This window comes from Equus przewalskii, chromosome X (assembly GCF_037783145.1).
Source record: "Equus przewalskii isolate Varuska chromosome X, EquPr2, whole genome shotgun sequence".
NCBI lineage: Eukaryota > Metazoa > Chordata > Mammalia > Perissodactyla > Equidae > Equus > Equus przewalskii.
In genome coordinates, this window is record NC_091863.1 from 58,880,986 (window position 1) to 59,025,164 (window position 144,179).

A 144,179-nucleotide genomic window follows, 5' to 3' on the forward strand; every position below is an offset into this window, starting at 1 on the left:
AAGTTCACCATCTTATATGGCTGTTGTTCATGGCACCTCACAACAATTACAATAGTAACATCAAAGATCACTGATCACAAAGCACCATAACAAATATAATCATAATGAAAAAGTTTGAAATAGTGCGAGAATTACCAAAATGTCACAGAGAGACATAAACTGAGCAAATGCTGTTGGAATAATGGCACCAATAGACTTGCTCAATGCAGAGTTGCCACAAACCTTCATTTTGTAAAAACCACCATATCTGCAAAGTGCAATAAAGTGAAGTTCAATAACACTAGGTATGCTTATAGCTGTTTTATATTCCCAGTCTGATTGATTATTCCAACATCTCTGCCACATTTAAGTCTGGTTCTGATCCCTGCTCTGTCTCTTCAAACTGTGATATTTTTGTCTTTTATCATGTCTTTTAATTTTTGGTTGATAGCCAGACATAATGTGCCAGGTAAAAGAAACTGAGGTAAATAGGCCTTTAGTGTGAGGTTTTATGTTTATCTGGCCAGGGGTTAGGCTGTGTTTACTTTAGTTGTTTACTAACTGTAGACGTCAGAGACTAAAATTTCTTCTGGTGCTCTTTTTTTTGTCTCCTTTCTTGTCTTTGGGTTTCCCTAGAGACTTCTTAAATAAGATCTAAAACATGCAGTTCTTTCAGTTGTATTCCTCTGCTATTAGACAGAAACCTTATTGATGTAATGGTAAGGTGTGAGGAGAAGGGAATCAATCTACAATCAGTGAGCTTCTGACCCTGGCCTGTGACCTTCACAAGTGCTTCTCGGTTTTTACCCCTTTGAGTGAGACAGGAAGGCTAGGAGGGACTGGAGTTGGGTATATCCCTTCCCCCAGGCCACTGAAAATTCCATGAATAGCAGCGAAGCATTGTCTGATATAGTGCCAGAAAGTGAGAGGATGGAGTAAAAAAGACTGGGCAGGGTTATGCTCTGTTGTACACAGGGTCACTAGCAGTTGGAATCAACTCGATGGCACTAATAACAGGTCACTTAGGCTCTGGTAAAACGGCAGTCAGTTAGGCTATGGTAGTATAGTTTCCTTTGAGGGCAGGACTTATTAAGAAGAGGAGAATGTTCTGGACATATTTCAAAATGGCTATTTTCCCCCTCCCTCTGTTGGAAACATGAGGTGACTTCTCGGATCCTCACTATCAGAACATGGTAGGGTTCCAGGAGATAAAACTCATGAAAATGTGGGGGCTCCCCTAAAACTGGTCCCCCTGGAGTTTTAACTCACAAGGTTATCCACACTGAGCCTCCAGCAATTAGCCAATTATAGTTTGTTTTCCTACCCCAGTGCTAATTCCAGTGGTAGTCTCTGCTCTGGAATTCTGCTGTGGTAAGTTGTGACTCTCTGTATTTGCCTGTGTGTCTCTCCAGTTTTGGGGGCAGCAGTTTTCTCTTTGACCTCAATCCTCTGGTGCATCTAAGAAGAGTTTCAACTTGATTTTTAGTTTTTTCCTTTTTTCTTGTTATGAGGACAGGAGTGATGACTTTCAAGCTTCTTACATGCCAGAACAGACACCAGAAGTCTCACATTACCTCATCATACAGGATGTATTTCCAGTTCCAGCCACTTTCATCTCTAAGCTCTTTAGCTTGCTCTTGGAATCCCTAGTCCTAGGCAACCCTCAAGCCTATCCTGCTTAGTTTCAAACCCCCTTCACTCCATGCTTCACCTAGTTTCAGATCAAAACTGCCCAGTCTCAGCATCAACATCAACCTATTAGTGGAAGATACAATTAAAACTTTTGTTTGTGTTGCTCCATTACTAGTTTTGGTTCAGGTCCAAATAATTAGCCACATCTTTGTACTAGTTCCAAGACGTTGTTTATGCACATTTTTGTATTCCCTATAGAGTTTGGCACATAGTAGGTATGACACAAATGGGGGATTTCTTTTAAAGGATTTTTTCTAATGACTAGGGCAAATTCTATAATGTGTATGATCAATTCCATGTGTTTGGAGAAAGCCTTATGTTTGGGGATGATCAAGAAAGTCTTCATGATGGAGGCTGAAATTGAATCTTGCCCTGAAGAATGAATAGGATTTATATTGACTGAGAGGAGACTGAAATGGCATTTCAAATTTTGGGCACAGCATGAGCAAAAGTGCAGAGACAGGATAAGAAAAAACATCTGCTTCTGTGGGACACATTCTGTCTGCTGTTAAGAAGAACATTATGGGGACAGCTCGGGTGACTTGAGAGCTTTGAAAACATGAACATACTCCAGAGTTGATTAATTGTGGTTACATGGAGGAAGTACACCCAGTTTGGAAGATACCGACTGAGTCAATAACAAGCAATGACCAAAGTCTTATCACAAAAGATTTAAAATATTTCTTATGATATTGAGAAGGTCTTGAGTTTTTGTGGGCCCGGGTAGAGATGTATATGTGAGAGAATTTGCTAACTGAAGTTCAGAGAGATAAAGCAACTTCCTCAGTATCACCCAGTAAAGTGTGGAGCCAGGATTCAAACCAGGTCTGTCTAACTTAAAAAAGATCATGTTACTTAAATAACATTGTGCTTTGTCTAAATAAGAGAAGTCCAAATATGCAGTGGGCTGCCTTGTAAGGGAGTGACTACATTGAACTCCAAGTGTGAAGCCAGAGGCTGGATTACTATTAGGAAAGGATTTCATAGAGGTAATTCAAACATGAGGGTTAAGGAATGAGGTGTACCTATTGCTTATCTATTAAAGATCCCTTCCAACTTGGAGAATCTCTGATCCAATCTAAATGTTAAATGTTTTAAGGGAACTTTTTACTGTTATACTTTCAGAGTAGATGCACAGACACACACACACACAAACAGACACACATATATACACTAATTAAACAATAAAAAACTTTTTCTTCCCAGCAAAATTCCCCAAGTATCCTTCCTTGGTACTTATATTTCAGCTTCCCAATGTTCTCAATCACTATCACCTAAGGTTTTCTACCTGGCAAATGTTACTTCTCAGAAGGCTTCTTTTACTCTAAAATAAATTATTGGGCCCTCTACTCGGGAATGTAGATCCTATAGAGTCCTCCAGACAAAACTCAGGTTGTCATAGTTACTGCAAGGTAAAATGGCTGTGTGGTGAGTACACTGGGAGTGCACACAATAGCTCATCGTGATAGGCTGAGCCTATCACTGCAGTAATTTAGAAACATAGAAGAAAACTGGTCTCCATTGCTTGAAATCAAATCAAAGATATCAAGGGTGTCACTGCACAAATTTTGGAACTGTTAAAATCTTATAATTTGTTGCCTTAACACTATTGGTGTGATCCATTAAGCACTGTCAAGAAAAATGAATATTTACAGTGCATGGTAAACATTGTACTCTGGTAATTAAAGCACCTGTAGAAAGTACCTTTGGTGATAGAGCCTCTGATTTCCTCTCTGAGTCCTCATCCTGGCTGTTGGACAGAGTGCCATTTCATAGCTATAATGATCAAACAAATTTAAATAAAATAGATCTTTTGCTTTATACAGAGAGGAAGATAGCTTGAATCAGGCCTGAATAGCTGTCAAGAAAAACATCTTGGTTCATCTCTGTTCCCTCCCACCATCTGGGTTTAGGATCAATAACCTGGAACTGGGATGGCTGTCAGGAGCAAGTCTTTAGTTCAGACAGCAAGATGAGAATTTGGAATGTTATTTTTTTAATGACAATAGAATTTAGTTTGCTTAGCATAACCTAATTGCATTATCCTATTCAGATCTTCTCTATAATTTCCCTTTGTTTTTACTTCTTTTGCTTTTGATTGAGTTGTAGAAAGCTTTCCCCCTTTCCCCCATTCTTTCTCTCTCTTCCTCCAACTAAAATTATGAGAATAACCTACTGTTCAGGTCAGTCAAATAAACTTCCTTCTGGAATTGAGTATGAGAGATGGGAAACACCTCTCCCCTACTGGAACATAAATTGATTCAGAAAAGTCTGACCACATTAGTTGAGGGTCCCCAACTAATAATTGGCTTTAAAATAATAATAATTTCTTAAAAACAGCAAACTAGGCCTGTGCAATGAATGCTCACTTCCATTCCATTTCTACCAACCCCATCCTCTAGCAAGGAAACAAAGGATATAAACACAATCTTCATATCTAAAGATTTGAAAAAATATCTGGGGTCAGAAATCACCATTTGGTCATAAATTAAAGGCAAGCTGGAGTTACAAGTTGCAGTCCTGTGGTGAAAGCCTCTGAACTAGGGCAAAACAAAAGCAGTTGTCCACAACCAACAGTCTTTTTCCAGAACTGAACCCGACTGAAAATCTTCCAAAACAGATTTTGAGCCGATTTCTTTGAGGAGTCAGTCTTCCAAAGATTTCCCAAAGGGCTATTACTAAATCTAAGACAGTGAATTCAGTTCTCTCTCTGTCGGGCTGCAATTCCTCTACTGGATATCATCTTGATATTAGAAGAGAAATGAACTTGACTCTTACAGCTTGTTCTTTGAATCTTAATGGTTCTGAGTTTATGCAGCATGAAATCCTACCTGGAAAGGCTGTCAAAACCAAAAAGAATAAGGTCACAGCTTTGGGAATCTGATATGGGGTCTTATCCAATGTGTGACTGAATTTTTCCAACTACTATGCCCATTGTGTTAGGAAGATAAGAATGAAGTATTTTTATCTATGATTTCATACACTTAACTTTACCACGGGATAAAAGGTTTGCTGAGATGAGAAGGAGGCAGGAGCAGACCTAAGCCTTGAACTGCCACTATGGGGCTCATTGTCAATGGAAATGCTAGACATTAAACAACAATAACAACAACACACATTTCTACTGAGCTCTTACTATGTATCTTCACTGTTTTAGTGGAAACAGAAAAACAAAAGTCACATGTCCTCAAGAAGCTCTTACAATCCAATAGGGTAGACTCTCCCCAGACCCTCCAGTTTGTGCTTCCCTATCACTGTGTTCATAGGACAATTAAAACTCTTATTGTCATCTATTTTACCCATATGTTTATAACAAATGTCTCCCCAGTTGGGCTGTCAGGTCTCTGAGGGCAGTTCTTTTTACTTATATGTCCATTACACCCAGCAAAGATAGTGGATAGCCACTGAAAAATGTTTAAATGAATCAAGAAATTAACAAATGAAAGAATGGTATGGACTACACAAAACAAAATCAGGAATTGGTCAAGGTTGAAAGCTTCTAATCTCATCTTTCTTCAATATACTTTCTACACTTCTATCAGAGTGAACTTTCCCACAAATTTTGTCAGATCACTGCCCTAGTTGAATGAGTCTGCACTGCCTTCGAGATAAAACCTGAACTACATCAGCATAGTACAGAAGGCCATCCATAATGTGCTCTCTGCCTGCCTCATCTCTCACCATAGCATGGGTCATACTATTGTAACCATGACCGACTCTCCAACTAGACTATAAGTTTCTTGGGGGGAAGAATCTTATCTAACTTATCTATATGGTATCAGTGCCTAAAGCAACATGTCTTACTACCTACTAAACATTTACTGTGTACCAGATCCCCCCAGTGGTACTGGAATGCTACCACATACTCATTTATCCTCATATTCTCTTTCAATTAACTGTGCCTTATAGCCCTTATAAAATTTGTCAAACAATAAGTCCACATGCCATTTATGAATCAGTAAACTCAGCTTTTAGTCCTGGCTGTTCTACTATTTAGCTGAATTTAGCTGTTTCCTTACTCATAAAAGAAAAATAATGTCACCTGTACTTTTTATCTTCTATGATATTCTAAGCTGTCACATTTTCTGGAATGTGGTAGAGTATAAATAAATATCCACATACACAAGTATTGTAAAAAGCAAATAGTGTAATTATATAAATGTAAAATGGTAGAGTTAAAGATAATTTATATAGATTATATATAAATCTGAAGCCAGATTGTCTGGATTCAAATGTGAATCAAGGGTTCTCTTTTTATCACTTTCTTCATCTGTAAAGTGGAGATAATAATTGTACCTACCTCTTAGAGTTGTGTTAAAGATTAAATGAGTAAATTCACGTAAAATGCTTAGAACATTACCTAGTATGTAGTAGATACTCAAGAAGTGTCAGTCATTTTTCTTCCAGTTATCTGTGACTTCATTGTGGCAGTGACTGTCGAATTATCCATCCAGTGAAAAAAATCAGCTGTACACCTCTGATGGCTGCCCAAATCTTAAGAGCCAAACCCCTGCATGCTCAGAGACAGACCTAAATTCTACCTCCAAATTCTAGCCAAAATGTAATATATATGGCCAACTCTTGAGAACTTTCCAAATACTTAAGGTATGCCATCTGGTGCTCAAGATTGAGTACATTTTCATTTATTTGGAAACTTTGTGAGTTTGCCCCAGTAACTAGGGATAGTTCCAAGTATACATATTTCCAGTGTAAGAGCCAACTCCCCTCAAGTAGGTGTGATATGAGGGGTTCCCCAAAATTTGTTTTCCAATAAATCCCTACTAAACTTCTCTGTCCCACTGCCCCCCTGCCTGATAAGAAAGCCAATTGTCAGAGCCCCTTTGAGTCAGCAAGAGCTCCAGAAAATGAAAGGGTGAGGGGAGCTTTTTATGTTTACCCCCTCTCAGAGTTGCAAATAGGGTAACTGAGCTCCCTTGAGCCAGTTCAGCTAGGATTATATATTAGGACAGTTTCCAAATCCTCTTCAAAGGATATCATAGAGAATTTGATTTGGAAAAGAAGTCGAGAAGGGGGGGTATGTACAAAAATAGTAAATGTATTTGATTTTAGATATTTGAATTTGCAGTGTAGGTGGAACCAGTAGTCCTTATTGATCCAAACGCCACAGACCCCCAGGGATGGAAGATTTTTACTATTTCTCAAAACAAAAGAGAATTTGGAAAAGTCGATTTGAATGGAGGGTAGGACGTAGCGGTAATTTTGAAAGGATGAAAGAGATTTGAGTCCTGTTTAAAATTATGGAAGAATGGACCTAGATGGGGCAAGGAAAAGAATTCATCAAGTGGCTTCCTCTAGAAAAACTGATCCAAAGATGAGATACAAAGATAAGAAGTCACTACTTGGCTGAACTCTGATTGCTTCATCCCTATCCCAGACACACTTTTGCCGGTAGATAGGGTAGTATTGTTTTGGTTTCCAGGAGTCTGTTAAAGTTGAATTTATGATGCTTTGCAATGAATTCTAAGTATATTTTTAGTATGTATGTTTTTCTCTACCCTCCTTCAGTTTCTCTACCCTCTTTCAGTTCCCTACCCTCCGTATGTCTGATGTTACTTTTGAAATGACTGGTTGCTTCTGCAGATCACACACAATTCCCAATAACTAATTTTAACTTTTCATCTGGTTCCAAGAATAAGCCAGTGCCCAGCAGAGCTGATGTTGCTTTTGGAAAACTGCACTCTCCCAAAAGAGAAGTGCAGCACGAGCCTCCAATTCATCAGACCAATGGGCCTCTCTGGGTACAGTTAATAGGCCTAGATAGGAGACATGTGGTGTCTACAAGCCCAAAACTTCTCAATTAGACTCTCAATTCAGAGTTATTCCTTTTGAACTCTTACACTCCAAAGAGACAAAAATGTCCATTTCTGTAACTCTTTTCCAACTTTGCTTAGGGTCAACATGGTGCTATCAAATCAATCATTTTGACTTAACAGATTAGTTAGTTGTCTCTAGCAAGGAAAGAGTTGCTTCAGTCCTACAGCCAAGTCCATTTTTCAAGTCAATCTAAAAAAAATTAAGTCACTTTGGTCAAGGAAACATTTTGCCAGTCAATTCAATCAAGCGATTACTTCAGTCAAATAATTTAGTCTAACAGGTCAATTCTGTCTCACAACTCATTAATTCAGTATAACCATTTATTGGTCCTGTCAATCAATTCATTCAGCCTATCAAACAACCATATTTAACAGATTCTATTCACTCCATCGGATGAGTTGACAAGAATAGACAAAAATGCTTTAGGGGTATGGGGAGAAAGGGGACACAAAGTTCCTAAAAGATGTGGGAATCATTCCTGCTCTCTTCCCTGGTGTTGAATGCACCTAGCCAAAGCAAACTCATAGAAACCCTGAACTAAGGAATAATGTGTGGGAAAATAAAATTTCAAATAATAATTTATTGTTAACATGATATATTCAAGACAGACTATAGGAACAATTTTAGATGTATCATTCACATCTTAAAACGGTGGTTCAGAGTTTTCAGTTCTACTGTGAGAAAGATTTTTATTAATTTTATCCTTAATAGACCATTCCATAAACGACTATCGGTAGCATAAAAACACATTTAGTAAGAAAATTACCACACATGGGTAGTGAACCAAAATTTACACAAGCTTAGGTCTGCTCACTGGTAGCTTATATTCTAAAGCGGAGTCAAATGCAGATTTATAAGAAATATATACAACCAGATCAAAACATTAAACCCAAGATATGAACAAACATTAAGATGTATGCATTCAGGTCAAAGACAAATATACTCTAGGAGTAAAGACAGGATCAATAGGAAAGTTTTTCTGTTCAAATAGTGTGGTATCAAGAGAGGCTTCACCTCTCCTCTCACTAATTCCAGAAGACCTCATAAAGTTGGAAACCCCTCTTGATTTAATCAGGTCCTCTTACACACTAACTTCCCCTTCATCCTACCATGTATATACCACATGTCCATGTGGTACAGACCCTGGAACATTACTAAATTCCCTAGAATATATCTTTTTGCTTCTTCTAGCCCCACTCCTACCCCAGTGTATTATGATTTCCAGTGAAGATTTAAATTATAAGATTTCACACTGAAAACCTTCATTTCAGGGCACACGCTCACCAAAAATATGTCCTTTAGTAGCTGCAAGGAAATATCTGTATTTCTAAAGTGTTCCTTTCAACACTTAAAATAGAAAAATGACATATTCTTCAAAAGGACACAGGAATTAGGAATATGGAGTCTTCATTGCACAATCATCTTTTCTTTTCCTATTCTAAACCAAAATAATAGAAGAAAAAGGAAAAACATAGTAGTTCAACACGTATTAAGCTCCTGCTTTGCCAGACTCTAAGCTTTTTGAGAGCAAGAACTACATATTTTCATTTTAAAGTCCCCACCAGAATGTTTGGACACAACATACATTTAACGTATATTTGATGACTAAATGAATTAATGAAAGGCACTTTGTAGCCAGCAAATATGACTAAGACATGGCTCATTCTTTCAAAGAACTCATAATATAATAAGAAGAAACAGTTGTAGATGGTTTACTAAAATACCAAATAAGCATTATAATGGAAGCAAAGAATAAGGACTATGGGAGTAGAAGGAGAGCGGTTAATTTTGACCAGGAGCATCTGGGAAAGCCCCCTGAAAGAGGCAGCACTTCAGCTGAGTACCAGTTCAGACTTTTAGGCAGCCGTTTTGACACCAGGAACTTTTTGACCTGGCTACTTTAACCCAGCCATTTTGATGTGGCCTAAAACAACAAACCATTATACTTCCAGCTGTTTTATAAATTACCAAGTAATATGTAAAACAGATGACCTTACTCTATTCTTGACACTCACCTAATGCCAGCCTCTACCCCTGGGAAGGCTGAGGTTCAAGAATGGAGTGAGATTTTTGTGCACTTATGTTTTTCAGGTACCAAGAATAGTGTGTTGACCACCCTTGGTCATTTAATAAAAGGCCAACAATTATACTCAGTAGCTACTGTTCCACTCTCCAAGAATTTACTTGTATCTTAATAGACGCTTCAAATATCCTCATTTTTCCCTAACAGTCAAAGATGTTGAGGAGAGAAGGTATTTGAGCCACATTACGATCTCTTATTCTTAGATCCAGTCTATACAGGAAAGCTTCAGTTGAATTTCTAACAGTAATCTCAGGCATCTCAGTAATATACATATATTTAAAACCATACTGTTCCTTTAAATGAGGGTTTTAAAAAACATGACTGATATCTCCTTAGAAGCTAACCTGGCTGGTTCTAACAGATACAGATTTTTTAATTCTTTTTTCTGAATATAAAGGTAATACATTCGTCAAATTTTTTAAAATAAAGAATCAGTAAAGGAGAAAGTGAAAGACCTTGCTAACTAGGATTGGAGTTAGGTAGAGATGTGTGTTCTACACATCAACTTATAAGTTTAAAACAATAATAACCATTCTTAATTGGAACAGTTTCATCAAAATGACCAGGTCAAAATGTCCTGCTTTAGATTTTTGACAGTAGGAGATGGTGGTTGATTTGTAAAAGATGGGAGACCAGAATAAAAGAGACTGATTAGTTAGTGATAACTAAGAACATTACCAGAGTAAGGAAAACTATGTCATCAAATGAGACTCTACTAATGCCAATAGCTTACAGAGAGATACATAGTGACTTTATAAAATGGAGAAGTGGGGACATTTCAATACCCCATGAAAGTGAAAGAGAACTTAAATGAAGGCAGGATGAAATTAAATGACATAAAAATAGATAAGAAAGTTCTTATTTGTAAGTATGTCTTTATATTTCTGTAAACCTTACTATACATTATGTACTATAGCATATCTAAGAAAAAATGGAGATTAACATGTATGATTTTATTTTACCCAAAGAATAATATGCTAAATGATCTCTATACCCAATCATTCGGAACTAAAGCATGTCTAGCTAGTGGGTCTACATGGTGAATATAAAAGATCCCACCAATACCCTGCTGCCCAATATCTAAATACCAGGAAAAACTAACCAGGGGGCAAGCTTATAAATCTGAATCTATGTAGCAGTGCTTCTTAACTTTCGGAGGATTCCAGATCCTCAGAGAATCTGATCAAAGCTAAGGACCCCAGAAAAATGTACATATACAAGATACATATGAATGTTTTTGCATACAATTTCTGAGTGTTCATAGACTTGAGGTTAAAGTCTTCTGTCTTGGTTTCTTTTCACCTTGAGCATGGTGCTTCCTTTCCTGGCTAAAGATGTAACATTCTTACCTGGATGCTAGTGGTGGGAGCTGATAATAAGGCCATTCTCCTTGCTTTCTCTGTGCTTCAGGTACTATGCTGATGAAATGTGAATAGTGACAGAGCTCAACTTTATTTAGTGTCCTGGGGAAACTGGCATGTTGCCACAATTGGTAACCCTGTCTTGGAGGCTAATGTGCCAGATCATGTATAACAGTAACATAGTAAAAATAACAGAACAGGAACTCCCCAAACCTTTTTTTACCCAGCACATTGACAGGCGTGCAAAACCCAAATGTTGGTATAATTTTTTTTGCCTTCCTTCTACATTAATTTTTCTTCCTGATTTCAATTAGCCAAACTTGAATGGAGACATTACAGACAGTTCAACCCCACCTCAGAGCTGTGCAGACAGCTCTTGCTGCCAAGCTGTCTATCACCAAGACAACTAGGCCAATGTGCTTTGCTCTGGGTAAATACCTCATCAGGGCCAGTTGCAGAGAAGCCTCTTTGCAATGACCTTCCATCAGACTAAATTCCTTACTCTTAGCAATCCAAAATATTTTTAAAGTACATGTGGTATAAATAATCATTAATATTTTAAAATAATTCTTTATGCCGATTAACAGGAGGCTTATTTCAAGAGAGAGTCTCATATGAAGGCAGGTTGATTTGAGGGGTCTAGAAAAACTCTTTCCTCCCCAGTAAGTCTGAAGTTTGCCTAGTTATGAGTCATTATTATTTTTTTCCTTTGCATTAATTATAACTTTCTTCCAACACCTTCTTGTCAGCCACAAATTAGCCCCGAAGTGATCATCAGTAATATAGCAATCTTCTCTCTCCAGCATCTTGTCTTTAAAATATTTTGGGTAAGAAGAAATGATAAAAGGTGAGGTGGTTGGTATTCTTACCCCAAGTGAAAAATGGAGATGGGTTAACTTTTTGGATCCAGTGGCATTCAACAAAGTGATATTTTTGATGAGTTTGGTACATGTAAATGAGTCAAAAACAGAAAATTTCTACCTCCAACAGATTGAAAGAAAGTCTTAATAAATCTCAGCAAAAATAATAATAATAACAATAATTCTGAGTTCTTGGTCCTTAGGGACCTAGGAGAGGTGCCAAATCATTGTAGTACTCCTCCCATCCAGGCTCCATTACCACGGATCCACCCTCAGGAGCTTTCTGAGCAGCCCCTCACAGTTTTATTGTTTGTTGGTCTCCTTGGCTGCAGGTGTCTGCTAATCAAAGGCTTAAGAAGGTGTGGGGTTTAGAAGTCGGCAGCCCTGACTGGAAGGAAAACTTTCCATTCAGCCTTGGGCAACAATACTGGAGCTTTTTTTGAATGTTGTAATCAACTCTGTGCCAAGTGGGGCCCAATCTCCCCCTTCACAGCCCCAGGAATCCAAAGAAAGAAGTGTTTTCAATTCTCTCCAGAACGTCTGATCTCCCACACTGCAGACCAAATAAAAACAGTCTGGGCCAATTGTGTCTCCTCCTACCCCCATCTACTGTGGAATCCGCCTGGGAGAAACTCAGGAAAGTTGGCCTCAGGCCAGCACTGGCCTTCTGTAGAGACAAAAGTTCCCTCACCTTCCCTCCATGGACTGTCCTGGATACCAAAGGGAGAGCCCCCACCTCAGATATCCCACGGAGAGGGGTGGCTGTGGGGGTCAGGGCAGGACCTACAATGATGTCACTGGGATATCAAGACCTAAAAGTTTCTAACACCTGAGTTGGTATTTTCTGGGCATTTACCATTTTGTTAGTTATATTTTCTCTTATTAACTAGACTGGGAGGAAAAGTAGAAAGAGTTGCTTGGGAGTTTAAATGGCTAGAGATTGAATCTCAGCACCAATGCTTACTAATTATAACATTAGACAACTTATTTTACAGACCAAGGCTCTCAATCTCAGTTCTCCCAGTGACTAGCTCTGCGACCTTGGCCAAATCCTTACCCCAACCTTGGTCTTCCATCATAAAAATGAGAAGGTTGCACTAGAAGATCTATAAGGGCCTCTTTAAGTCTAGTCGTTTAAGTCACTTCTAGGATCTTGAATTTGGAAAACACTCAAGTGAGATTAGACACTTGGAAGTTATTGTCGACCCCACCCCAACCTCCACCAACTTCAACAGGCTTTGGACATAGCTCCCCAAGTCATTTTTCTTGGAGGGTCTTCTAAGCCTAGAAATGAGAAGGAGGAACAGGCAATGCAAAGCTAGGTCCGCAACAAAAGTTCAGGTGACCATGCTGAAAGCAAGAGCGGCTCGAAACCGCAGGTTTCCAGACCAGAAATACTAGTTTATGAACTGATAATAAGGTAATAGCAACTTTTCCCTAAGAATGTAACCAAGCAAAGCTCCTCAGGTGGCTGAGGGGTACCCTGGAGAATATGGCTTAAAACCACCATTGTCAAGGCTCAGGCTGGGGCTACAGCTAATGCATCCTGAGCATGTTAAGGGAAGAGCAAGTGGTCTAGCAGAGGGGAATCAGGGAACATGAAGGAGGCTGGGAAATTTCTTGAGGACAGAACTATAGAAGGAAATACCTCTCAGAACCCAACAGAAGAACACAAGGAAAGAAAGTCCTTTCGTGCTGCAGGGGTTATCAACTATATGCCAGAGGAGACGATGCCAAAGGCCTGGATAAACCACAGACAAATATTGGAATGAGGACTCTTGGAAACTAAAACTCCTTTCAGGATCTAAACGAACAAAAGGTTAAAAGGCTAATCATGAAATTTCAGATACTGTCATAGTTTGTTAGGGAAAACAGTTAGGAGAATAGAATGGGATAGTGATGTTGTAAAGAATCCCATAGAACTCTTTTTTTTTCTTAAACTAGAATGGTCACCACTGAAAGCTGTTTGGGGTAGGAATATGAGGGAGAATAGAGTGGAATTCTAAGCAATATGATGCTTACAGTAGAAATACAGGCTATTTTCATACTCAAAATATTTTAGTCTGAACTTATTAAAATAAATCTAAAATAAAACTAAATTTAAAAAGAACAAGGCTAAACTCAATCTTATGTTTTTGTGTTCATGACACTAAATAAACAGATTCTAGTGAATTCTCCCTTTTTAACTAGTTGGTTGGTATTGTATAGATGCAGCCAGCATCTAATATGCTTTCAATTGTGTCCTCAGCCCTCAACACCCTGGGGGTCTGAAATCTCAGCCAACTTTGCAATTTAATCCAAAACGCAAAGCAGTTCAGATTCCAAGTAACCTGTTACCCTCTGCTAGCAAAACATCACTCGTGGTTTGAAAAATACCACTTTTAATAACCCTTTTTCAGTTTCCTGGCAGGTCCCCAGCTTCACTTCAAAGTTGATTTTCCCCAGTGAGAGTACATCTGGAAGAATCCAGAAGTGCACTGTGCCACACTCCTACTACCCCAAGCTGTGAAGGCCCAGGTTTAGGGCAATGAAGAGGCTAGGGTGGGAAGGGAGGCAGGGGGAGGGGCAGGCTGCGGATCACAGAGAAGTGGCCTCAGCTCAGGCCTTCCTAGGGACAAAACAATGCATCACCCTCAACAGTGAACAACTGGAGAAACTGAATCCAATTTGAATTTTGGATTATATCATTTTGACTTATTTTTAAGTAAATTTGATAAAAAAGAAACCACTCTAATTTGTGCTGCCTTTTGAGTGGCACATTTTTTTTCAGTGATCCACTCTTTAGATGTCACATAAACAGTTGCCAAGAAAATAATCTATGAAGAGAGGCACTGGAGGCAGGAGTGGAGGCAAGGAAACAGAACTTCATCTTTGGAGACCTAGGTCTCTGAAGACACATGCAGACTAAACCCTACTTAAACTCCAAGACAGTAGCCTCGAAGTCCTGAATTTACTCTTGCATTTCTTGCCCAGGACTAGTGAAGTTGGGGTTGCCAATAAAATGACCACTTTGCTCAAAAGTTGTATTTAAAATCCAAGTCTTCTTAAAACAGCAGAGTAGGATTTTGGCCAGAAAGCGCTTTCTAGTACAAACACTAGTGTACTTTTACAAGGCAGGTAAAGCCCAAAATTGTGTTGCTAATTAATTTTATATTTCCTCCAGCTACCTAGAACCAACAGCAGCCCAACATTCCCCAATTGGGAATTTGCCAAGAATTCAGATAATGCCATTTATGGACCATGCCAACAGCTGAGGTCATGCTTTCTGTCTAAAGGGAAAAAAAGAAAGAAAAAATAAATAGGGAAGGATTCAAGGAAAGCACATATTAGGGGATAGGGGCATAAGGGAGAGGAAAGAGACAAGAGGTAAAAATCTTTATATAGCAACCAACCCCAAACAGACACACATACCAGTTGAGAGGCTGGAGGCTTTGAGTTTCTATTATTTTTGGGTAAAAGTGAAACAAAACAGGAGAACACAGTGGTTGTAGGCAATGCTACAGAAGCAACAACTTGATCTCAAAGAAATAACCTTCCCCACACACGTACAAAAAAAGTAAAGAACGTGAAAAGGGAAAGGCCTGATGTTTTGTATCATGGCGGGTGCACATGTTCCCTGTTATGTGTATGCCAGGAATGTGAATGGCTTGCTACTCGATTTTGGGTTCTGGAATTATGTCTCTTTTTTTTTTTTAACACAAACTCAGATTCCAAGGACTAGAAAGAACCTCTGTAAGTTACAGTATCCTGAACATTAGAACTAGAAAGGACCTTGAATGTCACCTAATCCCTTTGTCCCCATTCTAGGGATAAGGAAAATGGAGAAGTAATTTGGCCAAATATCACACAGTAAATTAGTGGCAGAGTCAAGAGTAGAACCTAGATCTAGTGGGGTAGTTCCTAAATATCAGTTCATAATGAACATTTCACTGGTCCAAGGGAAAAATGAGAACAAGAAGAATTATGTTGTGTTTTATAAAGTTAAAAATTTTTAACTTTTTAATTTTAAGATTATGTACTTTCTACTTTTTTGATGCTAAAATATCCCTTCTTTTATGAAATCATGATAATCACAGAGAATAGTTGTTCTTTTATAATGCCCTTAATTATAAAAATAACAAATTGGCAGCCCTATGTGAAGCCTGAACATTTTTTGGAAAATATTTGGTGTGTGAAAACTGTAAGTCTCTGACTACTAGTACAGTCTAATTCCCTGGTATCAGGCAGGCTATCACCACTCAATTCAAGGTCTCTTCTGACCCTAAGAGGTTTTATACCCACTGAATACGCAACTGAAGCATCACGTAGTGAACAAAGTGTCAGAAAGAGACTGGTTTGGCTGGGATGTGGAATGGAAAACAAACTAGAAAAGGAAAGAAGCATATGGCAGAACATGGAAAAACAAAGTGGTTTGTGTTCAATGCCTCATCCTGTTTTTTGTTATTATACCTTCAAGTTACCATAATACCTTGATTTAATAGGCAATAGCTCTTCTACTATATATTACATTTTTAACTTGCGGCTTAATTAAAATTTCCATCATGAGGAAAAAAGGCATAGACACTAAATTTCTGTGAAGTAGGCACTTTGTATAGAAGAAGCTAAGGGAAGTTAAGTGACTTGCCCGAGACAAGTTAGTTCATATGGAATTGAGCCAGGAATAAATTCTAGAATTTCATTCTGGATCTCATAATCCTTCCTTGAGTCCACATTTCTATCCTGCATGCATGCTAACTCAGTTTCTGGGTATGCCCCATGAGCTGGCCAATGACACTGTGGTCTGCACCATCTGTCTCCAAAGTGCCCAGCATCACCACTCTAGGTGCCAGGCCCAAGAAGCACTAAGCTCCAGGACCCAGAAGGATTACAAGGTTACCGGGAATATAAAGGCCTCTGGCTCCTGGCTACTCACTGATATGATTTGTGGGGCATAGGCGTCTCAATAGTCCTATCACTGCAGCCACTTGCTGCTACAGATTCTAGCCAGACAAAGTGAACCAGTGAGAAGTGAACCAGTGCATCAAAATGTACACCCAAGCATCATCATCATCATCATTGTTATCAAATTTTCAGTGATCCTCATTGAGATGAATTGACTTATGGATTATCTAGGTTAAATGTTTCATTCTAGCCCTTACCTTCCACCACTCAATCAAGACCAAATCTGATAATCCAAACAAATTTTAACATCAGCCTAAGCCAAATAGAATTTTAAAGGTAGAGCAAGTAATACTAACCAAAAATATCACATAATATACTCCAAAGCCAAACCCAAATGTCTTTGAGATTCTTGCTATTTGGAACTGTCACTGTTTTGGATTGCTGCTATTTGGGATTCTGGCTATTCGGAACAATCCCATCACTATACCCCTTTACGTGAGCAGGAGTCACATGTTTTTTAAAGCAGATGGCAAAGACTGCCTTCTAGCTCCTGGTTATATTGGTAGTTAGTAAGTTCCAGGGTCTTAGGAACTACATACTAGTCATTTAGCTGTGGCCCAGCCAGAAACTACCTTCATTCATAATAAATAACCTTTGAAAAAGAAACCGGTATCTCTATCTGGAGAGGCACACCCCAATACAGATCTCGGGCTTGGCCTATCAATAAATATTTATCTCTTAGACCCTAGTAAAATAAAACAGGGCTCAGGGGCTTTGAGTAAAACAGTCAGCTTCCCAGACTCACATGGGAAAAAAGTTAAAGGGTGGTAATGAGCCATTTAAATGCCTGTCTGCCTATGTTACAATAACATGCCCTTTTCATTCCTTTTAACAGCTCCCAAAGGGTACTGCGGACAGCCCCAGTTAGTGGATACTTCTCCCACTCCACAGAAAGCAAATCACTTCTTCTCTTTCACCAAACTTTTTTTTAAATAGTTATTGGGGTTTTCGCTTTCCTTTAAGTTTTTTCTTTTTGTTTTGTTTTTCTTTCCTTTATGCTTTTTGTCTTTGGGGACTTTTTCTTTTTATCCTTTATAGTGTTTGGGTTTTTTCCTCTTTGTTGTTTTTGTTGCTGCTGCTTCTGCTGCTGTTGTTTCCTTTCCTTTCCTTCTTTTTCCTATTGTTTTTCCTTTATTGTTGTGCTTTGGGGTAATCTCCTTTTCTGTTTGGAGGGATTTGTTTTACTTTGTTGTGTTTTTGAATTTTTGGGTTTTTTAAAGTTTTTCGTTTTTGCTTTGTTGTTTTGTTTTATGGAGTTTTTCTGTGTTTGGTTTATTTGCTTCTTTTTTGTTTGGGTTTTTTACCTAGGTTTTCTCTTTTTTTCTTCTTTTTATTTTTTATTTGCTTGGGTTTTTTTTCTTTTTTGTATTTCTTTCCATGCTTTTTATTCTGTCTTTGGCTTTTGGGTCTTATTATGACGTTTTGGATTTTGGGGGGGTTGGATTTTTTAGAATTTAGGGTTTGTCTTTTTCTTTTAAAGTTTTCCCCTTTTCTATATTGTTTCTTTAATTTCTTTAAAAAAAATTTTTTATCTCCTCTTTCTTATTGAAGTGCATTATTTTTCACTTTTTTCCTTGCCTTCTCTTGACTTTTTTAGTAATATTTTTACTTTGGAATCATTTTAGATTTACAGAAAACCTGCAAAGATAGAACAAAGTGTTCCCATATACCCAACATCCAGTGTTTCCTATACTAACATCTTACATTAGTATAGTACATTTGTTACAATTAATAAACCAATTTTAATATGTTATTATTAACTAAAGTCCATACTTTACTCAGATTCCCTAGTCTTTACCTAAAGTCCTTTTTCTTCTCCAGTATCTCATTCAGGATACCGTATTACAGTTAGTTGTCATGTCTCCTCAAGTTCCTCTTGGCTCTGACAGTTTTTCAGACTATCCTTGTTTTTGATGATCTTGATGGTTTTGAGGTACTGGTCAGGTATCTCATAGAATGCTCCTCAATTGAGATTTTTCTGATGGTTTTCTCACCACTAGACTGGGGTAAGGTGTTTTAGAAAGAAAGACCACAGAGGTGAAGTGCTCTTCTCATTACATCAAAAAGGTGTGCATACTATCAACATGACATCACTACCGATGTTAACCTTGATCATCTGGTCAAGGTGTGTTTGCCAAGTTTCTCCACTATAAAGTTACTTTTCTCCCCTTTCCATACTGTACTTTTTGGAATCAAGTCAGTAAGCTCAGTCTACACTTTGAAGGGGAGAGTTTAAGCTCCGCCTGCTGGGGAGGGGCAGGTATCCAAATAAATGATTTGGGATCCAGCATCACATTCTTTATTTTGGTGCTCCAATTATTCCACCTTTGGCCATTGGAAGTTCTTTCAGGTTTGCTCCTGTGTTCCTTTGACATTTCCCCTTCTTTTTATTTTTTCATTTAACTTTTTAAAGTTATTTCCTCCTCTTTTTTCTTTTACATTTGCTTCAGTTTCCTTTTTCACATCTATTTTCTTTCTACTACTATTTTCCCCTCCTGTTTTCTCTCCTCCATTAGCTTTTTTTTTTCCTAAAGATTGGCACCTGAGCTAAGAACTGTTGCCAATCTTCTTTTTTTTCTGCTTTTCTCCCCAAATCCCCCCAGTTCATAGTTGTATATTTTAGTTGTGAGTCCTTCTAGTTGTGGCAAGTGGGACGCAGCCTCAGCATGGCCTGACAAGCAGTGCCATGTCCGCGCCCAGGATCTGAACCAGCGAAACCCTGGGCTGCTGAGGCAGAGCAAGCGAACTTAACCACATGGCCACGGGACTGGCCCCTCCATTAGCTTTTAATATTTTCTCCTTTCCTCCTTTTTTCTGTTTTCCTTTCCACTTATGTTTTTAAAATAATTTCCTCCTTTTCCAATAATCTTTTTTTTTCTGCTTTTTTCTCCCCAAATCCCCCCAGCACATAGTTGTATATATATATTTTTTAGTTGTGAGTCCTTCTAGTTGTGGCATGTGGGATGCTGCCTCAACATGGCCTGACGAGCGGCGCCATGTCCGTGCCCAGGATCCAAACTGGCGAAACCCTGGGCCACTGAAGAAGAGCGCGTGAACTTAACCGCTCGGCCACAGGGCCGACCCCACCAACATTCTTTTCATTTTTTTTACATAACATTTTCTTTATTAAAATTTTTAAATACATTCTATATAATAACAAGTTCATTGTAACTAGTAAAACAATATAAAGTTGCAAAAAGAAAAATATACCCTCATTCCCACCCTCTCAGCCTCACTCTCAATATCTGTGGTCATCTACCGGATTTCATAGCACCCTTGTAAATCTCTGTGTTCCTTCACAAGAATGACCAGAGGACCCTATGTAGTAACTCTTGAGGGTCTGCTAGCTTCCTTGACAACTCAATTTCTCCAAAAGTCATAGTCATTAAACTGAAGATTGGCTGGAACGCCAAAGCAGTAATCAGACATCTAATGCCTTTCTTACATAGAAACATTCACATTAAAATCACATTGGCTGGCTATGACTAGAGAAGTATTCTACAAAGTCCTTCTCTAGGACCTTCTAGTTCCTAGCATCAAGACAGTGTGTATGTATGTATGCATGCAATCCCAAGCTCTCTGCTTCCAAACTCAGGGAGCTATTGGGAACCCGGAGTAAGAAGTGAGCGGGAGCCTAGGGAAATTGAGGGGAAAGGTCTTGTCAGAAATGAGATATTCATGTAGATAGAAGGCTCCAGGAAGACACCAGAAGCTTCACAACTTGGGACCAAAAACAGGGGTGGCCTATTTGAAGGCCCCATTCTGTCTTCACTCTCTCATCTTAACTATTTCCTCTCCATCCAGGTATGTTTTCTGGGAAGTTGACATTCCAAGTCTAATTCCATGTGCAGCCAGGCCAAGTGAACCAAAGTCTTGTAGATCAGCAAGTGACCTTATAGATCTTCTAATTCACCTTTTAACTTAACTATAACAAGCAGTTCCCTCAGACTAACAATTAGAAGTGAGGGTGAGGGTTTAGACTGGGAATAGAGAAAGGATCTAGGTAGTATACAAGGGTTAAACCAGGAAAAGATTTTCATTTTTAGGGGGGTTGATATACGACCTTGAAGGGAAGAGACGAGATGGCACTGAGAAAGATGAAGGGGCACAGGCAAAACTAGGCCAGTGTGTGGGGCAAGAGTGTGTTGTTGTCTATTATTAAAAAAGAATTTGTAATGAATTCCAAGGGCACAGAAAACTCTTTTGAATGACCAAACATCTACATGATGGTTTTCTTCGGTTGAAATAGAATGTTTCTGTTAAAGCAGACACCTAGCAGACCTCAGACTTTGGAGATTGTTAAATCTCCCATTTAATTAAAAGTATAGGTAGGAATGGTGGCAAAGGTCTAAATTTTTCTCTTGGAATATAAAGTATAGAATGTATACTTTAGAGGTTTGTTATGAACTTCTTTGGAATGTTATAGGATACAATAAGCCCTCTTAGGGGGAAAGAAAAGGCAAAAATTGAAGCAGTAAGCTCTTCTGTTAAAGTTTCTTTCCCCTACCCTAAGTCTTCTCATCTGTAAAGGAGTGTTAGAATGTTATTTAGGGGAAAATGGAAAGACGGGGAAATGGAATTTTTAGAAGAGTTTTTGGAAACTTATTCTCCTTTGCTATCTGTGTGGGGTTTTGTTTTTGTTTTTAGTTTTGAAAGGGTAATCCACGCATATGGTAAACATGCACACAGTAATGCATGCACATAGTTAAACTTGCTAGAGGAAAACATTGTTAAAAGTTCCTGTGTTACCTTCCAGAGATAATTTATATATTTACAAGTATATATATGCATATCATTCTAGTTTTGGATGTTCTAAAAACCTCTGTGAAGGTTTCTGTCTGTCAGGTTTGCCTCAGAGCAACACCTGATTCCTATGGCATGATCTAAACCATGTGGTCAAAACCCTCTCCAAAGATTCAGCTAGGCAACAGTCTCTACCTTAACGTATATACCCAGGACAGAAGCTACTACAGCAGGGGTAGAATGGGGATAAATCCTGGGAAAACAATGTATAGCTCTCTTAGGAAAGTAAGGATACTAGTACCTACCTCACAGGGATGTTGTAAGTCTTGAAAAAAATAATACGCATAAAGTGCTTAAAACAGTGCCTGGCATAGAGTAAATGCTATATGTGTTAGCTGCTATTATCATCATTTTAATCGTTGTTGTTTGCAGTTGCTACTGGAAGAGGACAGCTTGGGGCTTCTTGAAGCTATTTCTTATTTTCTCCAGGTTTTCCTCACAAGTACCTCCAAAGTTGGGAGCCTCTATCTGTTACTACTCTTCCTCTGGGATACCTCCCTCACCAGGATCTAAACACTGGAGCAAATTGGTAACCAAAATTGTACCTCAAAAGCTCTTCTGGACACAAGGAAAACTTAGCCTCACTGCCTGACAGTCCTCTCACAGCATCAATGAGATAAGCTGATTCATATGTTATTACTCACTACTGTTCTTGTAAAGACCGTGGAAATGCATGTCCAAACCAGCAGCTCACCACACGTTCTGGGGAATTACTCAGCCGAGAACATGTTGTTTCCATCTCTTTTGTGTGATTCAGTTTCTCCTCATCCCTACATCTCTCACTGCTTCTGAGAAATTGCATATTACTGGCTAGCCACAGACACTGCACTGCCTTACCCTGCTGACTAGGCCTTTAGGAAACTAGTGCTACCAAGACAGGCTAGACTCTACAGTCACAGGTCAAACATCATCTGCAGCCTGAGTCTGCCATCTCATTCCCTTAGAAGCCCTTCAAGGAGAGGAAGCCAAGCTCAGAGATACCCAGCACATCTTTCACCCACTTCTTTGCCTGAAAGGGTAGGTGATGCCAACTGAAACACTAGCTTTTTCCTACCAATGAGTCTCATCACTAGCATCTGCCTACTTTCTAGCTTCTCCCAAACAAAAATTGAATGTTTGGCTCCTAATGCAAGTCTTTGTACCATCGTGGAGGAACTTTAACATCCATAAATATAAAACATACAGCACCACTTTCTTGGCTCAACTCCAGTGACCTTTCCCTGTGCTTCAGTTGTCCACATCCATGGCCACATCCAGGGTCATTTCATCACTCATAACTGCTCCACCTTTAAGATATTAAATTCATATATCCCACTCTCTGGTTACTTTTTTCCCCATTAAAAGCTTTTACTTCCTCATTCCTACTACTCCTATACTTTGGTCTCCTGTTTTCTCCCAATTTATCAGTCCCCTCCAGCCTAACTTTATTCCCTGATAGGCCTTGGCCCTACAATCCACTATCTTTCTCATACTCTTAACTTACCACATTTTGACCTGCTACCACCTGAAAATTCATGGTCTCCTGTTTCAGGAAAGTTCTCAGTGCCACATAAGAATTTTTCCAAGAATTCCTGGCCAGCTTTATCTCTCACCCTTTCCTATACCCTCAGACATCTCTGTCCATCAATCAGTGCCCTTACTTTTGAACCTTCACGCCTTCCCTCTCTGATGATTCTTCCTCCTCTGCACAACAATATGTTCAGATCTCCCATCATTTAAAAAACAGTCCCACAACCTTGCCTCTCTCTGTTTGCTGCCCTCTCTTTCCTTCTCTTTATAACAAAGCTTCTTGAAAGAACAGTATACATTCATTGTCTTCACTTCCTCTTCCTATACTTACCCGTCCACACACTGTAATCTGGTTCTGTTTCTGGGATGGGTCACCTCTTACCCTTGTTCGTACCTCTGCCATAAAACTTCCTACCCTATTGTAACCACCACTAAGCCTAAGCACCTCAAAAAGTAGGACCTTGGGGGCTGGCCCCGTGGCCGAGTGGCTAAGTTCGTGCACTCCACTGCAGGGGGCCCAGTGTTTCGTTGGTTCGAATCCTGGGCGTGGACACGGCACTGCTCATCAAACCACGCTGAGGCAGCGTCCCACATGCCACAACTGGAAGGACCCACAACAAAGAATATACAACTATGTACCGGGGGGGCTTTGGGGAGAAAAAGGAAAAAAATAAAATCTTAAAAAAAAAAAAGTAGGACCTTGTCTAACTTATCTATGTGGTCCCAGAGCCTAGAACAGTGCTTGATTGATAGGAGGTGCTCAATAAACGAATTATGTCACAAACACTTACTGAACACCTACTAGGAACCAAGCACTGTAGCGGCTCTTTTAGAATCCACAACACTTAGACACCTGGAATCCATCACCAAAACTATATTCGAGCACCTTTATTCTCACAAAAACTTTCTCCCCTTTATGAATGTTAAGTTAGTACATTTAATTAAGCCACACAACCCTTGCCCTGTGCTGTCCTTACTTACAGTAATCATTTAACATTTGTTAAATGAATGCCTGATAGATCTCAACAGACCCAAGAGCTCCTATTGTAAATGGCCACAGAGGGGCCTATTCAGGGATCTGGTTCCTTACAGACAGCTTTTTGGATTTTTAAGAGCCATTTCTAAACAGTTCCCTAGAAACACATTCATTTACAACTCTATCACAATATTGCTGATAGTTTTCCTAAGCTACTACCCTGTTTACAACTCCTCCCTTTCCTTTATCTTCAATTTCTCTCCCTTCTCTCTAGACTTCTTCTCCTCCACCTATAAACAGATGCAAAAGTCTCTCCTAGCCACAAATAAAGAAATACTATATTAGAAACTCTCTCTTGACCCCAAGGTCACACTTTACCTAATACCCTTCCTTTCTCCAATCATCTTTTGCAAGACTAGTCTACACTTGCTAGCTCAAAATTCCCATCTTCCCACTGGCTCCCACATCAAGTGGTCAGAAAAGATAGGATATGGGCTAGGTTGGTCAGGAAAAGCTTCATAAATATGTAAGGACATTGTTCACAGGGCAAAGTCTGAGATTAAGGTACAGAAGATGTAAATGTTTGGGGGGGACTATGAGGTTTTTCTCTTTTGATTTTAGTCTATTTTAAAATTTTCTTTTTAAAGCAGGTAACACATGCATATGATACACAGTTCAAAAGGTATAAATTGAAAAGGAAGTGTTCTTCGTACTCCCATCCAGTTCCCCTCTCTAGAGGCAACTACTCTTAAAAGTTTCTTGTGTATCATTCCAGAGATAGTTCATGCATTTACAGATATTTACATAGATGGAGTCTCTACACACAATTGTAGAAAACAATAGGAAACGCCATGAGAAGGATGAATTGACAAGCACAGGAGGAGGTGTTGAAGAATTAGGAAATATCATCTTCCCTCCAATATACTCTTCCTCTTGAGTCCCCACTTTCATTAATAGCCTTCCCATCCTCCCAAGTTTCCAAAGCTCAAAGCTTCTGAGCATCTCTCATTGGTACAGTGGTCTGCAGTTTACAGAGCACTGCCACAGCCCTTATTTCATCTAATTTTGGTACAACCTGTAAACTAAGCAGAGTCCCAATGGTTACCTGCACATTACAGTTAAGCTGATTAAAAATCCCTCCACTCTTGCTACTGCTACATCCAATTTCATTTCCACAAAGGAAATTACATATATCCACTCCCCATCGCCTTCACTATCCCACCCTCCTTCAGGCCCTCATTACTTCTCAAGTGTAAAATTGGAATAATTGCCTGCTTTATGGCATTGTTAAGTACACTCAGTAAAATTAAATGAGATAAGAGCTGTAACACTGCAACAAATTTTTGTTCTCAAACATTTGTTCCTCTCTCCTTCTCTCCCCAATATCTCCCCTCCCCGATCCATTCTCCACATTACATACATGATTCATTAAATAATGTAGAATTCTTGAATTTTTTTCTGTGTCCATCCTCTATTGATCTCAACATAACAGCATCAAAATGTGACAACTTACCTGGACTCTGGGGAAAAGCACTAGAAAATTCTAGGTGCAGATATACCAAAGGAAAATCACTCTCAGTGCCTCTCAAAGTCATTGCTTTTACAGATTAGGGTAGCAGCATCATTGACATTTAGAAGTGAAGAAGGTCAAGATCTGCCCTGCATTTTCCACCCAGAAAAATCCTGCATATCCTTCATTACTCAGTTCAAATGTCACCTTCTTCTTGAAGCCTTCCAAGATCCTGCCCACATCACCTCTTCACCCAGATCTGAATGACTCTTTCCTTTCTCTGCATTACTAAAGGTGGGGGGAGGCAAAGAGAGAAGGAAGGAGGGAAAGGCAGAGAGGGAGTGAGGGGGAGGGAGGGACAGCGAGTGAGAGAGGGAGAGAAAGAAGAGAAGAAGGAGGAGGAGGGGAGGAGGAGGGAAAGGGGAGATGGGTAGAGAGAAGAGAGGGAGCCCAACTTCCATCCTTCCCTGGTCTAGTCCAGCCCAGTGGTTCCCAGTTCCCTGTTCTGATAAAACTCATTGTCCCACCACCCAAAATATGCCCAACTGAATAAGGCTGAAATTATGGTTACCAAGCAGCAGCTAAGGGGATCCCCCCCCCGCCTGGTTCCTGTTAGAAATTAAAGACACATACAATAAAATATGCTTTACTCTTAAATAAATTTATTTATTTTCAGGTTGATTTAGCTTTTGACAAATAGAAATGGCAAGCAATAGGATATATTGGAATATATGAGGAAGCCATTTGGTCTAAACCTATTCGGCATGACTTTGTTTTTCCAAAAGGGCCTGACATGGCCGTTGAGCATGCATTGTATATCTGCTTAAGCATTTGCTATGTCCCAAAGACAAGAACAAAATGCCCTTAAGATAAAGGTGCAACTTCCCCTACATTGGCATTTCCTTAAGGATAAGAATTTTCCTTAGGCTGGGAACTGATTGCTGTGACCACCCAGCTGGAGACAACAGACCTGCCACCCTGCTGTGTCCACCAAGACAGCAGACCTACCTGCTGTGTCCATCAATTGCTGTGTCAACAGAGCAGTCTTGTGACTATTGTAAAAGGGACATTTCAATCACATGTGAAACATCCTCTTTAGGGGTATACAACCACTCTGTACACCCCAGCTCTTTGGTGCCCTTTCTTCCTTCCTTGGGGAAGGAAGGCCCCAGGCCATGGTCCTCACATTTTGGCTCAGAATAAACTCACCCAAATTTTCATTTATAGATTGATTATGGATTATTTGCATCGACATTTCTGTATATATAATTTTAGCATAATTTAATTTTATCATATATTTCATAATCTGCTTTATATCAATTAAATCATGAATATTTTCCGATTTCATTAACTTTTCTTTAAAAATATTTTTAATAGTTTTGTAAGTCTTCTATCTTGTTTCCATCTATAATATATCTGTTCTCCTATTCTGGGGCTTTTCCATTTTCATTCCCATTCCTGTTACAAATAGTTTTACACTGAAGGTATATAAATCTTTATCTGAACCTTTATTTCCTCAGGAAACAGTCTTAAAAGTTGAATTTCTGAGTCATAAGATATTAAGTTTGTTAGAGCTGTTGATACATACCATCAACTACTTCCCAAAACAGCATAGCAATTTAATGTGCTAGCAATGTACAAGAATGCTCATCCCACTGCACTCTCACCAGCACAGAGTACTACCTTTTCTGTTTTTTTTTTTAATTTGATAGGCAATAAGAAATGGCATGCCACCATTGCTTCAATTTTATTTCCTTGATTACTAGTAGAATGGAAGAGTCTTTCCAATAATGTTAATATACATGGTTTGTATTCCCTCTTCTGCAGATTACCTATATATTTCCCTTGTTCACTTTTTGACTGGGATCTTGCTATTTGTTTTTTATCAATTTACATGTATTTTGATATATTTAGCATGTTATATAGTAATCATAATTATATGCAGTCGATTCTCATTATTCAAGTAGTTATGTTTTATAAAGTTATGCAAACACTGAACTAGCAAATCCTGAACCACTGTTCCTGGGGAAATACAGAATTAGGCTCCTGTGAGCCTCTGCCACAACATTTTTGTCAACAAATTAATACATATCTTGTTTATGTGTGATTTTGTTTAAAGACACTATTTAATATATATTGTTGAGTCATTAACATTGAACTCATGATATACAGCACTATAACCCATGCCTGAACTAAGCTTATCTAACACACGTATTTTCTCCGTAAGGCACATCACAGCCTTCTTGCACTCAGGAACCCTAGATAGCACTTCCACAGTATGCTTGGGGGATATTTTAAATAGCAAAATCACCAAGAAAAAGCACAAAAATGTGAAAAACATGGCACTAAATAGACCATGAAAAGCACACTTAATTACAGTATGACAGCTGAAGCAAGAAGGCAGAAAATAGCCTTGTTGGACCTCAGCTGGGAACATGCACATGGAGCAATTCAAACTTTCTGCCACTCTGCACATATCCATGAATGACCACAAAAGCACCACAAGTATTGATTTTGGTGATACAAATAAATTTTAGTAAGTAGATTGTTGCACAGTTTTCCAGCCTATCATTTGTATTTTAATTCTGTTCATGCTACAGAGATTTTCATTTTTATATATGCATATATATAACCCTGTCCTTTGTGATATCAAATATTTTTTAAGTCTATGCAAAGGAGAAATAATTTATTCACCTACATTTTCTCTAATTTTTAAGTCTTTAATATTCTGTATAAAACTCTTTAATACACCTGAAATTGAGTTTAATGGATAGTGTATCAAATCTTTTTGGGAGGTGACAAATCAGCAGTCATCAATCAATGAACCTCACCTCTTGAGCCCTGTATCATTCTGGTTCCCAATGAAGTACCCTTCTAAACACAGGTCAGCCAGTTCCAGAGGTTCTAAGAAGCTTCAAAAAATGGAAAAGCAAGGGAAAAAGTCTTACCTTTTCCACTAAATCCAAGTATTGGATATCAAGAAATGAGATGGGGCTGGTGATACCTTACAACCACTTCATGGTGGTATTCTGCAGTGAAACAGGGCCAGGCATGGGACTAAAAGCCAAGTCACTGCCAGGGACTAGAATGGGCCAAACGCAGTTCTTTCCATGTCATAGGACAGTGTTTCTCAGAGTATTGTAAAGGACAACCTGCATCAGAGTCACCTGAAGTGTTTGTTAAAACAAAGATTCTTGGGCCCCATTGCAGACCTATTGAATCAGAAGATTGGTGACTAGGCACCCAGAATCTGCATTTGTAACAAGTTCCCAGGTAAATCTTATGCATGATAATGTTTGAGATCCACTGCCACAAACAATCACTATTTCATGATTGAGGGGTCAATAATATGGCTTATCAATAGCACTTGCTAGAAGACTTAGGAGGTTTAGTCAGCGACATACATAACATGAATCAGTGATGAAACAGAGACCAAAAATGAGCTAATGCAATCTTAGGCCACACAAATAAAAGTACAGTGTCTAGAATGAAGGAGGTAATTGTCTTGCTCTTACTCCATACCATACCAGGAGTACCATATGGTTGCTTTAGAACACCACACCTCAAGAGTAATAAAACCAAAATATGATATGTCCTCAAAAGGGGAACTTGGCTGATGAAGAGGCTGGAGTCCAAGACAAATGCAGAATTGTCAGAGATAATTCTGACACCTAGGGATGTTAAGCCTAGGGAATTGAATAATCGGGATAATATGATTGTCAACCTCACATAGATGAAGAGCTGTCATTTGGAAGAGATCTCTCAGCCTAGGCTGTGCCACCCATGCATGCAGTTTTATGTAACTTCCCCTTGGCTGTTGATTCTCAATTTGTGTCTCCAGACTGGCTCATTCTCTTGAGCTTCACCCCTTCCTAAATCTCTCCACCTGGATTTTCCACAAGTACTTCAAATTGGCCACGGCTAAAATCAAACTATTAGTATACCCATTTTCACAGATAATGAATCTGAGGCTCAAAGAAGTTAAAGAATTTCCCATGGGTTCCAGTAAAGAAATTAACCCAATCTAACTCTAAAGTTTACGCTCTTTCTGTTTTTATTATGCTGGCTTTTATAACACTAGGAAAAAACAAACCAGAACATTACATATCTATTTGTAGCTCAGAAGCAGAGTAGCAAGTTTTACGGGGGAGTTAGTCCTTCCTGAAGAACAAATCTACTCTAAAAAGCTTTAATCCTAAATTCACTGGATTACATTTTTAAAAAGTAAATCCCCAGCAATATCAGGGGCAAAATTATTAAGTGGAAGAAGTTGGAGAAGCCCTTTTTCCTCTCTGGACCACAGTTTCCTGCTCTTCAAAATAGACAGGCTTGTCTGGACTTTGAAGATCTTTACATCCTCTTACAGCCATGCCATTCTGAGAGTCTATGGAGGACAGTGTTCCGTATAAGGTACAGACATTATGAATAAACAGTCATGCCATTTAGCCTGTGTAATAGCTCAGCTGCGTTCCAACACCATCCTCCAGGACCTGCTGGACTAGAGGCTGATCATATATCTTCATGATATTCTCATCTACTCCAGGCACCCAGCCCAGCATGACGCACTTGTCCACACAGTCCTGCCTCGCCTCTGGCAATACCAGCTGGTTACTTAACTGCAGAAGTGATCAGGTAAAAAGTAGAAATTTTGTCACATTTTTCCTTACATAGGGTTCTGATGTGCTCCCCCAAAGTCACTTACTAGCTGCATGACCTTGGGCAAGTCACTCAACCTCTCTGAGCCTCCGTTTTCTCATCTGTAAAAGAAATGCTAATAATAAATAATTCACCTGATTGTTGTGAAGATTAAGAAATAATATGTGTAAAAGCACCAGGCATATACTAGGTGTTTAGTAAATGTTTCCTTCCTTCAGTGTTATCCTTGGCTGGGCCACACCAGGTGAGCCCAGGGTTTCCCTGGATTCACTAGTTATTATCAGGTTTTACCCTATGCCTCTTCTTTCTGATCACCACCCTCTCCATCAACCAGACAAAGAACATTCAAGAAATGCTCATGGCAACTCACTCAAGCCATTGAACTGTCACAATTTAAGGCTGCATTTGAGGTTTTGTAGCAAAACTTAAATCCCTAACAAGTAGTCAGCCAGCTTCTGCTTAAACATTTCCTATAATAGACAGCTCATTCCCTTCTATCATATCCCATTTCATCTTCAGGCAGCTCCGCTATAACTTCCACTTAACAATCCTAATTCTGTCCCTTGGGGTCACATTGTACAGATAAAATCCCATTTCTTATTACACCTGCAGATACTGGAAGACAGCAATCATGCCCCACTCTGCCCACCAGGCTTCTCCTCTTAACCTCTATTTTGTCTTTGTCCCTCTTTAAAAGACAACTGCCATAACTGAGCACAATACTTGAGATGTGGTTCTACAAACTCAGAAAAAAGTGGAATAATAACCTCCCTCATTCTACACTCTATTCTACTATTAATGCAGTCTTAGTTTCCATTAACTTTTTGGCAGCCATATTAAACATATACTCTTCCCGTAGAATTGCAAGCTTTTTCTAATTTTATGAAACTTAGGCAAGATGTCACATTTATTCTTACCAAAATAATTTTGTTTTTTGAACCATCTCTGCAGTCTAGTAAATTTTTCTTGAATTCCTAGTTCTGTCATCCAGTATATATACTTGCTCTCTCACTCCAGTTCTCTCTTAATGTTTGATGAGCATACTTTTCTACATCTCCACCTAAGTCATTAATTAAAATGTTGAAGCCAAGACAGAGCCAGGTAGAGAGCCCTCAAGGCTACCACCAAGGATCTCTCTTTGTAATAGTGAAGTTCAATCTTTTTTCCGCCTTTAACATATCTGAGGGCCCTTCCTGCTACCCATTCACATCAATCACAGTAGCTCACAAAACATCAGAGATACCCAAGGAGGAAAAGGCCTTCTAAAGGGGAGTACTGTAAGGGAGGGGGAAAGGCCTATGTGGTTCAGAAAAACTCTCATCCAGGTGATTCTGATAAACCTCCCAGAGAATGTGCCCTTATTCCTCCTGCCCATTCCCCCCCCCACACACACTTCTTAAGAATTCCTGCTCCAGAGAAACATAGGGTCAATAATTAGCACTCTTTGTAAATGGTTTCCTCTTCTGTATGATGGAGCTAATAACACATAGGTCATCAGGCTGTTGTGAGGATGAAACGACTAATGCACATAAAGTACTTAGCACAATGCCTGGCACATAGTAAGTGCTCAATAAATAGTAGTACTTTTTAAAAAACCATTTCAGAATCCAACTAAAGGAACAATATTCCAGCTCATGTTTCCTCCATCTTATTCACCAAGATGTCATAAAAATAAAAATCTTTGTTATGTACCTTGCTGCACTACAGGTATATTGTAACCATCACATATTTACATCTATTAGTCAAATGACCCTACCAAAACAGGATGCTTTTACAAGCCCACAAATCTGAATACAGGACACAGCTCCCTAATGAGGCTATTATGAATATATTGAATTTTCTTTTCAATCTCTGGCTCTACTGCCTGACCTGGCTCCCAGCCCCCGCACCTACGAATGGCAGAATCAGGACCTCCATCTTCATGAAGGCCCACATCATTGCCCTTCCTGTTGCTCCTTTACCTGATCATGCTGTTTTCTTGGAGGATGATGGAATCCAGGTGAGGTATTCTAGGCTTGCCTTGCAATAAAATAATTTCAAGATGTTTGTGGCTAAAGAACAGATTGAGACACCTCACCCTGTTTACACCAGGCCACATCTATCACCTATCTCTCTGACATGATCTCCCCCCACCCCCCACCTTGGGTCATTACAGTTTATGATACTACATACCACATCTCAGGATTTCTGGTGGCCACAGGCCCAGGAAGAAATAGGAACTGAATCTGGAACCAGAGATATCTGTGAGTCTGCAACACTGGAAGCCATTTTATGCTGTGGCTCTTCTGAGTGTCACTTTAATGATAATCAACATATTATCATAAAAATAACAATTGCTCACATCTATATTGTGCTTTATAGTTTATAATGTACTTCAATGAACAATTTCTCCTTTGCTCCTCAAAACAGTTCAATAGCTTCATTTGGGGACAATATTGATGAAAATTTAAAAAGAAATTATCTTTATCAAGTTAAATTATGTATTATTTTCCCACACTTACACATACGTACACAAAAATAATCCTTGCCACACAATCTAGTTTAATCAAACAAAAATGTTGAATGGCAGCTACTTTGCTCCAAAAGGCACTAAACTCTAAGGCTACTATTTTTTAGGACAGATGATATTAATTTTATTTTACAAGTGAGAAAAGCAAGTCTTCGGGAGGTTAGATAATTTGCTCAAGGTCCCCATACCAGAACAGGATACAGAGCCTGGGTTATCTGACTCCAAAACTTCTGATTTTTCTTTTCTACCTCAACATTTGGAAGTGTGCTTCAACTGCCTTGACTAAAATGGCCGCCACCCTATCATGTCAAGAAATAGGCAGTGGCTAACTGAATCCATCTTCCTAAAAGACATCTTTCAAATTAGAGGATCCTAAACCAAATTCTCTCACAGAAGGATCAATTTCCCTCGCAGACAGCTACGTTCCTATGCCATTCTAGGAATCCTTTCATTTCTACCTCACAGGTAAGCAGCCTAAGAGCCTCATCCATCTGCAGAAAAGATGTTGAGACATACTGCGCCAAAACAGAGCTCCAACCCCACCCTGAATCTTGCAGCATTCTGTCACCTGTCATCAAAGCATCTCGCCTTCTCACTATCCCAGTGCAGAGATTTTGCACAAATTAGAAATGCTACAGTCTATAAAATTTTCGGTTTTTATCCTCCATTTTTTTCAATCTCTACCCTTCACACTGCAGTCCCCATGAAAGACAAACACCTGGAAGAAATCCAGACAACACAGGCCAATTTCTACTTCAACTCACAACAGTAAGGAAATATATAATCAGTCCCACAGGTGAGAGATTAGATACTATTCTCAACCTACCACCTTTTATACATCTCTGAAAATTACAACTCAATTCTAATTAACTGACTCATTCACCTCATGTCTTTTCTTCAAGATTTACTAGTCCTTTCTTCTAACTTAAATAGTATCCTTAAACAGGTAAAAAGCATCATGACCATCCACAGTTAAAGGGGTGGGAAGGTTGTCATTCATGGTTTGGGACTCTAATAATCGCAACCTGAGATGGGCCAGACACAAAGAATGGCCCCAGGGGCTGGCTTGCAGAACCAGGCATTACCTGAGCCACATACAACCCAGTCTCAGCTCCAGCCAGATGGGGCTGCTGGATGGTACCAGCTCTCACACTGCTTCCCAGACATACCATGGCAGAAACCAAAATCCTACATTACCTCCTCAAAATGGTCTCTCACCTCTCCAAAAAAAAAAAAATAGGTTTGGGTGCAACTAATCTCTTTTGAGCCTCCCCTCAACCACCTCTGGCTCCTATATTTTCATGCCTCATTTGACCTATTTTCTTTCCCAGTTCTCAACTCAGTTTCATCTTCTGTAAGTACCTGATTCCTTGCTTTGGTTCGAATCAGCATTGTCTTCAGCCATCTTCCTGGGTTTACCGACCTCAGGCTCCAGCTCTGCAGAATTAGCTTAAAACAGGTCAAAATAGATTTGAACTGGTCAGAACTGAGTTTTCCTTGTGAGAAAAGATTTGAACTGGTAAAGAGCAAGTTCTGACAACTTTAAAGCCATTTGGGTGAGTTTTACATTGCTACTGCAAGAACAAGCCACAGAAGGGATAAAGATGAATCAGGAATGAGATGAAGCAGCTTCAATCTGCTTAGAAGACTGGGGGGGAGGAATGGGGGACGGGGGGGAGGGAGGGGGGATACAAAAAGGACCTGATGCTAAGGACCATACCATTTGTGGTGGCGATGCTGGAGGGGGAATCAGAAAGGACTGAATAGTCTGTGAGGTAGGATCAAACCACTGTAGACCCCGGGGGAGGAGCTAAAAGAAACTGATGCTCAATGACGCAGGATCAAATCATCAAATCATTGGCATGAGACAGGAGGGGGAAAGATGTTGATGCTCTCCAGACAGGATCAAACCACTGAGATGTATAGGGAGCTGAACAGGCATGCTTTTCTATAAGGTATCATCAAACCACTCTAGGGTAAGGATAGAAAGAAGAAAGGAGAGTAAGAACATAAAGGACTTAGTAGTCTGTGAAACAGGATCAGACTACCGTGGAGGATTGGCAGAAAGGGGATGCTTCTAAGAAGAAGGATCAAACCACTGTGGAAGGGAGGGGAGCAAAAAAAGCTGAAATTGCTTGAAGCAAATTTAAATTCCTTTTAGTAAAGTGAAAGAGGACACGATATTCTGTAAGACAGAATTAAACTCTGCTTTCGTAGTTAATAAAGGGCATTTACATGTATTATCTTTCTGCTTTTACTCTGTCCTGATGGCTGGGTCAAACCATCTTCCCACAAAGGCCTGTGCAGTAATTCACAGCTGCCCCTGATGGTTGCTAGGTAACAGTTTAGCAGCTGCCTGATGAACTTTGCCCTTTTCACATTAACCCTTGGGTTTCTGGAAGGGAAATAATATGTACACAGATTAAAAAGTTGAGAGAGTATAGTCAAATGCTAGGTGGGGAAGAGTGGGAGACAACCACACAGCCCTTCAAAAATAAAAGGAAAACAGCAAGTAGTTGGAAAGTGATGGCTATGTGTAGGAAACAAAACTCACAAAAGCACAGTCCTATAGACTTAGAAAGCATCAAGTCCAAACCCCCAGAAAACCTTTGTGTCCTGCTATGGCAGCCCTAACCAGTGGTGCTGAATACCTTTGGTGAAAAATGAGTAGTTCTAACTTCCTGGGAAATCTATTCCATTTTCTTACAATTCTGATTTTTTATTATTATTATTTTGAGCCAAACTCTCTCCTCCATTGTTTCCACCCAGTAGTCTGAGTTCTGTCTTCTAGAGCAGAAGCTGGCACACTAGACCTTGCGGGCCGTATCCAACCCACTGCCTATTTTTATGCAGAGTGTGAGTTAAGAATGGTTTTTACATTTTTAAATAGTTGAAAAAAATCAACAGAAAAATATTTTGCGGCATGTGAAAAATTACATGAAATCCAAATTTCAGTCCATAAATAAAGTTTTGTTGAAACAAAGCCATGCTCATTCATTTATGTATTATCTATGGCTGCTTCCTGCATCCAGAGCAGAGTTGAGCAGCTACACTGAAAACCTTATGGCTCTCAGAGCCTAAAATATTTACTATCTGGCCCTTTACAGAATAAGGTTGCTGATCCCTGATCTACAGCAACTAAGAATCAGTTTTCAATAGGACTCTGCTTAAATAAGAATGTAATGAGAATGCTAGATTTGAAAGAGAGTGAAGAGACCTCACAAAGAATCTCAAATTCTCAAAGGGAGGGACGGGACTGGTGCCAAAGTCCTCTCAGCCCACAAATAATTTTGAGTCACTTCTCATGGGCTTCAGGGGATAATGAGTAGATTTAGCCTGTATGGAATTGCTGGGAGTCTCCAAGAATGAGAAAACAGCTGGAAGAAAAGGTTAGGATCAGAGTATGAAAGGCCTTGAATACCAAATACAGTTGCTTGGCTATCCTGAGAGCAACGGAAGAGCAACTATTGGGTTTCAGACTGGGTTACGGTTGAGTGACAGGGTAAAAGAAGGACTCAAAGAAGATGATTCATGCTACCAGATGTCACACTAGTTCTATTTCAGCTCTAAACAAGTTGCAGTGGTCTGAAAAGGTCAGGTCATTCTGCTCACTCAGGTTCAGAACCATCTCAATATAGGTATCCTAGTCTGAACGCAAGCTTGTTGGAAGCTAGGATCCTACAGTAAATCAAATATACATGTTGGGTCAGTTTCAAAGGATTTCTGCCTTAGGAGCACAAGAGAGCTCTCATCACATATTTATCTGATTCTTACTCACTTTTCAGGACCCAACTCAACCCATATCTCTCCGAGGGCTCTTGACCTTCTCTGAACTCCTTCAGCCCTTCTTTGTGCTACTCACAAGGTCCTCACTCTACCTTGTCTCATACTGAAAGTATCTCTTTGTGAAAATGGCCTGTTTCCCCAGAAGGACCTTGAGAATCCAGAAGACAGGAACACTAACTGATACCTCTCTGTGTTCCCATGGTATCTGGCTGGTTGGTAAGGATATTGATCCAACTATCCAGTGGTCCCTCAGTGTGAGGAGACCTCCACTTAGAGGACCTCAAGCACTTTGGGAGGTATGTCCATTCTAGCTACACAGCCACCTTCCAAAACTGCATAGCCTGGGAAGGGGTGAGGCCCAGTGATGTATTACAGCCAGTCCTAGACTGCAATGACCATGCAAAGAGCAGCTAGCTCTTTCTGGCCATGATGCCATAAGGACCTCAGCTCCCCATCGTTCCTGCCTTCATGAGCTCAGGGCTAAATGCCTTGATCAAGAAGACAAAGCCCACAGTTCTGGGTGCCAGGCATCCAGTCCCATTTTCCATGGCCTCTGTTGATCCTGGATGCAACCTTCAGGCTGGACTCAACAGATTCAGAACAAAAATAGGCCCTTGGCTAGAAAGACTGGCTTTCCACAAAGTGCTCTTTCCCCCAACGGCCAAAGCAAACGCCGCCGGCCGAGGCTAAAAGCCAGCCAGCCGCTCCCGACCTCTGCTGGCCAGCACCAAGGAGGCCCAGAGTCAACAGCGCGTGGACAGGTCTGCTATTTCATTCCTTCTCATTCCTCAAACATCAGATTTCCCTTCAGTGAATCTAAACAACCTAATAGAACTAAAGTCACCTCTAGCCTCTAGGAAAATGTTGAAGATCCCCAATGGGCCTCAATTACTGAGAGTTAGAGATTCAGCACAGCCCCCACCTCCACTTCCCTCAGCCTCTCAAAGGTACCCAAGCCCACAGGCCACCTTCTAGAGTCTCTCTGTTTAAATTGCTTTCCTCTGATCCCCTAAGGGAGAGGAAGGAAGTATGCAGGAATAAGCTATCAGTACCCACTGTTCTTGCTGGCTCACAGCCCAAACTGAGACTTAAAACAGAGTTCAATCAATCATTTTTCTTGAATTAAGTAGCCAACCTCCCCTCATCATGATAGAGTTTCAGACACTGGCTGAGAAGGACATAGAGAGAGGAAAAGGAGGAAAGGGAGGGAAAATGAGAGTGGGAAAGGCCAGGCAGAGAGAGAGGAAAGTATTTTTGAACTAACATAGAGAACTCTCTTCTGAAAGAATGGCTTTTGGCTGTTGAGTGAGAGTAGAGGAGTGGGAAAATCTTGGCAGTGGTAAAGCTAGAAGATGGCACTGCTTTGAGAATGAAGTTTTCTTGTCTGTGCACATAGAAATCACTCTCCCCTTGCAGACTGGACGAGTTGGTGCTGACTTAGAAGAAACCTGGGACTACAAGTGATTACTACCAAAAATGGAGTCATCCCTCCTCGGGGGTATTCAACATCTGAGTAGAACTACTAGGTCAACATCCTTTTTGGTACCCAAGTCCTTTCCAATAATAATCACAATCGTTTTACCATAATAATAAATACCATATACTTAGCACCAACTATGTACTTGGCAATGGTCTATTCCCAAACTGTGGACCAAGGCACCCCAGAGTACCATAGCCAATTCACAGGGGTACTGTAAGATATTTTAAATTTTTGAGGGAAACACAGTGACATCTGTTGGACATGGCATGAACTACTACTATTAAGTTTTTCCACCTAATTACTTAATAAACAGAAGTGTTAAAGTATTTCTTTTGGCTTAGGAGTGCTGTGAAAACAATTACTGACACACTAAGGGCACAGCGAACCAAGAAACTTTGGGAACCTTTGCCATATGCATTACATGGATTGCCTCACACAATCCTCAAACCTTATGAGGTAGGTCTTAATATTGTTTCCATTTTATAGATAAAGAAACAAAGGTTACAAGAGATAAAGTAATTTGCCCAAGTACCCAGCTAAGTGATGGCAAAGCAGAAGTGAGATCGTAGATGTGGCAGACTTCAGAGACCGTGCTCTTAAACCATTCACAACACTACCTTCCCATAATTAGCTTTATCCACTATCCTCATTGCATATGCAGGCTATGAAGAATGCCTTGATCAGGCAAGTGACCTTTCTGTTATGGAAATGGTGTTACTCCTCTAGAAATCCAGAATTTAGTCTCTAAATTAACACACATACCATAAGAAGCACAGGAAAAGGAATGCCATTTAACAGCAAGAATTAGACAAATATGAAGCATAAGCTGAAATTGGGGCTGTCTTCAAGCTATTTGAACTGTTCAACTGCTTTTGAACTAATTCTTTGGGATACTTCCCTGTAATCTTACCCTAAATTTTACTTATCCTGAACCACCAAGGTGCACTTTTGTGTTATGGTGTGAGAAACAATGTTCTCTACCTCACTGGATATAAAAGAAGCAGCATCAGCCTCAGTTGCCACTGGCTTCCCTCTTGCCAACATGAGGGAAGCTAGCCATTGGACAAGGCCAACATACAGAAGAGGGAAGAGTCAAAAAAATCACAGAGAAAAGGAGCAGAGTCACAAGTGAACTATGTTTGAAGCCTGTCCTATTTGCAGACTTTTCTGTTATATGAGCCAATAAGTCCCTGGTTTGTTTCAGCCAGTCTAAGTTGGGTTTTCTGTATTTTGCAAACAAAATCATCCTGTGTAATAGTTACTCTCCTAAAGTACCTAGCACAATGTTTGGTATACTCATCTATAAGAGCTGAGTCCCAATGTCAATTAACCAATGAAGTTTGTTCTCAACCTCCAAACAGAATTTATTGCTCCATCCTTTGTGTACTCGTAGCTCATTATACATAACTTTACTGTATAGCATATCACATTGGGTTATTTACGTACAGTTACTTCTTTACCTTTTATCTCTCCCACTGTAAGGTAACTCTGCGGTGCCTTATAATATGCCTAGCACATAGGTGATGCTCCATAAGCATGTTTTGATCTGAACTGAAATGAAATATTAAGCATTCAATCAATGTTAGTTCAATTCTCCTTCCTCTGGTAGGCAGAATAATACCTGAAAGGCCCTATTCATACTGTAAACTCTGAGGACCCATAGACCTGACCCACTCCAGCCCCAGGCACATGCACAACAACTACAAATGCTAATAGTCAGTCTACTGCCCTAGCATCCAACACCTTGCACCAGATCTGACAGAAGTCAATCAAGAGGTTGCTGGGACAAGGCATGGGCCCCACCGAACCCAGCCTAGACAGTAGGAGCACAATATTGGCCACCACAAATGCAGCCAACTCTCCAATCAGAGCAGCACAAAGATATTTTCAGGAAGGCCCCCAAAATACACCCATTCAATTCTCTCCTTGCTGCCCCATCTCCAAGTCTGCAATTCTACCATAAGAATTTGATGGTGTTAACTGAGAGCTTTGGCCTTTTTCAACTGCCAATTCCTCTCTGTACAGTAGTTCCCCCTTATTCTGAATTCCCACAGTGCTTTGCACACTTTTCCATTATCACTTCTCTTATTGGCTTGTGATCTGTATACGTGTCTGTCTTTCCCACTAGACTGTGAGCTCCTTGAGGGTAAGAATGTGTTTTCTCAGTCTGCATCCCATGGACCTAGCATAGTGCCTAAAAAAGAATAGATGCTCAGAAAGTGTTTGTTGGAATGAATTACTGTTGAATCCCCCTCAAAAGAATGGGTTAGATTTATGGGTTAGACTTAATGCCATTTTTTAACCTTGATACCTCCTTGTGTAGTGAAAAAGTTTAGGAATTGGAGATGGTGGTAGAAGACATGGATTTGAGCCTGTCTTGGCCAATTACTAGCCCTATATTTTTATATCCTATATCCCTATATCCTTGCTTAAGACCTGTAACCTCTCTGAACCTTAGTTTCTTCACACTCACAATGACGGCAATCATAAACATACCTCACAAGGTTGTATTAAGGAGAAAATGTACTGTCTAAGGCCATACTTTGTAAACGCGGTATCTTGTGAAAAAGCTGAGTTATTATATAACGTAATTTAACTGAAAGGGTTTTTTTAAAATAATTCTTTTTGCTTAGGGTTAGATGGGGATTCCTTCAAAGAGCTGCAGAAAGTGCCATTATGTTGCTGGATATGCACTGAGGGGTTTTTCATGGCTGTGGGCCTATTCTCCCTGCCCCCATAAGATAATAAACAGCTGTCATTTTTCCTTAGCCATCCTCCCTCAGCAGTGTTCAAGGCTGGCAAACAGCAGTGGGAACAACCCAGAACTGGCTCTTAGAATCAGCACTAGGTCAATATTCTTGCAGATGAGAGTCCTTCTGCATTCAGCCACATTTCAGTTAATATTAACACCAATTTATGTTTCCTGAGCACCTGCAGGCTGGATGGTAAGAGAAGCCACCTGGGAACAGGGATGATGATGGGGAAAAAGTCACCTCTGAGTGCCAAACTAAAGCCTGCCAAATTGAACCACTTACTGCTCCTCATACATGCCCTGTGATTTTTCTACCTTTGGATCTTTGCTTTGTGCTCCAGAGGTCTGAAATGGCCTCCTTCCACCCCTTTCTCAATGTCAAGTGCTAACTGTCTTTCAAGGCCTGGCTCAAATTCTATCTTTATGACTCTTTCCCTATATACCTACTCCCGCCCCTTCATCTGAAATTTGTTCCTCCCTCTTTGATATTCCCACAAAACACTCAGTTTCTGGCACTTACTGATGCGGGCTTGGTGAGCTGAGGAGTTGAAAGAAATATTTCTTGGACTCTCAAGGTCTGGTAGTAGTGCCCCTTTATTCAGAGAATAGCATGGAGTAGCATGGGGACAGGACCCATGAACAGTAAAGAGCTACAGCATGGGGACAGGATCCATGGGCAGTAAAGAGCTGCAATGGGTTGACAGTAGGACTAAATTTATAAAGCATAGGTATGTGAGTTATTTCTTTACAAGACAAAGGAAAGATCATGTAAAAATAAGACATTAAAATGGTATCAGTGCAGATGGGGTCTGGTTATTGGGTGGGCCTATAACTTTGGATAAGAATCAGATCAGATCAGATCAGGATGTCCTATGCTTCCCAGAGGATGATATAGATCAGTATGTAGGGCAGGACACTTTGGGCTTTTCTCTCTGGGGCACTCTTGATCCTCATCACTTACTACTTTTCTATTATCTCAGTTAGTGTCTCATCAATTTATCCTTTCCTCCTAGGCATTCACCATCATTTGCCTGAAATATTAGTTACATTCTAAGTAGTCTGCCTGCCACCAGCCTTTCCGTCTTTCAGTCTATACTTCATGCTATTGCCAAAGGCAGCTTTCTGAAATGCAGACCACTCCTCCGATTTAAAATTTCTGATGGCAGGAGAAACACTAAATTTGGTAACATGGAAATATCTTCTCAAGATGGTGGTGTAGGCAGACTCTGAACACACCTCCTCCCATGAACACAACCAGGTCACAACTATTCTTGGAAAAATTACCCCAGAGAGAAAACTGAAAACTGGATAAAGAGAACCCCCAAACAAGGGACAGTCCTGAGTGAGGTGGAAGAGGCAGAAATTCCTTCTGAAGATAAAGAAAGCCACCTTCATGAGCGGTGGAGCTTCACACTCAGCTGGGTGGGAGCCACCATAAGGTACAAAGCCTCCCCTGGAGAAGCAGGGACCTTAGCATGGGCACATTACCACTATAAGCACCTTCAGACTCAGCACAACAGAGACGAGTATCGTACGTACTATCTGGCTTTGCTGGCTATTAACTGCAATGGGGAATACCCCCAGAAAAGCTATCAGACATAAGCTGAAAAAGTCGGCTCTTCAAGGGCCCATGCACAAATTCACGCATCTCAAAGAGCAACCTAAAATCACCAGAAAGAACACTGCACCGTCCTTTGGTGAAAAGAGACTCATCTGGTTGGCTCTGGGTACATCTTGGTGAGAGGTGAGACCTCTCTGGAGACTGAGACACTGTTGGCAGCCATTGTTGTGAACTAGTACAGGTGTGCTGACACAGATGCTGGCAGGTGCCATTGAAGTTCTTCCCCTGGCCTGTTAGCCCAGGGGTCTGCCACACCCACTAGAGCACAGATTTAATCCAGTTCAACTCGGGCAAGCAGTATGCCCTAGGGACTGGCCCCACCCAACAGCAAACCCTCAGGCTACTTGTTGGTCTGCATAGACTGGATGCATTGATCCTCTACAGGCAGGCCAGCAAGCATGTCCAAATCTGTGGGGCAGGGCCTTGTGAGGACCAGGTGAACTGTGGGGGAGTGTCAGTGGAGAGGTGGGAGCCTCTGCAGTGAGGTGACTAGGTACACTCCAGGAGGTCAGGAAGTGTGCACAGGCCAGGACTGTGTTGATGGTGTGTGTGGAACTGTGAGGGGTGGGGCTTGTCAGTGGCAGAAAACCTGTGCTTCACAAATAGCCACAAAGGGGATAGGCCTCACCTTCCAAAGCCTGAAACAATTGGGTGCTCCCATGCCTAGGGCCAGCCCCTTTCAGCTGCAATCCTAAGAGAGCTGACAACAGCCTTGCAGGCCTGAGGCCTACAGCAACTATAAGCCCCTGAGCCTAGCAACCAGCTACACTGGGTACCTACTCAATTAACAGGAAAACTGCAACAAGAGTGTCCTATTAGACCTTGCAGCCAACGGTGCTGGGGCTCCCCAACCCTGATTTACAGACAGCCGACCAGGGAGGAAAAGACTAGAATCCCAGGGTACCTGCAGTAAGAGCAACACTGTCACAGCAGAAGGGCACAAGTAGCCCACACAGCGGTCACTCCTGAATCATTTGGACTGGTGATGAGAGGGAAGCACACTGCTGGGCCTCAAAAGGCATCTGTTACAGAAGGCCACTTCTCCAAACTCAGGAAACATAGCTGACTCACCTAATACATAGATATAAGCACAGAGAAAGAGTTAAAATGAGGAGGCAAAGGAATACATTCCAAGCAAGGGAACAGGACAAAACCCCAGAAAAAGACCTAAATTAAACAGAAATAAACAATCTACCTGACAAAGAGTTCAAACAAAAAGTCATAAAGATTCTCACTGATATTGGGAGAAGACTGAATGAACACAGTGAGAACATCAACAAAAAATTGGAGAGTATAAAAAAGAACCACTCAGAAATGAAGAATACAATACTGGAAATGAAAAATTCACTACAGAGACTCAATAGCAGTGTAGATGATACAGAAGAACAGATCAGCAAGCTGGATGAAAATCTAGAGGAAATCACACAAGTTGAAGAGATAAAAGGAAAAAGAATTAAAAAGAATGAGAACAGTCTAAGGGAACTCTGTGACACTATCAAGCATACTAACATTCATACTATAGGTGTTTGAGAAGAGAGATACAAAGGAGCAGAGAATCTATTTGAAGAAATAATAGCTGAAAACTTTCCTAACCTAACAAAGGAAACAGACATCCAAGTACAGGAAGCACAGAGAGCACCAAACAAGACAAATCCAAAGAGGTCCACACCAAGACACATTATAAATAAAATATCCAAAATTAAAGATAGAGAATCCTAAAAGCAGCAAGAGAAAGACAACAAGTCACATACAAAGGAAAGCTCATAAGGCTATCAGCAGATTTCTAAGCCAAAACCCTAAAGGCTAGAAGTGAGTGGCATGACTTATTTAAAGTGCTGAAAAGAAAAAAACCTACAGCCAAGAATACTCTATCCAGCAAGGTTATCATTCAGAATGAAAGAAGAGATATAGAGCTTCCAGACAAGCAAAAATTAAAGGAGTTTATTACCAAGAAATCAGTTCTACAAGAAGTGGTGAAGGGACTTATTTAAGTAGGGAAGAGAAGACCACAAATAGGGAAAAGAAAAAAAATTTTTTTTAAAAAAAAAGCAATAAAATCACTAGTAAAGGCAAAAATACAGTAAAGGTAGCAGATCAACCACCTATGAAGATAATATGAAGGTTAAAAGACAAGCGTACTAAAATTACCTATTTCAATGATAACAGGGTGATAGACACACAAACTAAGAGATTAGATATGATTTCAAAAACATAATGTGGGAAGAAGGGAGTAAAAGAGTAGAGTTTTTAGAAAGAAGTCAAGCTAAAGAGACTAGCAACACAAAATAGATTGCTATATATATAAAATATTATATACGAACCTCACTGTAATCACAAATCAGATGCCCATAATAAACAAATAAACAAGAGGAAAGAAATCAAACATATTGCTAAATAAAGCCATCAAACCACAAGGGAAGACAGCAAGAGAAGAAGAGAGGAACAGAGAAGAACAACTAAAACACCTGGAAAAAAGTAACAAAATGATAATAAATACATATTTGTCAATAGCTACTTTAAAGGTGAATAGTCTAAATGCTAAAATCAAGGCATAGGGTGGTCTATTGAATAAAAAGAAAAAACCCATATATATGCTGCATACAAGAGACACACTTCAGACCTAAAGACACTCACAAACTGAAAGTGAAAGGATGGAAAAAGATACTCCATGTAAATGGCAAAGAAAAGACAGCTGGGGTAGCAATACTCATATCAGAAAAAATGCACTTTAAAACAAAAACTGAAACAAGAGACAAAGAAGGGCACTACATAATGAAAAAGAGAGCAGTCCAACAAGAGCATATAACACTTGTAAATATCTATGTACCCAACACAGGACCACCTCAATATATAAAGTAAGTATTAACAGACATAAAAGGAGAAATAGACAGTAACACAATAATAGTAAGGGAATTTAGCACTCCACTTACAGCAGTGGACAGATCATCCAAACAGAGGATCAATAAGGAAACATTGGCCATAAACAACACATTAGACCAGATGGACTTAGTAGATATATATAGAACATTCCATCCAAAAACCGCAGAATACACATTTTTTTCAAACTCACATGGAACATTCTCCAGGATAGATCACCTAATAAGTCACAAAGCAAGCCTCAATAAATTTAAGAAGATTGAAATAATATCAAGCATCTTTTCTGACCACAAAGGTATGAAACTAAAAACCAACTAGAGGAAGGAAATCAGAAAAGCCATAAATATGTGGAGATTAAACAGACTGCTACTGAACAATGATTGGGTCAATGAAGAGATCAAAGGAGGAATCAAAAAATACCTGTAGACAAATGAAAATGAATGTACAACATGCTAAAATCTACGGGATAGAGCAAAAGCAGTTCTAAGAGGGAAGTTGATAGCGATTCAGGCCAACTCAACAAACAAGAAAAATCCCAAATAAACAATCTAACAGTGCACGCAAGGAACTAGAAAAAGAAGAACAAAGCCCAAAATCAGTAGAAGATAGGAAATAATAAAAATCAGAGCAGAAATAAATGAAATAGATACTAAAAAAAATAGCAAAAATCAATGAAACCAAGAGCTGGTTCTTTGAAAAGGTAAATAAAATAGACTAAACCTTTAGCTAGATTCACCAAGAAAAAAAGAGAGAAGACTCAAATCAATAAAATCAGAAATGAAAGAGGAGAAATTACAAGAGATACCTCAGAAATACATTTCTAGAAGAAATAGATAAATTTTTAGAATCATACAACCTTCCAAAACTGAATCAAGAAAAAATAGACAATTTGAATAGACTGATCACCAGTAAGGAGGTTGAAATAGTAATCATAAATCTCTCAAAAAATAAAAGTCCAGAACCAGATGGTGTCCCTGGTGAATTCTAAAAACCTTTCAAAGAAGACTTAGTACCTATCCTTCTCAAACTCTTCCAAAACATTAAAGAGGGGAGGAAGGCTCCTAACTCACTGTATGAAGCCAACATTACCCTGATACCAAAACCAGACAAGAACATCACAACAAAAGAAAATTACAGGCCAATATCACTGATGAACATCGATGCAAAAATCCTCCACAAAATACTAGCAAATTGAATACAACAATACATTAAAAAGATCATACACCATGATCAAGTAGGATTCATTGCAGGGATGCAGGGATGGTTCAACATCTGCAAATCAATCAACGTGATACACCACATTAACAAAACGAGGAATAAAAATGACATGATCATCTCAACAGATGCAGAGACGGCAAGTGACAAGATACAGCATCTCTTTATGATAAAAACTCTGAATAAAATGGATATAGAAGGAAAGTACATCAACATAATAAAGGCCATATATGACAAAACCACAGCTGATATCATTCTCAATGGAGAAAAACAAAATAAACATACAAGAATCAGCTGCTTTTTTATTCACTAACAACGAAGTAGCAGAAAGAGAAATTAAGAATACAATCCCATTTACAATTTCACAAAAAGAATAAAATACTTAGGAATAAACTTAACCAAAGAGATGAAAGATCTGTACACTGAAAATTATAAAACATTGAAAGAAATTGAGGAAAACACAAAGAATTGGAAAGATATTCTATGCTCTTGGATTGGAAGAATTAACATAGTTAAAATGTGCATACTTCCTAAAGCAATCTACAGATTCAATGCAATCCCTATCAAAGTTTCAATGACATTTTTCACAGAAATGGGACCAAGAATCCTGAAATTTATATGGAACAACAAAAGACCCCATTAGCCAAAGGAACCCTGAGAAAAAAGAACAAAGTTAGGGGCCGGCCTGGTGGCACAGCAGTTAAGTTCGCACGTTCTGCTTCTCGGCGGCCGGGGGTTCACCGGTTCCGATCCCGGGTGTGGACATGGCACCGCTAGGAACGCCATGCTGTGGTAGGCATCCCACATATAAAGTAGAAGAAGATGAGCACGGATGTTAGTTCAGGGCCAGTCTTCCTCAGCAAAAAGAGGGGGTTGGGCAGATGTTAGCTCAGGGCTGATCTTCCTCAAAAAAAAAAAAAAAAAAAAGAACAAAGTTGGATGTATCACACTCCCTGATATCAAAATATACTACAAAGCTATAGTAACCAAAACAGCATGATATTGGCACGGAAATAGACATGCAGATCAATAGAGCAGAATCAAGAGCCCAGAAATAAACCCATACATCTATGGACAGCTAATTTTCGACAAGGGGGCCAAGAACATACAATGGAGAAAAGGAAGTCTCTTCAATAAATGGGGTCAGGAAAACTGGACAGCCACATGAAAAATAATGAAACTAGACCACTATCTTACACCATACACAAAAATTAACTCAAAGTGGATTAAAGACTTGAATGTAAGACCTGGAACCATTAAACTTCTAGAAAAAAACATAGGCAGTACACTCTTCGACACTGGTCTTAGCAGCATATTTTCAAGTACCATGTCTGACCGGGCAAGGAAAACAATAGAAATAATAAACAAATGGGACTACATCAAACTCAAAAGCTTCTGCACAGAAAAGGAAACCGTCAACAAAACAAAATACAACCTAACAACTGAGAGAAGATATTTGCAAACCATATATTTCATAAGAGGTTAATATCCAAAATATATAAAGAACTCATACAACTCAACAACACATAAACTAACAACCCAATTGAAAAATGGGCAAAAGATCTGAACAGAGATTTCTACAAAGAAGATATACAGATGGCCAACAGGCATATGAAAAGATTTTCAACATCATTAACAATCAGGGAAATGCAAATCAAAACTACAATGAGCTATCACCTCACTCCCATCAGAATGGCTATAATTAACAAGACAGGAAACAAGTGTTGGAGAGGATGTGGCGAGAAGGAAACCCTTATATACTGCTAGTGGGAGTGCAAACTGGTGCAGCTACTATGGAAAACAGTATGGAGATTCCTTAAAAAATTAAGAATAGATCTACCATATGATCCAGCTATTCCACTGCTGGGTATTTATCCAAACAACATGGAAACACAAATGCATAAAGATACATGTACCCCTATGTTCACTGCAGCATTATTCACAATAGCCAAGACTTGGAAGCAACCTAGGTGCCCATGAAGGGACAAGTAGATAAAGAAGATGTGGTATACATACATAATGGAATACTACTCAGCCATAAGAAATGAGGAAATCCGGCCACTTGTGACAACATGGATGTACCTTGAGGGTATTATGGTAAGTGAAATAAGTCAGCAGGAGAAAGTCAAATACCATATGATCTCACTTATAAGTAGAAGATAAAAACAACGACAAACAAACACATAGAAACAGAGATTGGATTGGTGGCTACCAGAGGAGAAGGGGGTAGGGAGGAGGGAGAAAGGAGTGGTTAGGCACATGTGTCTCCTGATGGACTGACTGACTGTAATTAGTAATTGTAATTAGTCTTTTGACGGTGAACATGAAGTAATCTATGCAGAAATCAAAATATATAATGATGTACACCTGAAACTTATATAATGTTATAAACCAATGTTACCACAATTTAAAAAATCTATCAGCTCCTGGAAAACTATTACCTTAATGAGCCACTTATAACATCATTATTTAAAAGGGTTAATCTACTCTTGTGTAACCTATAAAGTGGAAGATAGAGAAGCAGGTCCGATTCTCAAGTAACCATGGTCTGGATCAGTGTAACACAGCACATATGTTTTAGTCAGACAGGCTTAGTTTCACATCCTAGCTACACAACTTAATAGCTGTGTAGTTTTGGGCAAGTGACTTAGCCTCTCTGATCTTCAGTTTTCTAATCAGTAAAATGAGGATAATAATAGTTTCTACTGACATAGAGTATACTCAAGATATAACTGATGAAGGAATGAATGAATGATGAATGAATGCATTGAAAGTAGACCATTTAGCAGTGTGCCTGACATGCAGCAGATGCCAGACCCCTTTCTCTAAGATCATGGTCCCATAAGTGGTAAACATGTCCCAAATATTCACTGAAAATGATAGTCCAAAAGTTAAGTGACTACCTTTGTATCTAAATATGTTGCTTCCAAGTAGAAAAAACACTGAGTTGAAGGGTGGATTACCTGGGATCCCTCATTCATTTATTCTTCCATTCAACTAATCAAGAAATATCTGTAAGCATCCATTACATGCCAGTCCCTGTGCTACATGCTAGGGATACGGTGGAGAACTAAAATTGACAGTTCTTGATCTATAGTACTCACAATCTACCAGAAGAGACAGACAAGTAAAAAATTATTATAATGTAGCATAACAACGGCCATACTAATAAGAAAGTCTTGATTCCCATGGGAGTTAAGAGGCAACTAACTCATTCTGAGTAAGAAGGGAGGTGAGGGGAAGGTTCCCAGAGAAGGCAATATTGGAGGTAGAACTTGAAGAACAAGCAGGTGTTTACCAAGTGAAGAGGAGTGGGGGAATGGAGTATGGCAGGCAGAGGGAATAGCATGTGCACAGACCAGAGCTAGAGTCTTCAAAGACCTAAAAAATTTCAAAGTTATTGTAGAATTCAGGGAGGAGTGGGAAGAGATAGAGATAGTGGAGAGCTAATCTGCACAGACCATCCAGAACTATGTAGGCCAAATTCAAGAGCTTGTTCTTTCATCCTAAGAGCAACTGGAAAGGGTTTTAAACAGGAAAGTGTCATAATCAGCTCAACACATTAGAAAGGTCACTCTGACTGCTATACGGAAGATAGACTGGAGGATGAACTGGAGGGCTAGGGCTACAGTAGAGAGAAGTGGACTGATCAAGAATGAGGTAAGGAAGAAAATCATCCAGACTTGCCAGTTGACTAGAAATAGAAAGGAGTCAAGGATGTTGCCTGAGTTTTTTCCATTCTCATTCTGGTACTGTCACTTAATAACTAACTTTGGCCAACACCTCACTTTGCTGAGCCTCAGTTTCTTTGTGTATCAAATGGATGTAATAACTCCTGGTGTACTTGCCTCCACCATTTTAGGGAGACTCAAATGAAATAAAGGCTGTGAATGCTTTTTCCAAGGTACAAAGGGCTATGAAACAGGAAGCCTGAGGATAACTCTTGGGTTTAGGCTCACTGCAAATGCAAGCTCTTGATAAACAGGTGACAAAATGTCTAGTCCTGTGACATTTTCCCAGGTTTTCTCCTCTTTCTTTTTTTTTAAATGCTCCATACAAGAACGCTTATAAAGAAAGAGCATCTTACTCTACTCTCAGGAGGATATGAGCCCTGAGGTCTTGCAGCAGTGCTGGGTTGCCCCCAAACCATCCATACAGTTATCCAGGCCTTCTCATGAGTAATGCAGGGCTGTTGATCTGGCTAGTGGCTAACACACTAGACAGCACATGTCTAGATCTCAGGAGGCTGCTAAGTCAGAGAAAGGAGCACCAGAGCACAGGTAAAACCAAAATGAGCTCTGATGCCACAGCAGAGGCTGTTTGTTCTCTATACTCTCTGAGACCCCCTCCCAGGAATATGCAGCCTAAGTACCAAACTGACCCAAAAGAAATAAGAGGCTTGAAGACTCCAAAGCTAAGCCAATGGTCTCATAATCCAGGCAGCTAATGAAGGCAATTTCTGGAGTAGGATTAGCAGCAGTCCAGGGCATGATGGTAAGAGGCAATAAAATTTATCTTTGGCGTTCTCCACCTTCCTGGCACCCCATCTGTCACCCCTGATTCCAACATCTTGTTTCCCATTATCACAGGACTTTGCTTCCAGTTGGCTGTCAACCTCTCCTTGATAAGATTTTAGGGTATCCCCACTTTCATATCAGGCTATGCTACTGCTTATACCACCATTCTTCCCTTTGCCCTATGACTGTCTAAATCCTTGGAGACTTTCTCATACCCTGCCATTCTACCAACACCATGGTACAGGGGGAAAGGATAGAAGAGCAACTAGTTTAGTTCCCTACATCTGGGGGGGGTAAGAATAAATTCCTAACATCCCTTCATTTCCCCTAGGACATTCATCAATTTCCCCCATATCTTGTTCTTAGTCCATATATGTGAGCAGCAGGTATTAATAGCTCCACTTTGAATGGAAGAAGCTGAGACACAGAGAGGTGATGACTGACTTACATAAAGCCACTGTGCAAGTTGATGGCAAAGCCAGGACCTAAACCCAGGTCTCCTGCCCGCCGCCCCGTCGACCCCCCACCCTGCAGCCAGCTAGAGTCTGTATCCAAGGGAATATGGTTCTCCTTCAGAAGATGACTTCTTCCTTATGGAAGCCAGTCAGTTGAAATGCAACCAGCTGCAAGCAAGGATCCACCCAGCAGGGGCCTGTTCCACGAACACCTATATCTCACCCCCGGTCCCAACCCCAGAGACCCAGTTTCAGGCCTGAAAAATGCAAGCACTAGCCAGGCTTTGGGGGGGGGGGTCAGAAGTTAGTCCCCTCCTCCTCTTCCCTTCCAGATCCCTGGAGCTTGAGCCTTGGAAAAGCCACGCACTACAGGGAGGGGGCCGCCGCATGACAGCTGCAAGCAGGTTATTCCAGAGAACGTTGAGATGGCAGGAATATTTTCCAGTTGAAATCAACCCAATTCCCTTTGCGTTTGAGTCTGGGGAACATTCATGATGAAAATCTAGACAGCATGACATTGTATGAACTCTGAAAGCTGGGCTGATGCTCCTCTGGTTGGTGTTGCCTTTGGCTCACACTGAAGACCCAGTCAGAGTTCTGGAAAGGTCTGGCCAAAGCAGCTTCAGCCAGATACCCTGTGCCATCCATATTTTAAAGACTGTTTATGTGTAGTGGTGACCTGGTCTCTCAGTCAACGATTGGCTTTTTATACTGTTTAAGGAAGATCTGGGGTTGTAAGCCTCATCACTTGGGCTAGCCCAGGGGAAGGGAGCTCCTTAGCTGCACCTTTGTTCCAGCGACCCAGGGTGAGGAGAAAGAATGGCAAAAAGGAAACACGGCAGGCTGCAGGCAAAAGTGACATATGCCCACTCAAAGTATCACTGGCACCAAATAGGGGGAGGGTACAGGGATATGAGCAGGCAGAGCCAAGGATTTTCCCACCAAGTTCTTTCAGTACACTCAAGAGAGACAGTATGGTATTGAAGGAAGGACCTTAGATGGAAATGAAAAGAAATTTAGTTTCCTGACTTTCTATCTCCTTCTACATCCCAGCTTGGGCTCTGCCTGAGATCTGAGAGGGTCTTTAGTATGCTCATAAAAATGACCACCACAACCCCAACAGCACAAGTAGAAGCATGAAATATTACCTGGAAGGCAGAAGAAGTGGGCTGTGCCACTCACGGGCTGCATGACAAGTTACTTCCCCCACTCTGATCTTCAGTTTCATCCCATTAAATTATAAGAATAATAAGCTCTTCCTACCTCACAAGGCTCTTATGACAACTGAATGAGATAATGAGTATGAGTTAGCTTTAGAAGCTGTAAATTATGAAGCTTGTAGCTAGGGTCCCTAGAGCTGACTGGGTGACGCAACTGGCATGGTAACATGTATAAGTTACTTCCCTGGACATGGGGCTTTGTGAGAGGAATGAAAGAAAGTGCAAAACACCTCCTAAACTCTGGGACTCTGGCTCATAATACATAGAAATCAGAGTACAAAATAAAACCAGAGAGCAGAGAGCAGCACTGAGCTTTACCAAGGGCTGGTCTGAGTGCAGTCCAGGGAGGAGATCTCCACAGTGTTATATTCCGGGGCCAGGAAGGCTCCAGCTCCCAAATATCCCCATTACTAATGGCTGAAATCCCAGAAGCAAAACTATGTTTTTGCAGCTAAATTGTTTCTTCTGTTAAAAATACAAATGTACTCATGGCATGGGAAGGGGGTCTGGTCTGTGGCATTTCCAGCCTACATTTGGGGCTGCTTCTAAGTTGCTTTGCTCCCTCCAAGTACTCTCCCACTCCAATCCACCAGGTACTGCTGCACTACACGATTTGAGTAACCTTCCTATTGTAGGTGATGCCACTCCACGGCTCCAGAACCTTCAGCAATATCCCATTACCTACAGGAGAAAATTCAAAAGCTTAAGCCTGTTATTCCAAGTTCTCTATAGTCTTACCCTAGCCTCCTTCCAGCTGTACCTCAAACACATGCCTTTTAAATTCTGTATTTTGGCCAAACTGCTCCATTCTAGAAGCCTCAAAGTAAATACACATTACAAGGGAAACACACTGTACTAGAAGCCAGGAGAAATGGTTTCCAGTCCCATTAACTTTTTGGGTGACCTTGTATAAGTCATTTATTCAACCGTAATGCCTGGAGTATTGAGATCACTTGGACAGTGTGTTAAAATCCATTTGTTACTGGGGGATGGTGGTGGGCATAGGGGGTGAAGGGGAGCATTTATATGGTGATGGACAAGAAATAATGTACAACTGAAATTTCACAATGATGTAAACTATTATGAACTCAATAAAAAATATGTAAAAAATCCATTTGTTACTAAATTAAAGTACAATCATGTGCTGCATAAAAATGTTTCAGTCAACAATGGGCCACATATACAACAGTGGTCCCATAAAATTAGTACCATATAGCCTAGGTGTGTAGTATGTCATACCACCTAGGTTTGGGTAAGTACCCTCTGTGATGTTCACACAATAATAAAATCACCTAACAATGCATTTCTCAGAACGTTTCCCCATTGTTAAGCAACACATGACTGTATAAATGTTTGTGAGTGACTTAATTTTTATATTCTACTAGAGAGTCTAGGTCCTCCATATAATGTCATCTGTATTCACTGTTTTTCCAATATGTTTTCCAGAATGGGGAGGAAATGACTGGTGTTAGAGCCAGCACCCAGGGAGTCACCCAGAACCCTGGATAAATATAAGGATCCTTCTAGTTTTAATGCTATGACAAGCTGAGATCACATGCTTTTTTTTTCTTTTTGTGCTTCTCTTTCACATTCATCCCTTATAATGTTCTTCCACCTTCCAAAAAGTGTTTAAATCTTCCCCATTCTTTAAAACCTAATTCAAAACCTCACTGCCACTAATACCAGAAGTTCTTCCCAATGCCACAACCCCCCAGCCCACAGTGAGCTTCCCCACTCCCAATCTCTAATACTGGCTATGCCTATTCTCTGGTTCTTCAAAAATAGTCATCTTGTAATTTCTTCTCTGTCAACCATATAAAACAATTTGCCTTACCTAACTTACCTACTCATACAGTGTATAAGCTCCTGAAGGTATCTCTCTGTCTTATTGGCCTTGAGAGAAACTCCATAGGGGATGAGGGGTAGGGTAACAGGATCCTTGCTTAGGGGATGGAAACTGGCTGCTGAAATATGGCTTAAAGTCAACAGGAGCATCATCATCATCATCATCATCATCATCATCATCGTCACCATCACCACTGTCACTCTCAGCATCCCTAAAATGTGTAGGGCAGAGTTAAAAATGCATTTTAATATCCACTATCTTATACAATCAAAGAAACAAAGCTGGGAAGGCCTTAGATGATTCCAGTCCAGTGGTTCTCCTTGCCTGGAGGGCTTGTTAAAACGCACATTTCTGGGTCATATCCCCAGAATATCTGATTCACTAGGTCTGGGATGAAGCCTGAGAATTGGCATTTCTAACAGGTTCTGAGGCGATACTGCTGCTCCTGGTCCAGGATCACATTGAAAACCACTGATCTAGTCCAATCCTACCAGTTTACAAAGGAGGAAAGAGAGGCCCAGATAGAGGAAGAGACTTTTATCCAAGTTTACCTCACAAGTCAGTGCCCAAGTTGTGACTCCTGACTCCTAAGCCAGAGCTCTTTCTTCACCACCACAGCTAAACCTCCTCCCCTCCCTTCCCTTCTTTTCTCCTTCTCAAGGGTGCAGTGAATAATGAATTAAATGCTGTCTGGAAAAGGTCTTGGGTTCTACAAGGCTAAGATGTTCACAACCAGGTGGCAGTGTTATTGCTCTGCAGAGACATCTGATCCCAATTAGGCCTCTCCTCCTCTCTGCCTGGACTCTCATGTTTGGATGATCCCCTTTGCCCCCTCCCCCTCCCAGCTGCGTCTGCAACAAACAGCCACTTTTCTTGGCCCTGAGCCAGCTTGGGCCACTGTTACTAGCTTTGCCTTCCCTGAGGCTGTGTGCACATGGAATGGCCCAGCTCAGCCAAGGGGACTGTGGGGGAGGGGGAGCTGGTTTGCTTCAAGCAGGGCTCCAGAAAAGCCTGAGGTTCAGGTTCCACCTGTGACCTGCACCATCCCCAACCCTCCCCAGGCCCAGCCAAGAGCAGTCTGGAAATTGCAGGCTGTACACAGGTCCTATTGGGGATGGAGGGTGGTCTACACTTTTTCCACTGTGCACCTGGTCACGTGTACAAGGGCTCAGTGCTGGGGTCATACTATAGATTATCCAGGGGTCAGCAACCTATGGCCCACATGTTGGATTTTATCCGTGGCCTGTTTTTGTACTGACCACGAGCTAAGAATGGCTTTTACATTTTAAATGGGTTTGGAGAAGAAGAAAAAGAAGGAGAAGGAGAAAGAAGAAAAGGCGGAGGAAGAAAGAGAGAGGGGAGGAAGAAGAGGAGAAGACAGAGACCATAGTGGCCCCCAAAGCCTAAAATACTTACTATCTGACTCTTTACAGAAAAAGTTTTCTGACCTCTGGACTTTATAACTGATGCCAAGGGAACCTTCAAACTACAGAATGTCAGAATAGAAAGGGCCTTGAGAGCTCACTTAGTCAAGGATCAAACTGCATTCGTTGGTGCCCTGGGGTTCTACAAGTGGCTTTAGGGATGCCTCTGAGGTGACCTGAGCCTCCACCTCTTTATTCAGCCTGCTTCCCCAAACAGAGAAGCTACACTGATTTCATTTTAAGAATGATTTTTTTCTGCTTTAAAAAATATTGAAAATCACTGGCAGAAACTGAAGCCATTCATTTTATAGATGTGAAAACTGAGGACCAGAGAAGGAAAGGGTCATATTCAAGATCACATGACTCAAAACCAGAACCAGAAGAGAAACCTAGGTGTGCTGACACCCCAGGTCAATTATCTTTACACATCAACAAATAAAGGGGGACACAACCATTAACAATGGTAATTACTATTTGCATAGGATTTGTCAGTTTACAAAGTGCTTTCACATGTTTATCATCCCAAAAAATAGCACGTATTAGCAGGCCTTTGTTGATTCCACCAATAGAAATGATAAACCATTCTAGAACATCATATCATCTCATCCAACCCTCTTATTATACAGGTGAGAAAACTGAGATCCAGAACATGTGGGTGGCTTACCCAAGGTATACAATAAACCAGTGGCCTCACTCTTTCTATTGCACCACACTTAGAAATCAAATAATACCAATCCGGAAAAAAGACCAGAGCTGTTTCTTCCCAGGGGATTAGCTTCTACTACTTCCCAGCTCTTTGATAAACTGTGGCCTAAGAACTTTCATGGAACTCTCTTTTCTCTCTACACTTAGTCCCTATTATCTCATCAGTTCTAATGGCTTAAAATGTCATCTGTTTGTTGACTATTCCCAAATTATATCTCCAGCCAAAAGTTTCTCAAATTTCAGACTCATATGTCCAATTGACTATTTAACATCTCAATTCAGATGTTGAATAGACCTCTCAAACTCAACAAGTCCAGAACGAAATTCCTGATCTCCCTATCTTCAAAAGAGAGCGCATGCTCCACCCACAGGGAAGAAGCATCAATGGCTTGGAGACCACTTGAACCAAAACAAAGAATAAAAGGCATTGGCAAGTATAGTGATGAGTGAGATGTTACTTATATGGTATAAGCCAAGTTCTTTTCCAAAAAGGAAGAAGCTGGACTTTAACTGTCTCCTTTTTCCACCAGAGTGTTCTAGGAGAGCAAAAGGTCAATCTCAAACAGCATGAAACTAAAAACAAATGTAAAAGTGGTTTGTGGGATGTTTTGCTCCTTTGAAAGTTACTATGAGTGGTAGTGTAAAAATGGAGGTAATCTAACCCAGAGATTGATGATCTCTGTTTATGACTAGAAGAGTGTGGGTTAGTCATATGGAGGTGAGAGGAGATAAGACAGTATGAACAGGAAGCAATTAGAAGGGAGGGAAGTGGAGATAATCAGGCCCTGAGCTCCCATACATCTTGGGGCTCAGGCCCAAGGAAATCTCCAAAACCCCCAAATGGGGTCTGAGGAGGCAAGTGCACCCTCCCGTCCTCAAAGCTCTGGACTCTCCCTTTATGACAGCCAGCTGCAAACACTCTGGCCCACATTGCAACTGAACTCTATTTGTAACAGACCCCTGACCTCTTAGTCTTTTTGGAACTTCCCTGTACAGGACATAACCAGCTCAATGAGGCAGTATGGGTTGGTGGAAAGTACTGGACTTGGAGTCAGAAAACCTGGGTTCCAGGCCCAGATCCTCACTAACTTTCTGTAAGAATGTCCCTTACTCCCAACTTGGGCTTCAGTTTTATCACATTAAAAAAAACAGGGCTAAGAGTATGCGTCTGTTTCCAAGCAAGTAGGAAGCCTTCAGCATCTCAGTCCCTACTATGTGTTTTCGCCACATTCAGTCAGCCCCATTCAAATTTCTGTACTCCACACCAGCAAATATAGAAAAAAGTGAAGCTCCTGTACAAACTACTGGCTGCGTGCCCCTCTCAATAAGGCCTAGATATAGAAACCTATTACTTAATCCTCACTCATTTTTAGATGGAGAAACTAAAAACTAAGGCCCAGAGAAGGAATGTAATTTTCCTAGTCACAAAGGAAGCTAGTGACAACAAACATTGCTGCCCAGTCTTTAAAGGGAACCACCCCTGAGTGAACTGAGGTTGATGAGAGCTCTCACAGGAGGAAATCAAAGAGGCAACTGCGACATGCTAAGGCCACAAAGCAACCTAGTAGATAGAACCCTGGGATGAGAGTCCAGGAGTTCTTTTATCTCTAGTTCTACCTCTGTCACTAACTAGCTGTGTGGCCTTGGGCAGGTCCCCTTCAACTTTTAGGGTTTCAGATTCCTCATCAGTAAAATAAATGAATTGAGGTAGACATTCTCTAAGGACCTATCCCCTACTGTTGACACTCTATGAGATACGATTCTATGAGCTGAGTTCCTTTGAGCTTGAGCTCCTGATGTGGTTGGCCCCAAGGAAGCTTATAGCAGGATGCAAGGCTAATGAGGCTGTGATAGAAGATCTAGCCACCACTCCCAAGAAAATGATCAGGGCCCTGCAGACACCTGGAAAACGGTTCTTCTATTTCTCACTGAACCATGTTTTCCTGGTGGATTCCTTCAGAACCTTAGAGACTCAGCTTTAAGCATTATCTCATCTGTGAAGCCTTCTCTGACTCCCTGGAACAGAACTGATCACAGTTTCTCTTGGACCAACACCATGCTTTGTATAAGTGCCTCCATTAGAGCATTAATATTTCTAAATTAGCCTTCCATTTATGAAATGAATAAATGGCTATAAATACAGTAAAGAATGAGTATTGATGAACAGGAGATAAAAGTTGGAGTCAAGTGTTAAAGGGCCTTAAAAGCTAAGCAGAGAGGCCTAAACCAGATGAGGGTGCAGTAATAAGCCAGTGATAAGCAATTTTGTGCAAGGCACATGGTGAAACAGGTGTTCATTAAGGTGAGAGTAAAGGCGTAGAGGTGGGAATGATGCTGAAGTTCAAGTGCCTGTCTATGTGCTGAGCGGGTATGGGGAAAAGTGAGAACCCAGGCCTGACCTTATGTGGCCCACACTAAACTGCTGGCCAATTTCACACTGCAAAGATCTCTTTCTTTTACACTAAATGGTCCCCAGTAAAGTCCTCTAGGGCATGACAAATAGTTTTGAAAGGATCTCTGGGCAGCTTCATGTAGGAGCATGAAGACTAGGTTGGGCAAAGGAGGAGCGGTTAGGGATAGGACTATTACTAGAAGGCAGTAGGGTCAGTAGCCCATTTTGCTTTGGGACCATTTAGGAGGTAAGAGGGAATGAGAACAGCTGGGTCCAAGCCCCAAACCACACTGTACTGTGGTCTACCTCAGGAGTCAGCTCAGGGACGACCCTTATACACACACACACACACCCCTGGCAGCCCCTAGTGCTTCCACGCAGCAGGGGAAAACCAATCTTCCCAGCAGCCTGTGCAAAGGCCAAGCAGCTGAGAGGCCCATAAAGAGAAGATTCAGAAGGTACAGAGGATGCAGGGAGTGGCCAGGTACAGTGACCAGCAAAGATTTTGGATTCCTGCTTCAAAGTGGGCTTGACCTGGTACTGCCAAACAAGGCAGAAAAAGGTCCAGCTTGATTTTGGCCTGACTTCAGAGGGGGGCAATAAGTGCCCACAAACAGCGTGCTATGAAAAAAGTATCTGCTCCCTCTGGAAAATCACGGCCTTTAGCACATTCCCCAGAATGACATCAACCAGAGAACAGTGCCAAAAATGTGACTTTCACGTTTCTGCAGCAATAGACGATTTCCTCTCCCAACTTGGCTCTTTTTCTTATATGTATAAATAAAGGAGCCGGTCAATCGTTCAAAAAATATGAACATCTTAAGCACTTCCAGGCTTTGCAAGTAGTACTTATTAATAGAAGCAAGTGACCATGCCTCTAGAAATGTTATTTTATGTATCCCTTTTCTGGTTCCTTAAAGGAGATTTATATATGCAGCCATGCTGAACTGAAATAATAAGAGTTGACACAATGACTGCACCAAAATGGATTTTTTCCCTACTTGATTTATACCACCAACCTTGTACATGAATGTTCCATTTGGTCTGCCCAAAGACTCTTAAGCTTGGGGGCAAGGAACTGGATGTGACCCAGCCCATGATGACTGAGGATAGATTCAATCAGGGCAGAAGAAGGAGGATGGAAACATCACAGAAGCCTAGCTGTGTGACTGGCCCACTGTCATTTCAAACTTACCCAGAGATCACTCTAAAGTCTAACAATGAGGGAAAAGCAATATTCATTGTTCAGTATTTGCCCTCAACTTCTATCCTCTCACTCTTACCTCCTGGCCTAATCTGCCTTTCTTCTCGAGCCTTAGAATTCCTCTAAACTCTGGAAATGATATATGCCTTACTCCTTCCCTACCTGGACCACTATCTTTGTTTCCTCTCCACCAACCATTTGCCTCATCAGCCCTCCCAATATGACAGAGCCTTAGAGACCCCACCAAGCTTCATAGCTTAAGTCTAGTTCATCATAGGCAACAGTCTTTCAGTGTGAGCTATAGCTGGGGTTATAAAGGGAACTAAGACCCAAAAATGTTTCCACCTACTCAGGTGAGGTGGGGTTTCTGATTTACCTAGGACTAAATGGGCTACTTACTAATCCATACCTTATGTGAATAGCCAGCTCTGCTGCTAAAAGGATTTTGTCCTACAGCTGCTGGTGATATTCAACTAGTTATCTAGCCAAGAGAGGGCTGCCCCATTCCAGGAGGTGGCAATAGAGTTGCCAAAATAGAGGTCTTTGTGGCATAAGGCTGGAGTGAATTTTCATTCAAGAGCACGTGAGTTCACAATCAGGCGCCAGAGAGCCAAGAAATGCCAGGTAAGGGACTGCATCAATGATTAATTCAAAGTCAAAAACAGGTCAAATTAAGCTGAGACCAGTTCTTCAGCTTCCTGGACTTCAAGAGACAACTTAAAAGACCAGATTTTCTACATAACTTTGATGAGGATGTTATCCATTTTAAAGAAGTATAAGGTGATCCTTCCAAAATTATATGAGAATCTAAAGGATGTCCTTGGGGCTTGCTAGCATACCAGCTCTAATATGCACTGACTTAGTTGAGAGCCCATCAAAATAACCCATGGGGAAATAGTGTGTACCAAAACCTCAACCATGGCCTGATTAAATTTGCATTTTACAGATTTAGTTAAGGGTTGGAATTATCATGAGTGTTCTGGGCTCAGTCAGTTTCTTAGAATAAATCAAGCAATGTATTTCAGTGATTAAGTGCATGGATTTCACAGTAAAACAGACCTGGGCATAAGCTTCCTTGATATATAACACAGTGTAAGGTGCTTAACCTCTCTATACACCAGTTTCCCAATTTGTAATATGACAATAATGATAGTACCAACTTAATGTTTGTTGTAAGGACTAAACAAAACAATATATATAAAAATCATATATATACCTTATATATATACTTTATATATATATACATATATATTTGTGTGTGTGTGTATATATATATATATACACACACACGACTCAGTGTAGTGTTTGGCACATGGTAAGGAATCAATAAATGGTAACTATTATTATCATCTAGATGATTATCTCTTTATTGGGTCAAAAGATATATAAGGCTTAAATCACAGACACACACGTAGAACATTATAGAGACCAGATGTCATGAATCTGTGTCCGTAGTGCCTGTGTGTGATTTAGAATTCCAACTCACAAGTCCACAAATAACACTGTTAGCCTCAAAAGGACCAGCTTTGTAAAACTGGTAGTAATAAAAAGTTGGTCAAGCAAGTTGAGGACAGTAATCACACTGCAGGTCTAGTAGTCATTACAGAGCAGGACTTCCCTATTCTTTATGATGAAAATTACATGTGCCTAGGTAAGAGAAGTGGAAGAATGAAAGGAATCTTGGCAAAGGTTGAACACAAGGAAATGCTAAAAGACTTGGCCATGGTCTCTATGTCCTCAAGTTTTTTTCTAGTTCAGGATCATCTGGAAGTCTGGAAGTTGAACTCACTCTCACCTGAATCACCAACTTATCCTGCTCTAGCGGGTTATTCCTATCAGCATACAAACAAGAAAAAAAAAGGAACCCTCTCATGACCCCATGCTCCCTTCCTGTTACTACCCAAATTCTCTCCTATTTATCTCAGAAAAACTTTTTCAAAGTATTGTCTAGAGTCCTTGTGTCCACTGCCTTATCTCTGTTTCTAAACTCAAACCACTCCAATTGCAATTAAAAATTAAATTCCGAGGCTTGCCCAGTGGTATAAAGGTTAAATTCACACGCTTCATTTTGGCGGCCCAGGGTTCATGGGTTCAGATCCCAGGCACGGTGGGACTTGCACACTGCTTGTCAAGCCATGTTGTGGCAGCATCCCACATACAAAATAGAGGAAGATTGGCACAGACGTTAGCTCAGGAACAATGTTCTTGAAGCAAAAAGAGGAAGATAGGCAGCAGATGTTAGCTCAGGGCCAATCTTCCTCACCAAAAAACAAATTTAATTCCACTGAAACTACTCTTGTCAAGGTCACCAATGGCATCCATATTACTAACGGGTAGAAACCTCTCTGTCTTCATCTTATTCAAGCACTGGGCAGCATTCAGCCTGGTTAATCACTCTCTCCTCTCCTTCTTGAAATACTTTGTTCTCTTATCTTCTTGGAACCATATTCACCTGGTTCTCCTCCTACCTTACTGGCCTCTCCCTCTCATTTTCCCTTACTGGTTTCTCTTCCTCTATCCCATCTCTAAATGTTGGCATGTCCCCGTATTTGACACTTCTCTTTTCCGTCTACACTCTCTCCCTAGAAAATTTTGTCCAGACCCACAGCTTTATACAGACCATCTATATGAGGATGAGTACCATCTTTTAACTATATTCCTAAACTCCAGACTTGTATACCCAACTACTTAATTTACCTCACCACTTGCATCTTCAATAGGTATCTCAAACTTAATGTGTCTGAAACAGAAATCTTGATCACACACACACAAAATCTGTTCCTTCTCCAGTCTTTCCTATCTCAGGAAATGGCACCACTATCCATCCAGTCACTCAAGCCAAAAAAGGGGATAATTCTTGATTCTATTCTTTTCCTATAGTACTTCACCCATCCCATCAGATTTTCCTACTAATTCTTCCTTGAAAAAGTATCCCAAATACATTCACTTTCCTCCATATTCACTGCTAACACTCTACTCCAATCATTTCTCTTGCCTAGATTGCCACAACAGCCTCCTAACAGGTCTCCCTACTTACATTCTTGACCCCATATGGTCCATTCTTCAAAAGCAGTCAGAGTCATCCTTTTAAAATATAAGTTAGTTCATTTAATTTCCCTGCTTAAAGACCTCCAATAGCTTCCTATTACTTTCAGAATAAAATCAAAATATTTTAACACAGAAAAACTAGACCTTATTTGATCTCTCTCTACCCATTTCATCCCATACCACTCCCTCTTTATCCCTATGCTTTAGCCACACTGGCCTTTCTGTCCAACTGATATATCACACTCCTTCTAGTTGTTCCCTCTGTCTTCCCCCAGACTTCACATGGTTGGGTTCATATTGTCATTCAGATATCAGCTTAATGTCACCCAGTTACTCTATATCCTATCACCTTATTTCCGTTTACCTTAACACTAATCATTATCTAACATTTTCTTTTTTATTTATTATCAGTCTCCTCCCATATCAAATTAGAATGTAAGCTATACAAGAATAGAGACTTTGTCAGTTTTGTTCAACACTGTATTCTCTACCACTAGAACAGTGTCTAGCATGCAATAAGCTCCATGAAAGCAAAATTTTGTTATGCTCATCATTATATCTCCATGGCTTAGAGCAGTGCCTGTCATATACTAAGTACTCAATAACTATTGGTTGAATAAAATGAATAAACAGTAAGAATGCAATAAATATTTGCTAAATTAATCCCAGTCTAGGTTAGGCTAGCCAAGTGCTCATTCAGATCAATTGTTTTTCTTAGGCTCAATAATACACAAACTGTGAGCCTTAAAAATATTCATAACATAGAAAGAAAAAGTAATCCTGTAGACTTCTCTCATTCCTTACTTTCATCATCAGTCCTCTGCTGTTTAGAGACACAGATTTTAGTCTCTTTCAAGCAATTCTAGAAGCAAGCCTTCACACTCAGCTATTACCACCGAGGCACACAAAATTTCCTCACCCAATCCCTGGACACTATCACTGACCATTTCAGAAGAATCAGTCCATGTTTTCCCTGGAAGTGTTGATACTTCCAGAATGTGACTCATGCTAAGGAGGATGATACCACTACCATAATCACCCTTATGAATATGCCAATGACATGACACCTCTTCTCCCATTTCTGGGCAAAGATGGAGGATTAAACATACACAATTACCTTCGTCTCCCTTCAAAAACCTCCTTAAACAGTAGTATGGGATTTTTTCATAGGGCAGGAGATTTTAAGAGCTTTATGTGGAGAATCTGACTCATCTACAAAGAAAGACCTCAGGTATTGACATTGTGGATTTCCCAACTAAATAGCTCAAGCTAGATTATTTTATGGTGAAGCCCACAGATTTAAAGCCCTAACCACTTGCACAAAACTTCTAATAAACTTTTTAATTTAAGAAAAGCCTCTAATAAATATGCAAGGAATAAAAGAAACAGAAAAAATCAATTTGTGAGAAGCAGAGGTGACGCAGGGAGAAGAAAGCATCAATAAAAAATTATAATAAATAGCCTCAAAGAAATTAGAAGATTTTGAATCCATCAAACAAGAGAAGTCTGCTATAGAAAAAGAAAACTAAAAAGGGCTCTTGGAAATTAAAGCTAAGACAACAGAAATAAAAAGTTCAATAGAATGGTTGGATGATAAAATCAAGGAAACCCTACAGATGCTAGAGAAAAAAGACAGAAATGGAGAATAAGACAGAAAAGACAAGAAAATTAGAGGACTTGCCCTGGAAGTCCAATATCCAAATAGTATGACTTCCAGGAAAAGAAAAGAGAAAAAAAGGGATTAAATCATCAATGAAATATATTTTTTTAATTTCACAAAACTAAAGAATATGAGTTACTGGACTGAAGGGGCCCACAAATGCCTAGTACAATGGGTATAAACAGGCCCACATAAGGCATATCATCATGAAATTTCATAACACTGGGTACAAAGAGAGGATTCTACAAACTTCTAGAGAGGAAAAAAATGTTTCATCTAGACTCAGTATGGTAACAGACTTGTCAATAACAACACTAGCTGCTGAAAAGCAATTTAGCAATTCCTTAAAAGTTCCGAGGGACAGTTATTTCCAACTTGAAACGGTCTCTCCAGACAAAGGCTCAATTAAGTGTAAAGGCAGAATAAAAAATTTTCAGACATTAAAGAATAAAAATAATTACTTTTCTCAGGAAACTACTAAAGGATGAACTCTACCAAAACAAGAGAGGAAACCAAGAAAGAAGATACAAGATCCAGAAAACAGGGAAGCCAATACAAGAGAGAGCAAGAAGAATCCTTGGGATGGTGGTTTTTTTTTTTTTTGTATTTAGTATAGCCTTCTTATTTTTTTTTTTTATTTTTATTGCAGTAGTGTTGGATTATAACATTATATAGCCCTCAGATGTACATTGCAATATACATCAAACTCTGTGCAGATCATATCATGTTCACCACCAAAAAATAATTATAATCCATCATCACACATGTGTGCCCAATCCCCTCCTCTCCCCTCCCCCCTCCCCCATGGTAACCCCAATCCAATCTCTGTTGCTATGTGTTTGTTTGTCCTGGCTTTTATCTTCCACTTATGAGTGAGATCATATGGTATTTGACTTTCTCCCTCTGGTTTATTTCACTTAGCAAGGATGATGGTTACGGGAAATCACAATACAAGAGCTGTACAGCAGGCTCAGGAAGCAACTAATCTATATTGAGGTGGAATAGAACTCTCTGGGAGAGACTGCTTCCAGAAGATAAAACTGATAAACTGCTTAATGCATCTGAACATATTTAAAGGAGATTTATACAACTGGGAGAGAGTGAGGATAAATTAGAACACTAAGCACACCAAATAAAACGAAGAGAAAGTTAATTTCTAGAAAAACAAAAAGTCGTACAGTCACATGTCACTTAACGACAGGGATACGTTCTGAGAAAAATGTGTCATTAGGCAATTTCGTCATTGTATGAACATCATAGAGTGTACTTACACAAGCCTATATGGTATAGCTACTACACACCTAGGCTATACGGTATTAATCTTATGGGACCAATGGCATATGTGCCATCTGTCATTGACCAAAATGTCATTATACAGCACATGACTGTATATGAAAAGAAAAATATTCATAGTATAGCACATGGCTTTTGTGAATAAGTTTACTTGGTCATGATCATGTACTCACTGAATATCAGTAGAATGAGGGGACAGGAAGTGTACATATGTGCCGTGAGGGTGCAGTGAAAGAGTAAAATCCTCACTTTCCATAGTGAGAAGTCAAGAAATAATGTCTGAAATTGAAAAATCAAGAACTAGCAATATAAAAGTGTTATTTAGAGATCTGAAGATAAATACCAAAAGAATTAGCTGAAGAGGTAGAAATGGTTGCCTCTGAGGAATATAAAATGAAAGGAGAACAAGGAACTGATCTTTTTCTAACTCTTGAAGCTCTTTACATTTTTGTTCATAAGTACACATCACTTTGATAAAAATAAAAACTAAATTTGAATGTGATATGACCCCTGCGTTAGAGATTCTATAAAGCTGCCTGAAAGCAAAGCCATCAAGGAATTCAGTGGTAAAATCTATAGCAGGGGTTTATTCATTTACTGTCCCCACCAGGGCTCAAGTTCTCTATTAAAATTAGAGACTACATCTACCAGATCCCAAAACCCAACACATTTCACTAATCTGACTTTCTAGATCAGCTCCAGGTAATTGTAATATATACCAAGAAAGGCTTGTTGGGAGACATAAATCTAGTTCAAATTCAAGGGGGCAATGAGTAAAACAGCCTTATAGTTAAAGATTTCAAGTATCAGGAATACAGAGTATTCCCTTTAAGCCTAAGTAATATGCCTTCTATTTTTTTTAACACTTAATGAATGGCATCTCTCTGTACCTGCACTATCCACCTGGCTGACATCTAGGTATTTATTAATTCCTGAGACCCAGTTCAACCTAACTCACATATCCACATTCACACACACTTATTAAGTACCTGTTATGTGCCAGGAACAAAGCTAGACAGTAAGAACACAAAGATAATGACACAGAGACCTTGCTCTTAAAGTTCTTCATGTCTAGTAGGGAGTTGCAAACACAAAAAATAAATGTAAGATGAACACAGATGCAAAAATACTCAACAAAATGCTAGCAAATTTAATCCAACAATACATAAAAAGAATTATATACCACAATCAAGTGGAATTCATACCATGTATACATGGCTAGATCAACATTTGAAAATCAATTAATGTAATCCATCACATCAACAGGCTAAACAAGAAAAATCACATGATTATATCAACAGATGCAGAACATGTATTTGATTGAATACAAGACCCATTCATGATAAAAACTCTCAGAAAACTAGAAATAAAGATGAACTTCCTCAATTCGATAAAGAATATCTACAAAAAAAAAAACTACTGCTAACATCATGCTAAATGATAAGAAACTAGAGATTTTCTACTAAAATCAAAAACAAGGCAAAGATGTCCACTCTAACATTCCTCTTCAAAACTGTACTGGAAGTTCTAGCTAATGCAGTAAGACAAGAAAAGGAAATTTAAAGTTACAGACTGAGAAGGAAGAAATAAAACTTTATTTGTAAGGTGGTTACCAGGGGAAAGGGGGGTAGGGGGAGGGCACTAGTGGTGAAGTGGTGTACCTACAACATGACTAATAATGATGTACAACTGTAATTTCACAAGGTTGTTAACTATTAATAAAAAAAAAACTTTATTTGTAAATGACATGAGCATCTATGTAGAAAATGTGAAAGAATCAACAACAAAAACTCCTGGAATAGAAATAGACCCATATAAATATAGTCAACTGATCTTTGACAAAGGAGCAAAGGGAAAGCAATGGAGCAAAGATAGTCTTTTCAATAAATGGTGCTGGGACAATTGGACATCGACATGCAAATAAATGAATCTAGACACAGATCTTATACTTTTCACAAAAATTAACTCAAAATGGATCATAGGCTTAAATGCAAAACACAAAACTATGAAACTCTGTAATGTAAGTGCCTGACATTAAGTTTTTGATTGTTGAGACATCCATTTCAAAAGACATCCATCTTTTTTTTATTTTTGAGGAAGATTAGCCCTGAGCTAACTGCTCTGAATCCTCCTCTTTTTGCTGAGGAAGACTGGCCCTGAGCTAACATCCATGCCCATCTTCCTCTACTTTATATGTGAGATGCCTACCACAGCATGGTGTGCCAAGTGGTGCCATGTCTGCACCTGCGATCTGAACCGGTGAACTCCGGGCCGCCGTGAAGCAGAACGAGCGAACTTAACTGCTGCGCAACTGGGCCAGCCCCGACATCCATCTTGATTTAAACATATTGCCAGTTGTATCACGGCTACTAGCAAAACAACCAAATAAGGACTTAGGTTGCCCCCACCCATGAAGTTTTCCCTTTCAGAAAGTCCTGGAAAACCTAGATAACTGACAGCTTCAATAACCCCACTTCTTTCTTCCCACACTCCTCATTCTTATGCTTTAAATTAGCCAATAAAGTGTGAAACTGCAAAACTCTAGACACCCTACCCTCAAACCCTAATAAAAGCAGAGCCCCAGGTTCGTTCTCTTCCTCCCCTCCTCTATGACCTCACTGTGTGGTCCTTGGTCATGACCTGTACCCTCCAGGACTTGTGACTAATAAATCTTGTTCCTCAAAGTTCCCTAATGGTTTTGGCTGAAGTGCATTCTGTGATTATAAGGAGAACCACAAGGGCCGGTCCAGCCAGAGTCTTGGCCCCAGTAGGGGAAATGTCTGTTGGGACTCGTTAAGAGTAATATGGGCCCAGGCATGTGCCTCAGGCAATCCTAGCCAAGAGCATCACCATCAATAGGCTGGGTCCAGCACAACAAAATCCTAGAAGACAATATAGGAGAAAACCTAGATGAGATTGGGTATGGTGATGACATTTTAGATATAACAACCAAGGAATGATCCATGAAATAAATAATTGACAAGCTGGACTTCGTCAAAATTAAAAACTTCTGCTCTGCAAAAGACAATGTCAAGGACACATCCGATAAAGGACTGTTATCCAAAATATACAAAGAACTCTTAAAACTCAACAATAAGAAAATAACCAACATGATTAAGAAATGGGCCAAAGATCTTAACAGACACCTCACCAAAGAACATATACAGATGGCAAATAAGCATATGAAAGTTGCTCCAATTTTCCTTCCTACCAAGTAAAAAGCTGAACAGAATGAAAAATTAACAACTCTTCTTAGATCCCTAAGAGAGGGGAGGACACAAGGCAAACTGCTATCTCCAAATTAGAGGGACAGACAAGCAAATACAGGGAGTCAAAGTTTACCAAGGCAGAGACTCACAAGGTGAAATCACCTCAGAAACCAGTGTCAGGGTAGGAAAACCTGAGCTGTAATTAAATTTCTGGAGGCTCAGTGTAGACAACTATGAGAGTTAAAAACTCTGGGGGGACCCAGTCATGGGGGGGCCCACAATATTGTGACATCTACCTCTAGGAGCTTGATCAGGTTCCCACAATAAACATCGGGGGGCGGGGGGGGACCGTCATGCTTCTGGCAGGGGGAGGGGAAAGAAACTATTTTGAAATATACCAGAGCACTTTGTTCTTCTTTACAAGACCTGCCCTAAGGGGAAACTAGTTCACAGAGCATAACCTGCTGGGGTATTATCAGAGACTAACTGACCTGAGGGAAGGAAAATACACAACTTCAGTTAGTTCTAGTCTTCCATGTGGGAAAAGGGAAATACCCAATTCCAGCCCACTTTAGCCATCCTGTCTCACCTAAGGAAGAGAGAAGACTGAGAAACACTTGTGAAGTTCACAGTCCAGAGGCATAGGCTCACTAAAAGACCTAGTCATAAGGCTAGTGAATGCTTCCCCTCCCCCGACACCTCACTACCATATTACTAAAGGCCAATTTACAGCAGGTCTTTTTACTCAGAACATCATGTCTGGCTATCAAGAAAAAAATTACAAGTCATATGAATAGGTCAAAATCACAATTAGAAGAGACAGAGCAAGCATCAGAAACAGACATGGCAGGGATGTTGGAATTATCAGATGTGGAACTTTTAAAAACTATGATTGATATGATAAAGGCTTTAATGGATAAAGTAGATAACATGCAAGAACAGATGGGAAATATAAGCAGAGAGATGGAAATCCTAAGAAAGAATCAAAAACTAATGCTAGTGATAAAAACACTGCAACAGAAATGAAGAATGACTTTGAGGAACTTATTAGTAGACTGGAAACTGCTGAGGAAATAACCTCTGAGCTAGAGGATATATCAACAGAATCCACAAAAACTGAAAAGCAAAGAGAATAAAGACTAAAAAAAGCATAACAGACTATCCAAGGACTGTGGGACAACTGCAAAAAGGTGTCACATATGCATAATGGGAATATCAGAAGGAAAGGAAAGAGAAAAAGGATTTGAAATTATAATGACTGAGAATTTCCCCTAAATTAATGTCAGACAACAAACCACAGATCCAGGAAGCTCAGAGAATACCAACCAGGATAAATGCAAAACAAAAATTATACCTAGGCATATCATTTTCAAACTACAGAAAATCAAAGGTAAAAAAAAGTTCTGAGAGAAGCCAGAAGAAAAAAGGTGTTCCACATCATATGTCATCAGGGAAATGCAAATTAAAACAACAATGAGATACCACTACACATCCATTAGAATGGCCAAAATCCAGAACACTGACAACAACAAATGCTGGTGAGGATGTGAAACAACAGGAATTCTTATCATGGCTGGTGAGAATGCAAAATGGTACAGTCACTTTGGAAGACATTTTGGCAGTTTTTTACGAAGCTAAACATACTCTTACCGTACAATCCAGAAATCATGCTCCTTAGTATTTACTCAAAAGAGTTGAAAAGTTATATCCACACAAAAACTTGCACACAGGCAATTATAGCAGCTTTATTCATAATTGCCCAAACTTGGAAGCAACCAAGATATCCTTCAGTAGGTGAATGGATAAAGGGTGGTACATCCAGACAACAGATGTTCAGTGCTAAAAAGAAATGTTATCAAGCCATGAAAAAACATGAGGAAGCTTAAATGCATATTACTAATGAAAGAAGCCAATCTGAAAAGGCTACATACTCCATGATTCCAACTAGATTACACTCTGTAAAAGGCAAAACTACAGAGACAGTAAAAAGATCAGTGTTTGCAAGGGTTTGAAGGAGAGAGAAATAAAGAGTCAGAGGACAGAGGATTTTTAGGGCAGTGAAAATACTCTGTAAGATACTATAGTGATGGATACAGATCATTACACATTTATCAAAACCCATAGAATGTACAACACCAAGAGTGAACCCTAATGCAAACTATGGATTTGGGTGATTATGATGTGTCAATGTAGGTTCATCAACTTTAACAAATGTACCACCGTGGTGGGGGATGTTGATAATGGGGGAGGCCATACATGTGAGGGGCAGGTGGTATATGGGAAATCTCTCTGCTTTCCTCCCAATTTTTCTGTGAACCTAAAACTGTCTTTAATATAAATAAATAAATTATAAGAAAGTGTGATAGGTTGTGCCAGAATGCTTCTGTTAGTCCCTACATATTTATTCTTCACCCTTCTCTCCCATGCTCTAAACTCTGGAGGCCGATCTGTATGTACTGCACCAATAACCTCTCTCCCTCTGGCTTCTGGATGGGTTTAGTCAATGTGGAAAAACAACAAGAGACTTAAAGGTCAGGAGATGAGATCAGGAAATTGATTTCCCTGGATCCCTCGCTGTGGGGTAGCCATAGGCTGACTGCATCTCAACTCTTGTCAGTCAGTTTTCTCCACACATCCCTCTATGTCTTCCTTTTAGGACTACGGATAGAAATGGCATCCAACTGCTACTAGCCCTATGGTACTGCACTATCTATCCCTTGTATGCCACTAGTAAACTCTCTTCAAATATCAAATTTAAGTGTGCTGTTTCCTGCCAGGACTCTGAGAGATATGTAGATATACTAAGTGCTGTGAAGGCCTAGAGGGGGAAAAAGTTAGCTCTACTTAGAGAGAGAGGTCATGAAGGGTCGATGCTTAAGTAAAGTTGTGAAAGATGAATAGGAGTTTTCCAGGAAGACTGAAAATGAAAGAACCTTCTGAGTACACAAATCTAGATGAGTAAAAGCATAGAGCCATAAAACAGCTTGGCACTGGGCACATTGAAAGAATCATAAGAACTTCCACATAAGTAAAGCTTAGAATACATGGGCAGAGCTTGGAATAGGATAAAACAGGAAAAGATGATATTTGTCACATCTTCTGTGGGCCCTAAATACTCAACCAACCACCTATTGCTACATTTGATTTCCAAGGAGTACACTCAGCACAAAGTCCTCTTCAGGCAAATATATACCCCCTAATATTCCTAGCCAGGACTTTGGCCCCAAGTTTTCATGTATCACCTACCCTGATGAATTAAGCTAGACCTTGAGAAAACCTTAAGAGCACTTGGGCTCTCTCGAGGCATCTGAATGAGACCTTTCTAGCAGAGACTGAGCAGAATGAAAAATTGTAGAGTGGTGATGCTTCATACATATTTGAGGATTTTAGGTTCTCCACAGGAACAAAGAATTGACATGATAATGGGATGTGATTTACATTTTAAGTTGTACAGTGTGATGGACAACTGTGAGGCATTTTATAGTGCTGGCACTGTATTGTTTAGGCTACATTGATGCTACTATATTGTGTATGTTGAATAACTGGCAAGCTTGGTTGAAGAAATATACATATTATGATATGATAAATGTGACTTTTGACAACAAAGGATGGCTTTGGAATAAACTTAATTGAAAGAATATTCTGATATGGTGGATTCTGGGGACCAACATTAAAGAAAATATTTGTAAAATGCCTTGAATAACTGTCCTGCCAATCTCATTGGTCCCTGGTGTATCAACAAGACAGAACGGAGAAATGGAAAGCAGCCTGATGGAACTATAGAAAATATTTTTCTGAGACAATGCTGATCTACTCCCTCAAGTGGGATAGCAACAAACTTGGCTGATCACAGACCTGGTTGACGAACCCATCTGAGTTAACAGAGAAAGAACAAAATACATCAGAATGTTGGCAGGCAGACTAACCTCTATTAGAGGCCCAAATCATCAACCATCATTCTTTCCATTCCCCAGGAAGAACAGCTCTGATATGGGTCAAGGGGCTCTTGTTAGTAGGGAGAGAAGCTTTCCATGGAGTGTGCAGGAAAAGTCAAACCTCTGTCTTTCTTAGAGTATGATTAAATTGGATTCTTTCTCTTTCTTCCTTCCTATATGCCTGACACAATAAATAGGCCTGGGGCTACTTAGGAAGAGTCTACACACCACCACCACCACTACCTTTAGAAAGCCTACCAGGGCCAGAGAGAAAGTAAGCCTAGGGTAGGCAGCTTAGGGAGAAGGGTTCTCTTTTGGTATTTCATTCCATGCCTCGCAATATAGATACTGGTAATATATATATGAACAAGACTGAAATATGGCCCTGAGAGAAAGAGACCAATGAGCAAGCCAGTCTACATTCCCTATAGCCTAAGCCAGTGGTTCTCAATGTGTGGTTCTCCACAGCAACAGAATCAGCTTCACCTGGGAACTTGTTAGAGCTATAAATCCTCAGCCAACCCCAGACCACCTAAGTCAGAAACTCTGGAGATGGCACCCAGGAATCTGTGTTTTAATAAGCCCTCCAGGTGATTTTGATGCACACTCAGGTGTGAGAACCATTGGCCCAGGCAAACAGAGTCTTTGACGCTCAAACATGGTCCAGCCCAGCTTACCATAATATAACAATACACTAGTTAGTACTAAAGTGTGCATTTTCCTGGAGTGTCTCTTCTGCATACATTCCTCAGGATCCTGCAGGATGGGATTAATAGAATTGCTGAACAGTGCTATGGACCTTACTGAAATGGAAATTTCCAGAGCACTAATATGTAGGGTTGTATGATTCTCCAAGCACCATGCAGCTCTGGTTCCAAACTCTTCCAGTTGTCACATTCAGGCCCTAAGAGGAAATCCCCAGCACCTCTCAAAACAGTGATTTCAAAACCCCCTCCATCCCAGATGGGAAGATACTTCCTTAAGCTCACCCACACTAAGTAGAATTCTGTACACTATTTGGGGAAAGGATAGCAGCCACACAGTGGGACAAAGCAGGACCCTTTGAGTTGAGGTGAAAGCAAATGACCAGCAACATGGCTGGGGCCTAGGTTTGCAGCTCAGTATACATTCCTGATTAAAGAATCAAGGGCAGAGGTTCTCAACCTGTAGCTACAACTTAGAGGTAGTAGGTTCTAATCAACCTTAGACAGATGGAAACAAACTCTCTGTAGTTCTTGAGTTCAAAGAGGCAAAGGGAAAGCCTTGGCAAATAATTTAGCAATCTCTGCTTTGGAGATAGGAAATGTTGTTGTGACTCATTCCCAGCCAGACTTCCCCGTTCTCACCAGGAACAAACACCAGTTGCTCAACATTTCAGTTCATACTGAATCACTGCCTTCTCCTCAGACCCTCCATTAATACAAAGGTTATTCCATTTTGGATAGACTGTTCTTCCTATGCATCCGTCTCTATCTTTTCTTCATAAAAAACTCTCACCTCCAATTCTATGCCTCAACTATGAAACCCTGCTCTCATAAACACTGGTCTCTGGGTTGGCTGCATAAGAATCACTTGGTGGGCTTATTAATCACACAGATTCCAAGACCTACTCCCAGAGATTCTGACTCAGTATGTTTGAAAATCTCCCCAGATTTCGATGGGCAGCAAGGTTTGGAAATCGCTGTCCTAAGTGACATTATCTCCTTAGACTCTACCCAGATTGTTTCAGATTAAAGCCTCCACTTCTAATAGAGCCTCTCGTCAACCATCTAAAGAGAGTTTCACATATCCTCTGCACACAGGGACTAGACAGATGGCTTACCATCCCAGACTGATATTAGGCTGCACACTTTTGCTCTTTGGTATCTATGGACTCTTCCAATCACACACACTCTATGCACAGGCTGGGTACAAAGTATATACTCAACAAAGACTGGTAGCTTGATTAGCATTTCACAGAAAAGCTAATACATTTGCTAAACTAAGACTATAAGCACTAAAGAAACTTCGAGAGAAACAGGCAGTAAAGTCAGTTAGAGGCCTTTACAAACTCATGTGCTCATGAAGAGAGCACGGCCAATTTGGAAGATAATGAAGGAGATTGCTGTAATCATCGGTCCTCCATGCCTCCTTATGGATGGATGGAAGTATTAATAACAATACGTTGCAACTTATTGAGCATTGACTGTACCAGAGTAACAATTTCTGTAACATAGGGCATTATATCCATTTTATAGACAAGTGCACCAATGTCAGAGACAGTAAGTCACTTTCCTAATGTCACACAGCTAGCATATAGCTGAGTCAGTCTTCCAACAAAAGCAGTCTCATTCCAAAGCTCAGGTCATATTACTACTACAATGACAAGAGCGTCCCTTAGAAATGCAAATCATTTTCCTCATCTTTGATTGGCATACTATGCAACAGACTCCTTACTTCCAGAAGATATTCAGCAAATCAGCAGACCTACAGAGGATAACTGGAGTTTTGCCTGAGAAATGGCACTCTGAGAAGAGGTAGACTCTAAGGAGCTCTGCCTAGAAGCAAAGCATGGTGAAAATATACCCCCTAAGCGTTTATATACTCTTGTGGTCCTTTTTTGCCGGTAAGACTTTAAACTATTGAACTGAATGGCACTGTTTTAAGCCCTGCCAGAAGGTCTGACATCAGTGAGTGAGTGTGTGTGTGTGAGTGTGTGTGTGTGTGTGTGTGTGTGTGTGTGTGTTGGGGTGGAAGGTAGGCACAGGGAGATCTGAAAATAGAAACAATCTTGACTGTCAGCAATCCATCTTGTCAGAGAGAAAAGGCATTTCTCACCACACACTTCCCAACATCAGTCTTCTTTTCCTCACATTTACACAATTTATTTCATTTTCCAGTGTAATGTACTCAAAGAAGATGGGGTCCAGGATAGATAAGAAAGGCAGGCACAAAACATTGTTTTTAGGGAGTTGCAAATACAACTGCCTGCAAAGAACATCAGGCAGTATTTTGCCTCATTGCTCCTAGAGTGGGAAACCTCTGGCTAACTAATATGACCCATAACTTGTCTAAATATCATCTGGTCCAGTAGCCTCTTGATATTAAATGCCCAAGCCATAAAAATGTAACACACTTCTAAACATCTTCAGTCATGATACCCTAAAGAATACAAGAGATATGACATCACGGAAATAGACGACCCTTTCTTTGTAAAAGGAAATAGAACCCATCCAGTGTACCCCCACATTTCAGAGAAATAAATTAGTTTTTTTTTCATCAAAAGTGAGTAGTAGAAAAGATTTCAATGATGCATCTTGTTCCAGTCCTCAGGTTGGAACTACAACACTGTTTTTTAAAAACCTAGAAATGTTTATTCTTCTTTAAAATTTCAGAAATGTTGACCCTCTTTAAAAATCCCAAGTCACTTTTTTACTTTTAATTCTTCTGCTCTGAAAAAATAGATAAGAAAAATGAGACCTCTTTGCAAATGTTACATTTTCACTACTGTGATATATTTATTAAATAGAATTTTATGTTCCTGGTCCCTAGATTGAAAAGTGAATGGGTTGCATGCTTTAGATTTTTTATTTTGCTCTTAAAAATAAAAAGTAAGTTGCTTTTCACCAATACTGATTCTTTTATTGATTTTTTTGGTTCCGTGTCTGTGTTTTTTCATGTCAACAGCCCTTGACAGAAAAATGTTTCTCCACCTCTACTCTAAATGGACCAAAGCCCACACAGTGAGTTTGCTTACAATCTGTCATAAGCACAAATGAGGTGAAATAAAAACATCTGGAAGAAAAAAATGAGCAGGCATCTCATTTTGGTACTCAGCTGAGAAAACATTCGTGGCAACATGTATAGTAAAGAACATGGCACAAAAAGTCAGGGGACATAGGTTCTAGTCCAAGTTCTGCCACTAACTGGCTATATTATCTAATGTAAGGCAATTCCTTCCCTCTTATGGGCCCTATTTTCCTCGTCTTTAAAATGGAGGTGGGAGTGGGCCAAGGGAATGGAAGGCAAGGCAAGGGGAGGAGATAAGACTAGGGGATCTCTAAGGTCAAGCCCTAACATTCTTTGAGGCCCTAGAAGTTAAGATCAAGCAGAAGAAGAAGAGGAAGAAAGCTCAGCTTAAATGTGCCAGGAGCATTCAGGGTAAATAAGAAAGAGCTCCCGGCACAGTGTCAGTGCATTTGCAGGTCTCAAGTAGCATCCCACAATCCCACTGCTATTCATTTTCTTACAGTAAGCAGACTTCAATCTGCCACCCAGCTAAGCTTGGCAAGGCCAAGGAGGATCAGGTAGTGCCACTTGCCAATTGCCAACCCACACTACCTTATGTGTTTTCTATCGAACTGTCAAATCTAACCAGAATGGCCTCCAATACAACAACATGAGCTGGCCAGGATTCCTCAGAGGGGATTATCACACCATCTCCTTTGCAGTCAGTCTGCCAAGATTCCTTTCTCAACTCTGTAGTTCAACAGTTCCTGTGTCAGTGCCTTCCCAGAGCTGGGTGGCCCACGTGCCAATCAATGTGACCTCTTTACTGGCCCTGCCGTCCTTCTCCATTAGAGATCATAACTCTTCAATTCCTGGATAAAGAGGTCAACATGAAATTCAAATGGAAGTGGTTTCAACCTCTACTACCACAGAAACAGGTGAGTAGAGAGAAAGTATTCATGAATAGATTTAGTTGAGAGTTTAGAAACAGGCAGTGTTAGGGTCGAGGCAAGGACATAGACTCTTACATTCCTGGGCTAACTTTTTCTCTGGTTGCCCCTCAGTATCATACTCCAGAGGCATTCCAAAACTGTGTCCCTAGGGGTCATGATTCTGAGTTGAGTATATATGTGTAAATATGGTATGTTCAACAGGTGAGGGAACAAAGGAAGCCTTTAGGATATGTATGAAGCAAAAACTATGCCTCCAAGTCTCAAGGAAAAACTACTTTCATGATGAAGCCAAGGGGATGAACCTGAAACTCAGATGGAAGAGAGACCAGCTTTTCCAGAGAGGCATGGGCTGAGCAGGGCCAAGAAGAAAAAGGGTGGTTCAGTAAGAAGGAACAATGTGAGTAAGACCAGGGCTCTGGAAGGCACTGGTGTGACTGGAAAGGAATAAATTGGAGGGTATCTAGAAGGAGAAAAAAATCATGCTTACAAAACAGCATCAGACTTCCAGTTCTGCACAAGATGAAGAAGATGTATTTTTTCATATTCTACCCACTAAATACCGCTAAAAACCCCAGACGTTGTATATAAAACAAGCATAAGAAGATTCTGAAAAGTAGGGAGAAGAAAGCAGATTGGCTAGGGACCTTGGGATCTGAGAATGACACAGTCGTGAGTTCCCTGAGTTTTTGTTATGCCTCATATATCCTGGGTTAGGTGCTAGAGAAGCCAGCAACCTAAAAAGGCCAATGAATGCAAAAAAAAAAAAAAAAGTCCAAAGAGCCTGCTTTTTAAAGTCAAAGGACCAAAAAAAGGGGGTAACCTAAGAAAACAGAAAACTTTTAAGAGAATATCCACTCTAGTTCTGCCAAATACCACAGAAAAAACTGTGGCCCAGACCCCATGCCAGTCCAAAAAGGCCTAGTGGGGAGCTTAGACTTCCACTCTTGCCAGGTTGTAACAAGGCACCCCTACCCTCCCACCAGGTGATGTCAGAGAAGGGCAAGTATGGACCTGGGACTTGTATCCCCAACCAGTGGTAAGGAGTCTCTCCCAATGATGTCAATGGAGATGACGTGGGAACAATAGCAAGGTGATCACTCTGTCCGCAATCCAGGGTGGTATGGAGATGCTCAGCACAGGCTGAGTGGAGAGCTTGAACTTCTACCCCTGCCTAGAAGCAACAAGACTCCCCTTCCCACTGAAGTTTCATTAGAGACTGAGTGGGAAATGTGGATTTTCACCCTCACCTGTCAGTAATGAGGCAGCAGCATTCTCTTTTCCTCCACCAGCAGGCCTGCTAAAACAGATTTAAGTAACATCCAGAGTTCACAAAATAATACCAAAAATGTCACAATAAAATGCAAAATCACTCACCATACCAAGAACCAGGAAAATATCAACTTGAATGAAAAAAGACAATCAACAAACACGAACATCAAGATGACAAAAATGTTATAAATATCTGACTTCACAGCAGCTATAATAAAAATGCTTGAATGAGAAATTACAAACATGCTTGAAACAAATTAAAAAATATCTGAGCAAGGGAAATAGAAAATCTCAACAAAGAAATAGAAGATATAAAAAAACAATGAAAAATTTAGAACTGAATATTATAATAACCAACATAAAAAACTCAATGGATGGGCTCAATAGCAGAACAGAGGGGACAAAGAAAAGAATTAGTGAACTTGAAGCTATAATAATGCAAATTATCCAATCTGAATAGCAAAGAAAAACTAGACTGAAAAAAAAAGAAAGAAAGAAAAGAGCTTTGGGAATCTGTAGGAGTATGACAAAAGGCCAAGTATCTGTGTTGTTTAGAGACCCAGAAGGAGAGGCTAGAAGGGAGGGCCATACAAAGAAATAAGAGCTGAAAAAGTTCCAAATTTGGAAAATAACACAAATTTACAGATTCAAGAGCCTCAACATCACCCTCTCAGCAACTGATAGAACTACTAGACAGAAAATCAGCAAGATATAGAACTCAACAATGCCACTCAACAAACAGGATATAATTGACATTTATAGACCACTCCACCCAACAACACATATTTTTTCAAGTGCCCATGGAACATATGCCAAGATAGACCATATCTTGGGTCAAAACAAACTTTAACAAACTTAAGATAATTGAAATCATACAGAATGTGTTCTCTGACCACAATGGAATCAAATTAGAAATCAATAACATTTCTTTGTGTCTTCTTCGATTTCTTTCAACAATGTTTTATAGTTTTCAGTATACAGATATTTCACCTCTTTGGTTAAGTTTATTCCTAGGTATTTTATTCTTTTTGTTGCAATTGTAAATGAGATTGTATTCTTAATTTCTCTTTCTGCTACTTCGTTGTTAGTGTATAGAAACACAATGATTTTTGTACATTGATTTTGTATCCCGTGACTTGACTGTATTCCTTTATTATTTCTAAAAGTTTTTTAGTGGAATCTTTAGGGTTTTCTAGATATAAAATCATGTCATCTGCAATGAGTGACAGTTTCACTTCTTCTTTTCCAATGTGGGTCCCTTTTATTTCTTTTTCTTGCCTGATTGCTCTGGCTAGGACTTCCAATACCATGTTAAATAAGAGTGGTGACAGTGGGCATCCTTGTCTGGTTCCTGTTCTTAGAGGGATAGCTTTCAGTTTTTCTCCATTGAGAATGATTTGAAAACACAAAGGCATACAGGTACTTGCACCCCTATGTTCATTGCAGCATTATACACACTAGCCAAGACATAGAAGCAACCTAGGTGCCCATCAAGGGATGAATGGATAGAGAAGATGTGGTATTTATACATGATGGACTACTCCTCAGCCACAAGAAATGACGAAATCCGGCCATTTGTGACAACGTGGATGGACCTTGAGGGTATTATGCTGAGTGAAATAAGTCAGAGGGAGAAAGTTAGATACCATATGATCTCAATCATAAGTAGAAGATAAAAACAATGACCAAAAAAACACATAGCATTGGAGATGGGATTGGTGGTTGCCATAAGGGAAGGGGGGAGTGGGGAGGGCAAAAGGGATGACTAGGCTCACATGTGAGGGAATGGACTATAATTAGTTTTCGGGTGGTGAACATGATGTAACATACACAGAATTCGAAATATGATGTACATCCGAAAATAAGAAAAATAGAAAAAAATTTTAAAAGTTTAAAAAAGAAATCAATAACAGAAAGACAACAGGAAAATCTCCAAACCTGGGAAACTAAACAACATACTTCCTTTTTCTTTTAGAAGAGAGCGAAATATGTGATACTTTATTTAAATCTTGATATGGAAAGAATGCTCTATTCTGACAATTTCTCCTTATTCTACTAACTCTTCTAAGGCAAGAACTTTCCTCCAACCATCCCAAATATGCAAATTTTTTCCCTGTATATCACTTTCATTGATACCCTCTTTATCTTTTTCTTTTTCTTTTTCAACAGTCTCTGTGCTCCTCCAGTATAGGTCCAAGTACCTTAGTATTTTGGAATGAGCCTACTTAATTTTCAAAGTCTGTGTTACCATTATTGTGGTGAAAAACATGCTTCAGCTCCTTTCTCCAGAAGTTTTGTTGTTGTTGTTGTTAGGGTTTTTTTTTTTTTTTGGCTTTTTATTTTATTTTTTAATTGAGATTCATAATAGTCTACATCATTGTGAAATTTCAGTTGTACGTTATTTCTTGTCTGTTACCACATAAATGCTCCCCTACACCCCTTGTGCCCACCCTCCACACCCCTTCCCCTGGTAAGCACTGAACTATATTGCTGTCCACGTGTTGTGTATATTCTGCATATAAGTGAAATCATATGGTGTTTGTCTTTCTCAGTCTGGCTTATTTCATTTAGCATAATGCCCTCCAGGTCCATCCATGTTGTTGCAAATGGGATGATTTTGTCTTTTTATGGCTGAGTAGTATTCCATTGTATATATATACCTTATCTTCTTTATCCAATCATTGGTCGATGGACACTCAGATTGTTTCCATGTCTTGGCTATTGTGAATACTGTTGCAATGAACATATGGGTACATATGTTACTTTAGATTGTTGATTTCAAGATGTTTGGGTAGATACCCAGTGTGGGATAGCTGGGTCATATGGTATTTCTATTTTTAGTTTTTTGAGGAATCTCCATACTGTTTTCCATAGTAGCTATACAAGTTTGCATTCCCATCAGCAGTGTAGGAGCATTCCCTGTGCTCCACATCCTCTCCAACATTTGCTGTTTTTGGTCTTGGCAATTACAGCCATTCTGACTGGTGTAAGGTGATATCTCATTGTAGTTTTGATTTGCGCTTCCCTAATGATTAGTGACCTTGAGTATCTTTTCACGTGCCTGTTGGCCATCTGTATAATTCTTTTGAAAAATGTCTGTTCATATCCTCCGCCCATTTTTTGATTGGGTTGTTTGGGGTTTTTTATTGTTGTTGAGTTGTGTGTGTTCTTTATATACTTTGGATATCAACCTCTTGTCTGATAAATGATTTGCAAATGTTTTCTCCCAGGTGATGAATTGTCTTTCCATTTTGTTGATGGTTTCCTTTGCTTTGCTTTGTGGAAGCTTTTTAGTCCAATGTAGTTCCATTTAACTTTTTCTTGTGTTTCCCTTACCCAAGTAGACATAGTATTTGAAAAGATGTGGCTAAGACCAATGTCAAAGAGTGTACTGCCTATATTTTCTTCTAGGATTTTTATGGTTTCAGTTCTTACATTCAAATCTTTAATCCATTTGGAGTTAATTTTTGTGTGTGGTACAAGATATTGGGCTACTTTCATTCTTTTGCATGTGGCTATCCAGTTTTCCTAACACTATTTATTGAAGAGACTTTCCTTTCTCCGTTGTATGTTCTTGACTCCTTTGTCAAAGATTAACTGTCCATAGATATGTAGTTTTCTTTCTGGGCTTTCAGATCTGATCCATTGGTCTGTTTGTCTGTTTTCATGCCAGTACCATGCTTTTTGATTACTATAGCTTTGTAGTATGTTTTGAAGTCAGGGATTGTGATGCCTCCAGCTTTGTTCTTTTTTCTCAGGATTGCTTTAGCTATTCGGGGTATTGTGTTGTTCCACATAAATTTTTGGATTCTTTGTTCTATTTCTGTGAAGAATGTCATTGGGATTCTGATGGGGATTGCATTGACTCTGTAGATTGCTTCAGGTAGTATGGACATTTTGACTATGTTTATTCTTCTGACCCATGAACATGGAATATCTTTCAATTTCTTTATGTTTTCCTCAATTTCTTTCAATAGTGACATAGTTTTCAGCGTACAGGTCATTCACTTCTTTGGTTACGTTTAATCCTAGGTATTTTATTCTTTTTGTTGCTATTGTAAATGGGACTGTATTCTTGATTTCTTTTTCTGCTAGTTCATTGTTAGCATATAGGAATGCAACTGAATTTTTAAAATTGATTTTATACCCTGCAGCTTTGCTGTAATTATTGATTATTTCTAGTAGTTTTTTGGTGGATTCTTTAGGGTTTTCTATATATAGAATCATATCATCTGCAAATAGCGAAAGTTTCACTTCTTCCTTTCTAATTAGGATTCCTTTTTCTTGCCTAATTTCTCTGGCCAATACCTCCAGTACTATGTTGAATAGAAGTGGCAAGAGTGAGCACACTTGTCTTGTTCCTGTTCTCAGAGGGATGGCTTCCAGTTTTCCGCAATTAAGTATGATGTTGGCTGTGGGTTTGTCATATATGGCCTTTATTGTGTTGAAGTACTTTCCTTCAATACCCATTTTATTCAGAGTTTTCCTCATAAATGGATATTGGATCTTGTCCAATGCTTTCTCTGCATCTATTGAGATGATCATGTGATTTTTATTCTTCATTTTGTTAATGTGGTGTATCACATTGATTTATTTGTGAATGTTGTACCATCCCTGCATCCCTGGAATGAATCCCACTTGATCATAGTGTATGATTCTTTTAATGTATTACTGTATTCAGTTTGCCAATATTTTGTTGAGGATTTTTGCATCTAAGTTCATCAGTGATATTGGCCTGTAGTTTCCTTCTTTGTGTTGTCTTTGTCTAGTTTTGGTATCAGGTAATGTTGGCCTCAGAATGTGTTAGGAAGTGTTCCATCTTCTTAAATTTTTTGGAATAGTTTGAGAAGGATAGGTACTAAATCTTCTTTGAGTGTTTGGTAGAATTCTCCAGAGAAGCCATCTGGTCCTGGCCTTTTGTTTTGGGGAGGTTTTTGATTACTGTTTCAATCTCTGTACTTGTGATTGGTCTATTCAGATTCTCTGTTTCTTCTTGATTCAGTTTTAGGAGGTTGTAAGAGTCTAGGAATTCATGCATTTCTTGTAAGTTATCAAATTTGTGGGCATATAGTTTTTCATAGTATTTTCTTATAATCCTTTGTGTTTCTGCACTATCTGCTGTAATTTCTCCTCTTTCATTTCTAATTTTATTTATTTGAACCTTCTCTCTTTTTTTCTTGGTGAATCTGGCTAAGGGTTTGTCAATTTTGTTTATCTTCTCAAAGAACCAGCTCTTAGTTTCAACTGATCCTTTTTACTGTTTTTTAATCTCTATTTCATTTATTTCTGCTCTGAGTTTTATTATTTCCATCCTTCTACTGACTTTGGGCTTTGTCTGTTCTTCTTTTTCTAGCTCTGCTAGGTGAACTTTAAGATTACTTATTTGAGATTTTTCTTGCTTGCTGAGGTGGGCCTGTATTGCTATGAATTTTGCTCTTATGACTTCTTTTGCTGCATCCTGTAAGAGTTGGTATGTTATATTTTCATTTTCGTTTGTCTCCAGGTATTTTCTAATTTCCTCTTTGATTTCTTCAATGATCCAATGGTTGTTCAACAGCATGTTGTTTAGTCTCCACATATTTCTGACTTTCCCAGTTTTGTTCTTGTGGTTGATTTCTAGCTTCATAGCATTGTGGTCAGTAAACATGATTGGAATGATTTCAATCTTCTTGAATTTATTGAGGCTTGCCTTATTACCAAACATATGGTACATCTTTGAGAATGTTCCATGGGCACTTAAGAAGAATGTATATTCTACCGTTTTGGGATGGAAGGCTCTATATATGTGTATTAAGTCCACCACGTCAAGTGTTTCATTTAAATCTACTATTTCCTTATTGACTTTTTGTCTGGATGATCTGTCCATTGAAGTAAGTGGGGAGTTGAGGTCCCCGACTATTATTTTGTTGCTGTTAATTTCTCCCTTTAGGTCTATTAACAATTCCTTTATGTACTTTGGTGCCCCTGTGTTAGGTGCATATATATTAGTAAGAGTTATGTCCTCTTGGTGGAATGTCCCTTTTATCATTATATACTACCCCTCTTTGTCTCTCATTGTCTTTTTTAACTTGAAGTCTGCTTTGTCTGATAAAAGTATGACAATATCTGCTTTATTTTGTTGGCCATTAGCTTGGAGTATTTTTTCCATCCCTTCACTCTAAGCCTATGTTTGTCTTTGGAGCTGAGGTGAGTTTCCTCGAGGCAGCATATTGCTGGGTATTGTTTTTTAATCCATCCAGCTACTCTGTATCTTTTGATTAGAGAGTTCAGTCCATTTACATTTAGAGAGATTATTGTTATATGAGAGCTTAATGCTGCCATTTTATCTCTTGTTTTCTGGTTGTTCTGTTTCCACTGTTTCTCTTCCTTTGTATTTCTGACTACCATTTTATTTGGTTGGTTTTCTGAGAGGGATTTCTCAGTTCTCTCTCTTTTTGTGAATTGTGACTCTGCTCTGATTTTTTCTTTAGTTGTTACCATCAGGATTGTATGAATGATCTTGTAGATGAAATAGTCCATTTTCTTATAGCCTCTTATCTCCCTTAACCTAAGCAGATTCCTTCCCTTCCCTCTCTCCTTCTGAGTAATTGCTGTCACACACTGTTCTGTTTTTAATCTTGTGAGTTTGTGGCTAAGGTGAGGTGTTTATCACTACTTTTGATGCTTTCTTTCCCTTTGTCTTTTAAGTTGTCATTGAGCCCTTGCCTCCCTGTTCTAGCAGAGAGCTTCAGGATTCTGATCATGTCTGTCTATTTATCTCCTTGCTCAAAGCTTTGTAGACCTTTGCCTTTTGGTTGTCGGTGTGAGGGCATCTTTAATTATTTCCTGTAGGGCAGGACCAACTAGTGGCGATGTACTCCCTCAGCTTTTGTCTATCTGGGAAAGCTTTTATTTCTCCATCATATCTGAAGGAAAGTTTCACTGGATAGAGTATTCTTGACTGAAAGTTTTTTGTCTTTCAGTATTTTGAATATATCATTCCATTCTCTCCTAGCCAATAAGGTTTCTTCAGAAAAATCTGCTGAAAGCCTGATAGGGTTTCCTTTGTAGGTTATTTTCTTCTGCCTTGCTGCTCCTAATATTCTTCCTTTCGCCAAAATTTTTGCCATTTTTACTATTATATGCCTTAGAGAGGGTCTTTTAGCATGTATAAAGTTGAGCATTCGATTAGCTTTGTTTATCTGTAAATCTGAAACCATCCTCATGTTTGGGAAGTTCTCAGCAATTATTTCTTTGAACAAGCTCTCAGCTCCTTTCTCCCTCCCTTCTCCCTCTTGAATACCTATAATCCTTATGTTGCTTTTCCTAATTAAGTTGGATATTTCTTGAAGAATTCCTTCATTTTTTTAAAATCTTAGTTCTTTCTCCTCCACCTGTAGAATTTGTACATTTTTATCCTCAAGAAGACTAATTCTTTCCTCCATAAGATCAGTTCTATTTCTTAAAGATTCTAGATTATTATTTATTTTATTAATTGTGATTTTCATATCTAGAATTTCTGTTTTTTTTATAGTTTCAATCTCTTTGGTGAAGAGATTCATTTTATTGCTGAGCTCCTTGAATTGTTCTTCCATGTTTTCTTGTAAGTCGTTGAGTTTCCTTATGATAGCTATTTTGAATTCTCTGTAATTTAGGTTGTATATTTCTGTGTCTACAATGTTGGCTTATGGAGAATTGTCATTTTCCTTCTGGTCTGAATTGTTGCTGCAGTTTCTCATGGTGTTTGATGAGCTAATCTTTTGTCGGGGCATTTGTGGTATTCTTAGGATGCAAATTCCCCCTGTTACCACTAGAAGGGAGCAGGAGCAGGGTTTCTGGCCCCACCCCATCTGCTGGAAGCTTTGGGGGTATTACAGGTGCTTGCCCCAGCCTGGGATGTGTTCAGGCACTTGTGAGGACTGTGCTTGTTGACTGGGACTTCCTCGCTAGGTTAGGGCCACTCTTTGGCACCTCAGAGATGCTCTGAGCTCCCCATCCCTGCCAGAAAGTGATCACTAGTGGGCTCAAAGCTGCAGTGCCTATTCCTGCAGCCACCCAGACCTTTTCCCTCTTTGGGAGTGCAGCTTCATGGTGAGCACTTGCATGTGCCTGGGAAGTGTTTGCCCCAGCATGGAAATCTGCTGAGGTCCCTGTTTACAATCTGCAGTCCACAGGGCTGCTGTACTTGGTGGGTGGGGTTTCCTCGCTGGCACCTGAGCTATGGCTGCTCCTTGATGGCACAGCGGTGTGGTTGGCTCCCTCTCTCCACCAGGAGAGTGACTGTGAGCACAGGCTAAGCACTACCACCTCCTCCTCTTATGGTTTCCCTGCTGTATGTTCCCACTTTCTGGGTGCTTGCACCAGGTTAGAAAGTGTTCGTGTGCATGCACAGGGCTACTGGGGGAGAGCAGGGTGTGCTCACCTATCTCTGCTACTTCCTGGGGGTCCAGTCCATCCACGTTCAGATGTATAGCTGCATGTGGTTCTCAGGCATCCTGTTGTGCTGTGTGGGCTTCCTCTGTTGGTCAGTGAATGTCCATTTAGTTGTAGTTAAAAAGGGGGAGAGATGAAGGGAACAGCTCACTCTTCCATGTTGCTGACATCACACCCACAACATACTTCTAAGTAAAATATAGGTCAAGGAAAAAGTCACAAGGGATATCAAAAATACATTGAACTGAATGAAAATGAAAATAAAATATATGAAAATTTGTGATGCACAGCTAAAACCATGCTGAGAAACTTGGAGCACTAAATACTTATATTAGAAAAGAGTAACTGTGTCAAATTAGCAATATAATCTCCTATCTCAAGAAATGAGAAAAGTAAGGACAAACTTAACCCAAAACAAGATGAAGAAAAGAAAGACAGAATTAAGATAACAACAGAAATCAATGAAACTGAAAACAGAAAAACAAAAGAAAAAATTAATGAAAAACAACTGGTTCCTTGAAAAAGTCAATAAAATTGGCAAACCTCTAGCAAAACTGACAATAAAAAAGAGAATACACAAATTACCAATATCAGGAATGAAACAGGATATCACTACAGATCATGCAGATCTCAAAAGGATAATAAGGAAATATAAAAACAACTCTACACTCATAAATCAAACAACTTTGATGAAAAACACCAATTTATCAAAAAACAAAAACAAAAAATCATCACAACTCACCCAATATGAAACAGATAACTTGAATATCCCTATGGATATTAAAGAAATTGTGTTTATAAATTTCCAAACTTAGATGTAAAAATCCTCAACAAAATATTAGCACATAGACTTCAGTAATAAAAAAAAGAATTATACACCATGACCAAGTGTGGTGTATTCCAAGAAAGCAAGGGTGGTTAAATATTTGATAATCAGTCAATGTAATTCACCACATTAATAGGCTAAAGAAGAAAAATCAAGTGATCATATCAATTGATACAGAATAAACATCTGGCAAAATTCACCACCCATGAATGACAAAAATTTTCAACAAACTAGGAATAAAAAGGAACTACCTCAATTTGATGAAGAATATTTACATAAAACCTATAGTAATACTGATGCTTAATGATAAAAGATGGAGTTTAGAATGTGTCAAGATGGTGGTGTAGGCAGACTCTGAATTCACATCCTCCCATGAACACAACCAAGTTACAACTATTTTTGAATAACTTACCCCTGAGAGAAAACTGAAAACTGGATTGAAAAACCCCTTCAACAAGGAACAATCATGAGTGAGGTGGAAGAGGCAGAAGTTCCTGTCTGGAGATTAAAAAAAAGTCACCTTTCTGAGCCATGGAACTGCACAGTGAGCTGGCCAGGAGCAATCTTAAGGTACGCAGCCTTCCCTGTAGGAGTGGGGGACCTGAGAAGGGGAGCATTGCTGCTATAAGAATCCTTTGCACTTAGCGCAACTGAGATGAGTCTCATGATATCTGGATTTGCTGGCTATTAACTACAATGGGGAATTCCCCTAGAAAAGCTATCAGACATACGTGGAAAAAAGCCAGCTCTTAAAGAGCCCACACACAAATTCACCCATTTTTGGGAAGGAAACTAAAATCACCAGAAAGAAAGCTTCACAATCCTTTGCTGAAAACAGACTCACCTGACAGGATTGGGTGCAGCTTGGTGAGAGGTGAGACTTCTTCAGGGACTGAGATATTGGAGGCAGCCATTATTGTGACCTAGTACAAGTGTGCTGACACAGACGCTGGCAGATGCCATTGGGGTTCTTCCCTTTGCCTGTTAGCCCAGGATCTGCCCCACCCACTAGAACAATTTAATCCAGCTCAGCCAAGGCAGGCAGCCCACCCTAGAGATTGGCCCCACCTAACAGCAAGCCCTCAGGCAACTTTTTGCCCTGCATAGACTAGGTGCCTGGATCTTCTGTAGATCCAACTGTGTGGGGCAGAGCTTGTGTGAAGAGTAGGTAAAGAGTATTGGGTGTTAGTGGAGTGTATGGGGGCCTCTGCAGTAGGGTGAATGGGTCTGTTCCAGAGGGTCAATAAGTGTGAACAGGCCCAGACTGTGTTCACCATGGGTGTGGACCTATGGGCGAAAGGGCTTATCAGCAGCAGAAGACCTGTGCTTCTCAAACAGTCACATAGGGGTTTTTTCCTGCCTTCCAAAGCCTAAAACAATGGGGTGTTCCCAAGCCTGGGGCCAGCCCCCCTCAGTTGCAATCCTGAGAGAGCTGACAACAGCCTTGCAGGCTGGAGACCTAAAGCAACTGTAAGCTGCTGAGCACAGCAACCAGCCATGCTGGGGGCCTACTCACTTAGCAGAAAAATTGCAACAGGACTGTGCTATTAGACCTTTCAGCCAACTGTGCTGGGGCTGCCCAAATCCAATAAAGTGACTGAAGGGACCACAGCAGTCAGACACACTTGGGTACTACAACCAGCCAGTCAGGGCAACAGCCTAAACTCTCTGAGCACCTGCAGCAAAAGCAACCTTGCCACAACAAAAGGACACACGTAGCCCATGCAGGGGTCACTCTTGAAACATTTGGAATTAGCGGCAGGAGGGAAGCACACTGCTGGCCCTCAAAGTGTGTCTCCTACATAAGATCACTTCTACAAATCTAGGAGACTTAGGTGACCCACCTAATACATAGATATAAGCACAGAGAATGAGGTAAAGTGAGGAGGCAAAGGAGTATGTTCCAAGCAAGGGAACAGGACAAAACACCAGAAAAAGAACTAAATGAAACAGAAATAAACAATCTACCTAACAAAGAGTTCAAACAAAAATCATAAGGATGCTCATGGATCTTGGGATAAAAAATGGATGGGCACAGTGAAAATGTCAACAAAGAATTGGAAAATATAAAAAAGAACAAATCAGAAATGAAGAATACAATAGTGGAAGTGAAAAATTCACTAGAGGGACTCAATAGCACAGTAGATGATACATAAGAACAGATAAGCGAGCCAGATGAAAGACTACAGGAAATCACCCAAGCTGAACAGATAAAAGGAAAAAGAATTTAAAATATCAAGAACAGTCTAAGGGAAGTCTAGGACAACATCAAGCACACTAAGATTCATATTATAGGTGTCCCAGGGGGAGAAGAGAGAGACAAAGGGGCAGAGAATCTATTTGAAGAAAAAATAGATGAAAATTTTCCTAACCTAACAAAGAAAAAGACATCCAGGTACAGGAAGCACAGAGAGTACCAAACAAGATAAATGCAAAGAGGCCCACACTAAGACAGATTATAACTAAAATGTCCAAAATTAAAGATAAAGAGACAATCCTAAGAGACACAAAAGACAATAAGTGACATACAAAGGAAACCCCATAAGACTATCAGCTGAGTTTGCACCAGAAACCTTAAGGGCTAGAAGGAAGTGGCAAGATATATTTAAAGTGCTGAAAGGAAAAAATCTACAGCCAAGAATACTCTACATGGCAAAGTTATCATTCAGAATGGAATGAGAGATAAAAAGTTTCCCAGACAAGCAAAAATTAAAGGACTTTATCATCAAGGAACCAGTTTTGAAAGAAATTCTAAAGTGACTTATTTAAGTGGGAAAAAAAGACCATAAATAGGAATAAGACAATTATCAAAACAAAAAAGGTAAAGGTAAAAATACAGTAAAGGTCACAGATCAACCATCAATGAAGATTATATGAAGATCAAAAGACAAAAGTACTAAAATTACCTTTTTGAATGATAAGAGGGCAAGGGATACACAGACATAAAATAAGAGTTTACATATAATATCAAGAACACGAAATGGGGGAGGAGAGAAGTAAAAGAGTAGAGCTTTTAGAAAGAGGTAAAACTAAAGAGACTATCAACTGAATATAGATTGCTATATAAGTAGATTATTATGCATGAATGTCATGGTAATCAAAAACTAAAAACCTATCATAAATACACAAACAATTAAGGGAAAGGAACCCAAGCATAATACTAAAGAGAAATATCAATCCACAAGGGGAGAGATAAAGAGAAGAAAGGAACAGAGAAGAACTACTAAAAAATCCAGAGAAAAAGTAACAAAATGGCAATACATACGTATTTATCAATAGCTACCTTAAAGGTTAATGGACTAAATACTCAACTCAGAAGGCATAGGACGGCCAATTGGATAAAAAAACAAGATCCACATATAAGATGCATACAAGAGACACATTTCAGACCTAAAGACACTCACAAACTGAAAGTGAAGGGATGGAAAAAGATTCTGCAAGCAAATGGCAAAGAAAAGAAAGTGGGGGTAGCAATACTTATATCAGACAAAATAGACTTTAAAATAAAAACTGTAACAAGAGACAAATTGGGCACTACATAATGATAGAGGAAACAATCCAACAAGAGGATTCAACACTTGTAAATATTTATGTGCCCAATATAGCAGCACCTAAATATATAAAGCAAGTATTAACAGACATAAAAGGAGAATTGGACACTAACGCAATAATAGTATGGGACTTTAACACTTCCCTTACACCAATGGATAGACCATCCAAACAGAAGATCAATAAGGAAATGTTGGCCTTAAATGATACATTAGACCAGATGTGCTTAGTAGATCTCCAAAGAAGATATACGGATGGCCAACAGGCATATGAAAAGATGCTCAACATCATTGGCTATCAGGGAAATGCAAATCAAAACTACAATGAGGTATCACCTCACTCCAGTCAGAATGGCTATAATTAACAAGACAGGAAACACCAAATGTTGGAGAGGGTGTGGAGAGAAGGGAACCCTTGTTCACTGCTGATGGGAGTGCCAACTGGTGCAGCCACTATGGAAAACAGTATGGAGTATCCTCAGAAAATTAAGAATAGATCTACCATATGATCCAGCTATTCCACTGCTGGGTATTTATCCAAAGAACTTGAAAACACAAAGGCATAAAGATACATGCACCCCTATGTTCATTGCAGCATTATACACAATAGCCAAGACATGGAAGCAACCTAGATGCCCATGAAGGGACGGATGGATAAAGAAGATGTGGTATTTATACACGATGGACTACTACTCAGCCATAAGAAATTATGAAATCCGGCCATTTGTGACATGGATGGACCTTGAGGGTATTATGCTAAGTGAAATTAGTCAGAGGGAGAAAGTCAAATACCGTATGATCTCACTCATAAGTAGAAGATAAAAACAACAACAAATAAACACATAGCAATGGAGATTGGTTTGGTGGTTATCATAGGGGAAGGGGGAGGGGGGAGGGCAAAAGGGGTGATTAGACTCACATGTGAGGGGATGGATAATAATTACTTGTTGGGTGGTGAATATGATGTAATCTACACAGAATTTGAAATATATTACGATGTACATCAGAAAGCTATATAATATTATAATCCAATGTTACTGCAATTTAAAAGAAAAAGAAAAAGAAAATTCCATCCCAAAACAAAAAAATACCCATTCTCTTCAAATGCACATGGAACATTCTCCAGGATTGATCACATATTAGGCCACAAAGCAAGTCTCAATAAATTTAAGAACCTTGAAATAATACCAAGGATCTTTTCTGACCACAAAGGTATGAAACTAGAAATCACCTACAGGAAGAAAGTCAGAAAAGCCACAAATATGTGGAGATTAAACAGAATGCTACTGAATAATGATTGGGTCAATGAGGAAATCAAAGGAGAAATAAAAAAATACCTGGAGATAAATGAAAATGAAAATACAACATGCCAAAATCCATGGGATACAACAAAGGCAGTTCTAAGAGGGAAATTTAAAGCAATACTGGCCTACCTCAACAAACATGAAAACTCCAAATAAACAATTGAACAGTGCAACTAAAGGAGCAGGAAAAAGAAGAAGAAACAAAGCCCAACATCAGTAGAAAGAAAGAATTAATAAAAATCAGAGCAGAAATAAATGAAACAGAGACTAAAAAAAAATAGAAAAGATCAATGAAAGCAAGAGGTGGTTCTTTGAAAAGATAAACAAAATGGAGAAACCTTTAGCTAGACTCACCAAGAAAAGAGAAGGCTCAAATCAATAAAATCAGAAATGAAAGAGGAGATTTTACAACAGACACCTCAGAAATACAAAAGATTATAAGAGAAAAGTTATATGCCAACAAATTGGATGATCTAGAAGAAATGGATAAATTTGTAGAATCATACAACTTTCCAAAACTGAAACAAGAAGAAATAGAGAATTTGAATGGACCAAACTCCAGTAAGGGGATAGAAGAAGTAACCATAAAGCTCCCCCAAAATAAAAGTCCATGACCAGACAACTTCACTAGTTAATTCTATGAAACATTCAAAGAAGAATGAATACGTATCTTTCTCAAACTCTTCCAAAAATGTTTAGAGGAGGGGAAGGTTCCTAACTCATTCTGTGAAGCCAACAATACACTGCTACCTAAGCCAGACAAGGACAATGCAAAAAAGGAAAATTACAGGCCAATATCACTGATGAACATAGATGCAAAAACCCTCAACAAAACACTAGCAAATCAAATACAATACATTAAGAAGATCATACACCATGTTCAAGTGGGATTTATTTCAGGAATGCAGAGATGGTTCAACACCCATCAATCAATCCATGTGATACACCACATTAACAAAATCAAGAATAATCATCACATGATCATCTTAATAGATGCAGAAAAAGCATTTGACCAGATACAGTATCCATTTATGATAAAAACCCTGAATCAAATGGGTACAGAAGGAAGGTACCTCAACATAATAAAGGCCATAGATGATCAACCCAGAGCTATTATTGTTTTCAATGGAGAAAAACTGAAAGCTATCCCTCTAAGAACAGGAACCACAAAACAATCCCCACTTTAACAACTCTTATTTAACATAGAGTTGGAAGTCTTAGCCAGAGCAATCAGGCAAGAAAAAGAAATAAAAGGGATCCAAATTGGAAAGGAAGAAGTGAAACTGCCACTATTTGCAGATGACATGATTATATATAGAGAAAGCCCTAAAGAACCCATTAAAAATTTAGAAATAATAAATGAATACAGTCAAGTTGCAGGATACAAAGTCAACATACAAAAATAAGTTGCATCACTATATACTAACAATGAAGTAGCAGAAAGAGAAATAAAGAGTACAATCCCAATTACAATAGTAACAAAAGAAATAAAATACTTAGGAATAAACTTAAATGGTTTAAAGATCTGCACACTGAAAACTATAAAACATTGTTGAAAGAAATTGAAGAAGACACAAAGAAATGGAAAGATATTCCATGCTCTTGGATTGGAAGAATTAACATAGTTAAAATGTACATATTTCCTAAAGCAATCTACAGATTTAATGCAATCCCTATCAAAGTTCCAACAACATTTTTCACAGAAATAGAACAAAGAAATGTGTATGCAACAACAAAAGACCCCGAATAGCCAAATAAATCCTGAGAAAAAACAACAAAGCTGGAGGTATCAGACTCCCTGATTTCAAAATATACTACAAAGCTATGGAAACCAAAATAGCATGGTACTGGTACAAAAACAGACACACAGATCAATGGAACAGAATTGACAGCCCAGAAAGAAACCCACATATCTATGGGCTGATAATCTTTGATAAATGTGCCAAAAAATACAATGGAGAAAGAAAAGACTCTTCAATAAATGGTGTTGGAAAAACTGGACAGCCGTATGTAAAAGAATGAAAGTAGACCATTACTTTACACAATACACAAAAATTACCTCAAAATAGATTATAGAGTTGAATGTAAGACCTGCACCCATAAAACTCTTAGAAGGGAATATAGGCAGTATACACTTTCGCATCAGTCTTAGCAGTATATTTTTGAATACCATGGCTCCTCAGGCAAAGGAAACAAAAGAAAAAATAAACAAATGGGCCTACATCAGACTAAAAAGCTTCTGCAAGGCAAAGGAAACCATCAACAAGATGTAAAGACAACCCACCAACTAAGAGATAATATCTGCAAACCATATATCTGACAAGGGGTTAATCTCCAAAATATATAAAGAACTCATACAACTCAACAACAAACAAACTCATCAAAAAATGGGCAGAGGATATGAACAGATATTTTTTCAAAGAAGATATATAGATGGCCAACAGGCACAGGAAAATACATTCAACATCACTAAGTATCAGGGAAATGCAAATCAAAACTACAATAATATATCACCTCACACCCATCAGAATGGCTATAATTAAGAGAAGAAATAAGAAATGTTGGAGAGGATATGGAGAAAAGGGAACCCTCATACACTGCTGGTGGGAATGCAAACTGGTGCAACCAATATGGAAAACAGCATGGAGATTTCTCAAAAAATTAAAAATAGAAATACCGTATGATCCAGCTAACCCACTACTGGGTATTTATCCAAAGAACATGCCATCAACAATTCAAAGAGATTTATGCATCCCTACATTCATAGAAGCATTATTCACAATAGCCAAGATGTGAAAGCATCCTAAGTGCCCATCAACTGAATGGATGGATGAATGCATAAAGAGAATGTGGTATATATACACAATGGAGTACTACTCAGCCATAAAAAAGACAAAATTGTGCCATTTGTGACAACATGGATGGACCTTGAGGGTATTATGTTAAGTGAAAAAAGCCCGACAGAGAAAGACAAACACCATATGATTTCACTCATATGTGGAAAAGAAAGGAACACATGGATAAGGAAAACAGATTAGTGGCTACCTGAGGGAAAGGTGGTGGGTGAATGGCGAAAGGAGTAAAGAGGCACAAATGTGTATTCATGGATTAAAACCAGAATATTGGTGTGGAACATGATGCAGTCTATACAGAAACTGATATATAATAATGTACATCTGAAATTTACACAATAAGCCAATATGGCCTCAATAAAATAATATAAAAATAAGAATGCTATATAAGTGGAATTGTATAGTACGTAACCTTTGAGATTGTCTCTTCTCACTTACCAGAGTGACCTTGAGATTCATCCAAGTTGCTGCATGTATCAACAGCTTATTCCTTTTTATTTCTGTGTAGTATTCCAAGGTATGGATGTAACACAATTTGTTTAATCACTCACCTATTGAGGAGATGTTGGCTGTTTCCACTTTTTGACTATTATGAATAAAATTGCTACAGGTTCTTCTGTGGACATAAGTTTTCATTTCTCTGGGATAAATCACCAAGAGTGCAACTGCTAGGTTGTATAGTAGTTGTACATTTAGTTTTAAAAGAATCTACTGGGCCCAGACCCGCGGCTGAGTGGTTAAGTTCACATGCTCCCCTTCAGCAGCCCTGGGTTCACCAGTTTGGATCCTGAGCGCAGACCTACACACCGCTCATCAAGCCATGTTGTGGTGGTATCCCATATAGAAGAACTAGAATGACCTACAACTAGGATACACGACTATGTGCTGGGGCTTTGGGGAGAAAAAAACAAGAGGAAGATCGGCAACAGATGTTATCTCAGGGCCAATCTTCCTCACCAAAAAAAAGAATCTGACAAACTTTTTTAGTGTCTGTACTATTTTATGTTCCCACCAGCACTATATACATTATCAAGTTTCTATACATTCTTGCTATCATTTGGTGTCATCACTATTTTTTATTTTAGCCATTCTGATAGATGTGTAGTGATGTCTCATTGTGATCTTAATTTGCATTTCCCTAACGTCTAGTTATATTGAACATCCTTTCATGTGTTTATTTGCCATCTATATATCCTCTTCAGTGAAATGTTTCTTCAGGTGCTTGGCCCATTTTTTAATTGGCTTGTTTATTCTTTTACAGTTGACTTTTGAAAACTCTTTAATATGTTGTAGATATGAGTCCTTTGTCAGCCATGTGGCTTACAAATATTTCCCCCTACTTTGTGGTTTGTCTTTTTTATCCTTTTCACAAGGTCTTGCCCAGACCAAAAGTTTTAAATTTTAAGTCCAATGTGATGATTTTTTCTTTTTATGGATTGTGTTTTACATCTAAAGTCTAAGAACTTTTCACCAAGCCCTAGGTCTTGAAGATTTTCTCCTAATAGTTTTAGAGTTTTATGTTTTACATGATTGATTTCGAGTTCATTTTTATAATGTGTGAGGTTCAGGTAAATGTTAAAATTTTTTTGCCTATCAATATGCAATTACTCCAGCACCACTTGTAAAGACTTCTTCTTCCATTGAATTGCTTTTGTACCTGTGTAAAAAGTCAGTTGGCCATACTTGTGTTGGTCTATTTCTGGATTCTCTATTCTGTTCCATTGATCTATATGGGTCTATCCCTCTAACAAAACACACAGTGTTGATTATTGTAGCCCTATAATAAGCCTTAAAATCAGGTAGAGTGATTCCTCCCACTACATTCTTTTTCAAAATTGACTTAGCTATTCCAGTTCTTTTGTTTTCTCATATCATTTTAAAAATAAGCTTGCTTATATCTATAAAAAGTCCTGCTGTGATTTTGATAGGCGTTGTACTAAACCTGTGTATCATTTTGGAGAGAACTGATATTTTTACTATGTTGAATCCTCCAATGCATAAACATGGTATGTCTCTCCATTTATTTAGATCTTTGATTTCTTTCCTCAATGTTTTGTAGTTTTCATCATAAAAACTCTGTACATGTTTAGTTAGATTTCTCTCTATTTCTTTTTTTGAAAGATATTAAATTATATTTTTAATTATGATTTCCATGTGTTCATTGCTAATATATAGAGATACAATTGATTTTGTATGTTTATCTTTTACCCTGCAAAGTTGCTGAACTCATTTACTTGTTGTAGGAGGTTTTTGTAGATTACTGATGATTGTCTATGTAGACTATCATGTCACCTAAAAATAGGGGTATTTTTATTTATTTCTTCCTTTTCGATCTGTATGCCTTTTGTTTCCTTTTCTGCCTTATTGTGCTAGCAAGAGCTTCCAGTAATACATTGAAGAGAAATGGTGAGAGCAGATAACCTTGCCTTACTTAATCTTAGGAGTTTTAAAAAACATTTAATCTTTTATCATTTTTTTCAATGTCATTTGGATATTTATTTTTTTATTATTTTTGGTTTTTTCCCCTTCTTTATTGTGACAACGATGGTTTATAACATTATAAAAATTTCAGGTGTACATCGTTATATATTTCGAATTCTGTGTAGATTGAAGCATGTTCACCACCCAAAGACTAATTACAATCATCACCACACACATGTGCCTAACCACCCCTTTCACACTCCTCCCTACCCCATCCCCTCCGGTAACCACCAATCCAATCTCTGTTTCTATGTGTTTGTCGTTGTTTTTATCTTTTATTTATGAGTGAGATCATATGGTATTTGACTTTCTCCCTCTGACTCATTTCAGTTAGCATAATGCCCTCAAGGTCCATCCATGTGTGGCAAATGGCCAGATTTCCTCATTTCTTATGGCTGAGTAGTATTCCATTGTGTATATGTACCACATCTTCTTTATCCATTCATCTCTTGATGAGCACCTAGGTTGCTTCCAAGTCTTGGCTATCATGAATAATACTGCAATGAACATAGGGGTACATGTATCTTTATGTATTCCTGTTTTCAGGTTCTTTGGATAAATACCCAGCAGTGGAATAGTCGGATCACATGGCAGATCTATTATTAATTTTTTGAGGAATCTCCATACTGTTTACCATAGTGGCTGCACCAGTTTGCACTCCCACCAGCAGTGTATGAGGGTCCCCTTCTCTTCACATCCTCTCTGACACTTATTGTTTCATGTCTTGTTAATTATAGCCATTCTGATGGGTGTGAGGTGATATCTCATTGCAGTTTTGATTTGCATTTCCCTGATAGTTAGCAATGTTGAAAATCTTTTCATGTGCCTGTTGGCCATCTGTATATCTTCTTTGGAAAAATGTCTGTTCAGATCCTTTGCCCATTTTTTAATTGGGTTGTTAGTTTTTCTGTTGTTGAGATGTATGAGTTCTTTATATGTTTTGAATATTAACCCCTTATGTGATATATGGTTTGCAAATATCTTCTCCCAGTTGTTAGGTTGTCTTTTCGTTTTGTTGATGGTTTCCTTTGCTGTGCAGAAGCTTTTGAGTTTGATGTACTCCCATTTGTTCATTTTTTCTATTGTTTCCCTTGCCAGGTCGGACATGGTACTTGAAAATATGCTGCTAAGACAGATGTTGAAGAGCATACTGCCTAGGTTTTCTTCTAGAAGTTTAATGGTCCCAGGTCTTACATTCAAGTCTTTAATCCATTTTGAGTTGAGTTTTGTGTATGGTGAAAGATAATGGCATACTTTCATTCTTTTGCTTATGACTTTCCAGTTTTCCCAACACCATTTATTGAAGAGACTTTCCCTTCTCCATTGTATGTTCATAGCTCCCTTGTTGAAAATTAGCTGTCCATAGATATGTAGGTTTATTCCTGGGCTTGCAGTTCTGTTCCATTGATCTGTGTGTGTGTTTTTGTGCCAGTACCATGCTGTTTTGGTTTCTATAGCTTTGTAGTATATTTTGAAATCAGGGAGTCTCATACCTCCAGCTTTGTTGTTTTTTCTCAGGATTCATTTGGCTATTCAGGGTCTTTTGTTGTTACACATAAATTTTAGGATTCTTTGTTCTATTTCTGTGAAGAATGTCATTGGGATTCTGAGTGGGATTGTATTAAATCTGTAGATTGCTTTAGGTCATATGGACATTTTGACTATGTTACTTCTTCCAATCCATGAGTATAGACTATCTCTCAGTGTCTTTCTATCTTTTTTGATTTCTTTCAACAATGTCTAATAGTTTTCAGTGTCTAGATCTTTCACCTTCTTGGTTAAAGAACCAAGATATTCCTAGATATTTTATTCCTTTAGATTCCTAGATATTTTATTCCTTTTGTATCAATTGTAAATGGGATTGTATTCTTGACTTTTCTTTCTGCTAGTTGATTATTAGTGTATAGAAATGCCATTGATTTTTGCATGTTGAATGTACTCTGCAACTTTGCTGTAGTTGTTAGTTATTTATAATAGTTTTCTGGTGGATTCTTTAGGGTTTTCTATATAGAGAATCATGTCATCCACAAACAGTGCAAGTTTTACTTCTTCCTCTCCAATTGGCATCCCTTTTATTTCTTTTTCTTGCCTAATTGCTCTGGCCAGACTTCCAGTACTATGTCGAATAAGAGTGGTGAGAGTGGGCTTCCTTGTCTTATTCCAGTTCTCTGAGAAATAGTTTTCAGCTTTCACCATTAGGTATACTGTTGGCTGTGGTTTTGTCATATATGGACTTTATTATGTTGAGGTACTTTCCTTCTATACCCATTTGATTCAGAGTTTTTATCATTAATGTATATTGGATCCTGTCAACTGATCTTTCTGCATCCATTGAGATGATCATGTGATTTTTATTCCTCATTTTGTTAATGTGGTGCATCACACTGATTGATTTGTGGATGTTGAACCATCCCTGCATCCCTGGAATAAATCTCACTTGATCATAGTGTATGATCCTGTTAATGTATTGCTGTATTCAATTTGCTAATATTTTGTTGAGGATATTTGTATCTATGTTCATCAGTGATATTGGCCTGTAATTTTGCTTTTATGTGTTGTCCTTGTTCAGTTTTGGTATCAGGGTAATGTTGCTCTTTTAGAATGAGTTAGGAAGCGTCCCATCCTCTCCAATATTTCAGGATAGTTTAAGAAGGATAGCTGTAAAATCTTGTTTGAATATTTGGTAAAATTCACCAGAGAAGCCATCTGGTCCTGGACTTTTGTTCTTTGGGAGGGTTTTGATTACTCTATCAATCTCTTTGCTTTTAATTGGTCTATTCAGATTCTCTATTTCTTCTTGATTCAGTTTTGGAAGGTTCTATGATTCTAAAAATTTATCCCTTTCTTCCAGGTTATCCAATTTTTTGGCATATAGTTTTTCATAGTATTCTCTTATAATCCTTTGTATTTCTGAGGTGTCCATTGTAATTTCTCCTCTTTCATTTCTAATTTTATTTATTTGAACCATCTCTCATTTTTCTTAGTGAGTCTGGCTAAGAGTTTGTCAATATTGTTTATCTTGTCAAAGAACTAGCCTTAGTTTCATTGATCGTTTCTATTGTTTTGTTAGTGTCTCTTTCATTTATTTCTGCCCTGATTTTTATTATTTCCCTCCATCTACTGACTTTAGGCTTTGTTTGTTCTTCTTATAGTTCCTTTAGGTGTGGTTTAAGATTAATTATTTGACATTTTTCTTGTTTGTTGAGGTAGGCCAGTATCCCTATAAATTTCCCTCTTAGTACTGCTTTTGTTTCATCCCATAAGAGTTGGTATGTTGTGCTTTCATTTTCATTTGTCTCCAGGTATTTTTTTATTTCTCCTTTGAGTTCTTCATTGATCTAATAGTTGTCCAGTAGGATGTTGTTTAGTCTCCACATATTTGTGACTTTAATAGTTTTTTTTTTTCTTTTATGTAAACTGCTGCCACAGCATAGCCACTAACAGATGAGTGGTGTAGGTCCGTACCCAGGTACCAAACCCCAGCTGCTAAAGTGGAGCACACTAAACTTAAACACTAGGCCACTGGGGCTGGCTCTCAGTTTTCTTCTTGTAATTGATTTCTAGCTTCATAGCATGGTGGTTGGAAAAGATGCTCAATATGATTTCAATCTTCTTAAATTTCTTGAGACTTGCCTTGTTTCTCAATATATGGTCTATTCTTGAGAATGTTCCATGCACACTTAGGAAGAATGTGTATTCTGCTGTTTTTGGATAGAATGTTCTATATGTATTAAGTCCCATCTTGTAGTGCTTCATTTAAGGCCACTGTTCCCTTGTTGACTTACTGTCTGGATGATCTATCCATTGATGTAAGTAGGGGTGTTGCGGTCCCCTACTATTATTGTGTTGCAGTCAATTTCTCCCTTTAGGTCTGTTAATAGTTGCTTTATACACTTTGGTGCTCCTGCATTAGGTACATCTATAATCATGTGCTATGTGTTCTTGGTGAAATGTCCCTTTATCATTATATAATGCCCATCTTTCTCTCATTACCTTTATTTTGAAGTATGCTCTGTGTGATATAGTATGGCTACACCTGCTTTCTTTTGTTTGCCATTTTCTTGGAATATCATCTTCCACCCCTTCTCTTTGAGCATATGTTTTTCTTTAGTGCTGAGATGTTTCGTGGAGGCAGCGTATTGTTGGCTCTTGTTTTTTAATCCATGTAGTCACTCTGTGTCTCATGATTGGTGAATTCAATTCATTTACATTTAAAGTGATTATTGATATACAAAGGGTTAATACTGCCATTTTATCTCTTATTTTCCAGTTGTTTATATTTCCATTGTTTCTTTTCCCTTGTATTTCTGACTGCCATTTCAGTTTGGTGGTTTTCTGTGATGGTTTTCTCAGTTTTCTGTTTATTTATTATTTGTGACTCTGCTCTGATTTGTTGTTTTTTGGTTACCATGAGGTTTGCATAAAATATCTTATAGACGAGATCATCCATTTTCTGATAGCCTCTTATCTCCATTAGCCTAAGCAGGTTCCATTCCTTTCCTCTTCCCTTCTATGTTTTTGTTGTCAAAAATTATTCTTTTTTGTGTTGTGGGTTTGTGACTAAATTGAAGTGTTTATAGTTATTTTTGATGCTTTCTTTCCTTTTATCTTTTATAATTGTTTTAACCTATTCTGATAGAGAGCTGCAATTTTTATTTTGTCTGTCTATTTATCTCCTTGCTCAAAACTTTGTAAACCTTTGCCTTTTTGTTTCATGTAGGAGGCTTCCCTTCATCATTTCTTGTAAAGCAGGTCTAGTAGTGATGAACTCCCTCAGCTTTTGTTTATCTGGGAAAGCTTTTATTTTTCCATCATATTTGAAAGATAATTTCATTGGCTGTAGTATTATTGGCTGATAGTTTTGGTCTTTAAGTATTTTGAATATATCATTCCATTCTTTCCCAGCCTGTATGGTTTCTGCTGAGAAATCTCCTGAAAGCCTGAAGGGCATAAATTTGTAGATTATTTTCTTCTCTCTTGCTGCCCTTAATAATTTTTCTTTGCCATTGACTTTTGACGGTTTTAATATTATATGCCTTGAAGAAGGTCTTTTTTGCACTGATATAATTAGGGGTCTATTGGCTTCATGTACTTGTATGTTCAGTTTCTTCTCCAGGTTTGAGAAGTTCTCAGTTATCATTTCTTTGAACAAGCTCTCTGCTCCTTTCTCCCTCCAGGATACTTATAAACCTTATGTTACTTTTCCAAACTGAGTCAGATATTTCTCAAAGAATTTCTTCATTTTTTAAAAATCTTAATTCTCTCTGCTCCTCCACCTGAAGTATTTCTAGGTTTCTATCTTTGAAGTATTCCTTCTGTTCATTAATTTTATTCCTGAGCTCATTGAACTGACTTTCTAAGTTTTCTTGTAACTCACTGAGTTTCTTTATGATCACTATTTTGAATTCTCTATCAGTTAGGTTGTAATCTTCTGTGACTTCAGGTTTGGTTTCTGGGGAGTTGTCATTTTCCTTCTGTTCTGCAATGTTACTGTAATTCTTCATGGTTTTTGATGAGTTGATCTTCTGCTGATGCATTTTTGGTAGCAATAATCTTTTCTTTCTTCTTTTTTTTTTGGTGGGGAAGATTGCCCCTGAGTGAACATCTGTTGCCAATCTTCCTCCTTTTGCTTGAGGAAGATTGTCGCTGAGCTAACATCTGTGCCAATCTTCCTCTAGTTTGTATGTGGGATGCTGCCACAGCCTGGCTTGATGAGCAGTGTGTAGGTTTTCACCCAGGATCTGAACCTGCAAACCCTGGGCCACCAAAGCTTAGTGTGTGAACTTAACCACAATGCCACCAGGCCGGCCCTGGTAATCACCTTTTCTTATGTGGGTACAGCTTTGGTTACTTTGATTCTAGCCACCTGGGTCTCAGGTTCCTCCACTGGCCCTCTGCAGGCTCAAATGCTGCTGTCCTGTGCATCACCTGCACTGCTGTTCCCAGGTTGTCTTGGGTTCTGGTTGCAGCACTGCCAGGTGTGCTGGGGTCACAGATGTCACTGCTGCTGGTGGGGACCTGGGTCTTATATATAGTCCCCACTGCTTGTGGAGTTGGTGTCAGTGTTGCCACCACTGGGTGCTGGGTCACCAGTTCTGCTCTGGTTCCTGTTGCTTCTGGTCACAGATTCCACCTGCCACTTCTGGGAGGGGCAGGGTCTGTTTGTTCTGTTCCCACCCCTTCTGCTTGTAGTTGTACCAGTCAGCCACTCTGCCTTCACGTGAGCCACTCAGCAGAGCACCTTCATGTAGGCCAGGCTGTCAGCTGGTGGGGCAGCTTCACACTGGCTGGGCCAGCATGCTCAGCAGGTAGGTCATGTTCATGTGAGCAGGGCTGCCACTAAGGTGGGGCACCTTTGCATAGGCTGAGCCACCGCCACTGGGTAGGGAGTGTGTACTCAGGCAGGGCTACGTTGGCACAGTGGGCACTCCCATGGGCTGGGCTACTACCACTCTGAAAGCACTCATGTGTGAGCTTGGCTGCCCTCACCTCTACTCACAGTCAGCTGACCACTGTGTGAGGATCCACAACCTAGTTCACTGCCACCAGGGAGGGGGAGGGGGCCACTCCCCTAGTTCCACTGCTTCCCAGGGGCCACCCACCCACCTTCAGATGTATAGCTGCATAGATCTCTCAGGCATCCTGTTGTGCTGTGTAGGGAATCCTCTGTTGGTTAACGGATGTCCATATAGTTGTAACTTAGAGGGGAGAGACAAAAGGAACAACTCACTCTGCCATGATGCTGACATCACCTCCTAACATTCTTGAAATGACAAAATTATAGAGATGAAGAACAGATTAGTGGTTGCCAGAGTTTAGGGATAGCAGGGAGGGCAGAGTATGTGACTAAAAGGGCAGCATAAGGGAGATCTTTGTGGTTATGGAACAGTTCTGTATGTTGATTGAAGTGGTGGTTACAGGAATCCACATATGATAAAATGACATAGGACTATACCCACACATTGAAACAATGTCAATTTCCTGGTTTTGACACTGTACTATAGTTCTGAAAGAAGTAACTATTAGGGGAAACTGAGAGAAATGGTACACAGTACCTCTCTGTACTATTTTTGCAACTTCCTGTGAATCTATAATTAATTCAAAATTAAACATTTTTTAAAAAACAATACCAAGGTATCCAAGAAACCTGAGATTATTAAACACTACACTACTTCCTGGCCACACCAGAAGATCTTAGATATTGTCATTATCTTAAAGTTTATGAAGGGCTATCATGGAAAAGAAGCATACTTATTCTTTTCTGTCTAAAGGATAGAACCAGAACCAATAGCTAGAAGCTTCAGAGTAACAAATTTCAGCACAGTAGAAGAAAGCACATTCTAACCTTCAGAACTGTTTAGGGGGAGGAATGGAAGCTGAACAAAATCGCTGCTATCATGAATTATTTGCAGACCATTCTTAGCTTTTCCACCATGGCTCTCGATCCCACTGTTACTGTTCCACTGGAGACCTTTATCCTCTCTCCTCCCTCTACTACAAACAGCCTCAAAAACAGTCCATCTGCCTCCAGTCTTTTCCCTATAATGTGTCACCTGTTCTCTACACCACCGCCAGAGTGATCTTTCTGAAACACAAATCAGACCCATTTCCCTCCTCCACTTACAGCCTTTCAATAGTTCTCTACTGCCTAAAAAGTAAAGTCTGAATACCTTAAACTCACATGATCAAAGTCCTCAGTAACCTGGCCCGTACCGACTTTTCCAGCCTCCATCTTCCACTTCACACTCTATGTAAATTACCCTCCAGAACCATAGAACTTAAAGCCATTCCCCAGGCATACCTTGTACTTGACAGCAGCCATGCTTTGTTTTTCTTGTTCTCTCACATATGAAATGCTTTCCCATCTGATTCTCCACCCATCCCCTCCTTTTCTCAATCTTTTAAAATCGTATTCATATTGATTCATTTTGAATTACTGATTTCCAATACGGTCTCTTCTATGGAGTTTTATTTGATCCTCCTAATCACTAACACCCTCATTCAGATTTATTTAGTCCTTCTTCATTGCTATGCTGGCCATTTACCTATAGCCTCTCAGCTTCAGCCCCACTCTTCTACACACTGATCTGTAATGGATTCTGAAAACTATACTTCCAAGACACCTTTACCAACTGACTTCCAGTTAGGTTCTGACAATGGGAAGCAACTAGAGGGAGATCTTAAAATAGAAAGAGAGGAAAGGGACTTTCTTCTCCTCTTTTCTGTTTCCTATCAACACATCCAGTAGATTCTTTATGCATTCCCAGCACCAGCCTCACTGAATCCCTTCAAACCATCAGGTAAGTCATGCTTCCTTGAAAATCAGAGTCAATTTCTCATCAGTTGGGCTGCACTCTCTGGATCATCCTAATACCCATTGAGCCACATCCCCTTCAGTGGTCCTAGCCCCTTAAGTTACACTTCCCACCTCAGAGTTCCAGCACCCACCGTGCCATGTGCCTTCTTCAGAGGTTCAAATATCAGTTGTTCAGAACTTCCCTCCATAGGTCTTTTATTCCTCCAGCCCTAACAACTTTATACAATTATTAATCTCCAGGTTACTCTGGTTATTTCACTTTTGCTCTTTCATATTTCCAACATCTATATAACCAATTGCCTTTATCAATTCCCTTCTGCTTGAAATATGTTCTTTCTGTTTCCCTGACTGGACCTTACAATTGCCATAGCATTTTGCCTGCCTTTCCATTATAGCATTCCTAACATTCTTGGATTGTGCATATGTATCTCTCTCTTCCATACATATCATGTCATTGGGACATATTTGTTGAATTCACGTACGAATAAATGAACAAACAAATGGTATTTTGTAACTGGCCTTTATAGATCAATCTTGCATTGAGAAAGACCAAGATTCTGCTTATAGATATAAAGGGAGAAGATAGACCAAAGATAGACAGAGTGAAAAGAGGAGTAGAAATTTTAATTCTCCAATATTGTTTTCTATACCACCGATCTTTAAGCACATCTGCTATAATTTTACTTTACAAACAAACAAAAAAAGGGATAATGAAAACCATGATTCGTCGCTTAAGGGGCAAAATAATATATTCACAATGTGGCCCTCTAAATACACCATGGTAGCCAACAAATAAAAAAGGATCTGTTTATCTAACTGCTGGGCATTAAGGGAAATAAAATGTATAGATAGTCACTTTCCTTAAGGAGTTTATAAAGTAGCTAGAGAGACAGCAGAAAGAGAACTGGATCGGGGATCAGCAGACATGGTTTTGGCCAAATCACTTCTCTCCCCTGGATCCCACTTTCTTCATCAATAACATAAAAGGGGGTGCCCTAGAAGCTCCAAATGGCTCCACTAACTCAAATACACTGTGGCTTTAAGTTTCTATCAGGATAAGGGGATATAGGATCATTAATTAGTTTTGAAATTCCAAACACAAGAATAATCATGTTCATTTTCTACTTCCAAATCAGACAGAATCAGATACAAGCTGGAAACTCCAGACAGAATGAGTGTGTGGACAACCAAGTGGGGAGAGAGAGCCTCAGTTTCCCTATATGGGTGTATAAGTGGGTGTCAAATCTTCCCATGGAGAAGATACCCTGTCTGAGACCTGAAAACTTTCCTTCTTCTCTCCTCTTTAAAGCATAACTTCCCAAACACTGCTGAAGAATCAGGTGAAACTTATGCCCTCCATGAGCTACTCACTGAGCCATTTGATGGGGCCCTAGTCAACTACTCCATCTGCAAAGTAATTAGCTTCCTAGAAGGTTGCTCCATCCTTCTTTACTATCTCACACTGCCTGGGTCAGTTTTTGCTGGTTGAATTTTAATTCAGGGGATGCAGCTAAGACATACACATGAAAAAAAACTAGTAAACAAGCTCTATGTAATATGTTGCATTAATTCATTCAATGAGTATTTATTGAACACCTACTATGTGAACAAGAGTGAACAAGAAAGTCACAGCCTCTGCTCTCATAGAGCTTACTTTGGTGACTAAGCAAAAATAAAAAGGATAAACCAACATATGAATAAAATATTTATAAATTATAATAAGTTCTATGAAGTAAATAAGGTACTAAGATAATAATGTGAGAGCTACATTAAAGAGTGTGATCAAAGAAGGACTCTGAGGGAAGTGACAGTTGTACTGAGACTCAAATGTGAGAAAGAGTCAGGCATGGGTAAAATTGAAGGTTGATTAGTCTGGGCAGTGAGAAAATTATGTGCAAAGGCCCTGAAGTAAAAAGTAGCTTGATGATTTGAGAGAAGGCCAGTGCATAGTGGATCCAGGGAGAGTGGTGGAGCATGAAGCTAGTAAGATAGGCAGGGGTTAGATTACATAGAGGTTTTTTGGATTATATTCGAAGTTAGATGGGAAGCCATTGCAGGGTTTTAAGAAGAAAATGACATGACCTGGCTTACATTTTTAAAAGATAACTGTGGATGCTATGTGGAAAATGGACAGTAGATACAGTGCATATATATTTCTGTATGCATATATAAATAGATAAGTAAGTGTGGAAGCAGGGATATAGGTTAGAAAGCTGTTACAATAGTCCAGGAAAGAAGTGATGGTATCTTGGACCAGAGTATTGGTAGAGGAGGTATAAAAAACCTAATGGATTCAGGATGTTTTACAGGTAAAATCCAGAAAACTTAATGAGGGATTAGACATAGGGTTTAAGGGAAGGTGAAGGAGTCAAGGATGACTCACAGGTTTTTGGTTGAGAAACTTTAGCACAGAATCTTTCCTCAGACAGCCAATCTGACCAAGAGAAAGAGCAAGAATTCACCATAGTCTTCAATAAAAGGCTACCATCTGTTTTTTTGTTTCATTTTGGTTTTTTACCATCTGAGTTCCTTTTCAGCTAATTGATAACTTCCTACTCCTAGGAAAATCCATTGTCACATATTTTAGGTCTCTAACTTGAGTTTCTCTCAGTCTCACCTGCTTACAGGTATTAATAGGGGTTGTATAATAGTGTTAACCTAAGTTTCATCAGCTCTTATCCACACCTGCATAATGCAAGACCTCAGGCCCTTGAAAACTTCTCCCAAGTATTTGTGGGAGTCCTTGGGGGTGTCTCACATGTGTTTACCACCAGTGCTCACACAGTTTAGGTATCCAATTCCATGATTAGGGTCATTTTTCCCTTGCTGGCTCTGAAATATGAAAAAAAAAACCTGCAATGGAGAAATAAATGTTTAATGTATGCAAATTTCAATCACTGTTACTTGTAATATTCATAAAAAGTTGCATTACATTTGAAAACAATTTATGGGTTTATATTTTCTCACTTCACAAGAATTCCCAAGTACGATGAATACTTAAAAATCATAGCCAATTTTAAACTAAAGGAGTTCATTGTAGCCAAATAATTTCAAAAGCAACATTTTAAAAATCTTTTCTAATTTTTTACAGCAAGAAAATTCTATTTCATGTATACTGTGGGTGCATTTTATTAAGTTTGATGTGATGATGGGTGGGGACTCCAGAGCCTAGGGCTGATGAAGATTTGTAACTGTCCCTACACACAAGCAATGCCCATTGCTCTTAAACCTATTTGTAAGCAGCACCTCCTCACTGCCACTATTGCCAGGGCCTACTCTAAACAAGGGTGTTGTTTGCAGGTGCCCTAAAGCTATAAACTTCCTTTTTCCAAAGCATTCCTGGATTCCCTAGAGTTCTCAGGGTACCAAGATTACACTTTGTTGCACACAGGTAGAGGGAGAACATTTCCACTCAATGCCATACAACATTTCAGCTCTGAAATGCCTCTACTTTTTGCCCTAGTGCCTCTCAGACTCCCAAGATTAGACTCCCTATAAAGTAGAGTCCATAGGGCTAGCTGGTTTTCTTCCCAATCCCAGGTGCTAGCATAAAGTCGTTTCCTCATTCTTCTTCTCTAAATAGCAAAAATAAAACAAGTCCCCTGAGGGGCTGACCCAACAGTGAAGACCAGCCCTGCACAAATAATGGTTTAGGCTCAAGATGGCTACCACCTAAGGTATTTCAAAGGACAAAACATTACCTTCAACCCACAACAGTCTTTCTTTTCCTCTTGCTTCCAGAGACACTAGATTTCTGAAAAGGGGTTAGAGACTCTAAGATGTTGTGTGGGTCACTGTTATTCTATAAGGGCAAGGTCACTCTGGATTGAGATTAGCTTCATAGTGCCTAAACCTGAGAAAAGTAAATATAAAGTATTTGCGCAGTCCAGTATGTGGTCTACAAAAATCTTTCACATGCATTGCCCCATCTGATCATCATAATAACCCTATGAGGTAGGTAATACATTAGCCCCTTCTATCAGATGAAGAAACAGAAACTCAAAGAGGTGAAATGATGGTCCAAGGTTTCTCTGCTGATATAGGAGGAAGCTGGAATTTGAATATAGGTTTTCCAACTCCAAACCCTTGAGCTATTTCCATGAGTTGGTATAGGGCATCATTATTGGCTATCAATCTCTAGTTAGCCCAGTGGTTCTCAAATTTGAGTGTACATCAGATTCATATGAAGGACTTTAATAAGTGTTTAATAAACATAGATTTCTGGATACTAGCCCCAGAGTTATTGATTCAGTAGGTCTGGTGTGGGGCCTGAGAATTTGCATTTCCAACAAGTTCCCAGGTGGCGTTGATGCTGCTTATCTGGGGACCACACTTTGCAAACCACTGGTCTAAGGCCAGGAGCTCTGGATATAAAACCTATTGCTCTCTAGGTCACAAGCACGGATACTAATACATAACCTTACAAAGAAGGTGTAAGCAGTATTAATTAATAGCTCATGGAGCTACTTTGCAACCATTAAAAGGGATAATTATAAAGACTATGTAGCAACACAAAAGATGCTTTTATATGATGTTAAGGGCTGACAATAAAGGGGACAGTAGGAAGGTAATTTGACTAAAAATATCCTTAATTATCCATGGATAGGTTTAATGGCATATTGCAGAATTCCAGGCTGGCCTCTAGCACCCTTTTGGGGCTGCCTCACCCTCCTATCAATCAACATGTGAACAGAATAAGAAGAAACAATAAACATGCAGCAGAATATAGAAAAGTTTGTGATCAGGCCAGACTGCTGAAGGGAACATAGAAGGAGAGGAACACAAGCCCTTCTTTTGAGGAGTTTATAGTCAAGTTAGGTGTTTGAGACAGACACATGGCAAAGAGCATGCTGAACACCAATTAAATACTATAGACCACACGTTCTAAAGGAATGCAAGGAAGCTGATATGCCCTGAAGATGACCTAGAGAGAGTAGAAATTGAGCTTGAAGAGTGAGTGGGATTTAAATAAAAGAATAGTGGGATAGTGTGAGCAAAAATACAATGACATCTTTGGAAACCAGTAAAGAGACTGTTCTGAGTAGAGAACACATGGGAGATGAGGCTGGAAAGGTAAATGGAGACCAGACTGCAAAGGGTCCTGAGTGCTGAGCCTAGAATTCTAGGGTTTATCCTATATGTACTAGGGAGTTATGGATTTTTTTAAGAAGGAAGTACTGTGATGAAAGCTATTTTTAGAAAAATTGCATCTTGCAACATGCAGAACTCAGATTACAGGGTATAAGAATGGAGGTAGGGAGACCAGGTTGGAAGTTTTTGCAGTAAGCTAGTTGTGACTAGACGTAAAGATTCTTTAATTGAACTTTCAAATTGATGAAGATTTAATTTTTAATCTTTGAGAAGATTGAAAAACAAAACGAAAATCTGCTCTCCCTGGCTCTCCAACTATCTCTGTCACCAAAAGTGCTATTTCTTTATTGCATTTGTAATAGACATAGGATCCCTTTTCCAGTGGGTAAACAAGTCATGTCTCCTTACCTCTCCTAGGTCTGCTGCTCAAATGAGTTGTGTAACCAATATTTGGAGCCATTCAGTAGAAAGGGAACTCTGACATCATGAAGACCCAGGAGATCAAACCCCTACAAACGCATCAATAGATCATTCAGGAAAACCAAGATTACCAAATTTATGTAAATATCACTGATCAAGACCAAAACAAAGATCTTTAACCAAATCCAAACAAGCATGGCAATGCAGTTTACCTCTTTGTCCAGAAGTCAATGTTTCAAAAGATTTCTTCAAGAACTAAGAACTGCAAACTTTTATATAATTCTTAAGTTTAACACCTGTTTTCCTAACAAGGGTAACAATGACCCGTTATCGAGAATTCATACACCAGAATCAGGTTGATTTGTACTGATTGAACAGTCAAGAAACACCTATTATATGCCAAGTATTATATTACATGCTAAGTTTATGGAAAGAAAAAAGATATGGAGCTCATTGTAGAAGAAAAAATAAGAGGCAAAAGGGTAATGGGAACTTCATTACCTACTCAAAAACTACTGCCCTCTTCTACCTTGCTAAGAGCACTTCAGTTTAATTTGGAATTTCAAAATATCCCAGCCTCAAGAGATGAATCATAATTTGTTTAAGCCATTCAAAATATTTCCATTTTCCTTCGCCAAATCTTAACTTTTCCAGATTCCCTTGCAACTAGAAGTGGTCATATAACAAAGTTCTGTGCAAAGAAGTGTAAGGAGAAGTCATTTGGAAGGCTCTGTGGAAGATTTTGCTTGGCATTCTCTAGCCTAAAGAGAAGAAAACATTACAGCACTGGCCCTTTCCCACATATATGTGAGGATGCTATGCTTGCAGCTGCAGCAGCAATCTTGCAACCATGAAGCAATAATAACGAAGACAAGAGGTGAGACAGTGTCAAGATGGCAGTGTAAGAGGACTCTGAAGTCACCTCCTCCCATGGATGAAACAAATTTACAACTACTCTTGGGATGATTACCCCTGAGAGAAAATTGAAAACTGGGTAAAATGAAACCCCACAACAGGGAACAGTGCTGACTGAGGTGACAGAAATTCCTTTCTGGAGAGAAAAAAAGCCACACTTTAGCTGCAGTGCTTCACAGCTAGCTGGGAGCAATATTAAGGCATGAAGCCTTCCCTGGAGGAGTGGGGGACATGAACAGGGAAGCGTTACCACTATAAGCAGCTTTTGGACTCAGCACAACTGAGGCAAGTGTCATTATATCTGGCTTTGCTGGCCATTAACTACAACGGGGAATACCCCCAGAAAAGCTACCAGACATAAGGAGAAAGAAACCTACTCTTAAAGGGCCCATGCACAAATTCACCCTTTTCAGAAAGTGACCTAAAATCACCAGAAAGAAAAGTGAACAGCCCTTTGGTGAAAGGAGACTCACTTGGTAGACTGAGTGCATCTCAGTGAGAGTGACACCCCACTCCCAGACTGGAACCACTTCCTTAGGGACTGAGAAATTGGTGGGAGCTGTTATTGTGACTTAGTACAGGCATGCTGACATAGACACTGGCAGATCCCATTGGAGTTCTCCCCTGGCCTCTTAGCACAGGAATCTGCCCCACCCACTAGAGCACTGATTTAATCCAGCCAGGGCAGGCAGCCCACCATAGGGACTGGCCCCACCCAACAACAAGCCCTCGGGCAACCTGTGGGCCTGCATAGGCAGGGTGCTGAGAACCTCTGCAGCTGGGTGACTGGGTCTGCCTCTGAAGGGCAGGGCATGCACGAAGGGTGGGTCTGCATAGATGGAGTGTGTGGGGCCAGTGCAATGGGGCAAGTGGGTCTGCTTCAGGGGCTTGGGGCATGTGCATGGGGCAGGACTGTGTTGACAAGCTATGTGGCCTTGTGGGCAGTGGGGCTCCTCAGCTGCAGCAGACTTGTGCTTCTCAAAGAGCCACATAGGCAACTGGCCCTACTTCCAATGCCTGAAACAATTGGGCGCTCACATGCCTAGGAAGGCCCCACTCAGCTGCAATCCTGAGAGAGCTGATGACAGCCTTGCAGGCTGGAGGCCTACAGCAGTAGTAACCCCTTGAGCCTAGCAACCAGCCACACTGTGGGCCTACTCACTTAAAGAAAAACTGCAAAAGAAATATGCTATTAGACCTTGTAGCCAACTACGCTGGGGCTCCCAAAATCTGACAGTGACTGAAGGGATCAAGCAGTCACATGCAGGTGAGCATTACAACCAGCTGGCCAGAGGGACAGCCTAGACTCCCTGGGCACCTGCAGCAAAAGTAATCATGCCACAAAAGAAGGACAGATGTAGTCCACACATAGGACACTCCTGGAACATTTGGAACTGGTGATGAGAGGGAAGTACACCGCTGAGCTTCATAAGGCATCTCTTAAATAAGGCCACCTCTCCAAGATTGATAAACATAGCTGACCTATTTAATACATATATACAAGCACAGAGAAAGAGGCAATATTAGGACACAAAGGAATACATTCCAACTATGGGAACAAGACAAAACCCCAGAAAAATAACTAAATGAAAAAGAGATAAACAACGTACCTGACAAAGAGTACAAACTAATAGTCATAAGGATGTTCACTGATTTGGGGAGAAGAATGGATGAATTCAGTGAGACCTTCAACAAGGAATTGGAAAACATAAAAAAGAACCAATCAGAAATGAAGAATACAATACTGAAAATGAAAAGTTCACTAGAGGGACTCGATAGAATAGTTGATACAGAAGAATGGATCAGCGAGCTGGACGAAAGACTAGAGGAAATCACTCGAGCTGAACAAAAAAAAAGGAAAAAGAATTTAAACGAAACAGGACAGTATAAGGGACCTGTGGGAAACATCAAGTACATTAACACCCATATTATAGGCATCCCAGAAGGAGAAGAGAGAGACAAAGGGGGCACAGAGTCTATTTGAAGAAATAATAGCTGAAAACATTTCTAAGCTAAGAAAGGAAATAGACATCCAGGTACAGGAAGCACAAAGAACACCAAAGAAGATAAACCCAAAGAGGCCCACACCAAGACACATTATAATTAAAATGTCAAGAATTAAAGATAAGGAGAGAATCCTAAAAGCTAGAAGAGAAAGGCAACAAGTTACACAAAGAAGGAAACTCCATACGACTATCAGCTGACTTCTCAGCAGAAACATTACAGGCCAGAAGGGAGTGGCATGATATGTTTAAAGTGCTGAAAGAAAAAAACCAACAGCCAATAATACTTTACCCAGCAAGGTTATCATTCAGAGTGGAAGGAGAGATAAATGGTTTCCCAGACAAGTAAAACTTAAGGAGTTTATCACCAAGAAACCAGCCTTACAAGAAATGCTAAATGGACTTTTTTAAGTGGAAAAGAGAGGACCAAAAATAGGAATAAGAAAATTATCAAAAAAAAAAAAACTCAAAAAAATCACTGTTAAAGGCAAATATACAGTAAAGGTGGCAGATCAACTATCTATGAAGCTAATAAGAAGGTCGCAAGACAAAAGTACTAAAATTATCTAGTTCTATGATAAGAGGGTAATGAATACACATGCACAAAAAAAGAGGTTGGATATGATATCAAAAATATAAAATGTGCAAGGAAGGGGGTAAAAGGTCAGAGCTTTTAGAAAGATGTTAAACTAAAGAGACCATCAACGTAATATAGATTGCTATATACATAGCTTATTACATATGAACTTCATGGTAAACACAAACAAAAACCCTATAATTAATACACAAATAATTAAGAGAAAGGAACCCAAACATAATACTAAAGAAAGACATCAAACCACAAGGGAAGAGAGAAAGAGAAGAAGAAAGGAACAGAGAAGAACTACTAAAACACCCAGGAAAAAAAGTAACAAAATAACAATAAGTACATTCTTATCAGTAGCTACTTTAAACGTCAATGGACTAAACGCTCCAATCAAAAGGCATAGGGTGGCCGATTGGATAAAAAAACAAGACCCATATATATGCTGCATACAAGAGAAACACTTCAGACCTAAAGACACTCACAAACTGAAAGTGAAGGGATGGAAAAAGATACTCCATGCAAATGGCAAAGAAAAGAAAGTGGGAATAGCAATACTTATATCAGACAAAATAGACTTTAAAATAAAAAGTGTAACAAAAGACAAAGAAGAGCATTACATAATGATGAAGGGAGTGATCCAACAAGAGGATATAACACTTGTAAATATCTATGCACCCAACATAGGAGCACCGAACACATAAAGTAATTATAAACAGACATAAAAGGAGAAATAGACAGCAACACAATAACAGTAGGGGACTTGAACACTCCACTTACACCAATGGATAGATTATCCAAACAGAAGATCAATAAGGAAACATTGGCCTTAGATGACACATTAGACCAAAAGTACTTAGTAGATATATACAGAACATTCCACCCCAAAACGTCAGAATATGCATTCTTTTCAAATGCATGTGGAACATTCTCTAGGATAGATCACAAGCTGGGGGACAAAACAAGTCTCAATAAATTTAAGAAGATTGAAATAGTACCAAGCATCTTTTCTGACCACAATGGTATGAAGTCAGAAATCAACTACAGGAAGAAAATAGGAAAAACCACAAATATGTGCAGATTAAACAAAATACCACTGAACAATAACTGGGTCAATGAAGAAATCAAAGGCCAAAGCACAAAATACCTGGAGACAAATGAAAATGAAAACACCACATGCCAAAATCTATGGGACACAGCAAAAGCAGTCCTAAGAGGGAAGTTTATAGCAATACAGGCCTACCTCAACAAACAAGAAAAACCTCAAATAAACAATCTAACAGTGCACCTAAGTAACTGCAATAAGAATAAACAAAGCCAAAATCAGTAGAAGGAAGGAAATAATAAAAATCAGAGCAGAAATAAATGAAATAGAGACTAAAAAAATAGAAAAAAATCAATAAAACTAAAAGCTGGTTCTTTGAAAAGATAAACAAAATTGACAAACGTTTAGATAGACTCACCAAGAAAAAAAGGAAAGGTTCGAATAAATATAACCATAAATGAAAGAAGAGAAATTACAACAGACACCTCAGAAATACAAAACATTATAAGAGAATACTATGAAAAGCTATACACCAACAAATTGGATAATCTAGAAGAAATGGATAAATTCTTAGAATCATACAACCTTCCAAAACTGAAACAAGAAGAAGTAGAGAAATTGAATAGACTAATCACCAGTAAGGAGATTGAAACAGTAATTATAACACTCCCAAAAAATGAAAGTCCAGGACCAGACGGCATCCCTGGTGAATTCTACAAAACATTCAAAAAAGACTTAATACCTATCCTTCTCAAACTCTTGCAAAGACTTGAAGAGGAGTGGAAGCTTCCTAACTCATTCTGTGAAGCCAACATTATCCTGATACCAAAACCAGACAAGGACAATGTAAAAAAAGAAAATTACAGGCCAATATCACTGATGAACATCAATGCAAACATCCTTAACAAAATACTATCAAATCAAATACAACAATACATTAAAAAGATCATACACCATGACCAAGTGGGATTTATTCCAGGGATGCAGGGGTGGTTCAACATCTGCAAATCAATCAATGTGATACACCACATTAACAAAATGAAGAATAAAAATCACCTCATCATCACAATAGATGCAGAGAAAGCACTGGACAAGATACAGCATCCATTTATGATAAAAACCCTGAATCAAATGGGTATAAAAGGAAAGTACCTCAAAATAGTAAAGGCCATATATGAGAAACCCACAGATAATATCATTCTCAATGTAGAAAAACCGAAAGCTATCCCTCTAAGAACAGGAACCAGACAAGGATGCCCACTTTCACCACTCTTATTTAACATAGAATTGGAAGTCTTAGCCAGGGCAATCAGGCAAGAAAAAGAAATAAAAGGGATACAAATTGGAAAGGAAGAAGTAAAACTGTCACTATTTGCAGATGACATGATTTTATATATAGAAAACCCTAAAGAATGCATCAAAAAATGTTTAGCCATAATAAATGAATATGGTAAAGTTTCAAGATACAAAGTCAACATAAAAAAATCAGTTTCTATACACTAACAACAAAGAAACAGAAAGACAAATTAAGAATACAACCCCATTTACAATTGAAACAAAAAGAATAAAATACCTAGGAATACATTTAACCAAAGAGGTGAAAGACATGTACACTGAAAACTACAAAAAATTGTTGAAAGAAATTGAAGAAGACACAAAGAAATGGAAAGATATTCTGTGCTCTTGGATTAGAAGAATTAACATAGTTAGAGTGTCCATACTTCCTAAAGCAATCTACAGATTCAATGCAATCCCTATCAAAGTTCCAACAACACTTTTTACAGAAATAGAACAAAGAATCCTAAAATTTATATGTAACAACAAAAGACCCTGATTACACAAAGGGATCCTGAGAAAAATAACAAAGCTCCCTGATTTCAAAATATACTGTAAAGCTATAATAAGCAAAACAGCACAGTACTGGCATGAAACGAGACACACAGATCAATGGAACAGAATTGGGAGCCCAGAAATAAACCGACACATCTACAGACAGCTAAATTTCCACAAGGGAGCCAAGAATATACAATGGAGACAGGAAAGTCTCTTCAATAAATGGTGTTGGGAAAACTTGACAGCCACATGAAAAAGAATGAAACTTGACCACTATCTTACATCATACACAAAAAGTAACTCAAAATTGATTAAAGATTTGAATGTAAGACCTAAAACCATGAAACTTATAGAAGAAAACATAAGCAGTATGCTCTTTGACATCAGTCTTAGCAGCATATTTTCAATTACCATGTCTGACCAGGCAAGGGAAATAATAGAAAAAAAATTAAAAATGGGTCTACATCAAACTCAAAAGCTTCTGTACAGCGAAGGAAACCATCAACAAAATGAAAAGACAACCTAACAACTGGGAGAAGATATTTGCAAGCCATATATCTGATAAGCATTTAATATCCAAAATATATGAAGAATTCATACATCTCAGCAACAAAACAACTAACAATCCAATTAAAAGATGGGCAAAAGATCTGAACAGAAATTTCTCTGAAAAAGATATACAGATGACCAACAGGCACATGAAAAGATGCTCAACATCACTAATTATCAGGGAAATGCAAATCAAAACTGCAACGAAATATCACCTCACGCCCATCAGAATGGCTATAATTAACAACATAGGAAATAACAACTGTTGGAGAGGATGTGGACAGAAGGGAACTCTCTTACACTGCTGGTGGGTGTGCAAACTGGTGCAGCCACTTTGGAAAGCAGCATGGAGATTCCTCATTAAATTAAGAATAGATCTACCATTTGATCCAGCCATTCCACTGCTGGGTATTTATCCAAAGAACATGAATGTGTAAAGATATATGCACCCCTATGTTCATTGCAGCATTATTCACAATAGCAAAGACGTGAAAGCAACCTAGGTGCCCATCAAGTGATGAATGGGTAAAGAAGATGTGGTATATATACACAATGGCATACTAAATGATGCCATAAAAAATGATGAAATCTTGCCATTTGTGAAACATGGATAGAACTTGAGAGTATTACACTAAGCGAAATAAGTCAGAGGGAGAAAGTCTCCCTCATAAATAGAAGATAAAAACAACAACTAATAGAGACAGAGATGGGATTGGTGGGGAAGCCGGGAGGGAGAAGGGTGAAAGGGTCACATGTGTGGTGATGGATTGTAATTAGTCTTTTGGTGGTGAAGATGATGTAATCTACACAGAAATCAAAATATAATGATGTATATCTGAAATTTATATAATATTATAAACCAATGTTACCACAAAACAAATAGGAGTGAAGACAAAGAGTCATATACTGAATATGATAGAACAACAGAATGGAAAATGTTTAAGCCCTTCAGGACGTCATTGAGCCACTGAATGAAACCTAGAACCACTACCTCCAATCTTTCTGACAAGTAAACAAAAATGTTCTTATGGTTTAAATTACTCAGGTTTTCTGTTACTTGCAGATGAAAGCACTGCTAACTGATACTAGAATTCACATTCATTGAGCCTCTAAGATCTGCCAGGAATAATATGATGTTTACCATATTTTATCATATTTAATTTAATCCTCACAACAACACCAGGAGATAAATATTATCATCTACTCTTTCACCAATAAATCTTAAGAGACCTTCATCGTCTTGTCCAAAGCCACAAAACTATTACGTAATAGAACCAAGATTCAACCTATAAATTCATCTCCAAAACTCTTTCCACTAAATATATATTCATAACTGTAATACGTGACAGAAAATGAAAAGTACCTTAAGAGCTTAGAGATAAAGTGTGTCTGAGAAGTAAGCCAAAGAGGAGATTATTTCCAGATAAAGGGGGAGGTATCATGAAGGAAGTAACATTTAAGCTGGGCCCTGAAGAATGGGTAGGGTTTGTTTAATTAAAAGGAGAGAAGGCAGAAGGACACCCTTAACAAGCAATTATTACCTTTTGTTGTTGTTTTTTGGTCAAAGACTCTTTTAAAAATCTAAGGACCCTCTCCTCCAGAAAAAAGAATCACATACTCTCAGGATCACAAAGTTTTCCATATAATTTGTATATGTCATGAACCCCTTAAAGTTCTTCCATTGATGTACAGATTTCATTGACTGACAGATTCTAAACAAAAGAAAGAACAAGAAGCAACTCACTAACACAGGAAAGTATAGGGAATATGGATGAAGCAGTAAATAGAGTTTGGTTGAAGTATAGGCTGCTTAAATGGAAGTTGTTGGGGAAAGGTAACAAAGATAAATAATAGTCAGTATTTGAGGGCCTTAGATGCCCTCCTAGAAAGATGCATTAGAAGAGAAGACATTACTGAAAATGGCAGAGTAGGGAGTTCCAAGGTCCCATTCCTCCACAGAAACAAACAAAAAAATGAGCAGAAAATGTTGGTATCAACTTTGTCAGAACTCTAGAAAATATTCAAAAGTTTTCAGCAAACAAGTGAATGCTGAATGAAGGAAAAGGTGACTGGAACAAAGTAGGAGAGCTTAGAGGTACTTTAACTTAAACTTGCTCCACCTCCTTCCCTATTCAGTGGCTGGATTGAAGACACTAGTCTGCATTCAGGTGTAGACACCTGGTTTCTGGAAGGACAGAGTGGACCTTGTTCATAAAGAATTGTGTTTGTCAGTTTTGACCTCTCTTGGGTTTCCCTGAAGGAAAGATGCAGGCACTTGATATGTTTCATGTAATCATTCTTTCAGGGCAGAAAAGTGGTCATGTGGGAGAATTCCTTGAAAACATAGAAAGGCAAATGAACAAGCGGCTACTACTGGAGGCAAAATATTACAGTTGGGCAAATCACCAACACAGTGAAAGCCTGGGAGGAAAAGCTGGAGAGTTACTTTGGGGAATAAGGAGACTTTGAAAAAGCTCTCATGTTCTGTAAAGCTAAATTTGCTCTAAAAAGTCAAGCCTAAAATAGATTTTAATTAAGGATTAACCAAACGGACTTACCAGCAGATTGAACACAGCAGAAGAATGTTATTAAAGTTGAAATTATCTGAACTAAAAAACAAAGAGAAATAAGAATAACAAAAGTTTCTTCAGATTAACAAGGAATCTATGGGCTCACCCAAGACAGTACACATGCTGAGAAAAGACCCAAGAAGACCCTTAGCTTTCATTCCTGGATGATCTTTAGGCTCAGTGACAGCAGTAAGTGAAGGCTAAAGCAAAGTAGTAAGCAGATTGGCTTACTCTTTTTTTTTTAATGCTGGTCTCTTTTCTTTTTGTTTTATTTTATTGGGGTCATATTGGCTTACAACACTGTAATTTCAGGTGTACTTCACTATATTTCAGTTTCTGTATAGACTGTATCATATTCACCACCAACAGCCAAGCTTTCATCTGTCACCATAGATTTTTGCCCCTATACATTGCACCCTCCACCCACCCCCTTCTCTTCTGGTAACCACTAATCTATTCTCCTTATCTATGTGTTTGTTTATCTTCCACATATGTGTGAAATCAAATGGTATTTGTCTTTCTCTGTCTCATTTCACTTAGCATAATACCCTCAAGGTCCATCCATGTTGTCACAAATGGCATAATTTTGTCTTTTTTAGGGCTGAGTAGTATTCCTTGGATATACATATCGCATCTTCTTTATCCATTCATCCATTGATGGGCACTTGGGTTGCTTCCGCATCTTGGCTATTGTGAATAATGCTGCAATGAACACAGGGGTGCATATATCTTTCTGAATTGTTGGTTTCATGCTCTTTGGATAAATAACCAGTGGTAAAATAGCTGGGTCATATGGCATTTCTATTTTTAATTTTTTGAGAAATCTCCATACTGCTTTCCATAGTGGCTGCACCAGTTTGTATTCCCACCAGCAGTGTATGAGAGTTCCCTTTTCTCTGCATGGTCTCCAACACTTATTATTTCTTGTCTTGCTAATTATAGCCATTCTGACGGGTGTGAGGTGACATTTTGTAGTTTTGATTTGCATTTCCCTAATAATTAGTGATGTTGAACATCTTTTCATTTGCCTGTTGGCCATCTGTATATCTTCCTTGGAAAAATGTCAGTTCATATCCTCTGCCCATTGTTTGATTGGGCTGCTCTTTTTCTGTTGCTGAGTTGTAGGACTTATTTATATATTTTGGAAATTTACCCTTTATCAGATATATGATTTGCAAATGTTTTCTTCCAGTTGGTGGGTTATCTTTGTTTTGTTGATGGTTTCCTTTGCCTTGCAGAAGCTTTTTAGTCTGATGTAGTCTCATTTGTTAATTTTTTCTTTTGTTTACCTTGTCTGAGTAGACATGGTATTTGAAAAGATAATGCTAAGACTGATGTCAAAGAGTGTACTGCCTATATTTTTTTCCAGCAGTTTTATGGGTTCAAGTCTTACATTCAAGTCTTTAATCCATTTTGAGTTAATTTTTGTGGGATGGTGTAAGACAATGGTCTATGTTCATTCTTTTGCATGTGGCTGTCCAGTTTTCCCAGCATCATTTATTGAAAAGACTTTCCTTTCTCCCTTGTATGCTCTTGACTTTTCATCAAAGATTAGCTGTCCATAGACATGTGGTTTTATTTCTGGGTTTTCAGTTCTGTTCCATTGATCTGTGTGTCTGTTTTCTTGCCACAGACTGGCTTAGTCTTGAAAAGGTACCCTAAAACAGAGCCAACCTGCAATGACTGGGACATATTTGCTATTTTTTTTAACTTTGGTATCTACAGAAATCACAGCCAAATCACTAGCTGACCACCAGCTAAAGGAACAGAGACATCAGAGGCCATAAAAAACAAAGAATATGGTCCTTTAAAATCAGTAAAAATTAGTCTAAAAATAGTCACTAAACAAACAACAAAAAACCACAGTAAGCAACAACAACTGCAGAGAGAGAAGAATCTGATTTCCACAGTTACCACATTATAATACTCAAAATGTCTGGTTTTGACCAAAAAGTGAGGCATGCAAAGGAACAAGAAAGTGTGTCCCATTAACAGAAAAATAAATAAATAAATTGACAGAAATTATCCCTGAGGAGGCCCAAACTTGCACTTACTACTGAAAGACTTCAAACCAACTGTCTCAGATATGCTCAAAGAGCTAAAGGAAACCACAGAAAAAGAACTAAAGGAAACTAGGAGAATAAAATATCCTAAAAATAGAGAATATCAACAAAGTCATAGTAATAATAACAAGGAACCCAAATAAAAATCCTGGATCTGAAAACTACAATAAATGAAATATAAAATTTACTAGAGGATTTCAACAGCAGATTTGAGCAAGCAGAAAAGAATCAGTAAACCATAAGATAGGACAATTGAAAATATTCAGTATGAGGAGTAATAAGTAAAAGGAATCAACAAAAATGAACAAAGCGTAAGAGACCTGTGGGACACCACCAAGTATACCAACATACAATGTGACAATAGGAGTCCCAGAAGAAGAAAAAAGAGAGAAAGAGGAGGAGGAAATATTTGAAGAAATAATGGCTAAAAACTTCCTAAATTTGATAAAAGACATGATCTACTCATACAAAAAGCTCAATGAACTCCAAGTAATGTTAACAGATGCACACTAAGACACATTATAATCAACGTGTTGAAAGACAAAGAGTCTTGAAAGCAGCAAGGGAAGCAATTCATCATGTGCAAGGCATAGTCAACAATATTAGCATCTGATTTTTCAAGAGAAACCATGGACAACAGAAGGAAGTAGGATGACATATTTAAAGTGCTGAAAGAAAAAACTGTCAACCAAATATTTGATATCCAGCAAAACTATCCTTTACAAAAGAAGGAGCAGGGCCAGCTCCATGGCCTAGTGGTTAAGTTCAGCACACTCCACTTCAGCAGCCTTGGTTCACACGTTTGCATCTCAGGTACAGACCTACTCCACTCATCACCCATGCTATGGGGGTGACCCACATACAAAACAGAGGAAGATTGGCACAGGTGTTAGCTCAAGGTGAATATTCCCCAAGCGAAAAAGAGGAGGATTGGTAACAGATATTAGCTCAGGGTCAATCTTCCTCAGCAATGAAAAAAAGGAGAAATTAAGACACTCCAGATAGGCAAAAGCTGAAATTGTTCACTGTTAGTAAACCAACCCTACAAGAAATGCTAAAGGGAGTCATTCAGACTGAAATGAAATGACACCAGACAGTAACTTGAAGCCATTTGAAGACATAAAGAACACTGGTAAAGGGAAATCTACAGGTAAATATATAAGCTAGTATTATTGCACTTTATGTTTCTCCTTTTTTTCTATATGATTTAAAATACAAATGCATAAAACAATAATTATAAATCTATGTTAAAGGGCAAAGTATAAAGATGTAATTATTGACATTGACAACAAAAGGAAAGTAACAGATCTATATAGGAACAGATATTCTGTATAATACTGAAGCAAAGTTGATATTGTTTCAAACTAGATGATTATAAGTTTAAGGTATTTCTTATAATTCCCAGGGTAAACACTAATAAAATGACTAAAAAGTATACCAAAAAGAGTGACATCAGTATGATAGCAGAGTAGGAAGTCTTAGACCCTCTATCCCCGTACAAACACTGATTCAACAACAAGCCATGGACAAATTTGCTTTGTGAAAAATCCAGAAATTAGTTGAAAGGATCCTTCATCCTAACTTAATGTAAAACCAGACTCAATTAAGCCAGTAGGGATATTTGGAACACCTTGTTGCTGCAGTTCCTGCCCCTGCTGTAGCACCTTCCAATCAGAAAGAGACCTTCTAGCTCTCAGATTCTCCCAGGGAAAGGAAAGGGTTGTATCATGTGTCCAAGACCCCAACTTTTCAAGGGAGGTCCCTAGAGAACTGACTTCTGCCTTGCCTGTCATGGAGTTCTGACAGGTCTAGCACAGTTGAGCCACCAGGGGGAGAATGAAGATGTTGGTTTGGACTTGTAGACACCATATATCCTCCCCACTGCTCAGCATCAAGTGGCTAGAGGAAAAATCTCTCATCTCAGCTTCCCCTTGGTGAGGGAAAGAGGTGATCTATGTGTCCAGTGCCACAACTTTTCCAGGGCTGCCCAAAGGACTTCCATCTTCTTATTAGTCTTGGAGCTCCAATGAGTCTGGCAGAGTCTAGCCACCTGGGGAGAATAGAGATGTTGGTTTGGGACTGGTAGATGTCATAGCTTCACCCTCCCATGTCTGTTCAGCAGAGTGAGCAAACAAACATCCCAGTTGCCTGATTTTCCCTGGGGAAGGAAAAAGTTTGTAGAGGCACCCAGAATCTCCAGCCAAGCTGATTGGTGGTGGGGTCTTCTCTGGTACAAGGCCAATTCATAAAGACTGGGAGAGGCATCTTCTTTGTCTAATGAACAGACACCAACACAAAGAGTAAAAGAAAATGAAGAATTAGAAAAATGTGTTCCAAAAATAGGAGTAAGATAAGTCCCCAGAAACCAACTCTAATGAAATAGAGTTATATGACTTAGCTAATAGAGAATTCAAAATGACTATTGGAAAGATGTTCACCAAGGTCAAGAGAGTAATGCATGAACAAAGAGAGAACTTCAACAAAGAAAAAGAAAATATTTTCAAAGTTTCAAAGAGAAATCATAGAGCTGAAGAACACAATAACTGAATTGAAAAATTCACTAGAGTGGTTCAAGACCAGACTAGATCAGCCAGAAGAAATGATCAGCAAAGTCAAAGAAAAGTCACTGGAAATAATTTAGTCAGAGAAGTAAAAAGCAAAAATGATGAAAAAGAGTAAAGAAATCTCAAGGGACTTATGAGACACCATCAAGTAAACAAATATATGCATTATGAGTGCCCCAGAAAGGGAAGAGAGAAAAGACAAGAAAGCTTATTCAAAGAAATAATAGCTGAAAACTTCCCAAATCTGGGGAAGGAAATGAACATCCAGATCCAAGGAGCCCAAAGGAAACCAATAAAATGAAAGCAAAGAAAGCCACACCAAGACACATTATAATCAAATTCTCAAAAGTCCAAGAAAAAAAAGAATTTTGAAAGCAACAAGAGAAAAGTGACTTGTCACATACAAGGGAATCACCCTCCCCATAATACTATCAGCAGATTTTCCAGAATAAACCTTGAAGGCCAGAAGGGAGTGCAACGATATATTCAAAGTGCTAAAAGAAAAATATCTGCCAACCAATAATATACACCTAGCAAAACTGTCCTTCAAAAATAAGGACAGGAGTGATGCCAGCAAGATGGCAGAGTAGGAAGACATAGCTCTTGTTCCTCCAAAGGAACATTAATATAACAATAATATTTGTACCAAAATACTTTGAAGAGAAATTCCAAATCCAGATAAAAAGTAAAAGCAACCCAAAGGAGCACAAACTGAGAGCAGTCACATTTGTACAGGTAAGAAGAGTAATTCCACATTAGCCACATCTGTCCCTCTCCCAAAATGGCTTAGTTCAGTGCCAAGATTGCCTCAGCCTGTGATTTCTCCTGTGGGGGTGGAGAAGACAGATGGAAGTGTACACCTGGCCTCCTGGAAATTCAGGGGACACTCTTTGGGGCGAGTCTCTATCTTGCCTCATACCAAGGACTGAAGGACTGACATAGCCTGGTCCCCTGGGACAGAAAAGAACAAAGGGAAAGGGGAGGGTATCCCCTGTAGCCAGCACTGTTCTTCAAGATTGGGAATACCTACAGAACTGAGATTTTTCTCCACTGGGAGGGAAGGGAACAGAGGAGACCTTATTCCCAGCATTTCAGCACACCCTCTATGGAGCCAGTTTCCATCTCATTTCATAGTGAGCGCTGAACAACTCACATAGCCTGGTCTCCTCAGACAGGAAGGAACAAAGGAAAAGGATGTGCAACCTCTTATAGCCAGCACTACTCTGCGAGATTAGAAAAAAATCACATAACTGAGGCTTTTTCTCTATGAAGGAAAGAAGAAAACAAAGTGAGCATTGTCCTCAACCTTACAGCATGTTCCCTAAGGAGTCAGTCTCTATCTTATCTCACATCAAGCACTGCTCACAACTGAAGGACTCTCCCAGTCAAAAAACAGTCCATAAAGACTTGGAGAGGTAGTTGCTTCTACAAATATGTAGAAAACACAGCAAATCAGCAAGGAACATGAAGAATCAATAAAACATGACACAGTTAAAGGAAGAAGACAAATCTCTAGTAACCAACTGGAAAAAAATGGAGAGCTATGAATTGCCTGACAAATCACTCAAAATAGGGGCTGGCCCCATGGCCAAGTGGTTAAGTTTTCACACTCTGCTTCAGCAGGCTGAGATTCTCCATTTAGGATCCAGGGTGTGGACCTACACATCACTCATCAAGCCATGCTTCAGCAGCATCCCACATAAAAGAACTAGAAGGACTTACAACTAGGATATATGACTATGTACTGGGGCTTTGGGGAGAAAAAAAAGAGGAATATTGGCAACAGATGTTATCTCAGGGCCAATATTCCTCACCAAAAAAAAGCATACTTTGGGGAAAAAAATCATTCAAAATAATTATTCTCTTCATATTAGAGAAGTAGAGTGAGTTACAGGAGAATACAGATAGACGACAACAAAATCAGAAAAGGATAAATGAACAAAATGAGAATATAAACAGATATGAAATTGATTTTTAAAAAAAGGAACCAAATAGAAGCACTTGGGATGAAGAATACAACAACTGAAGAGAAAAATTCAGTAGAGGGTTCAAAAGCGAACTTCATGAGGCAGAATAAAGATTCAACAAACTTGAAGACAGTTTATTTAAAATTATCCAGTCAGAGGAGTAAAAAGAAGAAAGAATGAAAAAGAGTGAAGATAGCCTAAGGAACTTGAACTCCATCAATAAAACCAATATGGGCATTATTAGAGACCTAGAATGAGAAGAGAGAGAGAAGGGAGTAGAAATTCTATTTAAAGAAATAATGGCTGGAAAAGTCCAAAATCTGGAGAAGAAAATGGATATCCAGATTCACGAAGCCCCCAAAAAAACAAAACATGTTTAATTTAAAAGAGATCTACACCAAGACACACTATAATCAAAAGGCCAAAAGTTGAAGACAAAAAGAATTTTGAAAGTGACAAGAGAAAAGCGACTCATCATATATAAGGGAGCTTCCATGAGTCACTGGATTTCTCAGCAAAAACCATTTAGTCCAGAAGGGAGTGAGATGATATATTCAAAGTGCTGAAAGGAAAATCTGTCAACCAAGAATACCACACTGAACAAAGACATAGTTCAGAAATGAAGGAGAGAGAGAGACTGCCCCAGGCAAACAAAAGGAGTTGAGGGAGTTCATCATTAGGCCTTTCTTACATTAAATGCTATAGGGAGTACTTCAAAGGTAAATGAAATGATGCAAATTAGCAGTATGAAAATATATTAAAGTAAAAAACACACTGATAAATGTTAAGTATACAGTAAAATACAAATTACTTCAATACTGTAATGATGGTGCTTTAATCACTTTCAACTATAACATAAAAGGTAAAAGACAGAGGTATTTAAAATAACTAAAATAATTTGATAGTGGACAAACAACATAAAAATATGTAAATGGTGACATCTCAAACATACAGTGTGGGCAGAGAAAAGTTAAATAGTAGAGTTTTTGTACGTGATTGAACTAAAGTTCTAATTAGCTTAAAATAGGCTGCCAAAACTATAAGATATTTTAGGTAGTCCCACATTAACCACACAAAAAGTACCTATAGAAGTTACACCAAAAAAAAGAGAAAGGAAACAAAGCATATCAATATAAAAAAACAAAGAAACACATGGGAAGATACCAAGAGAGGAAAAGACAGATAAAAAGAACTGCAAGACTAACAGAAAACCACTAACAAATGGCAATAGTAAATCATTATCAATAATTACTTTAAATGTAAATGGATTAAACCCCCCTATCAAAAGATAAACACTGGCTGAATGCATTAAAAAATAAGACCCAAAGAAACTCTTTTTAGGTTTGAGGACACACATAGACTTGAAGTAAAGGAATGGAAGAAGATATTCTATACAAATGGTAACCAAGAGAAAGCAGGAGTGGCTATATTTATATCAGACAAAATATACTTTAACCCAAAAACTTTCACAGAGACAAAGAAGGACATTATATGAAGATATAAGGATCAATCCACCAAGACGGTGTAAGAATTATAAATATATACACACATACTCAACATCAGAGCACCTAACTCTATAAAGCAAACATTGACAGAACTGGAGAGAGAAATAGACAACAATTCAATAATAGTAGGAGACTTCAATACCCCTACTTTCAATAATGGACAGAATATCCAGACAGAAGATCAGTAAGGAAACAAAGGAGTTGGACAAAATTATAGACCAAATGGACCTAACACACATATACAGAACATTCCACACAACAACAGCAGAATATACATTCTTCTCAAGAGCACATATGTCTTTCTTCAGGATAGATAACATGCTAGGTCACAAAAAAGTCTTAACTAATTTAACAAGACTGAAATAATACCAAGTATCTTTTCTGACCACAATGCAATGAAAGAAGAAATCAATAGCAGAAGGAAAATTATGCACACTACTAAGTGTAGCCCCTGGCCTGCCTGACAGAAACCCTTACCAGGAACACCAGGGAGACTGCTTGGAGCTGGCCCTCCCACACCATCCAATCAAGGAAGCTAACTTGTAGTTCCATCCGCTGCTGAGGGTAGCTCCCAGCCATCCCAAACAGAAAGCCTGACCAGAAACACCTGGGAGACCGCCTGGAGCTGGATCTCCTGCTCCACCGAGTCAAGGGAGCTAATTCATAGCTCTACCCACTGCTGAGTGTAGCTACCAGCCCCACCTGACCAGAAAGCCTAACCAGAAACACCCTGGAATCTGCTTGGAGCCAGCCCTCTAACTCCACCCGGACAGGGGAGCTTATTCACAGCCCTGTCCAAGCTGAGTGTACCTCTCACCTCCACACAATCAGAAAAACTGGCAGTAACACCTGGAAACTGCATAGCCCAACAATTCTTGAGAAGAGAGCCAGTAGGCAGAGGTGATTCTCCACAGAGCAAATCCAGTGGACCCATTCAGCCAGGTAACTTGAAGCACGGGTGCACTTGAGTCAAGACCACAGACAAAGAGCCTTGCCACCCTTGGAGCTGGATCTCTCACTCTGCCCAGGCAGGTAAACTAATTTATAGCCCTGATCATTGCTGAATACAACCTTCAGACTGCCCAATCATAAAACCTAAACAGCACATGGGAAGCTGTGTAGCCCATCAAAACAGCCCTGCTTACAGAATTCTATACCAAGGAAAGCTGTCCTTCAGAAAAAAAAAAAAAGGAGAGAGAAAGAATTTCCTAAACCAACAGAAGCTGAGGGAGTTCATCACCACTAGATTTGCCTTACAAAAAATGCTAAAGGGAGTTCTTTGAGTGGAAGTAAAATAATGCTAACTAACATCATAAAAATATAAGAAGGTAGCATAAAACTCACTGGTAATTGTAAATATATAGTCAAAGTTATATTCTGTAATATTGTACTCAATTCACTTACAACTGTACTTTAAAAGTTAAAAACCAAACATAGTAAAAATAACTATAACTACAATAATCTGTTATTGGATATACAATATAAAAGTATGTAAACCGTAACAGCAATAACCTAAAATGTGAGGGAGAGAAGTAAAAGTATAAAGATCAGGAATGCATGGAAGTTAAGTTGGTAGTTTAAAATAGGAAGTTCTAATTTTAAGATATTTTATGTCAGTCTCATGGTAACCACAAGAGAAAAATCTGAAGTAATTACAAAAAAGAACATGATAAAGAAGTCAAAGCCTACTGATAACAAAAGACATCAAAACATAAGAAAGCACACAGGATAAGAAGCAAGGAAATATGGATCTATAAAACAGCCAGAAAACAATAAACAAAGTGGCAGTGGTAAGTCTTTACCTATCAATAATTACTTTAAGTGTAAATGGCTTAAATTCTCCAAACAAAAGACATAGAATGGCTAAATGGATTTTTTTAAAAAAGATCCAATGATATCTTCCTTCAAGATACTCACTTTAGCCTTACAGATACACATAGACTGAGAGTGAAGGGAAGGAAAAAGATACTGCAAGCAAATGGTAACCAAAAAAAAAAAGCAGGAGTAGCTATACTTATATCATACAAAATAGACTTGAAACTAAAAATGGCAGTGATAGAAAGTAGGTCATTATACAATGATAAATAATAATTATAAAGGGGTCAATCTATCAAGAAGATATAACCATTGTAAGTATTTATGCACCCAAAATCAGAGCACCTAAATATATGAGGCAAACACTACAGCTAAAAGAAGAAATAAACACCAATACAATAATAGTTGGAGACTTTAATACCCCACCCTCAACAATGGATAGATCATCCAAACAGAGAATCAATAAGGAAGCAGTGGATTTGAACAACACTATAGACCAAATTGACATAACAGATATATACAGAGATTTCTATAAAAAAAAAAAAAAGCAGAATACACATTCTTCTGAAGCACACATTCAACATTTCTAGGATAGACCATATGTCGCCCACAAAAGAAGTCTTAGCAAATTTTAGAAAATTGAAATCATACCAAGTATCTTCTCTGACCACAATGGTATGAAACTGGAAATCGATAACAGGAGGAAAACTGGAAAATACATGTAAATTAAACAATTAGTTTTTCCTGAAAAACTAATCGATCAAAGAAGAAATTAAAGGGAAAATTTTAAAAAGTATCTTGACACAAATGAAAATGGAAACACAACATACCAAAAGTTATAGGATGCAACAAAAGAAATTCTAAGAGGGAAGTTCATAGCAATAAATACCAACATTAAGAATCAAGAAAGATCACAAATAAACAACCTAACCATATGCCTCAAGGAACTAGAAAAAGAAGCACAAACTGAGCCCAAAGTTAGCAGAAGGAAGGAAATAATAAAGTTTAGAGCAGAAACAAATGAAATAGAGAACAGGAAATCAGAAGAAAAGATTAACAAAACTAAGAATTGCTTCTTTGAAAAGATAAACAAAATTAACAAACCTCTAGCTAGACTAACCAGAGAGAGAGAGGACCCAAATCAACAAAATTATAAATAAAAGAGGAGACATTACAACTGATACAACAGAGATACAAAGGATTACAGTTATGCTCCACATAAGGACATTTCAGTCAATGATGGACCACATGTATGACGGTACTTCCACAAGATTAAAATGAAGCTGAAAAATTCCTATCACCTAGTGATATCATGGCCATCGGAATGTCATAGTGCAACACATTACTCATGTCTTTGTGGTGATGCTGGTGTAAACAAACCTACTGTGCTGCCAGTTGTATAAAAGTACATACAATTATGTACAGTACATAATACTCGATAATGACACAAAATGAACATGTTAGTGGTTTGTGTATTTACTATAATTTTTATCATTATTTTAGAGTGTACTCTTTCTACTTATTAAAAAAGTTACTGTAAAACAGTATGCTGTGTTACGCTGGCACCAACTTCATACATCTTGTGTTTACTGTCTCTCTTGATTGCATCATTTTCTCTTGTGCTTGATTTAATTTTATGTTGTTTTGTTCATCATGGCCCCTAAGCATAAAAAATCCACTGCTAATGTTGCCAGAAAGAGGCCATGTTGAGTTATTGACCCAGAAACAAAATTAAAAGTGATTAAGGACCACAAAGGTGGAAAATCAGTGACGGATATTGCTTGCAGTCAGGGATGTCCCAGTCCACCATAGCTACAACCTTGGAGAACAAGAACAAAGTGACAGAAGCTGTTAAAGAATCCGCTTCACTGAAGGCAATGAAACTAACAAAAATTCGAGAAGAGCCTATATCAGACATGGAAAAACTTCTAATGACCTGGACTGAAGACCAGACACAGAAGCCTATCCCTTTCAGCACCACAACAATCACAGCCAAAGCAAAAAGTTTGTTTGCAGTGTTGAAAGAAAAGGCTGGATCCACCTATGATGTTGAATTTACTGCTAGCTCTGGGTGGTTTAAATGACTCAAGAATTGTTATTTATTACATAATGTGAAACTGAGTGGTGAGTCTGCGAGTGCTGATGTGAAGGCAGAAGAATTTTTGGAAACTCTAGGTAAGCTTATTGTGGGAGAAAATTATTTGTCAGAGCAAATATTCAATATGGATGAAAACACCCTATTCTGGAATTGAATGCCTGAAAGGACTTTCATCCATAAGGAGGACAAGTCAATTGCAGGTTTTAAGGCTTGAGCACAGGATAACAGTCTTGCTTGGGGCAATGTTGCAGGCTACAAATTGAAACCTTTTGTGATCTGGCACAGATATTGTAATCCCCAATTACAATTACATTGTAAACCCCAAGGCCTTCAAGCATATCAATAAGCACACACTGCCAGTGTACTACAGGAGCAATATAAAGTCATGGATGATCCAGCTGCTCTTTCAAGATGCCTTCCTGAATCGCTATGCCAGCAACATGGAGAAGTACTGTTTGGAGAATAACATATCTTTCAAAATTTTTCTTATTGTTAATGTTCCTGGAAATTCTCCTTTTATTGGTGATCTTCATCCCAATATCAAAGTGGTGTTTATCCCTCCAAACACCAGATCTTTCATCCAACCAATGGGTCAAGGAGTTATAGCAGATTTTAAGGCCTACTGCCTGAGAAGGACATTTACCCAGGGTATTGCTGCAACTGAGAAAACACGGATGCAATTCTGGAAGGATTACAACATCTGTGACTGAATCAAAAACCTTGCCTCGGCTTGGGGTGATGTCACCAAGGAGTGTATGAATGGCATCTGGAAGAACTCAAGATGTTCATACATGACTTCAAGGGATTTTCCAAGGATGAGGATGTTGCAAAAATCAACAAGGCTGTGGTTGAGATAGCAAACAACTTTAACCTGGGTGTTGATGAGGATGATGTTGAGGAGCTCCTAGAGGTGGTTCCTGAGGAATTGACTAATGAGGTGCTGTTGGAACTGGAACAGGAATGCATAGCTGAAGAAGAGGCAAGAGAAAAGGAACTGCGGGAGAAGAAAAAGAAGAAGAACCCCTAAGAAAATTTACAGTGAAACTTTTAGCAGAAGCTTTTGCAGACCTCAACAGACTGCTTAAAATGTTTGAAAGCATGAACTCCAACACCAAAAGGTTTTCATTAATAGAAGGGAATGTTCATGGTATATTATCTGATTACAAGCAAATCTATGATGAAAAAAAGAAACAAACTTCTGGAAAGAGTGACACCTCCTCAAGTGGAGCCTCAGACAGGTCCTTCAGGAGGTATTCCAGAAGAAGGCATTGTTATCATAAGAGATGACAGCTCCATGCATGTTATTGCCCCTGAGGATCTTCCAGTGGAATAAGATGTGGAGGTGGAAGACAGTGACATTGATAATCCTGACCCTGTGTAGGCCTAAGCTAATGTGTGTATTTATGTCTTAGTTTTTATCAAAAACGTTTAAAAGCTAAAATGCCATTAGACAACTTAAAAATAGAAAAAACCTTATACAATAAGGATATTAAGACAAAATACTTTGTACAGCTGTACAATGTGATTGTGTTCTAAGCTGAGAGTTATTACAAAGTAGTTAAAAAGTTTATCAAGTAAAAACATTACAGTAAGCTAAGGTTAATTTATTATTGAAGAAAGAAAAGCATTTTTATAAATTCAGTGTAGCCTAAGGGTACAGTGTTTACTAAGTCTACAATAGTGTACAGTAATGTCCATTCACATTCACTCACCACTCACTCACTGACTCACCCAGAACAATTTCCAGTTCTGCAAACTTCATGAATGGTATACAGGTATACCATTTTTTATCTTTTATACCATATTTTTACTGTACCTTTTCTATGTTTAGATATGTTTAGGCACATGAATATTTAACATTGTGTTACAATTGTCTACAGTATTCAGTACAGTAACATTCTGTACAGGTTTTTAGCCTATGAGATATAGGCTATACCATATAGCCTAGGTGTGTAGTAGGCTATACTACATAGGTTTACATAAGTACAGTGTTCATATAATGATGACATCACCTAACGACACATTTCTCAGAATGTATCCCCATCAGTAAGTGATGCATGACTGTATAAAGAATCTACTATGAACAACTATGTGCCAAGAAACTGGACAATCTAGAAGAAATGAAAAATTCTTAGAAACGTACAACCTACCCAGACTGAATCAGGAAGATAGAAAATATGAACAGACCAATTACTAGTAAGGAGATTGAATCAGTAATCAAAGTCCTCCCAAAGAAGAAAAGCCCAGGACCAGATGACTTCATTGGTGAATTTTGCCAACATTTAAAGATGAATTAATGCCAATCCTTCTCAAAGTCTTCTAAAAAATCAAAAAGAAGGGAACACTCCATAACTCTGATGAGGCCAGCAGTACCCTGATACCAAAACCGAAAATAATGCTACAAGAAAAGAAAACTACAGGAAAATATCCCTGATGAATATTCTCAATGAAATACCAGCAAACCAAATTCAGCAGTACATTAAAAGGATCATTCACCATGATCAAGTGGGATCTATCCCTGTGATGAAAGGATGGTTCAACATACGCAAATCAACAAGTGTGATACATCACATTAAGAGAACGAAAGAAAAATTCATATTATCATCTCAATAGATGCAGAAGATACACCTGACAAAATTCAACATTACTTCACGATAAAAACTCTTAAAAAATTAGGTATAGAAGGAACATACATTAATGTAATAAAGGTCATATATATGGCAAGCCCACAGCTAATATCACACTCAATGGTGAAAGGTTAAAGGCTCTTCCTCTAACATCAGGAACAATACAAGGGTGCCCACTCTTGACACTCTTATTCAAGATAGTACTGGAAATCCTAGCCAGAGTAATCAGGCAAGAAAAAGAAGTTAAAGGCATTAGGATTGTAAAATAAAAACAAAAATTTTCTCTATTTGCAGGTGACATTTTGTGTATAGAAAACCATAAAGACTCCACCCAATAACTGTTTGATTTAATCAGCAAATTTAGGAAAGTTGCAGGATACAAAGTTAAAATACAAAATCATAGCATTTCTATATACTAACAACAAATTATCTGAAAAAGAAATAAAGAAAATGATCCCATTTACAATAGCATCAAAAACAATTAAAAATAAATTTGAGGATGTGAAAGATCTCTACAGTGAAATCTGTAAGACGTTGATGAAAAAATCAAAGAGGACACAAATAAATGGAAAGGTATCCCATAGTCACAGTTTAGAAGAATTAATACTATTTAAATATCCATACTACCCAAGGCCATGTATAGATTCGATTTAAATCCTATCAAGATTCCTTTGACATTTTTTTACAGAAGTAGAAAAAAACAATCCTAAAATCTATGTGGAACCACAAAAGACCCCAAATAGCCAAAAGAATCTTGAGACAGAAGAACAAAGCAGGAGGTATCACACTGCCTGGTTCAAGTTGTATTGTAAAGCTATATGGTAATCAAAATATGTTACTGGCATAACAACTGACACACAGACCAATGGAAAAGAATTGAGAGCCCAGAAATAAACTCATGCTAATATGATCAACTAATATTTGGTGAGGGAGCCAAGAATACTCAATGGAGGAAAAGGCAATCTCTTCAATAAATGGTGCTGGGAAAATTGAATGTTCACACATGAAAGAAAGAAACTAGACCACTATCTTACACCACTCACAAAAATTAACTCAAAATGGATTAAATACTTAAATGTAATGCGAGAAACCAGAAAACTCCTAGAAGAAAACAGAGGGAAAATGCTTTTTGACATGAGTCTTGGCAATGATTTTTTTTGATATTACATCTAAAGCACAAGCAGCAATCAAAAATGAAGAAGTGGGACTACATCAAACTAAACAGCTCCTGCACAGCAAAAGAAAATATCAACAAAATGAATAAACAACCTAGGGAATGTAAAGAAATATTTGCAAACCATATATCTGATAAGGGGCTAATATCCAAAATATCTAAAGAACTCATACAACTTGATAGCAAAAAAAACTACAAATATACAATTTTTTAAATGAGCAAAAGGCCTGCATAGACATTTTTTCCAAAGAAGATATAGGAATGTCCAACAGGCACGTGAAAAGTACTCAACATTACTAATCATAAAGGAAATGTAAATCAAAACCACAATCAGATATCACCCAATACCTGTTAGAATGGCTATCAGCAAAGAGACAAGAGATAACAAACGCTGGCGAGGATGTGGAGAGAAGGGAACACTTGTGCAATTTTGGTAGGATTATAAATTGGCACAGACAAAATGGAAAACAGCATGGAAGTTCCTCATAAAACTAAAAATAGAATTACCATATGATCCAGCAATTCCACTTCTGGGAACATATTTGAAGGAAATGAAAACACTAACCCAAAAAGATATATGTACCTCCATGTTCATGGTAGCATTATTTATAATAGCCAAGACATGGAAATAGCCCAAGTGTCCATTGACAGATAAATGGATAGAGAATTTCTGTTGTATATATATACAATAGGATATAAAGGAAGAAAATCCGCCTATTGGTGACAACTTGGATGGACCTTGAGGGCATTTTCCTAAGTAAAGTCAGACAAAGAAAGACAAATGCTGCATGATTTGTCTTATACGTGGAATCAAAACAAAACCAAACTCATAGTAAAAGAGATCAGAGTTGTGATTACCAAAGGTAGAGGGTTTGGGGGTGGGAGAACTGGACGAAGGTGGTCAAAAAATACAAACTTCCAGTTATAAGATATGTAAGTACTGGAGATGTAATGTACAACATGATGACTATTGCTAACACTAATATACAGTATATTTCAAAGTTGTTAAGAAAGTAGATACTAAGAGTTCTTATCACAAGGGAAAAAACAGTATTTTTTCTTATTTTTTGTTCCTATATGAGATGATAGACATTAACTAAACTTACTGTGGTTATCATTTCACAATGTATAAAAGTCAAATTCTATGCAGTACACCTTAATCTTACACAGTGCTATGTGTCAATTATACCTCAATAAAACTGTAATAAACTTTTTTAAAAAAGTAAAACTTGAAATTGTACAAATATGTGGAAATCGAACAACACCATTTTGAACAAACATTGGGTCAAAGAAGAAATCAAAAAGAAAATTTAAAAATACATGAGGACAAATGAAAACAAATACACAACATATGAAAACTTATGAGATGCAGCAAAGGCAGTACTAAGAGGAAAATTCATACTGTTTGTTAAACACCTACATTAAAAAAGAAGAAAGATCCCAAATAAACAACTTAACTTTACATCTCAATGAGCTAGAAAAAGAAAAGCAAACTACGCCTAAAGTTAGCAGAAGGAAGGAAATAATAAAGATTAGAGCAGAAATAACAAAATAGAAAATAGAAAAACAATAGGAAAAAACCCAATGAATTTAAGAGTTGTTTTTTGGGGTCAGCCCCATGGCCAAGTGATTAAGTTCATGTGCTCCACTTTGGCGACCCAGGGTTTCACCAGTTCAGATCCTGGGTGCGGACATGGCACCACTCATTTGACCATGCTGAGGCAGCACCCCACATGCCACAACTAGAAGGACCCACAACTAAATTATGCAACTATGTACTGGGGGGATTTGGGGAGAAAAAGCAGAAAAAAAAGATTGGCAACAGTTGTTAGCTCAGGTGCCTGCCAATCTTTAAAAAAAAAAAAGAGTTGGTTTTTTGAAAAGATAAACAAAATTGACAAAACCTCAGCTAAGAAAAAAGACAGAAGACTCAAATAAATAAAACAAGAAATGAAAGAAGAGACATTACAACTGGTGCCACAGAAATACAAAGGATCATGAGACCACTATGAACAATTATACACCCACATATTGAATAATCTGAAGAATGGACAAATTTCTAGAAACATACAGCCTACCAAACTAAAGCATGAAGAAATAGAAAGTCTGAACAGATCTATAACAAGTATGTAGATTGAATCAGAAATCAAAAACTTCGCAATAAAGAAAAGCCCAGGACCAGAAGGCTTCACTAGCAAAATCAAACAAACTTATAAAGAGAAATTAACACCAACCCTTCTCAAAGTCTTCCAAAAAATTGAAGAGGAGGGAACACTTTCAAACTCATTTTATGATACCATCATTACCCTGATGCCAAAGCAAGGCAAAGACATCACAAAAAAGAAAAATACAGGCCAATATTTCTGATGAGTATAGATGCAAAATCTTCAACATATGCAAATAAATTAATGTGATAGACTAGATTAACAGAATAAAGGATAAAAATCACATTATTATCTCAATAGATGCAGAAAAAGTGTTTGACAAAATTCAACACTCTTTCATGAAAAATTCTCAACAAACTATGGATCGAAAGTACCTCAACACAATAAAGGCCATATATGAAAAGCCCACAGCTAACATCATACACAATAGTGAAAAACTGACACCTTTTTCTCAAAGATCAAGAACAAGGCAAAGATGCCCAAACAAATGGAAAGACATATGATGTTCATAGATTGGAAGATTTAAAATTGTTAAAATGTCCAAAATACTCAAAGCAATTTACAGATTCAGTGCAGTCCCTATCAAAATCCCAATGGCATATTTTACAGAAATAGAACAAAAAAATTCTATAAATAATATGAAATCACAAAAGACAAGTAGCCAAATCAATCCTGAGAAAGAATAAGGCTGGGGGCATCACATTTTCTGATTTCAAATTACATTACAAAGCTACAATAATTAAAACAGTATGGTGATGGCATAAAGACAGACTTATACACCAATGAAACATAAGAGAGAACCCAGAAATAAACCCACACATATACAGTCAATTGATCTTTGACAAAGGTGCCAAGAATACAAAGTGGGGCAAGAATAGTCTCTTCCACAAATGGTGTTAGGAAAACTGGAAATCCACATGCAAAAAAATGAAACTGGACCCCTAACTGACACCACAAAAGTTAACTCAAAATGGATCCAAGACTTAAATGTAAGATCCAAACATAAAGGAAAAACTTCTTGATATTGGTCTTGGCGATGAGTTCTTGCATATGATACCAAAAGCACACACAACAAAAACATAAATCAACAAGTGGGACTACATCAAACTAAAAAGCTTCTGCACAGCAAAAGAAACAATCAACAAAGTGAAAAGGCAACCTAGAGAATGAGAGAAAATATTTGCAAACCATATATCTGATAAGGGGTTAATATCCAAAACATATAAGGAATTCCTCTAACTCAACATCAAAAAATCTAGTAATGCAATTAAAAAATAGGCTAAGACTTTGAATAGACCTCCAAAGAAGACATACAAATGGCCAAGAGATAGATGAAAAGGTGCTCAATATCACTAATCATGAGGGAAATGTAAATCAAAACCACAGTGAGATAACACCTCACACCTGTCAGGATGGTTATTGAAGGAAATTCTGCAATATGTGAAAACATGAAGGAACCTCGAGGACATTAGGCTAAGTGAAATAAGCCATTTACAGAAAAACAAATACTGTATAATTCTATTTACATTAGGTATCCAAAATAGTCAAATTCATCGAATCAAAAAGTAGAATAGTGGTTGTCACAGGCTGAGGTGAGGAGGAAATGAGGAGTTACTAATCAATGGGCCTAAAGTTTCAGTTAAGTAAGGTGAATAAACTCTATAGATCTGCTGTACATTATACCTATAGTCAACAATAAAGTAGTGTACCCTTAAAAATTTATTAAGAAAGCAGATATTGTGTTATGTGTTGTTACCACCTAAAGTAAAAGGTCCTTATCAAAAAAGCCCAACATACATATCTTAAAAAAATAAAAGATAAGAAGGGAATTAAAACATGTGCAGTGAACTGAATGTATACATCCACCCCCAAAATTCATTTGCTGAAATCCTTACCCCCAAGGTGGGATTCGGAGGTGGGGCCTTTGGGAGATTATTTGTTCATGAGGATGGAGCTCTCATAAATAGGATTAGTGCCCTTACAAAAGAGACCCCAGAGAGATCCCTCACCCCTTTCTCCATGTGAGGCTATAGTGAAAAGATGGCTGTCAATGAGGAAGTGAGCACTCACCAAACATCAAATCTGCTGGGACCATGATCTTGGACTTCCCAGGCCCTAGAACTGTAAGAAATAAATTTCTGCTGTTTATAAGATACCCAGTGTATGGTATTTCTGTTATAGCAGCCCAAACAGATTAAGATGACAAGTGAAAACAAAAAATCAGTTAAAGAAAACAAAAGGCAATAATGGAGGAATTGAGGACCAAAAAAGATATGACACATAGTAAAAAGTAGCAAAATGGTATAAGTAAGTCTTTTCTTGTGAGTAATTACTTCAAATGTAAATTGATTAAGTTTTCAAATAAAAAGATAGAGATTGGGGGCAGGCCCCGTGGCCAGTGGTTAAGTTCACGCACTCTGCTTCAGTGGCCCAGGGTTTCACTGGTTTGGATCCTGGACGCGGACATGGCACTGCTCCACAGGCCATGCTGAGGCAGCATCCCACATGCCACGACCAGAAGGACTCACAACTAAAAATATACAACTATGTACTGGGGGGATTTGAGGAGAAAAAGCAGGAAAAAAAAAGATGATTGGCAATAGTTGTTAGCTCAGGTGCCAATCTTTAAAAAAAAAAAGGTAGAGAGTAAAAGCATTGAATTTTTTAAAAATGATCTGCCTATATACTGTCTACAAGAGACTCACTTTAGATCCAATGAAGCAAATACATTCAAAGTAAAAGGATGGAAAAAGGTATTGCACACAAATAGTAACTAAAAAAGAGTTGAAGTGGCTATACTAATATCAGACAAAATCAACTTTGACTCAAAAACTACAACAAAAGACAAAGAAGGACATTATATATCAATAAAAATGAAAACTTATCAAAAATATATTAAAAATATACACATACATGGACCTAACAACAGAGTCCAAACATATACGAAGCAAACATTGACAGAAATAAAGGAAGAAGTAGATACTCCTACCATAATAGTTGGAGCCTTCAATAATACTCTATTTTCGATAACGGATAAAGCAATAAAAGAGAATTAATGAGGGAATAGAAGACTTGAAAAATAGTATGAATCTACTAGATATAACAGATATATACAGAACACTCCACCCATAAACATAAGAATACATATTCTTCTCAAGTGCACTTGAAACATTCTTCAAGATAAACCATATGTTAGGTCACAAAAAAAGTCAATAAATTTTAAAAGATTGAAATAATCCAACCTGTCTTCTCTCACCACAATGGAATGAAACTAGAAATCAATAACATATGGAAAACTAGAAAATTCACATATATGTGGAAATTAGACAGCATATTCTTAAACAACAAATGAGTCAAAGAAGGAATCACAAGGGAAATTAGGAAGTAGTTTGAGACTAATGAAAACAAAAACGCAAAGGACCAAAACTTATGAAATGCTACAGAATCAGTGCTCAGAAGGAAATTTATAGCTGTAAATTCCTACATTAAAAAAGAAGAAAGATCCCAAATCAATAATCAAATTTTATACCTTGAGGAACTTGGAAAAGAATAGCAAACAAAACCCAAATCAGGCAGAAGCAAGGAAATAACAATTAGGAGTTTAAAAATCTTTTTAAAAAAAAGAGAATAGAGAGAATCAATGAAACCAAAATTGGTTCTTTGAGTAGATCAACAAAATTGACAACCCATTAGCTAGGGTGACTAAGAAAAAAGGTGGACTGACTGACTTATGAAAATCTAAAATGGAAGTGGGGACATTATGACCAACCTTACAGAAATGAAAAAGATTATAAGAGAATGCTATAAGAAATTTTACACCAACACTTTAGATAACCTAGACAAAATGGACAAATTCCTAGAAACACACTAATTACTTAAACTGAGTCAAGATGAAAATAGAAAATCAGACATGTAAAGAGATTAATCTGTAATAAAAAAACCTTTCAGCAAAGAAAAGCCCATGACCACATGGCTTCATAGTGAATTCTACATATCATTTAAGAAGAATTAGCACCAATCCTTCTCAAACTCTTCCAAAAAATAAAGAGGGAACACTCCCAACTCACTCTATGAGGTTATCGTTACCCTGATACCAATGTCAGAAAAAAACATCACAAGAAAAGAAAACTACAAACTAATATCCTTTTTGAATATAGATGCCAAAATGC